The sequence below is a fragment of the Oncorhynchus tshawytscha genome, linkage group LG15, assembly GCF_018296145.1.
Source record: "Oncorhynchus tshawytscha isolate Ot180627B linkage group LG15, Otsh_v2.0, whole genome shotgun sequence".
In the NCBI taxonomy this organism is placed as follows: Eukaryota; Metazoa; Chordata; class Actinopteri; order Salmoniformes; family Salmonidae; genus Oncorhynchus; species Oncorhynchus tshawytscha.
In genome coordinates, this window is record NC_056443.1 from 9,135,024 (window position 1) to 9,258,785 (window position 123,762).

The 123,762-nt window shown below is 43.9% G+C and overlaps 4 protein-coding genes across 5 annotated transcripts in view; all 4 read right to left on the reverse strand.

The window, feature by feature from the left end:
* LOC112215038 (metabotropic glutamate receptor 8) overlaps positions 1-47,733 on the reverse strand; it is a 249,569-nt gene extending 201,836 nt beyond the window's left edge. Inside the window, exons 1-2 of one of the 2 annotated variants that reach the window (XM_042298071.1) lie at positions 47,534-47,733; positions 42,019-42,833 (exon numbers count right to left, since the gene is read on the reverse strand). In XM_042298071.1, the coding sequence (XP_042154005.1) occupies positions 42,019-42,573 (555 nt within the window). In that variant the 5' untranslated portion in view covers positions 42,574-42,833; positions 47,534-47,733. The remainder of the gene's footprint in view (positions 1-42,018; positions 42,834-47,533) is intronic. The other variant, XM_042298070.1, reaches the window with a different exon arrangement.
* A 7,496-nt stretch (positions 47,734-55,229) lies between these two features.
* On the reverse strand, positions 55,230-79,020 carry LOC112215039 (zinc finger protein 800). The gene is made up of 7 exons (XM_042298072.1): positions 78,700-79,020; positions 65,618-65,792; positions 61,937-62,032; positions 61,473-61,616; positions 60,275-60,624; positions 58,432-60,173; positions 55,230-56,326 (listed from the first exon to the last, which is right to left on the reverse strand). Coding segments are annotated over exons 2-7 (2,496 nt in total). The 5' UTR covers positions 65,781-65,792; positions 78,700-79,020; the 3' UTR covers positions 55,230-56,325.
* A 3,599-nt stretch (positions 79,021-82,619) lies between these two features.
* On the reverse strand, positions 82,620-107,699 carry LOC112215040 (ataxin-7-like protein 1). Its single transcript, XM_042298073.1, has 12 exons — positions 107,521-107,699; positions 107,011-107,079; positions 104,050-104,154; positions 101,406-101,514; positions 98,013-98,202; positions 97,449-97,806; positions 96,054-96,136; positions 95,580-95,848; positions 94,901-95,117; positions 87,165-87,286; positions 86,087-86,819; positions 82,620-85,853 (listed from the first exon to the last, which is right to left on the reverse strand). Exons 5-12 carry the CDS (start codon positions 98,013-98,015, stop codon positions 85,836-85,838), a joined length of 1,803 nt encoding a protein of 600 aa, XP_042154007.1. The 5' UTR covers positions 98,016-98,202; positions 101,406-101,514; positions 104,050-104,154; positions 107,011-107,079; positions 107,521-107,699; the 3' UTR covers positions 82,620-85,835.
* Positions 107,700-109,025: 1,326 nt separating this feature from the next.
* On the reverse strand, positions 109,026-121,605 carry LOC112214340 (synaptophysin-like protein 1). Its single transcript, XM_024372989.2, has 5 exons — positions 120,834-121,605; positions 118,922-119,040; positions 117,088-117,292; positions 110,744-110,935; positions 109,026-110,508 (listed from the first exon to the last, which is right to left on the reverse strand). Exons 1-5 carry the CDS (start codon positions 120,903-120,905, stop codon positions 110,368-110,370), a joined length of 729 nt encoding a protein of 242 aa, XP_024228757.1. The 5' UTR covers positions 120,906-121,605; the 3' UTR covers positions 109,026-110,367.
* Between the last annotated feature and the right edge of the window lie 2,157 nt (positions 121,606-123,762).

The following is a 123,762-nucleotide window of genomic DNA, read 5'->3' on the forward strand; positions in this document are numbered from 1 at the left end:
AGAGGAGAGAGAGAGAGCTCTCTGTGTGTGCCTGTAGTTGAACGGCAGGATGAGATATACTCCCACACACATCTGCATAGCACACATACACACCCCCCCACACACAAACATAAGCACACACACACACAAAACACTCACAAACACAACACACACAAAATCTGCATCGCAACAGAGCAGCAAAAATGGGAAAATAGCATTGCATCTCTTTTCGTCCCACCAGATATAGACCCTTATATCTGTGTGAGTGTCTCCAGACCCATAGTGTCGTGTCCCTGGACCGACAGAACCATAGCCCCATAATGCCCCCCTGATAATCTCACTGTAAGAGCCTCTCTCACAGCGACACTACAGCAGGCAGCAGATCTCCTCATAGACAGACTTTCACACCACGTTCGATGTGGTAGAATACACTACGCTCACTTCAAGGAAGCAGCAGGGAGCTGTTCTCTTGTCAGGATCCATTTGCCAGAAACTGTGTGGGGCAGAGAAAGGAGAGTGGTTACGAACAATATGGACCCTGTAGAGACGGGAGATGAGTAGTAGTTTACATGGTGGGAATAGAGGGGAGATAGAGGAAAGAAAGAGAAAGCTAGAAAGAGAAAAAGAGACGGAGACACACAGAGAGAGAGAGGGAGAGATAGAGAGAGAGAGAGACAGAGAGAGAGAGACAGAGAGAGAGATAGAGAGAGAGATAGAGAGAGAGAGAGAGAGAGAGAGAGAGAGAGAGAGAGAGAGAGACAGAGAGAGATATAGAGAGAGAGAGAGAGGGAGAGATAGAAAGAGAGAGACAGAGAGAGATGGGAAAGAGAAAGAGAGGTCGGGTTATAGTGGCGGGCTGCAGGCTGTAGACAGAGAGAGGGGGTGGGGTCGGTGTTACACCCTTCACCAAGTTGCCTCGGAGACCCTCAGTCCTGTCAGACCCCATTACTTCAGCGTGCGTGGAGTACACCGCAACACAACTATCACAGCACACAAGAGCACAACACTAAGAGATGAAATCCCTGAGAGGAAATGCACCAACACACAACTGCAACCCTACAGCACCCCTGGGAATGCACTAAAACACCTTTTAAAATACGTAACAACCACCTCACAGATACATAACAGAGACTTCTCTGTGGGCTTCAGTTCTGACCAGACACAGTCCTGAGTGAAAGAATGAGGGCCGGAGGGCGAGGGGGGATGAGAGAGGTTCTGTAACCCCTTCTGACCAGAACTCTTAGATCAACTACTTGCTGGAAGGGTTGTGTTGAACCACACTACAGTTTGAAGAAGACGGTTGCGGTCATTAATGTGCAATGAGAGGAGAGAGGAGATGGTTGACGGTCGAACATGCTCAGAACAGAAATATGAGAGGGAGGGAGGGAGGGAGGGAGGGAGGGAGGGAGGGAGGGAGGGAGGGGGAGGGAGGGAGGGAGGGAGGGAGGGAGGGAGGGAGGGAGGGAGGGAGGGAGGGAGGGGGAGGGAGGGAGGGAGGGGGAGAAAGAAGGTAAAGAAGGATAGGGAGAGTGAAACAGCTTTTTACAAAGAGTGAGATAAGTGGTAAAGAGGCTTTCATTGATATATTGTATAACACTCCTGGATCCCCACAGGGATGGAAACGTGTGGTATTTACTTCTTCGATTCTTGAATTGGAATCTCAATTTTCTCCCCGAATGGATTGAATGATTGAAATGGAATCGACCTCAACCCAACAAACTACAAAACACGGTCATTACCAGAACATAAGTTCCATTTGTAAAATAATGTTGCTGGTAACACCAGGGTCTGATATATGACCATATAAACACAACAACATCACAAAAAACATAACCACAACGTGACCACAACATAACTACAACGTCTCCATAGCATAGACCTAACCACAACGTTACCACAACAGCACTGTGAGAATCGCTAGAAGATTTTTGTTCAACCAGCCAACACGCAGCAATGGATCAATAATAGCTGATGCTGCTGTTAATCAGTTGATACTGCTGGTAATTGAAGCCATAATAGTCATGTCTCTGCTTTATTTTTACTATGTTCTACATGCTAGAAAATAACACACATGGGATCATGTAGTAACCAAAAAAGTGTTAAACAAATCAAAATATATTTGAGATTTGAGATTCTTCAAAGTAGCCACCCTTTGTCTTGATGACAGCTTTGCACACTCTTGGCATTCTCTCAACTAGCTTCATGAGATAGTCACCTGGAATACATTTAAATTAACAGGTGTGCCTTGTTAAAAGTTAATTATTGCAATTGGGCCAATCAGTTGTGTTGTGACATGGTAGGGGTGGTATACAGAAGATAGACCTATTTGGTAAAAAGACCAAGGTCATATTATGGCAAGAACAGCTCAAATAGGCAAAGAGAAATGAGAGTCCATCATTACTTTAAGACATGAAGGTCAGTCAATCTGGAAAATGTCAGGAACTTTGAACGTATGATGAAACTGGCTCTCATGAGGACCGCCACAGGAAAGGAAGACCCAGAGTTACATCTGCAGCAGAGGATAAGTTCATTAGAGTTAACTGCACCTCAGTTTGCAGCCCAAATAAATGCTTTACAGAGTTCAAGTAACAGTCAACATCAGCCGTTCAGAGGAGACTGCGTGAATCAGGCCTTCATGGTCGAAATTCTGCAAAGAAACGACTACAAAGGACACAAATAAGAAGAAGAGACTTGTATGGGCTGAGAAACACGAGCAATGGACATTAGACCGGTGGAAATCTGTCCTTTTGTCCAAATGAGTCCAAATGAGAGATTTTTCGTTCCAACCGCTGTGTCTTTGTGAGATGCAGAGTAGGTGAACGGATGATCTCCGCATGTGTAGTTCCCACTGTGTAGCAAGGAGGAGGAAGTGTGACAGAGTGGGGGTGCTTTGCTGGTGACACTGTCAGTGATTTATTTAGAATTCAAGGCACACTCAACCAGCATGGCTACCACAGCATTCTGCAGCGATATACCGTCCCATCTGGTTTGAGATTAGTGGGACCATCATTTGTTTTTCAACAGGACAATGACCCAACACACCTCCAGGCTATGAAATAGCTATTTGACCTAGAAGAAAGTTGGTGTACTGCAGCAGATGACCTGGCTTCCACAATCACCCGACCTCAACCTAATTGAGATGGTTTGTGATGAGTTGGACCGCAGAGTGAAGGAAAAGCAACCAACAAGTGCTCAGCATATGTGGGAACTCCTTCAAGACTGTTGGAAAAGCATTCCAGGTGAAACTGGTTTAGAGAATGCCAAGAGTGTGGAAAGCTGTCATCAAGGCAAAGCTGGCTACTTTGAAGAATCTAAAACCTAAAATATATTTTAAACCCTTTTTTGGTTACTACATGATTCCATATGTGTTATTTCATAATTTTGATCTATTCACTCTTATTCTACAATATAGAAAATAGTCAAAGAAATTAAAAACCCTGGAATGAGTACGTGAGTAGGTGTGTCCAAACTTTTGACCGGTACTGTAATTATGACGACATTTTGGTGAGCGTTCGTCAGGTTTTCTTCCGGCTATTCGAGCACACAAAGTCTACACCCCTTCTTAGGTGATTGGTCAACAGTAGGGATCCTTCAAGTGTTTGTTGTCATTCAATGACAGACAACTGGTTTTCATGAGGCAAATAAAAATCAAGAAATAATGCACCAAACATCCTAGTTAGATGTAATATTGCAAGACTAAGTAAGACCTCTGCAAAAACGTCAAAAAGGAATGACAGATTTCTTGAGTTACCTTCAATGAATTCTGACTATGTTGAGGAAGTGTACTGGCTACGGCGTCTGAAGAGGGACAAACAGCAATATTACCCCTTTTTTCTTGTTTTTCAAACTAAGGTATTGTAAGGGAATATGCGAGCACAGGCGTTCAGTTTGTCTAGCCGAGTTCTGCAAGGAGCAAACCAAACCTATCCATGTGGACGCCTTATCTCACTCATCCCCAGCTACGGCATGTGCTGATGCTGGCGGCGCGTACCAGAAAAACACATTCTCTATCTTACTGCTGCCGTGTCAGGGACATTAGGAGGCGCACCAGCCACTGTCTGCGCCAAGGGTACCTTCATCATCAGATTCCATTTCCTGTAGACAGACTGAGCGCTCAGGCAGACAAACACACAGAGTGATTTGTGTCCACGGTGGGCATTATGGCTCTCAGGCCTCGTTTCATTTCTTTGTTTTTCTCCACCACTCGAGCGATTCACTTTTTACACCAAAAGCACTTTGCATTTAAAACCCATAGGAGGGCTCTGTGTGTGTGTGTGTGTGTGTGTGTGTGTGTGTGTGTGTGTGTGTGTGTGTGTGTGTATTCAGGGGACATTATGCAGGCAGATGTGAGTGAATCGAAGCAGAAAACCTGGTTGTTCAGTCTGTCATCCCATCATATGCTGTCATTATGGAACAGGACTGACGAGCCAACCTACAAAGACACAGACACACAAACACACAATGCCAGATACCTGTGTCACGCAGTGTGGAGGCCTGCTGTTGTCTGCCTGTCAAGGTACAGTATATATATATATATATATATATATATATATATATATATATATATATATATATACGGCAGAGATAGAAAGGCAGCTGCTGGATGAGGATGGATGAGGCGGGCCTGTGTGAGTGTCGTACGGGGCCCTGGGCACGTTCATCACTTAGATCTGTGTTTGAACAGATTAAGGGGATAAAGGTACTGTAGTATCACACACACACACACACACACACACACACACACATACACACACACACACACACACACACACACACATACACACATACACACAGCCTTCTAACAGCAGGCCTGATAAAGGCATTAGTGCCTTGTAATGAACCAACCGAGGATGATTAATCCCTCTCTCTCCGCTCGGTCTCTCTCTCCCCCTCTTTCCTGTGATGGGATGAGAGCCTGGTGTTAACACTTAATCAAACTGGACAAAGGCTGCCATTACAGAGAGACAGGGAAAGCGGAGGTCAAACAATAGGGCTCTGTATCAAAGCTAAAAAAACAAGTCCCTCCCTGAGAGACATTCAACATGATTGTCTATCTGATCAGAGGCACACAGTAGCGAGGCTGTAATCAAACCACTCTGTAGTTCCTCTCTGAGGGCTAGGCCCTGCCTGAGAAAGATAGTAGCTGACAGTAGCAGACAGAAAGTCCTGTGGTGGGGAGGGTCTCTAGTCAATTTGCAGTAGTATGGATGTGAGCAGCTCTCAATCACAGAGAAAGTAGCCGTCTGTCTTGGGATGAGACAGTGATCTGGTCACTCTGCAGCAGTATGGATTTGATCTCTAGCTCCTGATGTGGAGGGTCTCTTTGCAGTAGTATGGATCTCTGTGTGTGTGTGTGTGTGTGTGTGTGTGTGTGTGTGTGTGTGTGTGTGTGTGTGTGCGTGTGAGCAGGCGTGCCTGCCTCCGCGTGTGTGTTTGTGCATTCCTTCCTGTGTGTGGCTGGAAAGAGAGCTCTCCTAACGGGTAACGGTATTAAAATGCCAATATTGGTTGGAGGACCTCCCTCTCTGGCCTATCAGGAGCTAATTGAAGTGAAGCCATTGATTGGCTGGTTATCTGAGATGGTTGAGGGGGGATCCATAGTGTGTGTCTGCAGAAATGGAGGCCAGGCTGATTGTGGAGTAGGCAGAGAGCAATTGACTGGACCACCAGCAACAGCATATAGATTAAAGCCTTGTATCGGTAATAACCACCTGGCTGCGATACGGACAGACAATCATTCCTGTTTAACGGTGCGGAACAATGCTCCTAACAAGGGCTTTTTTTTACTGTCCAGTTACATGGCCTTAAGATCCTATGTTCCCTGCTGCGCTCTCTACTTTTGTTAAATTGAATAGTGTGCGTGGTGTGTGTATAGAATAGCGAGCTCATCGGGGATCAACGCCTGTCTGTGGCCATACAGTTATCCATCAACGTATAAAGAGAGGGAAGGAATTCACAGCAACCAGATCAATGGTTGCTCCTCTTTCTTTCTGTCTGGTTCCTTTCTCCTTGTTGTCGCTCTGACGTCAAGCGAAGGACCCACCGAGGGGACCGCTTAGTGACTGCTATTAAAAATTCACAGCATGAGACACACACACTTCCTGCCCCGACAGAACACAGCCTTCACATACACACTTCACTTCCTGCCGAGACTAAACACAGCATCGCATCCCACCCAGAAGACGACTGGAGATAGACAGACAGAAAGAGAAAAGAGCATCTCTTTGGCCAACAGCGTTGACTGAGACGGACTGCTGCTGATGGGAACACTTGAGATCAGCTGATGGGAACGAAACTGCTGTATGAGAGGGCTCAATAGTGTTCTGTACTTGTTCCATTATGAAAGAGCATTCCCCTCTTTCAGACAGTCTCTCCCTGGGATACAGAATCAGTGTCTCTGTGAGTAATCAGATTACATAACTGAGTTTGGGTTCTCCAAAAGTAACTGATTACAATTTTGGACAGGTAACTAAGTTCTCCAAAAGTATTGGTGACCAATGACATGGAGAGGAGAGGAGTGTTGGTGCATGCGTCTGCAGTGGGACATGTGGCAGCGCGAAGCACCATGGGAACAGTGTGAGGCACGCTAAGTCATGTACACACACTCACAAACACACACTCTGCCCGAGGAAGCCCAGCATCAGACTTTTACTTCCTGTGTTAGTGAGTGATGCCAGGAGAGAGAGACACACACACACACACACACACACACACAGGGCCAGCCAGTGCATGGTGCCAGGGAAAGAGACCGTTTGTGACAGCTTCAGTGACCAATGCCCTCTACAGGACTGTTCTGATCAACCACAATAGAATACACACACACACACACACACACACACACTAAATATAGGAGTCGACAGGTGCACAACATACTAAACCACACACACAGTAGCACAGTATAACTCGACAGGGACAGAAAAAGAGGTGATATGTCAGAGTTAGCGACTTTACCACTGTATTACAGTATTTAGGTAAAGAGGATCCTCTCCATTAACACAGAGCTCGAAATGTGTGGCAACAGCCACCTCTAAATCTGTCATTTTTCACGTGCGTCCATCCATCCAAGCATCATCCATCGTCACATTGAGAATAACTTCTCCATCCACAAGCTGCTTCTCTCCCGACTGATGCGTCCAATTAGAGCCCTGGGAAACGTAAGGGGATTCAAAGCCAGCGTGTTATTTATAACTTCAATGCTACATTGCTGTTACTGAATGGCTGGATGGCTCTTTCTACTTTACCATTCCTATTTTGAGGATGGAGAAAGGGACTGGGCAAATTCACAGAGATATATACACTATAGATATTTATGTATTGTGTATATATAGTACCAGTCAAAAATTTGGACACACCGACTCAAAGGTTTTTCTAGATTTTTACTATTTCTACATTGTAACTAAAACTATGAAATAACACATATGGAATCATATACTGTAGTAACCAAAAAAGTGTTAAACTTGTCAAAATATATTTTAGATTTTAGACTTTGACTTGTTTAACACAGACCTCTATCCTATGCTAGCTTGCTACCGATGGCCCGGCTAGCTGTCTGAATCGCCGTGACCCCAACCAACCTCACTACTCACTGGACCCTTATGATCACTCGACAAAGAATGCCTCTCCTTAATGGAAATATGCCTTGTCCATTGCTGTTCTGGTTAGTGTTTATTGGCTTATTTCACTGTAGAGCCTCTAGCCCTGCTCACTATACCTTATCCAACCTTTCAGTTCCACCACCCACACATGCGATGACATCACCTGGTTTCAATGATGTTTCTAGAGACAATATCTCTCTCATCATCACTCAATACCTAGGTTTACCTCCACTGTATTCACATCCTACCATACCTTTGTCTGTACATTATACCTTGAAGCTATTTTATCGCCCCCAGAAACCTTCTTTTACTCTCTGTTCCGGACGTTCTATACGACCAATTCTCATAGCTTTTAGCCGTAACCTTATCCTATTCCTCCTCTGTTCCTCTGGTGATGTAGTGGTGAATCCAGGCCCTGCAGTGGCTAGCTCCACTCCTATTCCCCAGGCACTCTCTTTTGATGACTTCGGGAACCGTAATAGCCTTGGTTTCATGCATGTTAACATTAGAAGCCTCCTCAAATTTGTTTTATTCACTGCTATAGCACACTCTGCCAACCCGGATGTTCCAGCCATATCTGAATCCTGGCTTAGGAAGACCACCAAAAATTCTAAAATCTTCATCCCTAACTACAACATTTTCAGACAAGATAGAAAGGCCAAAGGGGGCGGTGTTGCAATCTACTGCAAAGATAGCCTGCAGAGTTCTGTCCTACTATCCAGGTCTGTACCCAAACAATTTGAACTTCTCCTTTTAAAAATCCACCTCTCTAAAAACAAGTCTCTCACCGTTGCCGTCTGCTATAGACCACCCTCTGCCCCAGCTGTGCTCTGGACACCATATGTGAACCCCCATCTATCTTCAGAGCTCGTGCTACTAGGTGACCTAAACTGGAACATGCTTAACACCCCAGCCATCCTACAATCTAAGCTTGATGCCCTCAATCTCAAACAAATGATCAATGAACCTACCAGGTACCACCCCAAAGCCGTAAACACGGGCACCCTCATAGATATCATCCTAACCAACTTGCCCTCGAAATACACCTCGGCTGTTTTCAACCAAGATCTCAGCAATCACTGCCTCATTGGCTGCATCCGTAATGGGTCAGCGGTTAAAAGACCTTCACTCATCACTGTCAAATAGTCCCTGAAACACTTCAGCGAGCAGGCCTTTCTAATCGACCTGGCCAGGGTATCATGGAAGGATATTGATCTCATCCCGTCAGTAGAGGATGCCTGGTTATTTTTTTTGAATGCCTTCCTCACCATCTTAAATAAGCATACCCCATTCAAGAAATTTAGAACCAGGAACCGATATAGCCCTTGGTTCTCTCCAGACCTGACTGCCCTTAACGAACACAAAAACATCCTATGGCGTTCTGCATTAGCATCGAACAGCCCCCGTGATATGCAACTTTTCAGGGAAGCTAGAAACCAATATACACAGGCAGTTAGAAAAGCAAAGGCTAGCTTTTTCAAGCAAAATTTGCTTCCTGCAACACAAATTCAAAAAAGTTCTGGGACACTGTAAAGTCCATGGAGAATAAGAACACCTACTCCCAGCTGCCCACTGCACTGAGGATAGAAAACACTGTCACCACCGATAAATCCACTATAATTGAGAATTTCAAAAAGCATTTTTCTCCGGCTGGCCGTGCTTTCCACCTGGCTACCCTTACCCCGGTCAACAGCACTGCACCCCCCACAGCAACTCGCCCAAGCCTTCCCCATTTCTCATTCTCCCAAATCCAGTCAGCCGATGTTCAGAAAGAGCTGCAAAATCTGGACCCCTACAAATCAGCCGGGCTAGACAATCTGGACCCTTTTTTTCTGAAATGATCTGCCGAAATTGTTGCAACCCCTATTACTAGCCTGTTCAACATCTCTTTCGTGTCGTCTGAGATTCCCAAAGATTGGAAAGCAGCTGCAGTCATCCCCCTCCTCAAAGGGGGGGGACACTCTTGACCCAAACTGCTACAAACCTATATCTATCCTACCCTACCTTTCTAAGGTCTTTGAAAGCCAAGTCAACAAACAGATTACCGACCATTTCGAATCCCACTATACCTTCTCCGCTATGCAATCTGGTTTTAGAGCTTGTCATGGGTGCACTTCAGCCACGCTCAAGGTCCTAAACAATATCTTAACCGCCATCGATAAGAAACAATACTGTGCAGCCGTATTCATTGACCTGGCCAAAGCTTTCGACTCTGTCAATCACCACATCCTCATCGGCAGACTCGATAGCCTTTGTTTCTCAAATGATTGCCTCGCCTGGTTAACCAACTACTTCTCTGATAGAGTTTGGTGTGTCAAATCGGAGGGCCTGTTGTCCGGGCCTCTGGCAGTCTCTATGGGGGTGCCACAGGTTTCAATTCTTGGACCAACTCTCTTCTCTGTATACATCAATGATGTCGCTCTTGCTGCTGGTGAGTCTGTATACTTCTGGCCCTTCTTTGTGTTAACAACCTTCCAGACGAGCTTGAATGCCATACAACTCTCCTTCCATGGCCTCCAATTGCTCTTAAATACAAGTAAAACTAAATGCATACTCTTCAACCGATCGCTGCCTGCACCTGCCTGCCCATCCAACATCACTACTCTGGACGGTTCGGACTTAGAATATGTGGACAACTACAAATACCTAGGTGTCTGGTTAGACTGTAAACTCTCCTTCCAGACTCCCATCAAACATCTACAATCCAAAGTTAAATCTACAGTGCCTTGCGAAAGTATTCGGCCCCCTTGAACTTTGCGACCTTTTGCCACATTTCAGGCTTCAAACATAAAGATATAAAACTGTATTTTTTTGTGAACAATCAACAACAAGTGGGACACAATCATGAAGTGGAATGACATTTATTGGATATTTCAAACTTTTTTAACAAATCAAAAACTGAAAAATTGGGCGTGCAAAATTATTCAGCCCCCTTAACTTAATACTTTGTAGCGCCACCTTTTGCTGCGATTACAGCTGTAAGTCGCTTGGGGTATGTCTCTATCAGTTTTGCACATCGAGAGACTGAATTTTTTTCCCATTCCTCCTTGCAAAACAGCTCGAGCTCAGTGAGGTTGGATGGAGAGCATTTGTGAACAGCAGTTTTCAGTTCTTTCCACAGATTCTCGATTGGATTCAGGTCTGGACTTTGACTTGGCCATTCTAACACCTGGATATGTTTATTTTTGAACCATTCCATTGTAGATTTTGCTTTATGTTTTGGATCATTGTCTTGTTGGAAGACAAATCTCCGTCCCAGTCTCAGGTCTTTTGCAGACTCCATCAGGTTTTCTTCCAGAATGGTCCTGTATTTGGCCCCATCCATCTTCCCATCAATTTTAACCATCTTCCCTGTCCCTGCTGAAGAAAAGCAGGCCCAAACCATGATGCTGCCACCACCATGTTTGACAGTGGGGATGGTGTGTTCAGGGTGATGAGCTGTGTTGCTTTTACGCCAAACATAACGTTTTGCATTGTTGCCAAAAAGTTCAATTTTGGTTTCATCTGACCAGAGCACCTTCTTCCACATGTTTGGTGTGTCTCCCAGGTGGCTTGTGGCAAACTTTAAACAACACTTTTTATGGATATCTTTAAGAAATGGCTTTCTTCTTGCCACTCTTCCATAAAGGCCAGATTTGTGCAATATACGACTGATTGTTATCCTATGGACAGAGTCTCCCACCTCAGCTGTAGATCTCTGCAAGTCATCCAGAGTGATCATGGGCCTCTTGGCTGCATCTCTGATCAGTCTTCTCCTTGTATGAGCTGAAAGTTTAGAGGGACGGCCAGGTCTTGGTAGATTTGCAGTGGTCTGATACTCCTTCCATTTCAATATTATCGCTTGCACAGTGCTCCTTGGGATGTTTAAAGCTTGGGAAATCTTTTTGTATCCAAATCCGGCTTTAAACTTCTTCACAGCAGTATCTCGGACCTGCCTGGTGTGTTCCTTGTTCTTCATGATGCTCTCTGCACTTTTACCGGACCTCTGAGACTATCACAGTGCAGGTGCATTTATACAGAGACTTGATTACACACAGGTGGATTGTATTTATCATCATTAGTCATTTAGGTCAACATTGGATCATTCAGAGATCCTCACTGAACTTCTGGAGAGAGTTTGCTGCACTGAAAGTAAAGGGGCTGAATAATTTTGCACGCCCAATTTTTCAGTTTTTGATTTGTTAAAAAAGTTTGAAATATCCAATAAATGTCGTTCCACTTCATGATTGTGTCCCACTTGTTGTTGATTCTTCACAAAAAAATACAGTTTTATATCTTTATGTTTGAAGCCTGAAATGTGGCAAAAGGTCGCAAAGTTCAAGGGGGCCGAATACTTTCGCAAGGCACTGTACATACTTATTTTTCTACTGAATTATTGACTGTATGTTTGTTTTCCTCCATGTGTAACTCTGTGTTGTTGTATGTGTTGAGCTGCTTTGCTTTATCTTGGCCAGGTTGCAATTGTAAATGAGAACTTGTTCTCAACTTGCCTACCTGGTTAAATAAAGGGGAAATAAATACATAAAAATGTCATAGTTGAGTAGCCAACCTTTGCCTTGATGACAGCTTAGCATACATTTGGTATTCTCTCAACCAGCTTCATGGGGAATGCTTTTCCAACAGTCTTGAAGGAGTCCCCACATATACTGAGCACTTGTTGGCTGCTTTTCCTTCACTCTGCGGTCCCTCACTCTGCGGTCCAACTCTACGCAAACAATCTCCAGTGGGGGGTGATTGGGAGTCCAGGTCACGTGATGCAGCACCATCATTCTCCTTTTTGGTCAAATAGCCTTTACACAGCCTGGATGCGTGTTGAGTCATTATCCTGTTGAAAAACAAATTATAGTCCCACTAAGCGCAAACCAGATGGGATGGCGTATCACTGCAGAATGCTGTTGTAGCCATGCTGGTTAAGTGTGCCTTGAGTTCTAAATAAATAAACTGACAGTGTCACCAGAAAAGCAACCCCACACCATTACCCCTCTTCCTCCATGCTTCAAGGTGGGAAGCACATATGTGGAGATCATCCATTCACCAAAAATCTCAAATTTGGACATCAGACAAAAGGACAGATTTCCACCAGTCTAATGTCCATTGCTCGTGTTTCTCGGCCCAAGCAAGTCTCTTCTTCTTATTGGTGTCCTTTGGTAGTGGTTTCTTTGCAGCAATTCGACCATGAAGGCCTGATTCACGCAGTCTCCTCTGAACAGCTGATGTTGAGATGTGTATGTTACTTGAACTCTCGTTTGCGCTGTTCTGTGAAGGGAGTAGTACACAGCGTTGTATGAGATCTTCAGTTTCTTAGCAATTTTTCGCATGGAATAGCCTCAATTTCTCAGAACAAGAATAGGCTGATGAGTTTCAGAAGAAGGTTCTTTGTTTCTGGACATTTTGAGCCTGTAATCGAACCCACAAATGTTGAAGCTCCAGGTACACAACTAGTCTAAAGAAGGCCAGTTTTATTGCTTCTTTAATCAGAACAGTTTTCAGCTGTGCTAACATGATTGCAAAAGGGTTTTCTAATGATCAATTATCCTTTTAAAATTATAAACTTGGATTAGCTAACACAATGTGCCATTGGAACACAGGGGTGATGGTTGCTGATAATGGGCCTCTGTACGCCTATGTAGATATTCCATTTTTAAAAATCAGCCGTTTCCAGCTACAATAGTCATTTACAACATTAACAATGTCTACACTGTATTTCTGATGAATTTGATGTTATTTTTTAATGGGAAAAAAATGGGCTTTTCTTTCAAAAAGAAGGATATTTCTAAGTGACCTCAAACTTTTGAACGGTAGTGTGTGTGTGTGTGCCCCATTAGTAGAGAGCAGTGGGAGTATGAGTGTGCTGTGCCCCCAGGCGGAAGGAGACAGTTCCTATGATGAGTCTGACAGTACTGCTCCATGCTGCTTAAATCCTCTCTTCTCCTTCTTCTCAATCCCTCTCTCTTTCTCCACCCTTATAAGGCCGGAGTGCTTTTTATAAGGCCGGAGTGCTTTTTTTTTTTTCAAACTCCTTCCCTCTCTCCATCTCTCTCTTTCACTCTCTTCATCCCTCTCTCTCTAACAGTCTCCTTCTCTGTCTCTCTCTCTGAGCTGGTGATTAGCACTGTAGAGGTCAGAGCGTGTGAACTCTGGGTGAAGGCTCTGAAATGGTGCTACTTTGGCTCTCTCCCAGCCTTCGTAGAACACACAAACACACGCACACACACACACTAATCTCTCCTAACACACACACACACACACACTTCCATCAGCCTGAAAGCACTGCAGCAACAGGATTTCTGACATGCTTCTTTCAAGAGGTTCAACATTTGTTCTCAAGCAAAATACTTCAGCCTAAACGAATGCTTCTCCGACAAAAATGTCTTGAAGGGTGTGTCTCCAATCTCCAATGCCACTGACCACACTCTCTCACACAGAGAGAGAGAGAGAGAGAGAGAGCAATGTCCTGATAGTTAGCCACCCACACAAACATATGTTTCATATTCTCACAGGAAACTAGTATTGCAGACACTCCCACGTGTACGCACACACGCACGCACACACAGCACTGACGATCTGTGAACAGCTGTCAGTCAGCAGTAGGTCCTTGCAGTGCAGATATGCTGTAGCTCCTCTCCTCCAACAATGGAACTAGAAGGACTAGGAACGTGCTGATTTGCACAGCTAACTCTCCAGTGTTAAATCAACACTGAGAGTGTTCATTTTAACAGTGGTTCAGTGTCTATACTGGTCCACACTTTTCAGTGTTAAATTAACACGCTACTTAGTGTCAAACCTTATTTGCATATTTCCCAGAATGCCTTGCCTTTCAATTGAATTGTAGAGTTACCACCCATGACTTTATTTGTTAGTGACATGGTTGTTGACATTCATCCATTTTTAGTTGTGGTTTTCTTCAAGTGTGACTCTAAGCAAATATGTTAATATTATTATTTAAAGGCACTGCAACACATATTACATAAGACCTTCTTTTGAGGGCCTAGAGTTTCCCTAACACAGTGGCCTGAAACTCTAGTTTTTACAATCAGGCCTGCAAGTCAAATTATGCTGGCTTGTAAAAGTGCCTTTTGAACCCAGCCAGAGCAGGTATTGCCAACATTTTGAGTTTGTCTTCACCCGCAACCTGCAATCAGTTTAGAAAAAAATGTATGTTATTTATATTTGAGTAGCATACGATTAATTCATGAATCAATCAATAGATATTGAAAGATACAATTCCAAAAACAATCCACCTGCAACAGAGCATGCAGGGAAATATGATAATGATGGGCGTGGTTTTGGTTTAACACTGGTTATTAACACCAACACTTGAGTTATTTTACTTACAGAGTTAATTGAACACCTGAATCAACACTAGAAATGTTATACTGCAAAATCCACACTAGGTAACACTGGCCAATTTGCTGTGTGGACTTCATCCCTTTTCACTCTCTTTCCTTCTCCCCCTCTCTTTACCTTCCCACTCTCTCTCCATGTGTCTCTCCATCCCCCTCTCCTTCCCTCTCTCCTCTCAGTTGCCATACGGTGCTGGCAGTGTTTTGTTCCTCTGACTAATTTTACAGACCTGCTTCTGTTTACTGCATGTTAAATATGTAACACTCCTCTACATCACAATGCAACACTTCTATAAAATACGCAACCTCACCCAGTCATATATCTCTCTCTCTCTCACACACACACACACATACACACACGCACTGATCCCCTTGTTAGTGTGTCTCAGAGGTAGAGAGTCAGTGAGGTGAGATGAGGTACAACTAATCAGCATCTCATTACAGAAGATTAGACGACAGAGACACAAAATCTCCCCTACAGGAATAGAACAGGTGTCATAAACACACCAAACACATCTGAGACACATACTCAGACCAAGAAAGATGCTAATGGCACAGACAGACTCACTCCTAATACTCAATGTGTCAACTATCACAGAGCTATGGTTCCAGTATCATTCTCTATCTCCCAGTCCCCCCCTTACCTCTCTCCCTCTCAGCAGGTTGGAGGATTACGTGGACCAGCATTCCTCTGTGTGACGGACCCATTTATCATGTGACCCACCTGCTGGCTGCACCTGTCTTGTTGCGGGCTGTGGTTGCAGTGCGGCGTGGGTAATCTTCCAGGGCCTGAGGGCGCACGTCAAACGCGCATCCGTTTCTCTTTCTCTCTCTTTCTCACTCCCACTTTCTTCCTCTCTATCTCTCCATCCATCCCTCCCTCCACCCTTTCTTCCTCTCTCCCTCCACCCTCTCTCTCCTTCCCTCTCTTCCTTCCTCCATTTATCTCTCTGTCTATCTGATTTATTAGCCGTAGAGCCTGGGGAGCAGGAGGTAGCTGTTTCTGTCAAAGGATTTCATGCTTGCATGAACACAAGTGTCATTTAACCAGGCAAGGGGGGGAAAAACTTTCCTTGTTGTTCAAAAATGAATTTCAAGCCTCATCTGCTCTTCCTGAATTCCCCCGTTCACGGGCTAACACCCCTGAGAAAACACATACACACTGAGTGTGGGGGGTAGACAGGGAGAGAAAGAGAGAAAGAGAGGGAGAGAAGGGAAGAGAGTGAGTGAGTGAGTGAGTGAGTGAGTGAGTGAGTGAGTGAGTGAGTGAGTGAGTGAGTGAGTGAGTGAGTGAGTGAGTGAGTGAGTGAGAGGAATTAGGGGGTTCCCCATCAGTGCACCCCAATGTCCTCCTCTCTCACCTCGTAAAGACAGACATTACCGTGCCAACGGCCCCAAACTGAGACACAACTTAAGCTTTATCACTCAATCTACTGACTCCCCTCAAGCTTAACTACTGTGGCTGGGACATCATAAAACACCATAGAGAATGAATGAACTTCAGCTACAACTTATCCATCTAGTCTGGTGAGACAGTGCCAGAGTACTGCAATCAGTGACAATCCAGCCAACTCCATACACAGGTGTGTGTGTGTGTTTGTGTGTGTGAGAGCGCGCGTGCGTGTGTGTGACCTGCGTGCTAGGTGATAAAGTGAGGTTCGGGGTGACCTAGAGCTGTTTAATAACATCATCAAACCACGACTCATCCCATGGTTTTTTCACAACCCCCCCCCCCGAGGGCTGCTCCACGCTCCATGACTTCACAATGGTCTCTATCATTGAATGGTCATAAATGGAGGGCAAAGAGTGAAGGCCAGATATGTGAATTAACACACAGGTATCAGACAAGAGGGAATAGAATAGAATTCCTTCTTGCGAAGGAAATGTGTCTTTTGCTCGGCTTCCAGAGTGCTTTTCAAGAGGCTCAAAGCACTTTGTAAAGGGGTAAACTCACCTATCCACCACCAATGAGTATCCCGAGTATAGCTCGCTGTGTCTGTCCATGGAGGATGGAGAGAGTTTTGTATGCACTCCCAGATATGGGTGTACAGATGTAGAGTAGAGCAGGCCAGGAAAGCTACAGTAGGATGAATATTTTAGTGGATAAAAGGCTAAAGGAGCATCGCTTCCATATCTTCCTCTTTCCCTCTCTTTCTCTCGCTACCTGATTAATATTACATGAGGAGCCTGGTGGCCTTTCTGAGTGGAGATGTGTTCAGTTTATTGTACACTAACACTCTCTGGTCCTCTGACACACACACACACAAATACACAAACACACCATTGAGTCAATTTGCGATTCGTAATTACTGGCACACAGGAAATGTTTGGGGGGAGGGGGTGGGGGGAGATTACGTGACTAATTCCCCAGGAGCCACTTTTAACCAGAAACCACGTCTTTCACAACACTGCTTGCCCTCCACAGGGAGGAGAGGTGCTGTGTGCCATTCTGACGGCTGGTAATGGTTGTGGCTCACGCTCTGAGGAACACCGCAGAAGGAAGGAGGGAGGGAAGAGAGGAGGGGGAGGAAGACGAGAGGAGAACCACACCGTACTACTCAAGGATGGAGTGAGAGGTTGCACTTTGGGATAGAATGATGGAGGGATAGAGTGAAGGAGAGAACCATGACGCATTTAGGGAGAGATGAAGGGAGGAAAGGAGGAGTGCAGACGACGGAGGAGAAGAGAGCCGTGGCGCGCAGTGGGATGGAGAGGAGGGAGGAAGGGAGGAAGGAGGGGTGCAGACGACGGAGGAGAAGAGAGCCGTGGCGCGCAGTGGGATGGAGAGGAGGAAGGAAGGAAAGAGGGGTGGATGGGTTTGTGGTGAGCAGCGGAGGATGTTAACTTCACGTTGACATCGCGAAGAGGCACTTCCTGTGAAGACAGAATGATGCACCCAAGAAGCTCGGTGTGTGTGTGTGTAGTTCTGGTTTGTGGTGAAAAGTACAGTACTATACTTAAACAATTCATCCACCCATCCTCTTAATGTGTACGGATAGCAATATAGGAATACTACATATCTCTGATAGTGACACAGATGATGGCTGACACATATTACCACAGCCCAAGACTAAAACACACCTACAGGCCATACCAGCTATGACACTGACACAGCAGTGATGAGATCAGAGCAGCACCATTCAATCCACTGTAGGCTACTGCTGAGTGATCTGATGGCTGCAGGCACCCTTCAAAAGGTTGGGGGCGCAATACCACTACCACCACTACTACCACTACTACCACCACCATTACTACTAGCACCACCACTACTACCACCATCACTACCACCACCACCACTACCACCACCACTACTACTTCCGCCACCACTACTACCACCACCACTACTACCACCACCACTACTACCACCACCACTAACACTACCTCGCGGAAAAACAGTTTACTGGCCCCACTCTTGACAGTAGAGAGAAAATGTTTAGTTTTAAAGTTACTTTCCTGCAATTCTAAATGTTGCCATGGGGTGTAGAGAAGATTTTGCAGTTTGAAGCAAGTTTTCTGCAATTCTACACATTTTGCCATGGGGCGGAGTAATCTTTGCTGTTTTAAATATGATTTTGTGCAATTCGACACATTTTGTCATGAATTCTTATGTCATGATATCTGAGTGAGAATTACTAACAAAATCAATGGGAGCCCCTTTGGAGGTCAGGGCCCCTGGGCATGTGCTCTGCGTGTCAGTCAGTATTCAGCCATGATTACTACAAATTTAGATAGCTGGCTAGACTTTTAGACTTACCAATCTAAAAATTGTTAGTGACTGTCAGTCACTGACATAATAAAGAGAAAAACGTCTGATTCACAAACAAATTTCTAAATTGCATCTTGTGTATTCCACTAGTCGTACTCTCCATAGTAATTTGAGACCCCGACTGAGTTCCTAAAAAAAAATGAAGGCCCCTAAACAGCCGCTTATGCCTGGAACCGGCCCTGCATCCACAGTCCATATAGTGCACTACTTTTGTCCAAACCCCAACCTATGTTGCAACCACCCTATTTGAAGAGTGAATATCCATCCCAATAACTCTCTGAGGGAACAGTCACCGATGAGTTGAAGTCTTTCCCTCCCTCAGACTGCAGTTAGAGTCTGCTCCTCTAGCTTGATATATACCAACAGGATGAAAGACTCTTTCTGTGGGTTTGGTTCTCTATATACCCTGCAGTGTCAACAGAGCAGAGCAGAGCAGAGACAGCAGGACAGGTTTTTGGATCAGCCATCCGTGTCTGCTCTGCTATAATTAGAGCTCTGACAGCAGTTGGTCACTGATCCAGAGACAGTTGTTAAACCCCTAAAGAGCTGAATCACATTAACAGTAGCTGTATGTAATAACTTTAATAATTTTGTAATTTAAAGAACTCAAACTTATGTAGGCAACAGTGACGCTACAAAAAATGTACATTTTCAATCTCAATATGTATTAACTATGCAACAGAACAGATGAACAGGAATGACATTTACTCTCATGGGTGGATAAAAATAAATATCTGAAATCCACGCCCCTACTAAACTACCCCTCCAGTCTTCTGATCTGACCCGCTGGGTCATATCTCAATAAACCAGCACCAATAACCCAGCACCCAGCATCAATAACCTAGTGTTTTTAAAGAAAAGAACCCAACAAAGTGACCAAACACCTGCAACCCAGCAGTTAGGTCAAATAAACAACCCAGCATTTTTTTAAGTGAGAGAAAGATAGAGAGAGTAACAGAAAAATATAATTTTTATATATATATATATTTTTTGACAACATTTATTAAGTCTGCATAGAAAATAGATGCGACAATTGCACGCAACACTCAAAAGAAATGCTGGGTTAAAAACAACCCAGATAGTTACCACTTTACAGTATTTTAACTAATAGTATTATTAATTGTATATTTAAATATGTGATGTGTCAAAGTATTGAAAGGAGATTTTCACTTTTAGTGTACAAACATAACATGATGAAGAGGAATTACTCTTATGGGCGGCCAAAAATACCTAACTGAAAGCCACGGCCCCAACAGGCCACGCCTCCTGAAAATAACCTATGGATTACATTACAAAAAGACCCATCTTCTGGGTCAACCCAGTACGAAAGTGAATAAAAACCCAACCGATGGTTCAATGAACCACTGTTTGGGTAATCAAAAGGCATGGCCTATTCGGGGGGCAATGAATAACATTGTTCTAAAGAAAATGATAAACGCTAACTAGCCCAACATTGGGATATGCATAAGCACTGAAGGAACTCGTGCACTACAAAAGTATCAGTGCTCAACCTTAACATGTGTTGACAATAACAATAGAAAAGATGAACTGGAGTGACATGTACTGGTGGCCAAAAAGAGTGTGTTTTCAGCCTTTAACACATTAATGACAGGAAGTGACACACGTCTTGAAATATTTATACAAATCCTGTTGTGTCAACACAGTGATTGTGTTAAAAGGAACACATATGTGTTGTCCCTAACTAGACACGCAGATGGGTTATAAAATAACACATTTTCTAAGAGTGTGCATGCCCTCCCAATGATCTGTTTCATGTCTCAGGTATCCCGCGAAAGCCAGTGTGGATAGAATGCAAAGAACGTACTAATATTTGTCATATTCGGGCAATTCTCATGTGCCAACATATCGCCATAGTCCATGTGCCAACATATCGCCATAGTCCATGTGCCAACATATCGTCATAGTCCATGTGCCAACATATCGCCAGTCCATGTGCCAACATATCGCCATAGTCCATGTGCCAACATATCGCCATAGTCCATGTGCCAACATATCGCCATAGTCCATGTGCCAACATATCGCCATAGTCCATGTGCCAACATATTGCCATAGTCCATGTGCCAACATATTGCCATAGTCCATGCCGTGGTGAAGCTTTCACTCTGATAGATCTGGGAAAATAAGAAGGAAACCCGCAAACTGCTGTTGATAGTATCACTGCTCTTTATTAGGCTTTTACGTATCAAGGCCTCCGTCAGAGTTTTTTTTTAAATCTGAAATAACAGGATGGTGAACCTTGCATCCGGCCAGACAGAAAAGCAAGGCAAAGGAATTCAAGCATTCTTGAAAGTCAGAGCAATTGATGTCCTGCAAAGAAACACTTTTTATAGTGGGGGAAAAAATAGACTACGAACTATTCGGCAGTGATCATTTATCCTAAGAAACGCCGTCTCCATCACCATTTGTTTGCAATAAAGAAAGTTATAGACAAAAGAAAAATCCATCCTGTCGAAGAGATAAAAATGTTGTCGATCTTTGGAACATTTCTCCTATTTCTGCCGTTTCCATAACACGTCGCCATGTCTCCTTTTCTTTTTTCTGCAAAATAGTTTTTGTGGAATAAACCTGGGTCAAGGGAAACCTGCCTATAGAGAGGTTGAGAGAGATGTTGTTTTTCTGCTGTGGCAGCATGATTTTTGCAGAGATATGTGTGAACAGTGTGAGAGAGCAGGAGAGGTGCGTAGGTAGATGGGTAGAAGACATGTACACATAAATTACATTTTGTTTTTCATTTCTCCACAAGCTGCCACCTCAGCTGAGACCACAGTCAGAGACATCAGCATATCTAACCTAGCAGCACGAGAACTTCCATATCCACAGAACCACACATCTCATTCTCTCTCTCTCTCTCCCTCCCTCTTTCTCCCTCCCTCCCTCCCACCTCTTTCTTTTTCTCTCTCTTTCTATCCTCCTCTAGTGGGGACTGCAAACACTCACAGTCAGGGACACTTGGGTTCTTGTTGACATATCTATGCCTTTGCTCAATCCCATCCAGGTGCCATGGAGCAGAGAGAAGTGATGTTGCATATGCGTGGCCTATTTGGAGGTCGACACGGTCATGTTCGGTGAAGCAGCACTCAGGAGACCGCCGAGGGGAGGAATGGAGTAGAAATCATGTGTTTGGTGTAATTGATACCATTCCACTAATGCCACTCAAATCCTTACCACAAGCCCATCCTCCCCAATTAAGGTGCCGCCAACCCCCTTTGGTGTAGCAATATGGAGTCAACCCTCCACTCGTGGAGTATGGTCGACAAAACATCACCCCATCAAGAAATACTGAAAGAGGGCGACAGGGATGAAGGTGTGTGTGTGTAATCATAACCCCAGAACAACAACACAGGGAGGTCGCACCACACGCCACTCACCCAGGGCTACAATCATCACACACCACTGACCTATGGTGTGTGTGCATGCGTGAGATAGGACAGTTTCTCAGCAGGGAGGTGCCAGTATGGAAATGGGAAGAGTTACACCGCTGCGGCATCTCGCCGTATCACCCGCACGACCAGACACACACAAAGACACACTGATCACACACACACATTGTTCGCTGGTGGTTGACATGAGTCACTGCAACGTCTCAATGTGCATAATTAGCATGTGCATCTATGTCCAACTATTCAAGTGAAGGCACTCAGAGTAATGTGTGTGTCCATTAGCACCAGGTGGTTGTACACAGCCTTGAGACTGGCATAGATTCTCTTTAACAGTTACAGCAGTTATGCAGTTCTACACATATTAGTTACACACACACACACACACACACACAAACACACAAACAGCAACATGCTGAAGCACAGCCTGATGTCAATGAGAGGGGGAGAGCACACAGTCCTTTAACAACAATAACATATTTACTGTGATGGTTTTTGACAGGTGTAGGCCTATAGAAGCCAACTCTTGCGTCATCTTCTCCTGTTGATTCCACCGATACCGGACTCCTCCGGGGAGATTGGTGACACCTTCGTTTGGCAGGACAGGCTCGTGGTGACGACTGGAACGGAATCATTGGAAGGGTATCAAATCCATCAAACACATACAGTGGGGCAAAAAAGTATTTAGTCAGCCACCAATTGTGCAAGTTCTCCCTCTTAAAAAGATGAGAGAGGCCTGTAATTTTCATCATAGGTACACTTCAACTATGATAGACAAAATGAGAAAAAAAATCCAGAAAATCACATTGTAGGATTTTTTATGAATTTATTTGCAAATTATGGTGGAAAATAAGTATTTGGTCAATAACAAAAGTTTATCTCAATACTTTGTTATATACCCTTTGTTGGCAAAGACAGAGGTCAAACGTTTTCTGTAAGTCTTCACAAGGTTTTCACACACTGTTGCTGGTATTTTGGCCCATTCCTCCATGCAGATCTCCTCTAGGGCAGTGATGTTTTGGGGCTGTTGCTGGGCAACACGGACTTTCAACTCCCTCCAAAGATTTTCTATGGGGTTGAGATCTGGAGACTGGCTAGGCCACTCCAGGACCTTGAAATGCTTCTTACGAAGCCACTCCTTCGTTGCCCGGGCGGTGTGTTTGGGATCATTGTCATGCTGAAAGACCCAGCCACGTTTCATCTTCAATTCCCTTGCTGATGGAAGGAGGTTTTCACTCAAAATCTCACGATACATGGCCCCATTCATTCTTTCCTTTACACGGATCAGTCGTCCTGGTCCCTTTGCAGAAAAACAGCCCCAAAGCATGATGTTTCCACCCCCATGCTTCACAGTAGGTATGGTGTTCTTTGTATGCAACTCAGCATTATTTGTCCTCCAAACACAACGAGTTGAGTTTTTACCAAAAAAGTTATATTTTGGTTTCATCTGACCATATGACATTCTCCCAATCTTCTTCTGGATCATCCAAATGCTGTCTAGCAAACTTCAGACGGGCCTGGACATGTACTGGCTTAAGCAAGTGGACACGTCTGGCACTGCAGGATTTGAGTCCCTGGCGGCGTAGTGTGTTACTGATGGTAGGCTTTGTTACTTTGGTTCCAGCTCTCTGCAGGTCATTCACTAGGTCCCCCCGTGTGGTTCTGGGATTTTTGCTCACCGTTCTTGTGATCATTTTGACCCCACGGGGTAAGATCTTGCGTGGAGCCCCAGATCGAGGGAGATTATCAGTGGTCTTGTACAGTATGTCTTCCATTTCCTAATAATTGCTCCCAAGGTTGATTTCTTCAAACCAAGCTGCTTACCTATTGCAGATTCAGTCTTCCCAGCCTGGTGCAGGTCTACAATTTTGTTTCTGGTGTCCTTTGACAGCTCTTTGGTCTTGGCCATAGTGAAGTTTGGAGTGTGACTGTTTGAGGTTGTGGACAGGTGTCTTTTATACTGCTAACAAGTTCAAACAGGTGCCATTAATACAGGTAACAAGTGGAGGACAGAGGAGCCTCTTAAAGAAGAAGTTACAGGTGAGAGTCAGAGAGAGTCAGAAATCTTGCTTGTTTGTAGGTGACCAAATACTTATTTTCCACCATAATTTGCAAATAAATTCATAAAAAATCCTACAATGTGATTTTCTGGATTTTTTTTCTCATTTTGTCTGTCATAGTTGAAGTGTACCTATGATGAAAATTACAGGCCTCTCATCTTTTTAAGTGGGAGAACTTGCACAATTGGTGGCTGACTAAATACTTTTTTGCCCCACTGTAGTTTCCAAATGTTTTATGCCATTCCATTGCCTCCATCCCGGCCATTATTATGAGCCGTTCTCCCTTCAGCGGCCTCCCCTGCCAGACTCCTTGTGTCCTACTATGAACTTCAGCAGCTAATCATCAGACCACAGTAACAAACAGAAAAACATTTTACACCTGCCAACAGAGCTGTAGAGTTTTTATATCTCATTAGGCCCAACTCTCTCATAATAACTATTTAACCACATCGTCAGAAGTTTGGATATATCGTTTTAATGGTGTTTATTTCATTCACAAGCTAGCTAGCACAAGAAATACAGCCAATCTGTTTGGAAATAAGGAAATGGTCTGTCCCTGGGAGCGTGACAGGGCGTTGTAGCATGACAAATAATACTCGTCGACTAAGGCATCTCGAGACCCTAAGATTCTGCTTCCTTGCAATAGCTTCACCTCCTAAAACACCATCACAACATTAAAAACACTAATCGTGTTTATCAAAGCCTTGCTTTTCTCAGAGGTCTCTCCGAGAGTAATTGGAGACGGTGCAGAATTTCAGCACAAAATATCTCAGTGCATTTTCTTTTATTATTGGGGTGAGAACACAAGTTGTAGATACAGCTGTGTTATACTATGAGTGCGGTTCCATGCCTCTCCAAAACCACATTCTCACAAGACCAATCCGGACTTAAACCTTCTCATTTACAATAGGGTCAGAAATGATTGACACCCTTGATAAAGATGAGCAATAATGACTCATTAGAATAAATATTTCAAATGTTGAGATATATTGTGAATAATGAGGAGTGAGAAAGTTACAAAGGGTCAAAGGTCATACCCCCAAGACATGCTAACCTTGGCATGTCTTGGAGGTATGACCTTTGGCCCCTCTGTACGTTTCTCACTCATCATTATTCTTCACAGTTCATTCAGAATGATCCGTAACCATGGTAACAGCCACATTAATGCAGAGATGTTTAGAAACATATTCTATTCTCATTTAAAAATAAAAGTGATTCCAAAATGACACGATACATTATTTACCATTCATTTCTATTGGGCACAAAATAATTTGAAACACGACCAAATGCATCCAGCCAGTTTGTCACAAACTTGATGTAGTCATTGTGTGCTAGGAATATGGGACCAAATACTAAACTTTTGACTACTACATTTAAAATCATATTTCGGGGTGTCAATGATTTATACCCCTACCTTTTTGAAAATAAATATAAGTATTACTTATTAAACTAAATCTCTTTCTCTGAGCAATATATCCAAGTTATTAAAAATAATACAGTGGATATATATATATTTTTTAAATTGCATACAATACATTTCATTATTTGAATTATGCATTTTATACAGTCATTATTGCTAATTTTTATCAAGGTTGTCAACCATTTCCAACCCCACTGTACATCTCAGCTGAGAAATCAAATGTGTTGTGAATCTGTATAGATCAAATGGGTTGCCAGAAATAAAGATGACAACTGAGATGATGACTTAGGGATATAGACAAGACCTGAAATAAGAAAAGGGATTAGAGTATGTTAAAAGATAATATTACATGGTAGCCTGAGTGCCGGTCTGCTTGTGATATCATGCCAACTCCTTGTCAATCATAGTCAGTGGGGAACCATGAGAGGCTTCTAGGCCTTCAGAGGCTAAATAAAATAATGTTGTTTTAACTCCTACTTCATCTTTTAAAGAATTGTAATGATCTTCTGATTTCCTCTCTTCAGTTGTGTTGGAAAGAGAAGAGTTAATACTGAAAATAAAAAGGCCAGCTATTAGCTAGGCCTTCAGAAGCTGTACAGAAGGCCTCTGCCGTTCAACTGTACTAGAGCAGAATTTTGGAGTGACAGTGGAATGAACCAATCACATTTAGAGTAGCAATGTGATGGGTAGGCCTTCCTTCTACCCCTACACGTCAATACTTAGAGCGCAAGAAAACATAATCAGTAGATTAATCAGTGGCGCAAGCAGTAATTTCCCCACGCTAATGCCTCGATCACGCGTACAGCTTCTTTGTGCAAAATGGTACGCAACATCATCTGAATATGTGTGCAACAAAAGTTCAACATTCACCTTCTGCTACCATTTGTGTCAAAGCCATCTACGTATACAATTTGATGTACACATTCGATGAATCCAACGCGTGCGCCACACAGAACGCACTGCAACTGCCTCTGCGACGCAATGCTGCAAGGCAAACGCAGCGTTCCATTGGAAATGAATGTACTTCTGGTGTACCAAAATGCAATGACGCTGTTGGGTGATCGAGGCGCTACGCTAGTAAAGTTAGCTAGAGTGACAATGTTAGCTAGTTTGTGTTGCGGTAGTGTGACAATGTTAGCCAGCTTGTGTTGTGGCAGTGTGACAATGTTAGCCAGCTTGTGTTGTGGCAGTGTGACAATGTTAGCCAGCTTGTGTTGTGGCAGTATGACAATGTTAGCCAGCTTATGTTGTGGCAGTGTGACAATGTTAGCCAGCTTGTGTTGTGGCAGTGTGACAATGTTAGCCAGCTTGTGTTGTGGCAGTATGACAATGTTAGCCAGCTTGTGTTGTGGCAGTATGACAATGTTAGCCAGCTTGTGTTGTGGCAGTGTGACAATGTTAGCCAGCTTGTGTTGTGGCAGTATGACAATGTTAGCCAGCTTGTGTTGTGTTGTGGCAGTATGACAATGTTAGCCAGCTTATGTTGTGCCAGCAGTGTGACAATGTTAGCCAGCTTGTGTTGTGGCAGTATGACAATGTTAGCCAGCTTATGTTGTGGCAGTGTGACAATGTTAGCCAGCTTGTGTTGTGGCAGTATGACAATGTTAGCCAGCTTATGTTGTGTTGTGGCAGTATGACAATGTTAGCCAGCTTATGTTGTGGCAGTGTGACAATGTTAGCCAGCTTGTGTTGTGGCAGCATGACAATGTTAGCCAGCTTGTGTTGTGGAGCAGCTTTTATCAACTTCAAGGTGGAAGTTGCTGCACATTTTTTAGCATCACTCTTTTCAAGATTTTCTTTCAAACTTTGTTCACAAATCATCATCATCTGCTGTGGCTTTGTCTGTTGTTGCAGCTCGCTTGCGTCTCTTTGAAAATAATAACAGTGAGACATTGCTGCATTTAAACTTTCGATCACGTGTTAGTGTGATGAACGTGATCAAATGTATTTGCAATGGGAAGTAATAGCTGGTTTGTTCATTTCGGAAATGGTTGTGCTTTTGCATGGTTCCTACTGAAGTGAATGGGCTGCTTATTCTTTAAGCATGATTTGATGCTGTGTGTGACTGCAGTCTTCTGTCTATCAGCCGTGTCTGTGTGTTTTGACCAACATTGGCTCTCCTTCAGCGCCATGATGGAGTGCACAGGTAATACGGTCGCTGTCCTTTCAGCACCACGAGCCTGTCCCCTTTGATGTGACACTGTTGTTGTCGCTATTGGTGATAGTGGTGTTAGGTTACCATAGGTTGTGTGAACAGTGTGCTTTTTGCTTTGCTGGTGGCATTAATTTTATGATGTGTGCCCATGCCGGTTCTGTGTGTGCTGCGGCCCAAAGCACAGCCAGGCTTGTTTGATCCATTCATAATGTCATCAAAAAGCATCGCTCCTCCTTCACAAGAACTAGAATGGTCCGACTACAGGAAAATATAATATCGGCCGCATTAAGTGATGCTATATGCGCTGTTATTTTCTGGATTTTTCTATGGTATGGTCCCTCTGAAGGCCTAGATCCGATAGTCAGGGTTCACCACCGATCAGTGTCATGTTTGGCTTAACAATGTGCAATAGAGTTGGTAAGAGCAGAAACAGATCTGGGACCAGGCTAACGGTATGTATCTAATGAGATGGCCATTTGGTGGTGGAATGTAGTTAATTACATGGGCGTGGTGTTGGTTGTACTAACGAGGTTTGTCTGCCTCGCCGCTCTGTATGTGTTTAATTGAGCGTGTTTAATATTGTTATGGATCTCAGTCGTTCCATTTACCCAGGATTAATAGCTCGATTCCCTCTCCACTCAGAGTGAAAGGCTTCATCCCAAATGGCACCCCATTCCCTATATAGTGGACTACTTTTGACCACGTCCCACAGGGCTCTGCGTAGGGGATAGGGTTCCATTTGGGACACAACCAAAATGAATAAGAGAGAAAAATAATTTACTGCCACAAGTGACAGGCACAAACAGAAAACTAAAAGTCTAGATTATTATATTTATATATTCACCCCCTGGCTTGAAAAGATGTAGATTTAGGGGCGGCTTGATTTATGAACAGTTGACTTTTTCAACTAAATAAATTGCTAATGCAGTGGCAGGTGCAGTAGAAATGGCCTGCAGGTAATTATATATGACACCTAAAGTAGCCTATTAAAAATAATTCCATCGTTGAAGTGGCACTTGGCAGGGGAGCTGTGAGAGGATACAGAAAGGGATGCTTTCTGCCCTCTGAGTGTGTGAGTTTGTGTGCAGATTCGGTTCAATTAAGGCCATACAGATAATAATGAATGCGTTTTAGCTCTCCTCTGTACATACTTGTGTGTGTGTGTAACTATTCTTGTGGGGACCAGCAGTCCCATAAGAATAGTAAACAAACAATATTTTGACCAACTGGGGACATTTTGTTACTCCCCACGAGGTCAAATACTATTTCTAGGGGGTTTAGGGTTAAGGTTAGAATTAGTGTTAGAATTACATTAAGTGTCAGGAGTTAGGGTTAGTTTTAGGGTTAGGAGCTAAGGTTAAGTTTAGGGTTAGGGTAAGAGTGTGGGTTACGGTTAGGTTTAGGGATCAGGGAAAATAGGAGTTTGAATAGGACTGAACTGTGTGTCCCCACAAGGTTAGCTGTACAAGACTGTGTGTGTGTGTGTGTGTGGCTAACAGCGTGAAACTGATAATTCATTAGATTAGTCCCTTATGGAAGGGCTAAGTGGTCTCTTGGTGGTTCATTTTTCAATCAAATTTGCAGCCGGTGCTGTTCTGAGACCAAGTGAGGATGTTTTACACACAGGAGAGGTGTCACAACAGGAACAGAAATATAACCATCTGGACTATTTGATTACGTGACATTGATATGGTACTGGTAGTCCCTGCATATAGCATCATTCTTGTGTATAATTAGGATTTTTTTTTTTACTCTGCATAATTGGGAAGGGCTCAGAAGCAAGCGTTTCCGAGTAATGTAGATACTCGTTGTTTTCGGGTGTATGTGACAAATGCAATTTGATTTGATTTGATTTGACACGATTCACACTTAATAACGTTCACAGAAACAGAAATAGTGCTGCTATACTGATAACCAAACTATCAGTATGCATTTCAACATCAAATCAACTTAAATCATTCACAACAGGAAGTCCAGGGTATGACCCAGATATTTAACTAGCTTCTGAAGGGAATAGCATTCCATTTCTGGCACAATGAATGAAATGATTGGAAACAGTTGGCTCCCATGTGTAGCCTAACTCCTGAGAGGTGCTGCTGAATTTAAGGGTTTGCACCTACAGCTCCTCTCCCCTTTCTCCTGCTCTCCCCTATGACATGAGAGAGATGAAGGGATGGAGATTAGAGAGTGAGGAGAGAGGAGAGATTTCGCCCCTCTGCTACCCATCAGGCCCTCTGCTGGAGAGATCAAAGGGCCATGATATCACACTTCTGGGCACCTGTTGGGGGGGGGGGGATTCAATTTGAGATGTGAATGTTATAGTACTGTTCGTGGCCAAAAACGCATGAAAATGGTCCCACATGCAGACCAAGTGTTCTGTATTTCATCAGTTAACAAGTTAAGATCTAGGCCTTGATGTGAGAGCAATTTCTACCTGGAGTCTTGTTAGTCGGTGAAAAAGTGGGAAACTTCAGAGGCTGGAGAGGCACAGCAGCAATTATTCAGGCAAATACACTCCTTCCCCATGGGGGAGAGGGGAGGGGAGGAGAGGAGAGAGAGGGAGGGCTGAGAGCAGCTATTTATTAGCACTGCAGTACCATACTCTTTCTTATACGCACATACACACACACACTCTCTCTCTCTGTCTCGCTCCTCTCTCACTTTATACTGAAAATCAGAGGGTGGCCGTAATGCTACAGGACAAATTATAGAGATTTGAGGCCAGTAAACTCCTTCCTTTTCTTTCCTCTCTCTTTACCTCTCTCTCTTGCTCCCCCCATCCCTATCTCTCCCTCCCTTCCTGAGGGTGCCCTGGTCTTTGGTGATGTCAGCCTTAGTCACACACAGGTCCGAAGGCCAAAGCAGTTTAAAGGCTTCCTTACCTTTTACTATTCTGCTCTCTGGGTCTCACCGGTCTCTCTCTATAGCTACGCACACGCGCAGCCCTGCCCTTAAAAGGTAGGATTCTTCATAACTATCAGGAAGGGAGGTCAGGTTTCTTGTAGTGGGTACACCCGTCTGTTACACACTCCCTCAGTCTCGACATGTAAAACAGTCAATCCATCCACTGACAAAAGGACGTGTGATAGAGCGATGATCGAGAGGAAGAAATAAAACACTACCTCCGTCTAAAACCATCTAAACCGGAACATCCATTTCCATTGAAAAATGTATATTATTGATATTTGAGTATAAGATTATTTAGTCAATCAATGTACATGCCACACAGAGATATTGAAACAAACAATTCTAAAAAAAATCAACCTGCAAAACAGTATGCTGGGAAAACGATAATGATGAGCGTGGTTTTGGGTTAACACTGGTTATTAACACCAACACCTGGATTCTTTTCCACCCAATGAGTGTTATTTTAATACTTACAGAGTTAATTTAACACCTGAATCAACACTAGAAATGTTACACTGAAAAATCAACACGAGGTAACACTGGCCAATTTGCTGTGGATGCACATACACAAACTCACTCTCACTCTCTCTCTCGCTCCCTCTCTCTGTCACTTCATAATGGCAATCAGAGGGTGGCTGTCACGCTACAAGACAAATTATAGAGATCTGAGACCAGTAACCTCCTTCCTTTCCTCTCGCTCTACCTCTCCCCCCTCTCTCCCTCCATCCCAGTCTCTCCTTCCCTGCCTGTGGGTACCCTGGTCTTTGGTGATGTCATCTTGAGGTGTCCACATGCTTCCCAACCGATACAGTTTCGAAGAGTGTGCCTATATTATGACAACATTTTGTGTTGTTTTTGTTCGTTTTGGACTTCTGTGAGTGATTTTTCAGCTGTTCAGGCTCACAAAAACAAAATTCCGGAGGCAAGCCGAAGTCTACACTAGGGCTGTGGCGGTCATGAAATTTGTGTCAGCCGGTTATTGTCAGGCTAAAGACTGCCGGTCTCACGGTAATTGACCGTTAATTAACATAAACACGTTTGGCATCTCCGGGCCTCCACGCATACAAGCTGCTGATGCACACATCTACATTTTAAAAAAAGCAAACCTATTTCAAATGATCCCTTTTACGCTCAACATAGCCACTTCCAATTCACACTCTGTTCCTTGCCTCAGGCTGCACACACTGTTCTCTCATCAAGTGACCATATTTTCACCCGTCAAACTATTCTCAATTCAATCTTGTCTTTACTAATATGTCAAATCAGTTTTGATTTAGAAATGGCCCATTAAGAAATGGGCAAGAACAGGGGCAGAGGAAAAAGACAGTTCATCCATATGCACTCGAATAGCGAATGGAGGCCACCTTCCTGCCGGTTGGTTTCACTCATGTCAGGTAGGCTACTCCGGTTATCTGGCTGTGCAACAGGTGGCATTCCGCCCAAACTATGCATGCCAAGGGGCTGTCCAACCCTGGTCCTGCAGCTACCCAGTGCTTCACTTGGGAAACCAAGTGAAATCTGTACGGGAACATCTATAGTATGGTTTTCACAACAAAATATATTTCATTCAACTGTTGACAGCCCCGATCTCTGCACAATGGAGAAAGGAATATTGTATAATGGCACAATCATTATTTGAATTCAGTTTTTTGGGGGGGGGGCTTGGGCTCATATATAGGCCTATGCATATGCATAAGCTCTAATATGCATATGGGGGTTTGAATTAATCATCACCTTAGAATGCACTTTCCATTTCGCTGTGCTAGGCTTTGAAACAACATCCACAATGACATCCACAATCGATCATCACAGTGAGGTGAGTTTTAAAAGCACATACTGTTTTGATGATAAGTGTTTGATGTCATTTAAAAAAAATTGAATTTGCATTGATGTCAGAGTGATTAGAGGGACAATAGAGTCCTGAGTACCAGGACATTCGGGACCTGATGATTAGTGAGTTGAGTGCTAACTAACACATGTCCAGAGTGCATAAGAGATTACATTCACATAGAATTTTACTGCGGTCATGACTTCATGACTGCTGGTGTGGTCGGTAATACGGTCCCGCAATAGCCCTAGTCTACGCCCCTTCCGTCAGTGATTGGTCAACGGTAGGGATTCTTCAATAGTCTTTGTTGTCATTCAACGAGAGACGACTTGTTGTCATGCACATTTCTTCATTGAAAAATACTGCACCAAAAACCTTTGGTATGTAAAATGCATCGTACAGGGATGATCTCTGTATTTTGAAAGTTCTATGTGTTGAACACATGATGGGCGACACGCAAAACATTTTGGGACTACGTCAACAATGGACTAATGAAACCAATTCCAAAAGATAGCAATCCTCGACTTCGGCGAGACGCCAGCCAACCTGAAGCTTACGGACGTCTTCGGTCACACACAGGTCACCAGGTAGCCTGTGAAGGAGGGAGGGATGGAGAGATCAGGAATGGAGAGAAGGATGGATGAAAGAGGGGTTGCAGTGGGGCCCTGCTCTGCCACAAAGGCTATTAGACTCAAACACTTATTGGCTATTCTTTCTCTCCCTCTATTCATTATTCACACAGATCCAAAAAGACAGAGACAGTTAAAAATACATGGACAAGGCCAACACAGTTTAGAGGCTTTCTTACCTTTTCCTATTCTGCTCTCTGGGTCTCGCCAGTCGCTTTCTATAGCTATGCACACACACACACACGCACACACACACACACACACACACACACACACACACACAGCTCTGCTCTTAAAGATAGTTATGAAGAACCCGCTCTTTTGTCTCAAAGTGGATTGGGTGAAAATGGCGGTCAGATTTCGTGTAGTAGATATACCTATCTGTTACATATTCCCGCAGTCTCTGTAAAAACAGTGCATTCGGAAAGCATTCAGGCCCCTTGACTTTTTCCACATTTTGTTAGGTTACAGCCTTATTCTACAATTTATTACATCGTTTTTTCCCCTCATCAATCTACACACAATACCCCATAATGACGAAGCAAAAACAGGTTCAGACATTTTTGCTAATTTATTAAAAATAAACAGCTGAAATATTACATTTCCATAAGTATTCAGATCCTTTACTCAGTACTTTGTTGAAGCACCTTTGGCAGCAATTACCGCCTCGAGTCTTCTTGGGTATGACTCTACAAGCTTGGCACACCTGTATTTGGGGAGTTTCTCCCATTCTTCTCTGCAGATCCTCTCAAGCTCTGTGAGGTTGGATGGGGAACGATGCGGCATAGCTATTTTCAGGTCTCTTCAGAGATGTTCGATCGGGTTCAAGTCCGGGCTCTGGCTGGGCCTCAAGGATATTAAGAGACTTGTCCCGAAGCCACTCCGTTGTCTTGCCTGTGTGCTTAGGGTCGTTGTCCTGTTGGAAGGTAACCTTCACCCCAGTCTGAGGTCCTGAGCGCTCTGGAGCAGGTTTTCATTAAGGATCTCTCTGTACTTTGCTCCGTTCATCTTTCCCTCGATGCTGACTAGTCTCCCAGTCCCTGCCACTGAATAACATCCCCTCAGCAATGATGCTGCCACCACCATGCTTCACCGTAGGGATGGTGCCAGGTTTCCTCCAGAAGTGACGCTTAGCATTGAGGCCAAAGAGTTCAATCTTGGTTTCATTAGACCAGAGAATCTTGTTTCTCATGGTCTGAGAGTCTTTAGGTGCCTTTTGGCAAACTCCAAGCTGGCTGTCATGTGCCTTTTACTGAGGAGTGGCTTCCGTCTGGCCATTCTACCATAAAGGCCTGATTGGTGGAGTGCTGCAGGGATGGTTGCCCTTCTGGAAGGTTCTCCCATCTCCACAGAGGTACTCTAGAGCTCTGTCAGAGTGACCATTGGGTTCTCTGTCACCTCCCTGACCAAGGCCCTTCTCCCTCGATTGCTCAGTTTGGCCTGGTGCCCAGCTCTAGGAAGAGTCTTGGTGGTTCTAAACTTCTTCCATTTAAGAATGATGGAGGCCACTGTGTTCTTGGGGACCATCAATGCTGCAGAAATGTTTTTGTACCCTTCCCCAGATCTGTGCCTCGACACAATCCTGTCTCTGAGCTCTACGGACAATTCCTTTGACCTCATGGCTTGGTTTTTGCTCTGACATGCACTGTCAACTGTGGGACCGTATATAGACAGGTGTGTACCTTTCCAAATCCTGTTCAATCAATTGAATTTAACACAGGTGGACTCCAATCAAGTTGTAGAAACAGCTCAAGGATGATCAATGGAAACAGGATGCACCTGAGCTCAATTGAGAGTCTCATAGCAAAGGGTCTGAATACTTATGTAAAGATATTTCTGTTAGTTTTTTTATACATTTTCAAAAAATAAAATAAAAAACTGTTTTCACTTTGTCATTATGGGGTATTGTGTATAGATTGCTGAGGACATTTATTTTTATTTAATACATTTTTGGGAAAGGTGGTAATGTAACTAAATGTGGAAAAAGTCAAGGGGTCTGAATTCTTTCCGAAGGCGCTGTACATCAGCAAATCCATCCACTGACAGAGGGATATGTGGTAGGGGGATAGTAGAGAGGAAGAATACACACAGACATAGACATCCTGATGACGAGTCCGGAAATGGGTTCTGAGGGAACAGGAGAGTGCATATATTATGACAACATTTTGTGACGTTTTAGTTCGTTTCGTACTCCGGTGTTATGTTCCTGGAGGCAAGCCAAAGTCTACACTAGGTCTGTGGTGGTCGTGAAATTTGTGTCAGCCGGTTATTGTCAGGGTAAAGACTGCCGGTCTCACGGTAATTGACCGTTAATTAACATAAACACGTTTAGCATCTCCAGGCCTCCACGCAAACAAGCTGCTGATGCGCACATTTGGAACATCGACATTTTTTAAAAGTCTAATAACTCAACTGATTAAACACCACCACAGTAAATCCATTATTTATTTGAGGCAGGTCGAGAGAACCATTATGATATGAAGAAAATGCATTTCAGAAGAACAGAATATGAGTTGGCCTACCGTATGTTATCTGGCTATGTGCCATGCTATGGGCTGTAGGCTTGTTCATTTAGCAGACAAGATATAAGTCCCCTGACATTATTTTATATGATATGATTTTATAGTAAAAGAACATAGTTGAACTTAGCTGAATACAGTAGAAAGGATATTTTTCCCATTCCAGAGCGAGTGTTTATATGAAGTAGCTATGTAAAGGGGATCATTTGAAACAGGTCCTATACACTAGATTTAGAGATATTTGGCAACTGTAGTTGTGAATGATGCAAACCATAGTGCCGAGCTGCCGACCACCATTTAACCTCTGTTTAAGTATTCACAGCCTATTTTCAGCTCTCTCTCCTCGTCCACTAATGTTGTTTCCATGTTTTCCCACAATCCTTTTAAAAATAATTCTGGGGGTGCTGATAAAACGTAGAAACAGCTCCCTCTGGACAGGAGGCTGGGAAAAGAGAGGCGAGTTCATCTTTCTTCCCTTATTTTCCCCTCATTCTCTTCCAACCCTCTCGTTCCCTGTATTCTAACAAAGCCCTAGGAGAAAGTAAGAGCCAGTGCACAAAACCTGGGTTAAGTCCAGAATTGGAATATTTTCAAATAACTTGGAAAGTACAGAGGTGAGGGTGATTTAGCTTGAGGTTTGCCCTTTGGGACTACGCCATCACTCATCACAACCAAGAGAACCAACCACTTGTTCCCGCCATGCAACCATCTTGCTTTGACTACCCGTATACCGTAGATAGACAGGATAACGTTAAGAAGACACAGTGCAGTCACTTGCCCTGACCATCCTTGCTTGGACTACCCATAGAGATATACTGCATAATAATAACCAGACAGTTTCTCTCTCAGGCAAAAGCTGTTTTGCAGTGTGTCACTCTGACAGGCGGTTTATAAGAGGCAGCCTACGGAGTCATTTTACACAACTCCTCCTCAACCCTGGGGGCCTCCTTAGAGGCAGGTGACAAGTCTCAGAGAACAGCCCAGACACACTTCTAACACACATAGACCAAGAACACTGCTAACACACACACACACACACACACACACACTTCTTACACACACAGACCAAGCACGATGCTAACACACACACACACTTCTTACACACGCAGCCCAAGAACCCTACTAACACACACTTCTTACACAAGCAGACCAAGAACCCTACTAACACACACTTCTTACACAAGCAGCCCAAGAACCCTACTAACACACACTTCTTACACAAGCAGCCCAAGAACCCTACTAACACACACTTCTTACACAAGCAGCCCAAGAACCCTACTAACACACACTTCTTACACAAGCAGACCAAGAACACTGCTAACACACACTTCTTACACAAGCAGCCCAAGAACCCTACTAACACACACTTCTTACACAAGCAGACCAAGAACCCTACTAACACACACTTCTTACACAAGCAGCCCAAGAACCCTACTAACACACACTTCTTACACAAGCAGCCCAAGAACCCTACTAACACACACTTCTTACACAAGCAGACCAAGAACACTGCTAACACACACTTCTTACACAAGCAGCCCAAGAACCCTACTAACACACACTTCTTACACAAGCAGACCAAGAACCCTACTAACACACACTTCTTACACACGCAGCCCAAGAACCCTACTAACACACACTTCTTACACAAGCAGCCCAAGAACCCTACTAACACACACTTCTTACACAAGCAGACCAAGAACACTGCTAACACACACTTCATGACTTGTGAAGTGACTTGTGGTCATGAGTGTGTTGCCAGCAGGGCTCGTTTGATGAATCATCAGTACGTCAACTTGGCTGAAAAGAAATAATTTCAGACGGACAATTAGAGCTCTCCTCATTAGTGAGGGCCTGGTCTTCGCTCTCTGTGGTGTGGCGGCCATCTTGTTTGAGACAGGCAGAGAGAGTCTACGTCTGTGTCCCCCTTATTCCCTATGTAGTGCACTACTTTTGACCAGGGCCCATAGGGCTCTGGTCAAAAGTAGTGGACGGCTTAGGGAATAGGGTGCCATTTGGGAAGCAGTCAGTTGCTCCTCTCTAATGAGATCTCCTGGTTGTTGTTGTTGTTGTGATGTGAAGAACCCCTGGCTTCATTATCAGCCACTTAATTCTCTCATCATTAAGGAGATCAACAGCACAATCATCAGAGTCCTGAGACTCCTGAGAGAGACACTCTCTCTATTTCTCTCTGTTGATCTCAATCTCTCTCTTCTCTCCCTCTCTTCTCTCCGTCTCTAAATCGCTCTCTCTTCCCTCTCTCTCTCCCTTCCTAACTCAGTTCACAGTAATACAGACACGTATTAGCCCACTTTCTGTCTGAACCTGTCCAATCACATCCTCAGAAGTCTTGCCTTCTGGTCGTCTGTAACTCTGTCTTTTAAACTCTTCAATGCAGAGGGCGAAATCATCACGATGACTTCTATGTGCCATGTATGACTCATGAGCATGTATTTGTTAATTCCATTCCAGTCTAATTGTTGTCTTTGGAGTGTTATGGAGCAACACAATTTTGTTCATAATCCACTGAGCTGTCTTTGAAATGATCCTCTTTTTATCAACGTGTTCTTAGTTCAACTACAGAGTGCATGATGTTCCGGGGGCCTGAAAATATTTGCTCTCGCCAATTTGATTCTCAGCAAGACTCTGAAATAATCATTCCCTTACACCCCCTCAATCCTCTTACCTCTTGGCCAGTTGGGAGCAGAGAGATTCATGGACAGACTAGGAAATCCAGCTCAGGCAACAGAGAAATGATCTTCTCCTCATCCTATCAGACGACAGTAACACAGTAATACAGAGACTCTGGGTAATATCATACATCGCAGCAGATAATACTGCTCCAGAGGCTGCATTGTTGGAGTGTCGCGTTATCTACTAAACCTTCACACACACACACACACACACACACACACATGCACTCGCGCACCAACGCCCGCCTGCACACACAGACAGCCCTTATTCCTCCCCAACACAAATGCATTTTGAATAGCACGGGAAATGATGGGCAAAAACATCACTAACTTTCTTTTTCTATCTGACATTTTCTTCAGTTTAAATGGTTGAAACAGAATGGATCCCGAGCCTGTCTACACAGTGATCCAGAGTCCCATAGATCTAATAATCAACAGTATAATCACTAACCTGGCCCCTCAGGAGCTTCTCAATCAATAGCCAACCAGGCAGGCAGGCATGACAGGTGTAGGCCTGGTTAACCTGCCTTACAGGGGTGCAACGGAGGGAGGAGATACCCACAGTCTGTGTCCACTACCAGCCCTGCTCTGTAGAGAGACGGGGGGTGAAACACGGAGCAGCAAGGAGGAAGGGTTACTGGAGGGAAACTGTTGTGTCTGGTTGGGGTATCCAGGGCTGGAACGTCCATACATCCATCCTCCATCTCATTTCTCCCCGTCTCCACCACCACCATTCTGGTAGTGTCTGCTAGGTGCATCTGGGTTCTCCTCTTATTTGAGACAGGCAGAGAGAGTCTATGTCTGTGTCCCACCTATTCCCTAAGCAGTCCACTACTTTTCACCAGAGCCCTATGGGCCTCGGTCAAAGGTAGTGCACTATATAGGGAATAGGGTGCCATTTGGGAAGCAGTCAGTCTCTCCTCTCTAATAAGATCTCCTGGTTGCTGTTAGGATGTGAAGAACGCTGGGCTGAGTAGGAGAGTATGTTGTGTTTGAAATATCCAGGGCAGGAACCTCCATCCATCCAACCTCCATCTTGGATCTAATTCCTCACAGTTTCCACCATCACTGGGCTTCCCCATTGGGGTTTACCATGCTGCTCAATGCATCTGGGTTCTCCTCTGTGCTGCTAAGGGAGTCTGAGGGAGCCAGTGGGGAGATTAGCTGGCCCATGCCACCCAGTATGACATCTTCTCCAACATGCTATTTCCAGACGGCAACACACACTGCATCATTCATGAGACATGAAGCAGCAGATAAAGCATCTACATAGTAATGTGATACGGAGCACAATCCATCCTTCCAGACACACACACACACACACAAAGATATGCTACAATGCACACACACACACTCACACAGAGGCACACATTATCATACACACATACATTAAGTGTAAAAAAATTAACAACATCTGCTCTTTCCACGACTCAGACTGACCAGGGGAATCCAGGTGAACGCTACGATCCCTTATTGATGTCACTTGTTAAATCCACTTCAACCAGAGTCGGTGGTGGATTGTGTATGTGTGCCATTCAGAGGGTGATCTAAGTGCCTTTGAACGGGGTATGGTAGTAGGTGCCAGGCGCACCAGTTTGATTCAAAAACTGCAATGCTGCTGGGTTTTTCATGCTCAACAGTTTCCCGTATGTATCAAGAATGGTCCACCACCCAAAGGACAGGGGGTCGAACCCAATATTATGTCTTAATGTTTTGTACACTGGGGCGGCAGGGTAGCCTAGTGGTTAGAGCGTTGGACTAGTAACCAAAAGGTTGCAAGTTCAAATCCCCGAGCTGACAAGGTACAAATCTGTCGTTCTGCCCCTGAACAGGCAGTTAACCCACTGTTCCTAGGCCGTCATTGAAAATAAGAATTTGTTCTTAACTGACTTGCCTAGTAAAATAAAGGTAAAATAAATAAATAAACACTCAGTGTATACATACACACACACACACACACAAATGCTACAATGCAAACAGACAGACAGACACACGCACAAGCCTACCAATCCCCTGCTCTAAATCCTATTAGAAAAATGAGAGCTCTGCGCAGCGACCCAAACTCAAGTCCCTGTGTGTGCCGTTTCCATGACAGACTCCTCCCTAAATCATGTTTAATATTATTATGCACAGAGTTAGAATACAGCACTGCCACTCACACAGAACCAGGGCAGTGATATGGTGAGAAAAATGATAAATATGAGAGAGAAAATGAAGAAGAGCGACAGAGAAGAAAGAGAAAATGAGAGAGAGAGAGAGGGAAAGAAGATAAAGGTGTACGGCTGAGAACGTCACATGGATCATTAGGAGGCACATATTTCCACATTGCGCTCGCATCGATCAACCTTGTTCGACTAATGATGGCGGCAACACAGACACTCTTGTGCTCGTATACACACACTCCTCTGTTCCAACCACTCTCCCATTAATTGGCTTTTGTACCCTAGACAGTAATTGATTTCATTGTTTCTCTGTGTTCTAGAAAGCCCAGTCTAGACCAGTCTAGCATAGATCAAACTCCCATGACCAAAACCTCATTCACACACACACACACACACACACACACACACACAGTCTCTTGGGCTGGGGGGGCAGAGTGAAGTGGAGTGTTCTTCAACAAGATTGATTGCATTTTAATTGGTTGTCACAATTGAACTTGATCTGCCTGCAGTAGTGAGAGAGCACGGCTGGCTGAAGTGGCGTCTCCGTGTGTAATACCAGAGAACCAATGTCAGAAGCCAGGCTGAGAACACAATAACGGCTCTGACTGACAGACAAACACACACACACAGGTCAGGGTAATATCCTGCTGGAACAATAAGCATCCATCTGAGGAGGAGAGGATAAGAGGAGGAGGAGGCGAGATAGACATGATGAAGTCCAGGCCCTGGCAGCCGGCAATATACTCCATTTACTGTAAAGAGAGCCCCTACATCCAACACACAGTGGCTGGTGTTCCGCACCTACACACACAGTGCAATAGTATCCGCACGAACACAACACAAATATCCACGGTATGGCTCCGACATCAATGTAAACACAAACCATGCCATCACCAACACTGAAACTAGCAGGGTTCTTAACCCAGACCCAGCCTGACTAGCCCAGCCAAACTCAAGTGAAACTAAACCAGACCCAGCCTGACTAGCCCAGCCAAACTCAAGTCAAACTAAACCAGACCCAGCCTGACTAGCCCAGCCAAACTCAAGTCAAACTAAACCAGACCCAGCCTGACTAGCCCAGCCAAACTCAAGTCAAACTAAACCAGACCCAGCCTGACTAGCCCAGCCAAACTCAAGTCAAACTAAACCAGACCCAGCCTGACTAACCCAGCCAAACTCAAGTCAAACTAAACCAGACCCAGCCTGACTAACCCAGCCAAACTCAAGTCAAACTAAACCAGACCCAGCCTGACTAGCCCAGCCAAACTCAAGTCAAACTAAACCAGACCCAGCCTGACTAGCCCAGCCAAACTAAACCAGACCCAGCCTGACTAGCCCAGCCAAACTCAAGTCAAACTAAACCAGACCCAGCCTGACTAGCCCAGCCAAACTAAACCAGACCCAGCCTGACTAACCCAGCCAAACTCAAGTCAAACTAAACCAGACCCAGCCTGACTAGCCCAGCCAAACTAAACCAGACCCAGCCTGACTAACCCAACCAAACTCAAGTCAAACTTAACCAGACCAACCAGAAACCAACCCAGACCCATTCCAGTGTCCTTACCTTGAACAGTCTCAGTATATTGGCAACCATGATGGACACGGAGCTGGCCGCCGCCCCGATCACCCCCACGATCTTATCAGGCTTGGCGAAGATGGGCAGGTCGCCGTTGGCACAGCGTACGTCCGAGCCGTCCTTCTCGATGAGGGCCTGGACAAAGGTCAGCGACTGCTCCAGGGCGTAGGTGTCTCTGGAGCAGGTGTCCAGGATCCGGGCCCCCAGGGTGATGTTGGGGAGCAGCTCCGTGTCCTTGTTGATCAGGTCGATGGCAAACATCATGGCCTCAAGACGGTGGATCCCTTTCTCCTTCTTCAGTTCCCCGCAGGGCATGCCACCGCCCCCCCGGGAGTGCACCGGGAACAGGCCACCCAGGATGATGTCGCCTTCCAATCGGATGGAGTGGGCGTACTCCTGATTGGGCGCAGTGCCGATGGCGGGGTCCGTGATTCGCTGAGGGAAGGCCAGAGGGAGGAGCCAGGAACATGAGGTAAGGAAGTGGAAAAGGAAGTGGCCTGCGGCGAGGAGTGAAGGAAGGCGTTGGGGTTCCGACAACGCCATGGTAACAGTTGGATGGCGGTTGTGGGAGGAGTTACTGAGAAGTTACTGTGGAGAGTATGGGCGGGATCATAGGTGAAAGGGCATCAGTCCCCCGGGGGAGGAGTTTGGGAAGGAGTTAGCAGGCCGCTCTAAGATGTCCCGGGCCCATGAGGCATGCATGTCCCAGTAGAGGAGAGAGAGAGAGAGAGAGAGAGACACTAGTAGAGGAGGTGAGTGCAGCTGCAGCGATGATAATCCTGAACTCACATCTTCAGCAGACCCTGCAAGATACACACAGAGAACACAAAGCAGTCAGTGCCTCAGTCAGCCATCTACTGGGTACCACACCACACAGTCTCCCTCCCTCCCTCCCTCCCTCGCTCACACACACACACACACACACACACACACACACACACACACACACACACACACACACACACACACACACACACACACACACACACACACACACACACACACTGGCATTCACAAATCACTGTTCATGCTGCAACACCTGTCTTCTAGATTCAAGAGCAAGAGAGATGAGCATTTGCCACACACACAGTACAGCCCCCTCTCCCCTCACACACACACACACACACACAACCGCCAATCCTATTCCACTGACAAGTCCATCCTATCCGCCAGTGCCAAGCATGTCAAACACAAAGTGCCAAGCCTGTCAAACACATCAACAAAGCTCCAGAATGCATTATTCACGTGGACAGAGTGAAGGTTACTCAGTGTGTAATCATTCAGTCATTCAGTGAACATCTACTGGTTCTCCACTTAGACTGACAGCTGCATTGGAATCAAAACCTGGAAGGTGTCACCTCAGCTACCTAATCATTGTCATCAGAAACAGTACAGTAATGATGTAGCAAGCCATCCTAGTATGTGAGTCAGTGAGAAGAGGCAAGGCTTTCGTGGAGCAGGTTTGGTTTAACTCTCTTTGTTTTCTCGCTGGTCTCATCCCGCTTTGAATGCCCTTCACGAATGGAAGTGATTGCTGGCCAATCAGATTAGGTTACTGGGTGCCCTCTTTACCTCAAAATATAATATCCACTGGCCGGCCTAGTTTATCTGTAGCCCACTAATTAACTTTTATCATTCATATCATGAAGGAAAAAGGAAACCGCACACTGCTCTTGATAGTATCAGTGATACTTAATAAGCTTACGTATCCGCCTCACCGCCTTCGTCAGAGCTCTTCCTAATAGTGTGTTTGATCGGTAATGGTTTGACCACACCCGCTTCCCCAAAATAGTAAAATGTGTGGATATTCTTCTGAGTTGGATAGAAGAGCATATTAATAACATCACAATGTGGAAATATCAATTAGTTTCACATTCGTAGCGATACTGTACATATGGCATTATTGGCTAAATAAGTCTAAACTTCCTCCTGCGTGACATGACCACTTTTGCGCGCGTCCGTGTGCGTTCCAAAAGGCACAGATGCTGCGCAGTATGCTTGTGTGGGCTGAACCGGCTGCGCGTTTCTAGGATGCTGAGATGCTAGGGAACTGCTGCATCATTGCATATAAATAGCCTAATGTATATTCGGGACATCGTGGCAATATTTCTCCCTACCTCCCCCTCCATGTACCCATATTTCCACACATATCAATATCACCTTTCCACACATCCAGCACTTTCACATACATTGAGTGTACAAAACATTAAGAACACATTCCTAATATTGAGTTGCCCTCAGAACAGCCTTGTTGCCTTCAGAACAGCCTCAATTCATCGGGTTGTGTCCTCTAAAAGATGTTGAAAGCTCCACAGTGATGCTGGCCCATGTTGACTCCAACACCTCCAACAGTTGTGTCAAGTTGGCTGGATGTCCTTTGAGTGGTGGACCATTCTTGAAACATACGCGAAACTGTTGAGCGTGAGAAACCCAGCAGCATTGCAGTTCTTAAACCCAAACCCGGTGCCCCTGGCACCTATTGCCATACCCCGTTCAAAGGTACTTAAATATATTGTCTTGTCCATTCACACTCTGAATGGCACCCACACACAATCCACGTCTCAAGTGTCTCAAGGCCTACAAATCCCTCTTTAACCCGTCTCCTCCCCTTCGTCTACACTGATTGAAGTGGATTTAACAAGGGACATCAACAAGGGATCCTAGCTTTCACCTGGATTCACTTGGTCAGTCTGTCATGGAAAGAGCAGGTGTTGATAATGTTTTATACACTCAGTGTATAGTCCCTATGGTTGCTAACTATACTCTAAGGAAATACATGAGTCATTTACCTTGAAAGGATAAGATTACTGTAGCACTTTACCAAGCACCTTAACAATAAAAAAAATATATCATGCACTTGAGTAAGGCACACGCATATTAATATAAAATAGTACACCTTTATGCTTAGGTTATATTCCTAATTGGCTATTCAGGCTGTATTCATGCGTACACTGTAAACCCCAATGTGCTGTCTTTACGCCAAACCTTTGAGGAAATCCATTTCACTTAATATATTTGAGTACAGTAATTGTGTAGTCTTTATTCAATACTATAGTCACTGTGAGCCTGTAGGGGTTCCAGATTTGAGTTGCATCAGCTTGAACATTTTGAGTAACGCCCCCACTAAGCCACGTATCCACTATAATTTCCCAGTGTGCCTTGCCTTTTCAAGTGAATTGTAGTTACCACCCATGACTGTATTGTCAGTGACAGAGACCTGGTTCTTGAATTCATTCAATTTCCTTCCTGTGGCCTTCACCAAGTGAGTTCCTCGGCAAATGTTATTGTAATTAAACCCTTTATGACAATACATAAGGCCTTGTTTAGAGGTTGAACAAAATGACAGTTACTTCCCCAGATTTTCAAAAACAAAATCCTGGTTGACAGATTTCCAGGAATCTTCCAACCACAATTTCTGACTCAAGTCACATTATGCTGGCTTGCAAAGTGATGCGTAATTCCTATTGGAAACCAGCCAGAGATAGGCTATTCAACAGTTGGAATTCTTATTCACCAACACTCTGCATTCACAATGACTGCAAGGATCAGGAAAATTATGAGACTATCTAAGCCAATTAAACTGGAATAACCATTTCAGTAAAGGGTGCACTTTTTTTTTTAGATTAGTTTAGAAAATAATACCTTATCTTTATTTAGCATAAGATGTATCTATCAATCCATCCCTCAACCTACATGCAAAAACACAGATATTAAAAACACATTTTAAAAATCGACCTGCAGTAGAGCATGCTGGGAAAAGGTTATTTTGTTGTTATTTATATATTTTTAAAAAATAGAGTTGATGTGATTTCTCATTTAGTTTTGAGTCAGTACCACATAAACATTTTAAGTAATAATGACTTTTCATTGACTTTGAGTTCAACTTACTAGAAGTATTTGAGTTAATAATGGCTTGGGGTTTACAGTGTAAGAATGGATCTTTCAATATATTGATTTCATTTACACTATTTTATTTCACTTCTGGAGTAAAACGTTATACCTTTCGATCCTGCTCGGGTTGGAACGTGTGACTCACTAATAAGAGAGAATAGACAGAACGGTAGAAATTCCAGCAGTGTGATCGTTATTGTTGGCAGTAAGATGAAGGGAGTATTACCCTGCGAGGCAGAGGCTGGCACATTTCACTTCTTAATTTACACCAATCACTAGGTGTCAGGCTGCACCATCCGCTCTACCGGTCATTATATTAGGTTTCCTCGTGTACAGATACGTTCTCTGGGAGGGAAGCACACTGCTCTTTCCACAAAGTGATGGCTCTTCTCTCTTTTTCGCCTCTCTTCTCTCTCTCTCTCTCTCTCTCTCTCTCTCTCTCTCCCCCCCTCTGCTATTTTCTCCTCCTCCCTCTGCTCGTTTCTCTCTTCCCTCTCCCCGCCCGTTCCTCTCCCTCCTTCTCCTCCCCATTCGTTTCCCACCTCTCACCGCACCCGTTGAATATGACATCTGTTTTTTTTTTTTTTGCATTCAGATCACAGGCAGGTAAAGACACCAACAAACGGGAACGAATCAAACACATCCCAAATCCCCAACCCCCCCTCAATTGACTTGTGATCCTACAATTCCCTTGACTCGTTCTTGCAGATGAGAGAAGCAACGGAACTCCTTACAGAAGACGTGGTGGAAGTGGTGTGTTAGTATGATTTGTTGCGGGGATAGATAGGGTTCAATGTGAGATATACACCACCACCCTCTGTTACATACGACTGATTAAAGCAGCGGCATGAAGCAGGCAGCTGTGGAATACAAATCTTGTTTGTGCTCCAAAGATAAATAACGACCTAATGATGTCCTCATGCTAGGCTACATATTATTTAATTATTATTTAATTAGATAAAAAAACATTATCAAGACATAATGTTTTTAATTCAAGTTCAATATAACATGTTGAGTCTTTCAATTGAGACGGAGTCGTTCATGTGTGTGAAATAGTGCCGTCCTTATTGAGTGAGCTCTGAAAATCACACCATTCATATCCCAATTATTTTCATCTAATTATCCCATATGAATTATAATGAATTCTATCACAAAATACGACGTTTGGGCTACGGATGAGATCAGATATATGGATCATTCCTAAATGCCATCAGAGGGAATGCTGTTTCTTGGCGCGCGGAACAGAGCAGAGAGCGCATTCCTTTGGGTCAATATTGGAACTTCATTGCGGAGCTCAGCAGTTTCCTTTCCCAACCCTGAACCCTCTCATTTAGCTACAGGTCACGACTGATTGACGATACAGTGGACTGTCAACATCAACTATGCATATCGATAATGAAAGGATAAATAGTTATTTAAGGGGCTAATTTGCAGAGCCATCGAGGGTAATTAATTTAACAATGAGGGAGAAAAAAAATGCAGATGGATGAGGAACGATGGTTCCTTCAGATAGAGAAAGATAGGGGAAATCTGGAAGAATGATGTTTGATGGGACCTTATCAGACATACGAAATCTATGAAACGAAATATGTAGTTTAAAAAAAATGCCTACCTGCTTTTCCGCGACTTGATTGAGGGTTCCTCGCGCCTTCGCAACCCACTCACAGATGCACGCGCCTCTGGTTTTCGGTGCTGAAAGGGACAGCGCATGCAGCCATCCAGCCAAGCAGCGAGCGCGCGTCTCCGCCAAATGAATCACAAAAAAACACCCACCGGCAGCGATTGGTCTCCCAACTCTCTCTCTCTCTCTCTCACCCTCTCTCCGCATACCCCCCTTCTCCCTTTATCAGCATCGACACCATTTATCTGTTGCATAAATTACACAGAAACTGTATGGAATGCAACATTTAAGCAGTCACATTCTGATGCATCTGCCCAGAAGAGTCCATTAAATGAATCAGTTATGATTGAAATCAACGTCTGTAAACAAGACATCTGAGACGACATCAATAAGCCTACATCTACTATCTGCATAATAGCCGACAAAAAACGCAGGCATTGATTCCTCTCGAACGCTCACACCAATGTGTATGTGTTGCTACATGCAAATAGGCGAATTCTAATCAATTGGCCTATTGGTTGCAATTATCAATTTATATTAAATTATATTTATATTAATGTATATTAACTTATGCTATATATTGGTAATTAACAACCAAAATTAATACGAACGGAGGTACGAGCAAATGTCAGGCAGCTGATTCATCAACAAAAAAAGTATTTTACGTTCAATGAGGCTAACGTGCGAGACGTGATAAAATTGTGTCATGACTTCAGGAGCGAGCGCCTCACTAGATAGAGCACTATCGCCATCTAGCGTTACGTAGCCCACAGTAGGTCTAGAAACGAAACTTTGGTCATGTCAATTCATGGCAAACTATTGATTTTAGCTCTTCTGTTAAAAAAAAATCCCATCGGTTGAATCAACCTAAGGATACTTTTTTTACAGGGATAGACTATATCAATACGCAAAAACACTTAAAATCCACCAATAATATACCTACTTAAATCCGAGCCTCAATATCCAAAGTAGGCTAGCCCAAAGACGCCTGGAGGTCAGCGGAGGTACTACAAGGGGTCCGCTGCCTGATCACACAATACTGTATCATTTACAGTTCACACCACCTGTCGGGCTGCTTTGTATATAGCAAGCCAAGGCCAAGTGACTCACTGTCTGTACGAGCGAACCATTTTCGTGAACGGTACCTAATAAACTAAACGGATGAAGAAAATACTTAAAAATCCTTCAAATCTACTTCAATCGCTGTGGATGATTGGGGGAGGAGACAGGTTAAAAAGTGACATCAATAAGGGATCAAGGCTTTCACCTGGATTCACCTGGTCAGTCTATGTTATGGAAAGAGCAGGTATTCCTAATGTTTTGTACACTCAGTGTGTGTAAAACGTTACTATTTCAATTTTTTTATGGCTTTAAACAACAGATAACGAATTTTGGGCAAGGGATCATTGGAAAAAGTTGAGGGTACAACACAGAGTAATATTATTCATTCAAATTCAATCTTTACCCTTAGATGCACAGCATGGGCCTAGTTTACACAGATATTGGCAGTCACATTTAGCAGAGGCTGCTGGGGGGAGGAGCTATAGGAGGATGGGCTCACTGTAATGGCTGGAATGGAAATCACATGTTTGACTCCGTTCCATTAATTCCATTCCAGCCATTACAATGAGCCCATCCTCCTATAGCTCCTCCCACCAGCCGTCTCTGACACAAATAATCAACTCAATTCTTGTATTTACCTAAGAATGTTGTTTTGAACATAAATTCACTGTACTTTTTGCTTTACACTGCAGCATTCTCTCTGCCCCCCACAGACAAATGTGTAGAATAGCATGGAATTAGCTCTCTGATGACAAGTGGGGAGGCCTTTAAAATGTTTTTTCCCCCCAGGGCTCTAGACTTTTTTTTTTAAATCTTTTTTTTTTAGGGGGTGGATCAGCTTTAATATTGCGGATAGATTGTTGCTTCCGTCAATGTCTGCATAATTTCCAAACCCCCATATATTTTTCCATTTTGGATTTAAATATAACTTTTATATGACTGATGCCTTTAGTGAGTGGTCTAATGCCTTAATATTTAATCATTTTTGCCCTCCAAATTCATATTTGGATTAATCTGGCCATGCACTGCAGAAGTCATAGTAAAACTGCTCGTACGCTATTTTTATTGCACTCTAAAAAGCAGGGGTTGGAACCAAAATGATTTTCCAATCGTTCCTTTCTTAGCCGCAGAAACTGCGTGATGCCATCGCGTCAGCATGGACCAACATCCCCGTGGAACATGTCCCGACTTGTAGAATCCATGTCCCGGAGAATTCCGGCTGTTCTGGAGGCAAAGGGGGATCCGACCCGGTACTAAATGGGTGTACCTAATTAACTGAGTATATACTGATGAGAGGTCAAAGGAGCATGGCAAGAATCGTGCAAGCTAACAGGCGAGCTACAAACAGATGAATAACAACGCAGTACAGCAGTGGTGTGCAGAACACTATCTCATCGATCCTTGTCACAGATGGGCAGACAAACACATTGGGTTCCACTCCTCATCGCCTGGTTCAACAAATCCCGGTTCCTGTTGCGTCATGCTGATGGCAGAGTTAGGATTAGGCGTATAGCAGCGTGAGTCCATAGACCCATCCTGCCTGGTACGGTACAGGCTGGTGGCGGTGATGTACCGGCTTCCATTCTGCAGAAACCGTTGATGCCATCGCGTTAGCATGGGCCAACATCTCTGTGGAACATTTCCAACTTGTAGAATCCACAGATGAACTCTGGAGCTCTGTCAGAGTGACTATGGGGTTCTTGGTCACCTTCCTGACCAAGGTCCTTCTCCTCCGATTGCTCAGTTTGGCCGGGCTGCCAGTTCTAGGAAGAGTCTTGGTGGTTCCAAACATCTTCCATTTAAGAATGATGGAGGACACTGTGTTCTTGGGGCCTTTCAATGTTGCAGACATTTTTTGTTACCCTTCCCCAGATCTGTGCCTTGACACAATCCTGTCTCGGAGCTCTACGGACAATTCCTTTGACCTCATGGCTTGGTTTTTGCTCTGACATGCACTGTCAACTGTGGGTTAGGGTTATATAGACAGGTGTGTGCCTTTCAAAATCATGTTCAATCAATTGAATTTACCACAGTTGGACTTCAATAAAGTTGTAGAAATATCTCCAGGATGATCAATGGAAACAGGATGCACCTGAGCTCAATTTCGAGTCTCATACCAAAGGGTCTGAATACTTATAAAAAAAACAATACCTAATTTAATATCTAATACATTTGCAAACATTTCTAAAACCTGTTTTCGCTTTGTCATTATGGGGTATTGTGTAGATTGATGAGGAAAACATATATATTTAATGAAGTTTAGAGTGAAGGGTCTGAAAACTTCCCGAATGCACTGTATTAACTCTTTAAAATGTCAACTTCAATTGGTAAGAACATCCTAAGGACCCCAGATAGCAAGGACCCAGAAACCATGCTACTGCTAAAAACGTCTAAAATGGTGCAGTTCAACACAAGAATGCTCTATGGTCGTCCTCTTTTAAGAGTGGCCATCAAAACTGCTTTCAAAGGTGTTTTCCCACGACTGCATTGAGAATGTTGAAGGCTACAATGACTGGGAAAGCATGTTTCTCTCCCTGTGTTCCACTTCGCAATATGAAAGCACCTCAAGAGGAATATTGTTTTTTCACACACGGGGTTGTATGATTTAGCTTTTGCTTACTCGTGTTGTTAGCTGAGGAAAATTGTTTTCCACATAAAAATTTTCATTAAATAATTTTTAAAAATCCCATAACCAAAGGTACCGCGTCTCAGCTCCGCCTGGCTCTCATATGGATCATAGGTCTTGATGGAACCCGGACCAATTTAACCCCTGGTGGGTGATAGCCTACTGATGGTTTCTCTGGGACTGGTGGCTTCTATGATTGTGGCTAGATGGAGTTCAGCTATGGACTTAACGTCGGTTAGGAGAACGAACGCAGCAGGATAGGAGAACTAATGCAGCAGGTTATGAGAATTAGGTTAAGGTTAGGAAAAGGGTTAGGCTTAGCCAAAAATTCTACAGTTGTCCCTGACACGACAGCTAGACTGAGCTGTACAAGCCACAACCGTAGAAGCCATCAGTACCATGACACCAGCATAATTAATTAATAAGGTGTGTGTCTGTGTGTAAGCCACAATGCTGCATAATATGGCCTGGGTTTGAGACAAGGGGGGCCATAATAAGTTCAGACGGAATAACCATAAACTGAATATTTCATTCACAGCTCTCCAAACAAATGTTGAAGGTTTGATTATCTCAATTGATTCTAGCTGAAATAGTGGGGGAAATATACATTTCCCCCACTATTTCATATATACATACTATAAAATAAAAACACAAGAACACATTTTCCTTTTGGGTTGTTTATTATTGGGGTAACAGTTGATTTCTTCAGGATGGGTTTATGGGTTATATTATTTTCAACAGGAAGCCTAACTGATCTACTCTTCTCCTTATCCTATGGAGGCGTTCAGGTTAGTTAGTACACAGTCCTGGGAAATGGCTACACTCGTTTATATCCGAATGTAGAGGACAAATAAGGAAAGTCAGTCTTGAAAAGTCAAATCACTTCATTTCCCTTCTGCTCTGTCACAGATGTGCTGCCAAAACACACATCCTCTCTTTTAAAGAAAGAAAGGAAACGCTCAACGTCATTTCACCATCTGGTTTTGACACAAGTCATATGAGCGAGAGTCTGAAAATAACAGATTCTTCAGTGCTTTGAACACAGAGAAAAACAAAAATATCTCACGATTCAGAGATATTGGAGCATACAGTGGGGCAAAAAAGTATTTAGTCAGCCACCAATTGTGCAAGTTCTCCCACTTAAAAATATGAGAGAGGCCTGTAATTTTCATCATAGGTACACTTCAACTATGACAGACAAAATTAGGAAAATAAATCCAGAAAATCACATTGTAGGATTTTTAATGAATTTATTTGCAAATTATGGTGGAAAATAAGTATTTTGTCAATAACAAAAGTTTATCTCAATACTTTGTTATATACCCTTTGTTGGCAATGACAGAGGTCAAACGTTTTCTTTAAGTCTTCACAAGGTTTTCACACACTGTTGCTGGTATTTTGGCCCATTCCTCCATGCAGATCTCCTCTAGAGCAGTGATGTTTTGGGGCTGTTGCTGGGCAACACGGACTTTCAACTCCCTCCAAAGATTTTCTATGGGGTTGAGATCTGGAGACTGGCTAGGCCACTCCAGGACCTTGAAATGCTTCTTGCGAAGCCACTCCGTTGCCCGGGCGGTGTGTTTGGGATCATTGTCATGCTGAAAGACCCAGCCACGTTTCATCTTCAATGCCCTTGCTGATGGAAGGAGGTTTTCACTCAAAATCTCACGATACAGGGTCCCATTCATTCTTTCCTTTACACGGATCAGTCGTCCTGGTCCCTTTGCGGAAAAACAGCCCCAAAGCATGATGTTTCCACCCCCATGCTTCACAGTAGGTATGGTGTTCTTTGGATGCAACTCAGCATTCTTTGTCCTCCAAACACGACGAGTTGAGTTTTTACCAAAAAGTTATATTTTGGTTTCATCTGACCATATGACATTCTCCCAATCTTCTTCTGGATCATCCAAATGCTCTCTAGCAAACTTCAGACGGGCCTGGACATGTACTGGCTTAAGCAGGGGGACACGTCTGGCACTGCAGGATTTGAGTCCCTGGAGGCATAGTGTGTTACTGATGGTAGGCTTTGTTACTTTGGTCCCAGCTCTCTGCAGGTCATTCACTAGGTCCCCCCGTGTGGTTCTGGGATTTTTGCTCACCATTCTTGTGATAATTTTGACCCCACGGGGTGAGATCTTGCGTGGAGCCCCCAGATCGAGGGAGATTATCAGTGGTCTTGTATGTCTTCCATTTCCTAATAATTGCTCCCACAGTTGATTTCTTCAAACCAAGCTGCTTACCTATTGCAGATTAAGTCTTCCCAGCCTGGTGCAGGTCTACAATTTTGTTTCTAGTGTCCTTTGACAGCTCTTTGGTCTTGGCCTTAGTGAAGTTTGGAGTGTGACTGTTTGAGGTTGTGGACAGGTGTCTTTTATACTGATAACAAGTTCAAACAGGTGCCATTAATACAGGTAACGAGTGGAGGACAGAGGAGCCTCTTAAAGAAGAAATTACAGGTCTGTTAGAGCCAGAAATCTTGCTTTTTTTGTAGGTGACCAAATACTTATTTTCCACCATAATTTGCAAATAAATTCATTAAAAATCCTACAATGTGATTTTCTGGATTTTTTTCCCCCTCATTTTGTCTGTCATAGTTGAAGTGTACCTATGATGAAAATTACAGGCCTCTCATCTTTTTAAGTGGGAGAACTTGCACAATTGGTGGCTGACTAAATACTTTTTTGCCCCACTGTATGTAACCAACATACAATATCTCTACTTTTCAGGGAGATACAAAAACTATACATCACCTATACATCTGCCAATATATCTATCGTTTATACCATCCATATGATAGTTAATATGTACATCAGTCCGAGACCTGGTTTAACAAGCTTTTCCGTTAGAAAAATACAATTTGGTCTGTTTCTATTGTGCCATTGCTTTCTGACTGAACAAGACATGGTACATTTGGTCTGTCGCCATGGCTACGCTTATACAGGCAGCCAATTTCAGATTTGTGTCTCCCCTCACTAATTGGTCTTTTGACCAAACTTATCTTTAAAAAAAAAAAAAAGTCTGTAGCAAATTGACTTACAAAACCATGATGCATCTGCAAAAGGACTAAGTGTCCTATTTTAAATAAATGTAACATTTTCGCCAGAATTTTGTACATTTTCACCCCAAATTCTCATTAGCGAAATGCGTCCGGATTAAATTCTCAGGTCATTACGAAACGTTTCTTCAGAAAACCTAACAAAATATGTTGCTGTACATAAATCATACATGTGTCCATAAATCAGAAAAATGGTATACTAGTTGAAGTTTACATTACACTATAATATCCATTACATACAAATACAGTGTCTGAGGACTTGTCTTATTACCGAATCAGCTAAAGAGCTCAAATTGGGAAGTCGGATTTAATTTTATAATAACTGCATAAAAAATGTCACTGTTATGTTTAACTCAGGCCTTGTCATTAGAGGAGGAATATTAACAAATATTAGAAATATAGATTTGTTTCTAACTTTTTTGGACTTTTTGTGAAAAGGTTGGTCAAATGTATAATATCTGATCAAAAAAAGTAGAATAATTATGAAATAGATAAGTACAGATCCTAATCTCAGTGATTCAAGAGGAAATTTTGGGGAAAATGTATTATAATTATTTTTTTTACAGTTTCATGAGAATTACCTATCAAAGCTTTTTCAGAGCTGATCTGATTGGTCAAAAGTCCAATTACTGGAGAAAAAAATATCAGAATTGGGTTGCCTGTTTAAAACACAGCTATAGTTACTCATCAACCAACCAATTGTCACGTTTTGACCTTTATTTCCTTTGTTTTGTCATTATTTAGTATGGTCAGGGCGTGAGTTGGGGTGGGCAGTCTGTTTGTTTTTCTATGATTTGGGTATTTCTATGTTTCGGCCTAGTATGGTTCTCAATCAGAGGCAGGTGTCATTAGTTGTCTGATTGAGAATCATACTTAGGTAGCCTGGGTTTCACTGTGTGTTTGTGGGTGATTGTTCCTGTCTCTGTGTTAGTTTGCACCAGTATAGGCTGTTTAGGTTTTCTCGTTATGTTTATTGTTTTTGTACTGTTCGTGTTCTTATTCATTAAACATGAATCTAAATAGCCACGCTGCATTTTGGTCCTCCTCTCCTTCAACACAAGAAAACCGTTTCACCAATCAATGGGTCACCATCTATTCAATGTGCCAGGGTATCGCTGGTCAGCTACCTACATGTCTTTCTCTGTCAGTTAATCACACAAACCATATCTCTTGCAATGCCAGAAAAACTCAAGCCTATCTGGATAAACTGAGTTAATATGGAGTCCTTCCCAGTGGATGGATGGCTTACTATGAGCCTACTATGATCTGAGGAAATAAACCACTAACCGCTGGCTCTGTCTGGGTCAACTTCACAACCTACACAGGGGAGGTCTCTCCAACCCTGTTCCTGGAGAGCTACCGTCCTGTAGGTTCCCTCCAACCCTAATCTAGCACACCTGATTCTAATAATTACCTAGTTGATAAGATGAATCAGGTAAGAGACCACTGGGGTTGGAGTGAAAACCGACAGGAGGGTAGCTCTCCAGGAACAGGGTTGGAGAGCCCTACCTTAAAGTCTGATCCTATAAAGCAGAACTGGAGCACCCTCTACCGGTCAGATATGGGATATCTATGGTGTGCTAAGAGCGCTCCCAACCCTGCCCTCTTCTCTCCCGACCCCTAAGGTTTATACAGGCTCAGGTCAAGACCAGGTCCAGGTGTGTGTCTGTGTGTGTGTGTGTGTATGTATATATATATATATATGTATATATATATACACACACATGTACATACAGTGATTGTAACCTACACACAGCAGTGTGATAGCATCAGTGCCTCCAAAGATTTAGTGACCACTGGCTCCACACCTCTGGCATCACGTTGGCTCCCATCCCTCCTTCTAGTGTCGAATTCCAACAATACTTTTGGTCCCGTAGATGTGAAGTCTCCCCTTCTTTCACCCCTTCCTCTCTCTCTCTCTTTTTCAGTTTTCCAGTCCAGTTCCTTTCTTCATCATCGTTAGCGGCGCTCCTTCATCCGTTAAGTCTCTCCTCTCGGGATGGAGGCTCCCAAGAACCGGGAGTGGGACGAGACTGGGGATCTGAGAGAGAGAGAGAGACAACAGCAGCTGTTAGAAGGCGCCCGGCAGTCAATTAGAGGCAGTTTAAACACCGTTCCTGTTCTCTCTCCTCTGCTCTGCTGGAACATCACTACCCCAAGGACCAGCCTCCTCCCAGACATAAACACCCTAACACTTTAATCAGGTGTCTGTCTGGACCTGGATGACAAAACACACACACACACACTAATCAACTGTCTGTCTGGACACTCTCACACACACAGACACTTTAATCAGTTGTCTGCACTCGCTCCCTTTCATTGAAACCTACAGTCGTCCAGGGGAGAAAACAAGTTAGACTCTCTGGAGAAGCGACACCTGAATCAGCCTGTGTGTGTGTGTGTGTGTGTGTGTGTGTCGTAGCAGACTGAGACCAAAGGGTTTCAATGATGTGTGTGTGTGTTAAAAGAGAATGCTCTTCCCCTCTCTGTGGTCTCTTGACACCCCACAGTGACGAACACTGCATAGAGCTACACACACACACAGACAACACAGTGGTGGGGTTAGTTTAATCACAGCTAAAGAGGTTAGTCCTGAGCGGAGACAGACAGACCACACAGAGCCCAGGGAGAGGAGTAAACCTGGAGGAGGAGGGGATTCAGCCTTATTTCCGGGCCTGGCTACAGGATCCATATTTTATTAGCCAGAGTGAGCGGACAGAGAATGAAGTTTGAGGACATCTAATCTGATATAACATTGTGATATACGATGGTATCGTCTTTCGCTTTAATTGCCACGTCCTCCTCGCTTAATATTGTTGGTTCAATCGCTCATAATACTGTGATTGAGAATAGCCTTTGCCTATAGACTCCCACTTTCATTCTTGTTCTTTTTGAAAGCGGCAACTTTAATTAACCTTTAGCTAACCTTCTTAGGCTATTAGAATATTGGCTACGGTTCATGACTTTAACTAGTAGGAGAATTGGCCACTTGGTTTTCGCGTCGAGGGATTTCTCTGCATCACACGGGATAATGTCTTTATTAATAAGCTTAAACTTGTCTCAACTTGTCATTCAATTTTTCCATCGGCTATTGATATATGTTCTCCCTGATTATTACCCCGGCTACGTACATTTGTAGGCTATTCAAACAACTTTAGGAGATGAAAGCGTAGCCAAGCTAAAAGTAATATTCGTAGCCTATGGAAATGGAGAGAGAAGGGAAAACAGCCCCCAGAAATAGAAAAGAGAGACCGATAAGGATTAGCCGTTATATAATGTGTACAGCACGTTAAGAACACCAGCTCTTTCCATGACAGACTGGCCAGGCGACTTCAATCAGTGTAGATGTTTAAGCCTCGAGACATGGATTGTGTACGTGTGCCATTCAGAGGGTGAATGGGCAAGACTAAATATTTAAGTGCCTTTGAACAGGATATGGTAGTATGTGCCAGGCACCTCGGTTTGTGTCAAGAACTGCAACCGTGCTGGGTTTTTCACACTCAGCAGTTTCCCGTGTGTATCAAGAATGGTCCACCACCCAAAGGACAACCAGCCAACTTGACACAACTGTGGGAAGCATTGGAGTCGACATGGGCCAGCATCCCTGTGGATCGCACTCGACACGTTGTGGAGTCCATGCCCTGACGAATTGAGTCTGTTCTGAGGTAAAAATGAGGAACTCAATATTAAGAAGGTGTTCTATATGTTTTGTACAATCAGTGTATGTATAAAATGAATAGGTTTAGGTCATAAGGTCCATACATCTGACAGAGGCAGAGAGAAATAAACACCATTTTCTGACTGGACATTTTGCGCTGCTTTGGTAGAATTCTCCACTCTAGAACATATTGAACTAGGCTATAGCAGGAATAGGATATTACCCGCAATGTCACTCGTGTGCCGCCCTGCTGTGTGCTGCCCAGTCAAGTTCAAATAGGCTAAACCAAGGTCAAATAGGCTGTCAATCATCGCCAATAGACGATACTATCGTGATATCACCCAACCCTACTCTCCTGGCTCAATCTCTCAGTCACCCCCCTCCCTCTCCCTCTCATAACACCCCATTTCACGTGTCACTTCCTCTCTCTCTCCCTTTCTTACTACAATATATCAACCAAAGACAACCATATGTGTAGTGAGGCTCACCAGAGCATTGCCTTGGACCGAGTGCTGACCCCCTTAGCCCTGGCGCCGCTGGGCGGCGTGCTGACCGGTGGCGTGGCGTTCCGGTGGCTCCTCTTATGGGACTCCAGGTAGAGTTTCTTGGCAAAGGCCCGGCCGCACACGTCACACGAGTGGAGCGAGAAGTTCTTGGTGACACGCACCTCTGTGCTACTGCTGCTGCTCTCCTGGTGGGCGTCATGGCGACGTGTGTGGGGCGGCGTCGGGGCAGAGGTGTCAGGGTGTTGTTTGTCATTCTTACGGGAGACAGGTGACCCGGTTTGGGCCTCCTGCTGCCTCTCCTGTCTCTCCTGGTTGCGAGTGACCGGAGTGGAGGAGGAGAGGAGGTCCTGTTTGCGTGTGACTGGGTAGGAGGAGGAGTTGAGGAGCTCCTGTTTGCGTGTGACTGGGGGCGTAGGGGGAGAGGGGGCCGAGTGGCACCCGTTCACCTCCTCCTTGACTGTTGGTCCTCCTCTCTTGTTGTTGTTGGCATTGGGGGCAGAGTTGAGGACCACCTCAGCCGGCCGCTTGACCGCACGCGACTCCAGCTTGGGCACGATCTTGGCCAGGTAGCCCGTCGACTTCTTGTGCACCACCGTCACGTGGCGCAGGACGTCGCGCTTGCGGCGGGACTCGTAGCGGCAGAGCGGGCAGCGGTAGAACTTGATGAAGATGTCCGTGCCGTCCGTGTGCAGCTCGATGTGCTTGGTGAGGTTCTGGCGCGAGCTGAACTGACGTTTGCACAGCTTGCAGAACAGCTGCTTGAAGTCGAACCCCACCGAGAGCTTCTGAGGGGGTCTCCCAAGAGTCCCACTGCCACTACTAGTACCACCGGTGCTGTTGATGGAAGTAGAACGAGTTGATGTCTTGGGGCTGCTCTCACCCTCTTCCTCTTTGATCTTTTGACCTGACTTGGTTGCCACGGTGACGCCCTTCCTGTCCGTGTCCTTCCGGTCCGTGTCGCCAGGCGACGAGGCGGGGCTGGAGTCAGGGTCGTCCCAGGATTCAACCGCCTCCTCCTTCATGCTCAAGCTGTTGCTAGGGGTGCTGTTGCTAGGGGTGCTGTCAGTGTTGGTGACTGTTTTGCTGTTGTTGGTCACCGTGGATGTGGTTGCGGTCGTGGAGACGGAGCTAACGTTCTTGAGATTGTAGATCTTGTGGACAATGCGCATGTGTCTCTTTAACATGACCTGGGAGCTGTACTTCCTCTTGCAGAGCAGACAGCGGCAGGAGGCCAGGTTGTACAGGGCCGATGCCAGGAGAGAAGGGGCAGGGGGCACCGCGGTGGAGGCTTTGGGAAGCTGAGGGGTGGTAGCCCCCGAGGCTCCTCCGCTCTTCGGGGTGTGACCTCTCGCGGGGGAGGAGCTGGCGCTCTTGCGGGGCGGCGTGGCCTCCAGAGACAGCGGCTGGCCGGGGCGCGTGGCTATGTCCGGCGTGATGGTGTCCCGACGCAGGCCGCGGTGCACCTCGTCAAAATGGCGCCGCACGTTAGCCTTGGTGGCGAAGGACTTGAAGCAGACGGGGCAGGACTTGCCGCTGGGCGTGTGCAAGGGGCGAGACCGACCTTTGACCATGGAGAGGAGGCTGATGGGAACGGTGCGCGTCTCGGTGAACTTCCGGAGCTCCTCCAGCTTGGTCTGGTGCATCTTGCGACAGTGGCGGCGGATGCTGCGGCGAGAGTTGAAGTCCTTACCACACAGGCAGCACGAGATGGTAACGTCCTCCACCTAAGGAGAGAGAGAGGCAGAGTGAGAGAGTATTATAGCGAGCGTTAGTGGGTGTGTGCCAGCGTGTGTCTGCTTGCGCGCTTTCTCCTGTATGTACCCACCCCGCTCGTAGACCCCTCCTCCTCGGGCTGCGCCACCTCCTCTCCTCCCTCCTCCTCCTCCTGGTCACTCCTCCTCCTCTCCTCCCCCTCTCCTGTCTGTCCATTCTCCGGCGTCCCTCCCTGCTCCCCCCAGGGCTCAGGGCTGTGTGTGTGGGTCCCTCCAGGGGTGTGTGGAGCCCGGGGGAAGTGGGCCAGCTCCTCCTCTGAGGACAGGAACTGGAACACAGCGTTATTGGAGGTCTGGATTGGCTCCAGGCGCATCACGTAGTCCGGCCGGTCCTTCCTGGGGTAGATGGCCTCCAGGAGGTCCTTCATGGCCCCGCTCTGCTTGTCACCATCGCCCGCTGGATCTAAGGGGTCAGGGACGAGGAAGAGAGAGGCGTTAGAAAAGGACCGCCTTTCAAATCAGACACCAACATCCTGCTCCCAAATGTGACGCGTATTGAGCCTAGAGACGTAAACAACACTAAGAAGGAACATTCCCGGGAGAAGGAACGTTTTCAAAATTGCCAAAGGGAGAAACAAAAACACTATTTTGTTTCGGTTTCCAAATAAGACATGTAATGAGCACAGTGTGGCAACATCATATCATATCATATCACAGTGTTTCAACCATATCATTAAATAGCAATTGAACGTATCTTTGTGGTTTCACAGACATGGTCTTATGATCCCTAGTTCAATACACAGATGAGAGAACAGAGGATTTCCTAGATGACTTGCCTTTCTAGATATTGACAGATATAGACAGAAGTCATAGAGAACGGAAGAGTAGTGGCTAATTAGGCTGGATCAAAGACAGAGGCTGGAGCATGAAAGAGAATTCAGTTAGAGTAGAGAGAGAGAGAGCGAGAGGGGAGAGAGAGCAGAGACATGGAGAGACAGAGACGTGGTGAGACAGAGACATGGAAGGACAGAGAGAGACAGAGACATGGAGAGACAGAGAGACAGAGACATGGAGAGACAGAGAGACAGAGACATGGAGAGACAGAGACATGGAGAGACAGAGACATGGAGAGTGAGTGTAGACCAACGAAGACCGTGAGTGAGTGAGTGAGTGAGTGAGTGAGTGAGTGAAGTGGGGGACAGAAAAAAAGAGACAAGGATAGGCATTAAGTGGGCAGAGAGAGAGACAAACATCGACAAAGAGGGAGAGCGACAGACAGAGAGAACAAGCGAGCCTGAGAGAGCCACGCACCGTCGGGCTTGGGCAGTCTGATGAGGCAGTAGTACTCTTTGTGGGTGATGAGGTTGGGCAGGCCCCGGAACAAGCTGCGACATGTCTTACACTCAAAGATGGTGTCCACCTCATTCAGCAGCATGTGCTTCAGCTGGGCAGTACCTACACATAGACAACACCAGGGGGCAGTGTTAGTGATCACTGGCTGATACAGACAGGACAAATAGGACTGATCGATTATCAACTCCTAGAGCCTATAACCCTTTGTTGTTTGCAGATCGGAAGGAATATGATAGGTGTAATTAAATAGATTTGGTTTGGTGGAGGAGCGATCGTCACTTCTATTCAGACCGGCAAACATTGAAACAGTCGAAGCTAAGTGTTGCACTTGAAATCGTGTTTCACAACAAAATGTATGACTACGTCGTGATTCCTAATTAAAAAGACCTCCGTGCTGTTTGAGTAGCAAGACTAGATGTTACCTGAACGGAAGACCTCTATGATCTGCTGGATGCCAGACTTGGAGGTCTGGAGCTGCAGCTGCAACAGAGGAGGGTCACCTGGCTCCACGCAGTACCCTGCAGAGGTCACACACTTCAATACAACACTTCAACTCTGCCCTCAGCCATGGAGTGTGTGTGTGTGTGTGTGTGGAGAGAGTGGCTATTTCCTATAGGAAGTGACTGGAATGGGTTTGCTGCCAGAGCCTGGGCATATAGGAATAGAAGTGGTGGCAGCCCCTATACAATGACTGTGGTGTGAGCAACGTGTGAGTCAATAAGAGTCACAGTGTGTGTGCGTGTAGGCCCCTCCCCCGCCCCTCAGGGTGTGCTGGTTTAATCCGACCCCCCCTACAGCCTGTGGTCAGATGGTGACCAATCAAGCGCGCCGACACAGCCAGCACCAAACACAGGAGAGTAATCATTAGGCCCTTTCTGTTGCAAAATGTTTCGCAACAGAAACCGTTTGCTCCAAACGAGAGTTTCTATTGAAATAATTCAGGCAGGTCCCTCCTCGTTTCGTTCCGTTTGCTCTGTATGCATCCGTTTGGTTCTTTACGGTTTCCGTAATGAATACACCCCAGTTCACCCCTTCCACCCTGCTAGAGCCGGACAAACAGGAAATGTGTGTGGGACAGTTTTATGCAATAGACAAAGCTGATTAAACAGATATTTCACATCTTCCCTCCAGTTATTGGGGCCTATATTTAGAGAGTATGGTCAAATCCAAAACGGACCCCTAAGCAAAATGGTAAAATGTCCAACTAGCCTATCAGTGGGCAAGGTGGGAGATATTACCATATTGCTTACACCTGTCAAATCCTCTCAGATCTCCACAGGGGGCCATTTGGGATTGGGCCCCTTGACTGAGGTTTCCCTCTGTCTCCGGCTGCATTTCACTACTCCAGCATGTCTTCTTTTCCTCTTCCTCTGCACTGGCGTGAAAGATCTGGACAGGCGTCAGCCATATTGCTTCAGGGCATTTCCACGTAAAAGGAGCCATGAGCAACAACATGTGAAGTCCATAGGAGCATGTCAAATTGGGTGTCAAATAAAAGCTTGAGAGAATCTTTTTGAGATATCAAGGCCTACGTCATCCCCCCCCCCAACCATTTTCTCTCCTAAACATTATGAATAAGAAAGGCTTTGATTTATGATCAAACAGATGGAAAAGGGGGGAGTCCAAGAAAACATCCACCAGAAAAAGTCTGGTAGAGTCCAAGTCTATTAGAAATACATCAAAACGCAACAACGTCGAAGTCCAACACTTATATTTAGTTTTGCCTTGTGTGTTTAAGAAACATTGCCTTGTACCTTGACATTCTGTTACCAAAACGCCACATATCTTTTAAGATATTTTCACATTTCTCTCCCTCATGAGGGAGGATGATGAAAGCTCACGGAAGTAACAAGTAAAGGTAGACCTATCAATTAGTTCTAGTGTTTTTACTGTTATCTATTTTGATTCTGAATTATTAAGTGATTAAAACTGTTTACATAATTTATGAAAAATCTGGTACGGAATTACTGCAATTTAATTGGCTACAATGGGAAATCATCGAAGTCGCAAACTACAGTTGGGTCACCTGCTACGGTCCTCCCTTCCACTGGCATACTGGTTTTCTTTCTCTTTCTGTCGTCTGGTGGTCAAGCAAGTGTGAAAACATTCTGGTCTCTCTCTCATTAATGTAATCTCTCCGAGACACCTACCCACGAGCCCCTTTCTGTCCATTTACTGTAATCTCTGAGACACCTACCCACGAGCCCCTTTCTGTCCATTTACTGTAATCTCTCCGAGACACCTACCCACGAGCCCCTTTCTGTCCATTTACTGTAATCTCCGAGACCCCTACCCCGAGCCCCTTTCTGTCCATTTACACCTCCGAGACCCACGAGCCCCTTTCTGTCCATTTACTGTAATCTCTCCGAGACACCTACCCACGAGCCCCTTTCTGTCCATTTACTGTAATCTCTCCGAGACACCTACCCACGAGCCCCTTTCTGTCCATTTACTGTAATCTCTCCGAGACCCCACCCACGAGCCCCTTTCTGTCCATTTACTGTAATCTCTCCGAGACCCCTACCCACGAGCCCCTTTCTGTCCATTTACTGTAATCTCTCCGAGACCCTACCCATGAGCCCCTTTCTGTCCATTTACTGTAATCTCTCCGAGACCCTACCCACGAGCCCCTTTCTGTCCATTTACTGTAATCTCTCCGAGACCCCTACCCACGAGCCCCTTTCTGTCCATTTACTGTAATCTCTCCGAGACACCTACCCACGAGCCCCTTTCTGTCCATTTACTGTAATCTCTCCGAGACACCTACCCACGAGCCCCTTTCTGTCCATTTACTGTAATCTCTCCGAGACACCTACCCACGAGCCCCTTTCTGTCCATTTACTGTAATCTCTCCGAGACACCTACCCACGAGCCCCTTTCTGTCCATTTACTGTAATCTCTCCGAGACACCTACCCACGAGCCCCTTTCTGTCCATTTACTGTAATCTCTCCGAGACACCTACCCACGAGCCCCTTTCTGTCCATTTACTGTAATCTCCGAGACACCTACCCACGAGCCCCTTTCTGTCCATTTACGAGACACCTACCCACGAGCCCCTTTCTGTCCATTTACTGTAATCTCTCCGAGACACCTACCCACGAGCCCCTTTCTGTCCGTTTACTGTAACCAGCATCCGGATGTCCAAAGACATTGAAAAGTAGTTGACATTTGGTCAGTTCGCCCTGGGCTTGATTTCAGTGTGCACAGACGTCGTTGTTTGATACGTTCCGGACTGGCTTTAATTTCAACGTCCATTGATTTTTGGTCCGGTCCCGACCGGCCTTGATTCGGCCCAATTCGGCCCATGTTTCACAAGTTAGGAGAGCACAGTCCTGTACAGTAGATTAGAATTCAGTACAGTACACAGTAGACCACACTAGAGTTGAGCACAATAATACTGTACTGAACTCTATTGTACTGTACTATACTCTACTGTACTGAAGTTTACTGTACTCTACTGTGTTGTACTTTGATGTCCAAACTTGTGAAAGATAGATGTCTATTGTTTCATATTTGGTCCGGTCCAACCTAATTTGATCTTGTTTGGGGCGGAGCTCATTAAAATAATTTGTTATTTGTTATTTTATTAGGATCCTCATTAGCTGTTGCAAAAGCAGCAGCTACTCTTCCTGGAGTCCAACACAAAACATGAAACATAATACAGAATGACATAATACAGAACATCATTAGACAAGAACAGAACTGCATACATTTAATAATATCCAGTGTGCCCAACTATGAAAAGTTTATACCTTTGTGTAACTAGGATACATCACCATGAAGAGAACAAAATTGTTATGCATAATTATGTGTAGTACAAATCCACTTCATTTACTGTAGTTCACTAACCAAAAGAGATTTCTTCAAAGTCACGGTGTCATGTCATAGCTGACACCTCATTCTTTCTGCAGATACCTCTCCTCAGCCACTCTCCTCTCCTCTGTCATGCCACTCTCCTCTCCTCAGGCAGGACAGACTGACCAACAAGGAATGAATATATTTTTTTTTTCTATATAGCGCCTTTCACTAGTGATCCGCAGTATGTTTTAAGGACTTCAATCAAACTAAGGATGGGTTGGTGTAGACAAGCGGGCAGTCTTACCTGGTGTCCTGGGGGCTGCGTCGGGGCCAGGGTTAAGGTCAGTCATTGGGTTAGGGCTGCTGGGCTGTGGCTCGTCTGTCTGGCAGCACTGGTCTCTGGTAACATGGCTCTCAGGCTCAGGTTGGGGCTCGTCCTGGGGGATCTCCTCCATCTCAACCTCCATCCTGCTGGAACTCTGACAGACAGACAGACAGACAGACAGACAGACAGACAGACAGACAGACAGACAGACAGACAGACAGACAGACAGAGAATGGTGAGGTTTACCTTTTAAACCCCACAGACACCCCTGGGCTATACGATGGTCAGGGAAACACTGAGACTGAGAGGGTATGGGGTGCGGAGTTGGGAAAAGAGGCACACGTAACTGCCAAAATAAAGGAAACACTTAAGTAAATGAGGGATACAAAGTATATGTGTAACACCGGCATCGCATCCCTGCAATAAAGATCCAGACATTTATAGAATCTATGCCAATGCGTATTAAAGCTGTTCTGGCGGCCCAACGCCCTAATAAGACACTTTATGTTGGTGTTTCCTTTATTTTGGCGGTTACCTGTACATCTACAGACACTCTATGACTAGCCTATGTAACACCAGCAAGTGTTATTGGAGAACCATACTTATATAGGAGAGCCACAGAAATACTGTATATGGCACTACGGAACTGCTTCTATAGCTGCATAATTGGTCTGAGTAAAAGATATCTAATGACTCATTATGCCAAGCACTATTTGATCAGCGGTGCTGTTGCTGATCTAGACACCTGCTGTGTCGTGTGGCATTGTTTGGCTGGGTCTGATAAGGGTGGGTGGTGTGGCATTGTTTGGCTGGGTCTGATAAGGGTGGGTGGTGGTTACACTACTGGCGGGGTAAGACTCTCGCCTGTCTGTCTCTCGGTTTCTCTCTCCAGGGTGATGGAGATGCTTCCCAGCACACCCAGCTAAGACACTTTCTCTCTCGCTCTCACACTAGGCTGTCGGAGATAAGGGACTCTTCTCTCTCTCTCCCTCCCTCCCTCCCTCGGAGAGGGGGGGGGGGGAAATGCCTGAGCCATGGCTCCTCCTACCCTAACCACAGACATACACCTGACCAAACTAATGAGGATGGTCTCTGACGACCTCAGAGGAAATAAGAAGTGGGGTTTTACTGTACCAATCAGTCTCTTGATGGTCCAGTGAGAGATTGGCTTTCTGTATGTACAGTGCCTTCAGAAAGTATTGGCTCCCCTTTTGTTGTGTTACAGCCTGAATTTTGAATTGAGACAATTGAAATTGTGTCACTGATACACACACACACACACACACACACACACACAATACCCCATAATGTCAAAGTGGAATTTTGTTTTTAGAAATGTTTACAAATTCATTAAAAATTGAAAAGCTGAAATGTCTTGAGTCAATAAGTATTCAACCCCTTTGTCATGGCAAGTCTAAATATGTTCAGAAGTCAAAATGTGCTCAACAAGTCACATAATAAGTTGCATGGACTCATTCTGTGTTCAATAATAGTGGTTAACATGATTTTTAAATGACTAACTCATCCTTTACAGATAATTGTACGGTCCCTCGATGGAGCATTGAATTTCAAGCACAGATTTAACCACAAAGACCACGGAGGTTTTCCAATGCCTCGCAAAGAAGGGCACCGATTGCTAGATGTGTCAAAATAAACAGATGCTGAATATAGTGAAATTATTCAATTAGGCTTTGAATGGTATACAGTGGCTTGCGAAAGTATTCACCCCCCCTTGGCATTTTTCCTATTTTGTTGCCTTACAACCTGGAATTAAAATAGATTTGGGGGGTTGTATCATTTGATTTAAACAACATGCCTACCACTTTGAAGATGCAAAATATTTTTTCTTGTGAAACAGACAAGAAATAAGACAAAAAAACTCTAAACTTGAGCGTGCATAACTATTCATCCCCCAAAGTCAATACTTTGTAGAGTCACATTTGCAGCAATAACAGCTGCAAGTCTCTTGGGATATGTCTCTATACGCTTGGCACATCTAGCCACTGGGATTTTTGCCCATTCTTCAAGGCAAACCTGCTCCAGCTCCTTCAAGTTGGATGGGTTCCGCTGGTGTACAGCAATCTTTAAGCCATACCACAGATTCTCAATTGGATTGAGGTCTGGGCTTTGACTAGGCCAATCCAATACATTTCAATGTTTCTCCTTAAACCACTCAAGTGTTGCTTTAGCAGTATGCTTAGGGTCATTGTCCTGCTGGAAGGTGAACCTTCGTCCCAGTCTCAAATCTCTGGAAGACTGAAATAGGTTTCCCCTCAAGAATTTCCCTGTGTTTAGCACCATCCATCATTCCTTCAATTCTGACCAGTTTCCCAGTCCCTGCCGATGAAATACATCCCAAAGCATGATGCTGCCATCACCATGTTTCACTGTGGGGATGGTTTTCTCAGGATGATGCGAGGTGTTGGGTTTGCGCCAGACATAGCGTTTTCCTAGATGGCCAAAAAGCTCAATCTGACCAGAGTACGTTCTTCCATATGTTTGGGGAGTCTCCCACATGCCTTTTAGCAAACACCAAACGTGGCTTTTTTTCTGGCTGCTCTTCTGTAAAGCCCAGCTCTGTGGAGTGTACGGCTAAAAGTGGTCCTATGGACAGATACTTCAATCTCCGCTGTGGAGCTTTGCAGCTCCCCTTCAGGGTTATCTTTGGTCTCTTTGTTACCTCTCTGATTAATGCCCTCTTTGCCTGGTCTGTGAGTTTTTGTGGGCGGCCCTCTCTTGGCAGGTTTGTTCTGGTGCCATAATCTTTCCATCTTTTATAAGGATTTAATGGTGCTCTGTGGGATGTTCAAAGTTTGTGATATTTTTTTATAACTCAACCCTGATCTGTACTTCTCCACAACTTTGTTCCTGGCCTGTTTGAAGAGCTCCTTGGTCTTCATGGTGCCGCTTGCTTGGTGGTGCCGCTTGCTTGGTGGTGCCCCTTGCTTCGTGGTGTTGCAGACTCTGGGGCCTTTCAGAACAGGTGTATATATACTGAGATCATGTGACACTTAAAAAAGTCCACCTGTGTGAAATCAAACTAATTATGTGACTTCTGGAGGTAATTGGGTGCACCAGATCTTATTTAGGGGCTTCATAGCAAAGGGGGCAAATACATATGCACACACCATTTTTCAGTTTTGAATGTTTTAAAACAAGTTTTTTTTTTTCACTTCACCAATTTTGAATATTTTGTGTATGTCCATTACATGAAATCTAAATAAAAATATATTTAAATTACAGGTTGTAATGCAACAAAATAGCAAAAATACCAAGGGGGGGTGAATACTTTTGCAAGGCACTGTATAAATACACCCAGTCACTACAAAGATAAAGGCATCCTTCCTAACTCAGTTGCCTGAGAGGATTTCACCATGAGGCTGATGGTGATTTTAAAACAGTTTAATGGTTGTGATTTGAGAGAACTGAGGATGGATGAACAACATTGTAGTTACTCCACAATACCAACCTAAATGACAGAGTGAAAACAAGGAAGCCTGTACAGAATACAAATATTCCAAAACCTGTATCATATTTGCATCAAGGCACTAAAGTAATACTGCAAAAAATGTGGCAATGAAATTAACTTATTGTTAAGCGTTATGTTTGGGGGAAATCCAACACACCACATCACTGAGTACCACTCTTCATATTTTCAAGCATGGTGGTGGCTGCATCATGTTATGGTATGCTTGTCATTGGCAAAGACTAGGTTAAAAAGAAACGGAATACAGCTAGGCACGGGAAAAATCCTAGAGGAAAATCTGCTTCGGTCTGCTTTCCACCAGACACAGGGAGACGAATGAACCTTTCAGAAGGGCAATCATCTAAAACAGGCCAAATCTACACCAGAGTTGCTTACCAAGATGCTCACGAGTGGCTTAGTTACAGTTTTCAATTCAAATCAACTGTCACGTCCTGACCTTAGTTCCTTTTTTTATGTCTCTATTTTAGGTTGGTCAGGGCGTGAGTTGGGGTGGGCATTCTATGTTTGTATTTCTATGTGTTTGGCCTGGTATGGTCTCCAATCAGAGGCAGCTGTCAATCGTTGTCTCTGATTGAGAACCATACTTAGGCAGCCTGGTTTCACCCTTGAGTTGTGGGTAGTTGTTTTCTGTCTTTGTGTGTCTGCACCAGGCAGAACTGTTTTGTTTGTTCCGCTTTGTTGTTTTAGTGTTCAGTTTCTTTATTCAATTTACCATGAACACGTACCACGCTGCACCTTGGTCCTCTTCACCTTCTTCCACCTACGAATATCGTTACATCAACTTGAAAATCTATGGCAAGACTTGACAATGGGGGTCTAGCAATGATCAACAACTAACTTGATAGAGCTTGAATAATTTTAAAAAGTAGTCAAATGGGAAAATACTATACAATTCAGCTGTGCAAAGCTCTTAGAGACCCCAAAAGACTGTTTATAACATATATTGACTCGGGGTTGAATACTTATCTATTAATGTTATATTAGTGTTTCATTTTTGTATTCATTTTTAATAAATGTTTGAATTTTTCGACCACTTTGACATGAGTATTTTGTGTAGACCGTTGACCAAAACAAATGACAATTAAATCCATGTTAATCCCACTTCGTAACAACAAAGTGAAGGAAAAAGTAAAGGGGGGTGTGGAATACTTCCTGAAGACACTGTCTGAGGAGAGACATGCCTGAAGAGACACCTGCCTGACTGTCAGCACACTTCCAAGTCTTCATGTAAACTCAGCAAAAAAAGAAACGTCCCCTATTCAGGACCCTGTCTTTCAAGGATAAATCATAAAAATCTTAATTGTAAAGGGTTTAAACACTGTTTCCCATACTTGTTCAATGAACCATAAACAATTAATGAACATGCACCTTTGGAACTGTCGTTAAGACACTAACAGGTTACAGACGGTAGGCAATTAAGGTCACAGTTATGGAAACCTAGGACACTAAAGAGGCCTTTCTACGGACTCTGAAAAACACCAAAAGAAAAGATGCCCAGGGTCCCTGCTCATGTGCCTGAACGTGCCTTTGGCATGACGACTGCAGATGTGACCAGGGCAATAAATTGCAATGTCCGTACTGTGAGACGTCTAAGACAGCGCTACGGGGAGACAGGGTGGACAGCTGATCGTCCTTGCAGTGGCAGACCACGTGTAACAACACCTGCACAGGATCGGTACATCCGAACATCACACCTGCGGGACAGGGACAGGATGGCAACAACAACTGCCAGAGTTACACCAGGAACGCACAATCCCTCCATCAGTGCTCATACTGTCTATAATAGGCTGAGAGAGGCTGGACTGAGGGCTTGTAGGCCTGTTGTAAGGCAGGTCTCTCACCAGACAAACCCACCGTCACTGGACAAAACAAGACTGGCAAAAAGTGCTCTTCACTGACGAGTCGCGGTTTTGTCTGACCAAGGGTGATGGTCGGATTCACGTTTATCGTCAAAGAAGTGAGCGTTACACAGAGGCCTGTACTCTGGAGCAGGATCGATTTGGGGGTGGAGGGGCCGTCATGGTCTGGGGCGGTGTCACAGCATCATCGAACTGAGCTTGTTGTCATTGCAGGCAATCTCAACACTGTGCGTTACAGGGAAGACATCCTCCACCCTCATGTGGGCCATTCCCCTCAGAAATGACAGGAACTTGCAGGTTCCTTGGTGGAAGAGTGGGGTAACATCTCACAGCAAGAACTGGTAAATCTGGTGCAGTCCATTAGCAGATACTGACTGTTACTTTTGATTTTGACCCCCCCCCCCCTTTGTTCAGGGACACATTTTCCATTTCTGTTACATGCCTGTGGAACTTGTTCAGTTTATGTCTCAGATGTTGTATCTTGTTATGTTCATACAAATATTTACACACGTTAAGTTTGCTGAAAATAAACGCAGTCGACAGTGAGAGGACGTTTCTTTTTTTTTCTGAGTTCATTATTCAAAGAAAAGAGTATGTGTGTGCCTCTATCAGAGACTGCCCAACCCATATACCCACCCACACATTATACTGTAAGTTCAATGCACTGTGAAGTTGATTTACGGTACCGTCTCTGACTGTACCACGTATTGGTCACCAGATGGTGACAAAGTCCATGCTTTGGAAGTCATCAAAGAAGATGCCACAGTAACTATTTTATTCTAGCACTACAGCCTGAAGAGTCAAACCCCCCTGTCGTGAGTCTGGTTCCTCTCAAAGTTTCTTCCTTCCAGGTAGTTTTCCCTGGTCACTGTGCTAGTGCTTTGCTGACTCACTTTAGGTTACTGTAAGGCATTTTGCAGATGTTTTGGTGAAGTCGCTGTACCTGTCCTCAATTTGCACAGACAAGATCAAAACTCGTTTTCAGATTTCTATTCTTCCAAACCTAGCCTAGTTCAATAGGGAGGAAGGTGGTCATCGCCGTTTCAGAGTGGGGAGAAATAAAAGAGCACGTCCAATGAAGAGTTCAGTGGTAATGCTCTCTGAGTGCATGTTGTGAGGCTCAATCAGAAAACGTGCAACTATCATCAGAGAGGGGACCTGATGATGAAGACTTGGTAACACAGTTCAAGTGTTTCCATGGAGACAGAGACAGAAGTAGTTGTTCCCACTCAGGTAATATGAGTATTTATCAGTGGGCCTGTGGAGACATACACTGCTACCGGAACAAACTCACAAGAGAGTCATTTAAAGGGTAAATCTGTGATTGCTACGTCAATTTTTATTTGTTTTTTAAACTTTTAAATTCATGACATACAACCGTCCCATTGATTCTTGAAGAATAGAACTCATAAATGCCGCATAAGTTAGCCAAATTGTCTTACCCCATCAGAACCCAAAATATAAGCTTGTTTTACTCCTTTGCTAGTAAACAATGATTTGTAGACAAACACTGTATTGCCTCAAAACATGTTTAAAACTTTTTAAAATGATGTCCTCGTGGATGGTCAATCCTTGCACCCATAGCTCTGTTTGTGATTTTAAGAGTGGTTACATTTCTCCACCCCCATCCCTAAGCTATTTACCAAATCAGTGGCGGGGGTCATTGATTTGTCATTATTTGAACTGCAGATTGCCCCTTTAACGTTGCTTACTAAAAATGTACACTGCTGTCAAAGTACTGAACCCACACCTGCACAAGACTCCTGCTAGGCAGTAGGAAGTGAACATAATTGAATGAAGAAATGACGGAAAAGTTCACAGCAATTATTTCTGTGTGTAAAGGGATGAGTTTATAAGTGCTGGAATAAAGACGGGATGCTTCTGTTCACGTTGTAACCCGTGTGAGACACCATAACCTCACATGGAGACTGGCTGCTGCCCCCATAAACACACCCACTAGACTAGACAGACCACCAGAACACCATAACCTCACATGGAGACTGGCTGCTGCCCCCATAAACACACCCACTAGACTAGACAGACCACCAGCACACCATAACCTCACATGGAGACTGGCTGCTGCCCCCATAAACACACCCTCTAGACTAGACAGACCACCAGCACACCATAACCTCACATGGAGACTGGCTGCTGCCCCCATAAACACACCCTCTAGACTAGACAGACCACCAGCACACCATAACCTCACATGGAGACTGGCTGCTGCCCCCATAAACACACCCTCTAGACTAGACAGACCACCAGCACACCATAACCTCACATGGAGACTGGCTGCTGCCCCCATAAACACACCCTCTAGACTAGACAGACCACCAGCACACCATAACCTCAAATGGAGACGGGCTGCTGCCCCCATAAACACACCCACTAGACTAGACAGACCACCAGCTCACCATAATGCAAGTCTGCCCTTATAGTGAGGGATTGTCAACTTTATCAATCTAAATCCTGTCTAACAATAACAATAGGCTGGGCTTGTATGTTTTACATTCAGTTATGCAACCCTCTCCTGGTCATTTTAATTCATCTGAAGAAGAATTAGACCAAAAATATACATAACAATAGCATTATATAGGCATGCTTTCTTTTGCCATAGGCTAGTCTTCTTAAAATGGGCTAGAAATCAGTTTCTAAAGTGGGCACTGTTTAGGCCTATACTTTCCAATCATAACCCAACATAACCAAAATATATCCCTCATCTCCACAAGCTAAACACTGTCAAATTAAAATGCATTCAGATGATTTTCATTTGTCAATGAGAAAAAAAAAATGAAATACTACTTCTTGTTTGAAAGCAGAAAATGACCCTAGACAAGTGTAACTAACATGCGCAGTGCCCAACGGGGCGCAATAACAAAACCAAACGTTCAGTTGGGTAATACACCCCACTCGGGATGAAACCAGAAATGGTTCAGCGTTTCCCCCGCTTTAATCTGAAAGGATGCTTTATTTTTATGATTCATTATCGAGTATTTATTGTGTGCGCTATTCGTAAGAGCTTTACGGTCGAACAAAATGTACGTTTACCATACAGTGGAAAAAATATATCCATATTTTGAGAAGTCGCGAGATATCGACACCAGAGACTCCACAATGGCCACAATGTGTCTTGTCAAACATGAAGGACGAAGTGAACTGCTCTCACTGATTAGCAAAAGTCCATGTGAGCCCGCCAGCCACCATCCCCTTACGCATTCCACGCAATGAGGAAGAGATGTTGCGAATCCGTGAAAGAAAATACCATAATACGATGCCTACACTGTTCCATAACATCTCCAACTCGTCTCCACTAGCGAGTGCGCATTGATTGTTAGCGTTTGGGTGTACAGTTATATTTCAACGGGTAGCAGTCTCCATTAGCAACTCCATATCCCATGGGCGTGCGAGGGCCGCGGGCTGTGACGCAAATGCCACTGGTGATTTGCAAATTTGACAGATCTAATTCAATGTGGCTGGATGACTATTCACCCCGCATTTAAAACTATAACATTCCCCTCCGTGCAGGGAGATGTGGCGATGCCAGTAGCCACTAGCCAGCATATTATGTTAGGATTCGTTGCATAACTCGCCAGCCCAACTTAATAAATTGTGCAACGAGAGAGAACGGGTGCAGTAGCCAGTGTGGAAATGGTTACGTTTTGAATGTGATGGCCCAATCAACACAATACGCGAAATGACACAGCTACTTATAGTGACTTCGCTAAACATGGATCAATGGTAGCCAGCACTTGGCTACGTTCTGCTAGGACGCATGCAGCTGACGATAGAGGAGGGCAGGGCAGCCAGCGAGTGGAACTTGGGACTGCATTCATACATAGACCATACGGGCGCCCGGATAAAGGGCTGCATGAATACTGTATTGTGTGCTCTTTTCTCCAAGTCCCCAAGTATTTACAAAAGGTTCGCCCAAAAATATTGTGGCGAAACACAGGTGGTTTCAGCAGCTGTCGATACATATGGAAAACTATTCAAGCCAACATTTTTTTTAAACGTCTACTACCTAAACATGTAAAGATAGACCTACCTACATCAACATGTTGATATAGTAGATCATAAAGAAACGTCCTCTCACTGTCAACTGCGTTTATTTCCAGCAAAGTTAACATGTGTAAATATTTGTATGAACATAACAAGATTCAACAACTGAGACATAAACTGAACAAGTTCCACAGACATGTGACTAACTGAAATTGAATAATGTGTCCCTGAACAAAGGGGGGGAGGGCCAAATCAAAAGTAACAGTCATTATCTGGTGTGGCCACCAGCTGCATTAAGAACTGCAGTGCATCTCCTCATGGACTGCACCAGATTTGCCAGTTCTTGTTGTGAGATGATACCCCACTCTTCCACCAAGGCACCTGCAAGTTCCCGGGCATTTCTGAGGGGAATGGCCCTAGCCCTCCCCCTCTGATCCAACAGGTCCCAGACGTGCTCAATGGGATTGAGATCCGGGCTCTTCGTTGGCCATGGAAGAACACTGACATTCCTGTCTTGCAGGAAATCATGCACAGAACGAGCAGTATGGCTGGTAGCATTGTCATGCTGGAGGGTCATGTCAGGATGAGCCTCCAGGAAGGGTACCACATGAGGGAGGAGGATGTCTTCCCTGTAACGCCAGCGTTGAGATTGCCTGCAATGACAACAAGCTCAGTCCGATGATGCTGTGACACACTGCCCCAGACCATGACGGACCCTCCACCTCCAAATCGATCCCGCTCCAGAGTACAGGCCTCGGTGTAATGCTCATTCCTTCCGACGATAAACGCAAATCTGACCATCACCCCTGGTGAGACAAAACCACAACTCGTCAGCGAAGAGCACTTTTTGCTAGTCCTGTTTGGTCCAGCGACGGTGGGTTTGTGCCCATAGGCGACATTGTTGCCGGTGATGTCTGGTGAGGACCTGCAGGCCCTCAGTCCAGCCTCTCTCAGCCTATTGCGGACAGTCTGAGCACTGATGGAGGGATTGTTCGTTCCTGGTGTAACTCGGCAGTTGTTGTTGCCATCCTGTACCTGTCCTGCAGGTGTGATGTTCGGATGTACCGATCCTGTGCAGGTGTTGTTACACATGGTCTGCCACTGCGAGGACAATCAGCTGTCCATCCTGTCTCCCTGTAGCGCTGTCTTAGGCTTCTCACAGTACGGACATTACAATTTATTGCCCTGGCCACATCTGCAGCCCTCATGCCTCAGGCACGTTCACGCAGATGATTAGCGACCCTGGGCATCTTTCTTTTGGTGTTTTTCAGGGTCAGTAGAAAGGCCTCTTTAGTGTCCTAAGTTTTCATAACTGTGACTTTAATTGCCTACCGTCTGTAAGTTGTTAGTGTCTTAACGACAGTTCCACAGGTGCATGTTCATTAATTGTTTATGGTTCATTGAACAAGCATGGGAAACAGTGTTAAAACCCTTTACAATGAAGATCTGTGAAGTTATTTGGATTTTTACAAATTAGCTTTGAAAGACAGGGTCCTGAAAAGGGGACGTTTCTTTTTTTGCTGAGTTTATATGGGACTGTTTCTTCATTTGTAGCATTGTGTGGCGATTTTCATCTATCCACTTTGCAGAGATCAGCACAGAAGGGCCACCAGCAAAGGAATGGTCAGCTGGTATTTGCCTCACCACTTTTGATTTGGTTTAATACAAAATATTGAACCAAAAACATTCAAAACATGGGACAAAGTAGCCTACTGTTGTTTAGACTGATTTGCCTCATGATTTGTTAATTCGTGCACAATTCATTGGTGCTTCAGTCTGATCAACGGTAGCCTACCCACTGGGCACACAATGGTTGAATAAACGTTGTTTCCATGTAATTCGAGTGAAATTACATGGAATCAACATGGAATAGACGTTGAAATGACGTCTGTGCCCAGTGGGTACAGCTAACAACCACCACTACAGCACAAATGTGGTTTATATTCAAACTTTGGCTGGTTAGGCTACCTAGACATTTTTAATTCAAAATGATTGATTGGAATGAATCAATCAACACAATAGTGATGACATACTGTTTGATTAACTCTTCAATTACAAATGCAAAGGCCTTACATGATGCAACCCTGAATAAAGCAAGCTCAGCCCTGTTAGTTTTATTGTCCAATTGCAATTGTTGTCTCTTTGCCTGTGTAAAGGACTTCCCATTAGTTTATTTAAAAATATATAATGAATATGAACAAGTACAAGGTTGCTGCACTTTGACAGGGTTTCAATGGTTTCGTCCTCCCTAGGGCCCTGAGTAAAAAACAAATACAACATATGACCAGATTAGAAACAAATCTGGTCCCATCATAGCCCATATAAAACTGTTTTATATTTGATTTATTACTATGTCCTACCCTACAACTTGGACTGGAGTTTTACCTAGTTAGGTTTGCCTACCAGATCAGGAGAAACTCTGTGCTCCTCACTCTGGGGCAGCACATTGCCTAGTGGTTAGAGCATTGTACCAGTAACTGAAAGGTTGCTGGTTTGAATACCCAAGCCGACAAGGTGAAAAATCGATGTGCCCTTGAGCTCCAGGGGTGCTGTACTACTATGGCTGACCCTGTAAAACAACACATTTCACTGCACCTATCCAGTGTATGTGACAATACAACTTTTTTTTTGGGGGGGGGGGGACATATCCTATAAGGCCTAGAGATCTATCTAAAAAATGTCAACTTAGTATCTCAAAATGTTGATTTATGTAGGCCCATCTCAAAATTGCGACTTAGTATCTGAACATTTTGAGATAGTATCAACATTTTTTTTGACTTAGCTGAATTTTGAGATAGTAGGCCTGTTGACATTGTGTCAATGGGCTTCCATAGATATGAGCAAAGCAGCACATCGTTGCGTAGCACTGGACTTCCCCAGTTTTGTGCTAACTACGTGATTGTCCAAAAGACCATTTGATTCAGTCTGTCCTCATTGGCAATCTGGGAGCCAGGGCGCAGGGCAGTTTGCCGTTCTCATGGCACGATTTGCATTGCCCCATTATCCCCGAAAATCTCCTTTACACGGTTATATTGTCAGCCTCAAAACGCCAGTATTTTGAGCAACAAAAGACCAGCTTAACTTGATCAAAGCAGAAGCCAAGTACAAAATGCACCTTTCAAGCCGTAAAAGAGAGGCCCCTTCTACATATTGCAGCATGGCAGGGGAGTGCAGCGTAAAAACGGGCTAACCCAGACAAAATAAATACAACGAGAACGTACAACACTCACATAAACACATCCATCACCATCTGAGGGAAATCCCTAAACCACTCTCAGATATTTGGCTTTGTAAAGACTCTCCCGAGGGGACGATATTACGAATGTAAAACCCTGCGCTTTGCGGCTCTGTGCCACCTTTTCCAAGAAGCAGCTTGGCGCACAGACCGGTGACCCTTCCGGCTTTGCGCGTCTTTATAACGACTAGATTTTACCAACAAATCTAATTTTAACAATGAAATATGAATAAATACATCTAGTTGTAACTATCATCGTATTTGAGTTCCTGGAAATATTATTTAAGGGCGAGTTTGAGTCGCCGAAACCAATTCCTCTCCCCTCCATGGACAGGCAGAACAAGAGAAGGATGACGCCATTTTCTGCAAAAACAACCACGTTCGGGGAGCCAAGGCGAGGGCTTTTACGCTTCCATAACGCGTTCCAGGTCTTCGATCAGACATTTAGGGCGAATATAAATGTGTTAAGAATAGTTCTTACCTGTATAAGTCTTAACCTGACGATGGAATCCGGTTTCGCGGAGTAAAACTACGGGCTTGGGCCGGGGAGCTACTTCGAGTCCGCGTCCCTGTCTGTAGCTAGCCGGAGATTGTTTATTACGCCTCTCAGCGCTCGTCTCTCGCACTGAACTGTTCCTACAGCAGCTGCCTTTGTGCACTCAGAGGGGACCTTTCAGCTAAAGGCGGCCGCTGCGCAAAGGTGCAGCACTTCTACTTTTCTTTATAAATGCCAGTGTCGTTGGCACTTTGGGGGGTAGGAGAGGAATAGTTGACCCCCCGTGATCGAGGAACACTGTTGCCAAATTCAGGCCGTTTAGTGCTCCATTTACTAAGCGCGCGCACAGGCTTTCCAGAATCCAGGACACACAAATTAAACCGAAACGTTAGCTCGTTTTGTTCTCTTCTGCGGATACTTATCGTGTATAAAAGTGCATTATTCCTTGGGAGAAGTCGTAAAACGCTAAAGCAGAATGTAAAGAATAATCTGGCGATTTGGAACTGTTGGAAATGTTGCACAATGGCCATGTATAATTTCTGCATTGGAGTTGATTCAATAATAGGCCAAACACAACAATGCCAACATTTTGGGAAAAAATACATTTCAATAAATCTAAATTATTTATCTTGCCACAAAATCGCAACCTGCAATTGTTCACCTGCGGGTTGAAGTGGACGAGTAGCCTATCCAATGATGCACTTGTTAATTTAAGGATCAAATAATTTATTCAACCTAGTTTTACTTTTATATGTGATAAGATAGGCATATATTATAATAATGACACCTTTCTATATTTCAACATTTCCCTTGTGATACACAGGAAGACCGCAATCAAATTTCCCTTAAGAACACATCATTTGATAATCTAATCTTATTTGTTTAAAGTTTAGTCTAGAACATTCGAGTAGCCTATTAGATAAGCCTATATTTTCATATTGCATAAGTAGTCCTATAGCATAGCTACAATTAGTCAATGCAGATTATGAATTGTAATGATATGTTAATATTGGTTACAACAACGCATGTCGAGCATCGGCACCAGCCTGGTCTCATAGACTAGACATAATATAGTTAGTCTATATCCGGGACACTCAAATTAGTATGATCTGTTTTGTCTGATATGGTGACATAAGACAGAAGATTACACAATAGGGTGGTTGGTCGAGGGGATGGTGGGTGTATAACTGGACAATCTGGCAACCCAAAGGTTGTGTGTTTGAATCTCATCAAGGACAACTTTAGCATTTTAGCTAATTAGCAACTTTGCAACTACTTACTACTTCTACTACTTAGCATGATAGCTAACCCTTCCCCTAACCTTAACCCTTTAACCTAACTCCTAACCTTAACCCCTAGCCTAGCTAACATTAGTCCCCTACCTAACGTTAGCAATAACCCCCTAGCTAACGTTAGCTAAAAACAAATAGAAATTCTTAACATATCATACGTTTTGGAAATTCGTAACACATTGTATGAATTGCAATTCGTAACATGTTGTACAAAATTGCAATTCGTAACATATATGAATTGAAATTCATAACATATTATACGAAAGGGATGATGGACATCCACAAATTAGTACATGCCATATGAAATGCAGTGGAGGCTGGTGGGAGGAGCTATAGGAGGACAGGCTCATTATAATGGCTGGAATGGATAAATGGAATAGTACCACATATTTGACTCCATTCCAATATTCCATTCCAGCCATTACAATGAGCCTATCCTCCTATAGCTCCTCCCACCAACCGCCATTGATGAAAAGTAACATACCATACTAATTGGAGTGTTTCGGTTTACTTTTACTAAGTTATGTCTACCTCTGTGTCCAGGTTGGTGGCACCCAGTCTGTGAATTTTTGTTTTTTTGGATAGCCAAATTCAATTTTGGCATAAAAGCAACCTTGCCAAATATCTTACCATATGGATTAATAAAATGTTGCTCAAATGTAATAACGTTTCTACAACAGTTGTGAATTCCTTTAGGAAAATGTGATTTTCAGCATTAAATGTTCTAGTGTGCTTAATAGTGAAGAGCTAGGCTAGATGGAGAGATGGGGCTACCCACAGGTTCCATGGAATGCCATGATGATGGTGCCTTCCAATAACCTTATGGTCCTGGCTAGCAGGGTGTTGCAGCATTTTGTTGCTATGCTACCGCAAACTGTCGCGTGAGCACCGAAAGTGTCGCTTAGCTAATCACGTGCTGAATAAAAATGGCAAACAGTGCACTCTAGGGCTAATGGTACGAAGATTGGCGCAAAGATGGTATATTATTCATTATAAACTGGGTGGTTCGAGCCCTGAATGCGGATTGGCTGACAAAACATTTATTTTTACTGCTCTAATTGCGTTGGTAACCAGTTTATAATAGCAATAAGGAACCTTGAGGTCTTGTGGTAGATGGCCAACATACCACGGCTAAGGGCTGTGTCCAGGGTCTCTGCCATGTGTCGTGCATAAGAACAGCCCTTAGCTATGGTATATTGGCCATATAGCACCCCCCCCACATGCCTTATTGTTTAAATAACTCAAATATCAATAATATTAGGCTAATCATTCAAACATAGGCCTAAACGTCATGGCTGTAGGCCAGCAATATCTCACCATGCGATGTGTGTTTTAGACATTATTTAACAGGTATTATTGGCCTAAATATTGTTTAGCCAATGTCCACGTAATATAGTATTAATAACTAGTCGAAAAGTAGTTGGAACCAACTTCTTGCATAGCCTACAAATTAGGTCTTCTGAAAAATATGGTTGTTGTGGTATTTGAGTAGACCTCTTGAGTTATAATCCCCCAAAACCAGACCCTGTCCTTTAGGCCCAGTGAGAAATACAACAAAAGGTGGCCACCGCTATCGGCCAGACAATTAACCAAAGGACCAGCATTAAACTATTATCATAAGAATGCTGTTTGCAATGGGGGGGAAAAGCCCTCGGAATTCATTGACATGCTGCATAGTGTTGGAAACCTTTTATGTCATCAATTACATGCAAGCTGCCTTTGCCATTTAACCTACTGACAGCTTCTTGACATTTTGTAGCGCTAGTTGTCTATTTGATATAATAACCACTTTACAACACACAAATATATTATTTTAAAAGTGAATAGAAAAGGCTCCAGCAAGCCTACCAATTCTGGCGATGAGGCGGCACCTGTTGCTGCACAGGCATAGTCAATAACGCAGAACTTTTCACAGGTAAATGGATAGGCTACTGTGAAGAATAGGATGAACACAGCTCTGTATTCGCTATCCCCACACACCAGGACTTCTTGTTCACTTCATTATGAGGGGAAGGATGCACCATGCCTAATATGGCTCAGATGACAGTTTGTTCACCAACGCAATTATCAGGTCTGGTTCCAAAATGGATTCTTGCTCACCTACTAGACTGTATACCAAGTGATCGTTTGTGGTCACGTGTACAAGGGAACACAAAGATATCCTAAACATCAATACTACGCCCACCTCAGCCTTTACTCACTGCTCCAGTCCATATGGCACAATCCATACATTTTATATTAGGTGGGCCTTTAAAGTGCCACCCCTGCAGGAACGAGGGGAATTGACTTTGCAAGTGTACAGGGGACTAATTCAAGTAAAGGGAAATGTATGCGTGTCTGTCCTTCTTTCAGGCATAATTCATTGTGTACATCTTCACCCCAGGGGAAACAAAGAAATCTCAATTGCATACTCCTCGTGTCCTCTCGTTTCCGCCTTCTAAAAACCCATTGGAGGAGAAGGTCAGAGGGGTGGGACCTCTGACTTCTCATCCAATGGGTATTGAGTACGCTTTTGAGTATGAAATTGAGATTCTCCCACGGAATTACTATCCTGCTATGCTGAATCATGCACCTGGGTGGAGTGATTCCATCAAGAAGGGACAGGACAAAACAGCAGGTAGAAAAAATATTTTATATATATATATATTTTTTTTTAATCCAAAACATTGTCAAACCTGAAAATACACATCTAAATGTGTTGATAACACCATGGGGACAACAGGATAAAAGAGTCACCCAGGAGTAGAATGCACATGATGGACGCCACCACAGACTGATAAGGTGAACCAGTGACTATTTCATAGTAAGAGCTCAACAAGAACCTGTTTCTGCTTTATTTACAGTGAATACAAAAATAAGGCCTTACTTACAGAGAGACATCCATGTCCTGGGTTAGTGAGGAGACTGCACTGAACCACTAGTCTACTCAAGTCTACGTCATTCTCTATAGTGCACTACTTAGGCTCTGTATTTCCCCGATACAGTGCCTTTGGTTTGATCAGGGCACACATATTAGGGCATTGGTCAAAAGTAGTGCACTACAGGGAACAGCGTGCCATTTCAGACCAACACGTAGGGAAGACCTCAATTGCATACTCCTCATGTCCTCTCTCTTGCCGTCATTATCGAAACCCATTGGAGGAGAAGGTCAGAATGGGCGGGACCTCTGGCTTTCTCATCCAACAGGTTTTGAGAAGACAAGGAGCGAGGACACGAGTTCAATTAGACTGCTTATCTGCTGTTCCACACTCAGTAAAAAATAGCGAGGAGAGGAGAAGCAAAGTTAACATTCAGGAATAATACCTAGTCAGTCACGTGCCGTTTGCTTACCTAAATGACTGGAGAGGGGCATTGGTGGCTCCAGACCTGACCAATCAGTAGTGCACACATTTTCAGTGATCGAACAGTAACTTGTAATTGATGAGTTATAAACTGATATGTATTCTGTAGGTCTATTACTATTTTGGGACAAGTTACATGCCATCGACATTGACCACTAGCAGAAAGCGAGCATGAGTCATTTGAGTGTGTCGGAGGTCATCCGAGATGGTGAAAAGAGCCAATACTTTCACCTATGAGAACTTCTAGAAATATAGAGTGCTGCAGGCGAGGGCCTAAGGACTTGGAAGAGAGTGCACTGCTGCAGAGGCAGGGTCTGAAGACAAAACGGCAGGCATAGAAACATTCCCCCACTGTACCTACTTTTCCCAGCCCCTCCCCCTGGACCATGCAGACCTACAGTGTTTGTGATTTCCCTTAGCCATGGAGACACATTCAGTAAAATTGTTTAAAAAAAAATAATAATAACCTTGTCTGAGATTCAGATAGCCTATAAATTTCAAACTCTGGACCTCAAAGTCAGTTCCAATGCATTTTTTCATTGTTCCCATCTAAATTGGGGACTGATTTAGACCTGGGACACCAGGTGTGTGCAATTAATGATCAGGTAGAACAGAAAACCAGCAGGCTCCAGACCTCATGGGGTAAGAGTTGAGTACCCCTGCCCTACACTGTAGCCTAAAGTACACTGGTTTATAAAGGGGATTGAAGTCACAAGGAATACAGGCCTAGTCTTCAAATTTACTGTTGTTGACAAAACACCTTTACAAATATATACAGTGCCTAGTGAAAGTCGACACGCCCCTTGCACAGTCGTCGCATTTTGCAGCCTTACAATTCCATCTAAAAAGGGAATACATTAGATGTGTTTATCCTTCCGATCTACAAAACCGTCAACATTTTCAAAGCGAAAGAAAATGAAAGAACATTTTCCAAATTCATTACAAATCAAATCAAATAAAAAGTTGTTTTTATTGTGCGTTTCTTCCCACCCCAGAGTTCATACTTGGTGGGCAGCAAATATCTATAGAAATAGAAGTAGATTAACGATCTGGGCATATGAGGAAAAAGTGCAAAAGAGAGTATCTGAGAAAGCCTTGTTCTTCCTTCAGGCAACCACTGAACATCCCCATGTATGGAACCAGTAGGGGCGCTACCGCTGTTCTGAAAAACGCATCTAAATAACCTAAAGTAACTTCCTGTCACAAGAACTCTCGAGACGGAAGTCAAATTCCTGTCTGGCAACCACCACATTGCTCTAAAACGCCACCTTCGTTTTCAGATCCGGAAAGACAAAGGAGGAGAGGAGGAGAAGATTAGACTATTGAGATGCAGCCCATGTCACTGCAGTGGAACCAGAGGTATTAAAAGGAGTTGGCTAGTGCCATATGTACATTTCTGTAATGTACATTTCAAATCAAGCACGTCTGTCAGAGACCAGTGGAAGAGAAGCCATGTTGAAAGGTAGAAACATTGGAAGAAGTGTGAAAAGGGAGAACCGCCTGCAAAAAGGACCCTTAAAAATACAAGTCACCAAGCGGTTAAAACACTTTAGCTAGAGTTCTTTTAGTAATAGGAGGCTTATAATAAATATAAAAAATAATAAAATATACGTACGTACACATTTCAACAATAACTATGATAATAATAATACTGTTTAAAAATTGACATACAAATATAATTTTGCTCAATGTCTGTAGCTCTACTCTGGTCAGTAAGAAAATTAAGAAATTATAAATTATTATACATTTAAAAAAATCCAACACCATCATTTTTCCATTTAGGGTGTAGGTCCTCTCTGTGTTGCAACATTTGAGACGAAGAATAAAAACAATCCTCGATAACCTGAATTCTTCCTTTTTTGAAAGACATTTCATGAAAAAGTGTCGGTATTAAGTCTTCCCTTGTGTGACAGACAGGTTGTTGTGTAGCCTCTGGAGTCCAGGAGGAGGAGAGTAAGTGCACTTTGAACTCTGGCATGCTGGAGAGAAGGGTGTGTGTGGTGAGGAGTGGAGGTCTGGCTGAGGAAGTTTTTGGACATGGGAATTCCTTCCTGGTCACCTGACCACACAGGAACGGGAAGCTACAACAACAAAATGTCTAAATGCATGTAGAGCTGTGATAAAGATGCCAACCTAAAGCAGGTTCCCTTTTCAGAGGGCAGTTTGTGATGATGAGTGTCTTGATTTGAGTGCTTCACCCTGGAACCATGGAGACTACCTCTGCAGAACCGCCCATTGGATGATCAATGAGTGGGCGGGATTGTGGGGAGGGACCGCACATCCTAATATGGGATGGGCAGTGTGAGAGGAGGAGCCAAATCATTCTGACACACCAATGACTCCAAGTCCCAGAATCCCTCATGGGTACAGGTGCAGAGCTGAGTGACACCACTGTTAACAGGGCAGGGCCCTGTGGTACTGACATTCGGTCAAAGGTCACAGATACTAGTCCAGCTGCCCAACATTCTGTACATGTCTCCTGTTATTGTCAATGATGCAACTTGGACTGCAAGGGGAAAGAGAGAAACAGGGGGAGAGGAAGAGCAGGGGGAGGGCAAGAAAGGGAGATTCAAGTTGACAGTCAAGCTCAACCCATATCCAAAGACGACATCAATCTGTATAATCCATGACAGTAAAAACAAATATGAGGCAGGCTATTTTTATTTGAGCCAAGGTAACTTCAGTTGTCAAGTGAGGTGAATTACCATGTGAGTAACCAGGTGAGTTAGGTGTGTTTACCTGTCGAGGTGACTCGGGGCCTGAGGCCAGAAGTCCAGTGCTGTTCCTCCTGAAGATGCCATCCAGCCCTGCTGCTGCTTTGGTCACCTTACTGGGCTTTCCTCCTCCTCCATATGCACTGGGGCTCCTCCTCTTTCTCCCCTCCACCCCTCCTCCGTAGGCCAGGGGGCTGGGAGGAGGAAGGGAGCTGGGAGTAAGGGGTGAAGGGCTGGGGTGGTCCTTAGTGAGGGGGTAGGGTGTGGTGGTGGTTTGGTCAGGGTTGGAGTACCAGTCCTCAGCCCTGACCCCAACCTCCCTGGCACTGTGTCCTAAGGTCTTTCTCCTACCACTAATGGGGGGCACGCCAGAGCTGAGCATGGGGGTGGGAGTCAGAGTGTGGTAGCTGCTGTTGTTCCCCCTGAGAGTGTCAGAACTAGGTGGACGGGTGGTCCTCCTCTTCTTGGCCGCGCCACCATTGGCCCCTGGGGGCCTGATGGGTTTGGTGGTAGTGCCATTACGGGGTTTCCCTAGGGCGGAGACAGGGGCCACGGGCTGGGAGGGGTCCCTGATGCCAAACAACCCTGCTGCTGATGCATCCTGGGGAAAGGCTGTGGTGTAGGGCCCAAGGGAGAAGGCTCCGTTGGTGGAGGGAGGGAAGGAGAGGGGGGGAGGAGGGCTGAGAGGGCTGGGGGAGGGAGTGATGATAGAAGGGCTCCCGAGGGAGAGAGGGCTCTCAGCAGCAAGGGGCACCTTTCTGTAACACAGCAGAGGACAGGGACGTTAGAAAAACCAGAGCAATAATGAAATATATATGGATTTACAGGGGTTCAGAGACATTTCTGTCTAGAATATGAGCTGGCTGCTGATGTCCTATGCCAGAGCCCCAGCAGAACCAGGTCATACTAACATCCGCCATTCCACACCTATTAATAGTGTCTATGAGTATCTGTGTGTCTTCCCCAGACAGCTGAACTCACTTTCTCCATAGAACATCTCAGAAGTCTAAAGCTGGATGTATACACATTGGAGTTTGTCCCAGAGCCGGGCCGACAAAATCATTTATGCTGGTACAATTAATACACGCACACACTTTCCTCACCTCCACATCTGAGCGTTGACATGTTTCTCCACCATGCAGTGTAACGCCAGCCTCATCCTGTCCCACCGCCGATCAAACACATAGTGACCACGCCCCATCAGCCTGCTGCTGAACGCACAGCACTGAGACACGGAGGGAGGGGTTAACACAATCAGAAACAAAATATATAGATCAAATCAGCCTGTATGGATGGCTTCAAGCTAGGAGTGTAACAGTTCACCAAACCCATGGTTCGGTACGTTTTGGGGTCATGGTTCGGTTTCGGGACAGCGGGAAGACTGAAATGCCATTCACAATGTTCAGCATTCACAATGTTCCTGGCATTGTCTGTTGTGACAGGATTGTTATGTTGGTTTCCACTCTGACGTGGCGTTTGTAACCATGTGGGAGGTGGGAATTTACCAGTTGTGAAGTCGTAAATACCAGTGAACTGCATTCATGTGATTTGAACTCATTGAAAAACGCAGATTGGCTAAAAGTACAGCTATTATACAGCTATATAGTTCAAATCCACATCCACATTTTCTAAATAATGTTTTGTTGTTGCATTTAACTTCTAAAAACGCTGTTATAGTCGGCGCCCAGTACTTCCGGCGCCGACAGAGATGGCCGCCTCGCTTCGCGTTCCTAGGAAACTATGCAGTTTTTTGTTTTTTTACGTGTTATTTCTTACACTAGTACCCCAGGTCATCTTAGGTTTCTTTACATACAGCCGAGAAGAACTACTGAATATAAGATCAGCGTCAACTCACCATCAGTACGACCAAGAATATGTTTTTCGCGATGCGGATCCTGTGTTCTGCCTTACAACCAGTGTAACCGAGTGGATCACATGCAGCGACCAAAAAAAAAACGACTCAGAAAAAGAGGGAAACGAAGCGGTCTTCTGGTCAGACTCCGGAGACGGGCACATCGTGCACCACTCCCTAGCATTCTTCTTGCCAATGTCCAGTCTCTTGACAACAAGGTTGATGAAATCCGAGCAAGGGTAGCATTCCAGAGGGACATCAGAGACTAACGTTCTTTGCTTCACGGAAACATGGCTAACTGGAGAGACGCAATCCGAAGCGGTGCAGCCAACGGGTTTCTCCACGCATCGCGCCGACAGAAACAAACATCTTTCTGGTAAGAAGAGGGGCGGGGGCGTATGCCTTATGACTAACGTGACATGGTGTGATGAAAGAAACATACAGGAACTCAAATCCTTCTGTTCACCTGATTTAGAATTCCTCACAATCAAATGTAGACCGCATTATCTACCATTATCTACCAAGAGAATTCTCTTCGATTATAATCACAGCCGTATATATCCCCCCCCAAGCAGACACATCGATGGCTCTGAACGAACTTTATTTAACTCTCTGCAAACTGGAAACGATTTATCCGGAGGCTGCATTCATTGTAGCTGGGGATTTTAACAAGGCTAATCTGAAAACAAGACTCCCTAAATTTTATCAGCATATCGATTGCGCAACCAGGGGTGGAAAGACCCTGGATCATTGTTACTCTAACTTCCGCGACGCATATAAGGCCCTGCCCCGCCCCCTTTCGGAAAAGCTGACCACGACTCCATTTTGTTGATCCCTGCCTACAGACAGAAACTAAAACAAGAAGCTCCCACGCTGAGGTCTGTCCAACGCTGGTCCGACCAAGCTGACTCCACACTCCAAGACTGCTTCCATCACGTGGACTGGGAGATGTTTCGTATTGCGTCAGACAACAACATTGACGAATATGCTGATACGGTGTGCGAGTTCATTAGAACGTGCGTTGAAGATGTCGTTCCCATAGCAACGATTAAAACATTCCCTAACCAGAAACCGTGGATTGATGGCAGCATTCGTGTGAAACTGAAGGCACAAACCACTGCTTTTAATCAGGGCAAGGTGTCTGGTAACATGACTGAATACAAACAGTGCAGCTATTCCCTCCGCAAGGCTATCAAACAAGGTAAGCGCCAGTACAGAGACAAAGTAGAATCTCAATTCAACGGCTCAGACACAAGAGGTATGTGGCAGGGTCTACAGTCAATCACGGACTACAGGAAGAAACCCAGCCCAGTCACGGACCGGGATGTCTTGCTCCCAGGCAGACTAAATAACTTTTTGCCCGCTTTGAGGACAATACAGTGCCACTGACACGGCCTGCAACGGAAACATGCGGTCTCTCCTTCACTGCAGCCGAAGTGAGTAAGACATTTAAACGTGTTAACCCTCGCAAGGCTGCAGGCCCAGACGGCATCCCCAGCCGCGCCCTCAGAGCATGCGCAGACCAGCTGGCCGGTGTGTTTACGGACATATTCAATCAATCCCTATACCAGTCTGCTGTTCCCACATGCTTCAAGAGGGCCACCATTGTTCCTGTTCCCAAGAAAGCTAAGGTAACTGAGCTAAACGACTACCGCCCGTAGCACTCACATCCGTCATCATGAAGTGCTTTGAGAGACTAGTCAAGGACCATATCACCTCCACCCTACCTGACACCCTTGACCCACTCCAATTTGCTTACCGCCCAAATAGGTCCACAGACGATGCAATCTCAACCACACTGCACACTGCCCTAACCCATCTGGACAAGAGGAATACCTATGTGAGAATGCTGTTCATCGACTACAGCTCGGCATTCAACACCATAGTACCCTCCAAGCTCGTCATCAAGCTCGAGACCCTGGGTCTCGACCCCGCCCTGTGCAACTGGGTACTGGACTTCCTGACGGGCCGCCCCCAGGTGGTGAGGGTAGGCAACAACATCTCCTCCCCGCTGATCCTCAACACTGGGGCCCCACAAGGGTGCGTTCTGAGCCCTCTCCTGTACTCCCTGTTCACCCACGACTGCGTTGCCATGCACGCCTCCAACTCAATCATCAAGTTTGCGGACGACACAACAGTGGTAGGCTTGATTACCAACAACGACGAGACGGCCTACAGGGAGGAGGTGAGGGCCCTCGGAGTGTGGTGTCAGGAAAATAACCTCACACTCAACGTCAACAAAACTAAGGAGATGATTGTGGACTTCAGGAAACAGCAGAGGGAACACCCCCCCATCCACATCGATGGAACAGTAGTGGAGAGGGTAGCAAGTTTTAAGTTCCTCGGCATACACATCACAGACAAACTGAATTGGTCCACTCACACAGACAGCATCGTGAGGAAGGCGCAGCAGCGCCTCTTCAACCTCAGGAGGCTGAAGAAATTCGGCTTGTCACCAAAAGCACTCACAAACTTCTACAGATGCACAATCGAGAGCATCCTGGCGGGCTGTATCACCGCCTGGTATGGCAACTGCACCGCCCTCAACCGTAAGGCTCTCCAGAGGGTAGTGAGGTCTGCACAACGCATCACCGGGGGCAAACTACCTGCCCTCCAGGACACCTACACCACCCGATGCTACAGGAAGGCCATAAAGATCATCAAGGACATCAACCACCCGAGCCACTGCCTGTTCACCCCGCTGCCATCCAGAAGGCGAGGTCAGTACAGGTGCATCAAAGCTGGGACCGAGAGACTGAAAAACAGCTTCTATCTCAAGGCCATCAGACTGTTAAACAGCCACCACTAACATTGAGTGGCTACTGCCAACACACTGTCAATGACACTGACTCTACTCCAGCCACTTTAATCATGGGAATTGATGGGAAATGATGTAAATATATCACTAGCCACTTTAAACAATGCTACCTTATATAATGTTACTTACCCTACATTGTTCATCTCATATGCATACGTTGATACTGTACTCTACATCATCGACTGCATCCTTATGTAATACATGTATCACTAGCCACTTTAACTATGCCACTTGGTTTACATACTTATCTCATATGTATATACTGTACTCGATATCATCTACTGTATCTTGCCTATGCTGCTCTGTACCATCACTCATTCATATATCCTTATGTACATATTCTTTATCCCCTTACACTGTGTATGACAGTAGTTTTTTTTGGAATTGTTAGTTAGATTACTTGCTCGTTATTACTGCATTGTCGGAACTAGAAGCACAAGCATTTCGCTACACTCGCATTAACATCTGCTAACCATGTGTATGTGACAAATAAAATTTGATTCAATTTGATTTGATTTGATTTGATTATAGAGGCCATTTCCTTAGTAGGTGACGTCAAAGGTCAGTATGTGGGAGAAGGGGAGAGCTCAGGTTGATAGACGAGTTTCCTACGAGTAATAACGAGTTGGAGGGCTGTTTGACTCAGGCACTTTCACAAGGTGCTCCCGGAAACGCCCTATTTTCAACCCCCGAAAACAGGCGCATATCCGCGGCCTACCTATCGCTCTTGTAATTTCTTCGGCCCGGTCAGAATCAGCTGCCAAGGGCTGCTTACATGCGGTATACTGAGGTGATATCAACGTATTTGTCAACATTTGAGGTGTTGGCAGCTGCATAGGCTATTCTCGCTGAGCAGTGGCGACATACTGTTAACGTTTTACCCACAACTCTATGTCCACCGCTAATGTAATCTACTAGGAATGCAAAATGTTCCCAAACGGGAGATGTAAAACGATGGAGGATCCTCCAATTCTGGTTTATCGACCCCACTATAGAACTAGTTCCTGGCTGCGCCTCACAAAAAGGCACAATGAAATGCGCACATTAATCCAAATTAAAATCTTAATTGGCGCATAGCTTGTTTTTATGGAATAGCCTGAAATGGGGGGGAGAATAGCCTATAGGTCTAGTGCTTCTTATCTTGTAATATTTGTATGTATTCATTTGTGTTTACAGTGCGGAACAAACTGAGGTCTTCGTACCGAATGGTTCAGTACGAATACGTGCATCGTTACAGCCCTACTTCAAGCAGTACGGTGACATGGCAATAGCTCCGCAGCCATTACTAAGGCATTGCTCTGAAGCATTACCATCAGGCAGGCAGGCTGAGGTTTCCACCATATCGATTACACAATCAAATCTCTACAAATAGTGCGGGGGGGGTAATTTAACGATACATTTGGTTCGATAACAATAAATACACTCTTTTTTATTATTTAAAAAAACTAACTTTCCATTAGGGGCAGGGATCTAGTTTTACAGTGCCAAGTTAGACATGAAAGAAGTCAGCTATTTCATCTAACATGTTCAGGGAATGGATGGATACTTTGAAATAGGATCCAGAATGATCAGATTTATTTTTGGCTGTGAGAGATTAATTTGCCTGCATCCTTTTTTTGTTTGTACATACATCATTTACCACCTGAGGAAGTGGGAACTCAAAACACATGATCTATATTGCTAACCCTAAATATATGATACTGATGCTAGACAGCCATGTAAAGGATCTAACAGTAAATGTAATGTCCAACAAAAACTTCCCATTGGTAGGCATCAATAGACGACTTGATGTATTGACTGCAAATGGCACATTCCGGCAGCTCATCATCTTAAGTACATACCCTGTTCGGAAAGTGGTGTACGTTCCTCAATATTGAGAGTTGAGAAAAAGAGAATTTTTTAACAACAGTAAAATACTATTTTCAAAAGTTGTTTTCCCGCAATTCCATTTTGAAACGTTGCTTTCCCGCAATTCCATTTTGAAACGTTGCTCAATGGTCGTATGCTTGTGCTTATCAGAATGCATCTGTCCCTTCACATGGTGCGCAAAAGTGGGGGGAGAGAGAGTGAGACCGGGCAGCAAAACAGGGACAGGGAAGATACTGTACTTTCAACACAGAAAGCAGGTTAATGCACATTACAGTTAACAGAATAACGCTTTAGAACAAAAACAATGTGTAGCATATTCATCGAAAATTACAGACGTAAGCAAAATGCTTCGGTAAGAGGGCTATGTCCGTGTCGGTAGTTTTCGGGCTGATTTCAGTCTGGGTGTTAGACTGAGATAAGGGAACACTTCATAAAGGATTTACAAGTAGTTTATCAACCATTTATTTGTTTACAGATATTTTAGAAGCAGCTGAATTTTTGTGATTACTTACAAACCCTTCGTACAAATTATACAGTTGAATTCGGAAGATTACATACACCTTAGCCAAATACATTTAAACTCAGTTTTTCACAATTCATGAACATTTAACCCTAGTAAAAATTCCCTGTCTTAGGTCAGGTAGGATCACCACTTTATTTTAAGAATGTGAAATGTCAGAAGAATAGTAAGAGAGAATTATTTATTTCAGCTTTTATTTCTTTCATCACATTCCAAGTGGGTCAGAAGTTTACATACACTCAATTACTATTTGGTAGCATTGCCTTGAAATTGTTTAACCTGGGTCAAATGTTTCGGGTTGCCTTCCACAAGCTTCCCACAATAAGTTGGGTAAATTTTGGCCTATTTCTCCTGACAGAGCTGGTGTAATGGAGTCAGGTTTGTAGGCCTCTTTGCTCACACACGCTTATTCAGTTCTGCCCACAAATTTTCAATAGGTTTGAGGTCAGGACTTTGTGATGGCCACTCCAATACCTTGACTTTGTTATCCTTAAGCCATTTTGCCACAACTTTGGAAGTATGCTTGGGGTCATTGTCCATTTGGAAGACCCATTTGCGAACAAGCTTTAACTTCCTGACTGACGTCTTGAGCTGTTGCTTCAATATATCCACATAATTTTCCTGCCTCCTGATGTCATCTATTTTGTGAAGTGCACCAGTCCCTCCTACAGCAAAGCACCCCCACAACATGATGCTGCCACCCCCATGCTTCACATTTGGGATGGTGTTCTTCGGCTTGCAAGCATCCCCCCTTTTCCTCCTAAAATAAGGCATCAATAGACAAATAACGATGGTCATTATAGCCAAACAGTTATATTTTTCTAAAAAAGTTCTCCAAAAAGTACAATCTTTGTCCCCATGTGCAGTTGCAAACCGTAGTCTGGCTTTTTTTTATGGCGGTTTTGGAGCAGTGGCTTCTTCCTTGCTGAGCAGCCTTTCAGGTTATGTCGATATAGTACTCATTTTACTGTGGATATAGATACGTTCATACCTCTTCACAAGGTCCTTGGCTGTTGTTCTGGGATTGATCAGCACTTTTCGCACCAAAGTACGTTCATCTCTAGGAGACAGAACGCATCTCCTTTCTGAGCGGTATGACGGCTGAGTGGTTCCATGGTGTTTATACTTGCGTACTATTGTTTGTACAGATGAACGTGGCACCTTCAGGCGTTTGGAAATTGTTCCCAAGGATGAACCAGACTTGTGGAGGTCGACAGTTTTATTCCTGAGGTCTTGGCTGATATCTTTTGATTTTCCCATGATGTCAAGCAAAGAGGCACTGAGTTTGAAGGTAGGCCTTGAAATACATCCACAGGTACACCTCCAATTGACTCAAATGATGTCAATTAGCCTATACGAAGCTTATAAAGCCATGACATCATTTTCTGGAATTTTCCAAGCTGTTTAAAAGGCACACTCAACTTAGTGTATGTAAACTTCTGACCCACTGGAATTGTGATACAGTGAATTATAAGTGAAATAATCTGTCTGTAAACAATTGTTGGAAAAATTACTTGTGTCATGCACAAAGTAGATGTCCTAACCTACTTGCCAAAAGTATAGTTTGTTAACAAGACATTTGTAGAGTGGTTGAAAAACGAGTTTTAATGACTCCAACCTAAGTGTTTGTAAACTTCCGACTTCAACTGTACATATTTTTTGCACATAGCTACCTTAATGTTAAATGTTTGGTAGACAGGTACAAGACACTTCCAAATTGCTCCTGTAAGTCATCCTGAATAAGAGCGTCTGCTAAATGACTAAGGGTACAGGTACATACCCCCAGTGGTCGAGGGTGGTGAGGGGAGTAGTGGCAGGATGGTCGGTCATCGTCTCTGTCAGGGCCATCTGGTGTTCCTGGGTCGCCCTCATCACTGGACAGACGACCGTCCCTGTCCCCTCCTGCCCTCTGCCAGACGGGGACTGGGGGGTCCTGTGTTGAGCCTGGGGGAACGGGGGTGGAGGATAGGACAGCAGCACCCCCACTACCGGGTACCCTGCACACAGAGAGGGAGAGAGAGAACGAAAAAGAGAGACAGGCAGAAAGAAAGTAGAGAAAGTGAAAGGAAGAACATGTTTAGAACTAGACACTAACATGACTTACAAATACTAACAAGTGTCAAAATCTGTTTGTTTCACTTTGATTCTGATTCTCCTATCAACAGTAGGTTACACCCCCTAGTGGTGTGAGTTTGAACTGACAGTGATTTTCACAATCAAATAAGTTAATTGGTTGCGTACACAGATTTGCAGGTGTTGCAGAAGGTGCAAGAAAATGCTTATGTTACGAGCTCCAACAGCGCAGTAGAATGTCTTACAAATATGCAACTTTGGTCTAACTTTGGTCTAATATTACTGAGCAGCAAACACAGAATCGTCATTGAAAAAATGTAACAAGCATGATTCCATTGAATGAATAGAAGCCATACATTGACTTTGGCCTCAGTGCTGCCCCCTACCTGGGTCTGTGTGCATTAGCCAGCCGCAGTTTGAGAGTGGAGACAGTTCTGCCATTGTGGCAGTGGGGGGGCAGGGTGGAGGGGGTAGTATCATTGGCACGGGTGCTCTGACTGCCTCCCTGTGACTCCCTCCTCTGCCCTCCCGCCTTATCTTTCTCCTTCGCCCCCTCCTTATCTTTCTCCTTCGCTCTGCCCTTGTGTTCCGCCAGGAGGATATCAAACTCTTTCTGCCTGCCTGGGACGGCCCGTCGGTGGATCAGGGAGTGAGTCTGGAACACAAACACACACAATATAATAACAAAGACAAGTGGACACAAAAGGGCAATAAGAACACATTTAAATGAGACTTAAATTAGTTTTACCCTGGTATCAAGGAAAATAAAGCACACAAAGCAAAATGAAGTAGTGCGCACGTATGGTCAGGATAAGCTGTGTAGCCAATCAAATGTGAGGTCAGAGGTCAGTGTGTCTCACCTTGCAGGTGAGTGATCGCGTGCAGGACCGTTTGCTCTCTGGGTCTTGGACTCCACAGTGCTTGTTCGGGTCAAACACCCTCCCTGTAAACACCAGACAGTCATCAAAAACCAAACCAGGCCATCAAGGCTGATTTCAGAATTTTGTCTTCCAGAGTACCATGAAGTCATCTTTTGCCAAGAAATCTTGAATGACGGGAGAAAAGTGTCTTACAAAGTTGTCTTATAGGACCTACAGTAGACTGTTCTTTGACTGAAACTTCCCAAATTCCACTGAGAAGTTTCCCCTACGTTACACAGTTCAATTGTCCCTGTAATCTCTACATGTCATCTCTACATGTCATCTCTATAATCTAGGTAGTTATGGGAGTGTGCGTGTGTTTGGGAGATGAGGCGTGTGTGTGTGCATGCGGGAGATGAAAAGTGTGTGTGTGTCGAGATGAAAAGTGTGTGTGTGTCTCTCATGTGTTTAGGAGATGAGAGTAGAAGAGGCCAGTTGGGAGTCCCAAGCGGTAGGAAGGTTTTTAAGGAGCAGAAGCCTTGGCAGCAGTAGCTCATGAATTACACTTGTAAATCAAAGAGTTGGAGTGACGCACAGCACAGAGACAACAACATATGGGGGGAGACTGGGAAAAGAGACAGGCAAGAGGAGTAAAGGAAGAGAGGAGAAAGGCAAGAGAGAGAGGGGGAAAAGACAGAGCGGCAGAAGAACAAAGAGATAGGAAAGTTGGAAAGAGATGTACGAGGGAAGTCTCCTCATCCACAGCAGAATTAGCAAGGCCCCAGTGCATAGGATTAGTGTTGAGCAACAGCCTCCACTCTCTCGTCTTTCAAAACAGCCCCCACCAAGTTCCTAACCCATCAGATGAATCTGTTCATGCCCCATCACTCTCATGACTGGGCAGCTTTCAAAGGTTAGGGGAGATAAGGAATAAGAGGGGTTTTACACTTATAAACATAGGCTATATATTTATACCATGACCTTTATAGTGCTGAGCAAGACATGCACATTCCTGGTGGTAGAATTTAAGTTGCTACACCTTAAATTCTTCCCTACCAGATAAAAGGTACATTAATACATCGTATGTTCTCTCCATCCATCTTTGTGTCTGTTCACCTAGAAGGAGGATGATGTTGGCTGATCTCTGGTCAGTTTTGATCCCTGATTATAATCATTTAGATATAATATATGCTATTTAGCAGACGCTTTTATCCAAAAAGCAACTAACATCAAGCATTAATACATTTTCCGTGTGGGTGGACACAGCGGGAAATCGAACCCATGATCATTGGTGTTGTAAGCACCATCCCACCAACTGAGCCACACATGGTAATGAAGGTAGGATTGGGGTTAGGGTACACTGATCCTAGATCTGTGGTTAGACTGTGTTCTCACCTGACAGTCTCCTATGAGGCCTGGGGGTCTTGGTTCCATTCTGCTGTTTCCTGTCCAGGGGGGAGGGAGAGGGTCTGCGGTGATTCAGGGGGAGGGTGAGGGGGTAGAGGAGGGTCGTTTGTCCAGGGGAGAGCGAGCCGGGCTGGGGGGTGTTGTGGTGGAGCAAGGGGTGGTTGGCCCGCGGCCGTTCACCAGCTTTTCCCGAGACCCCCTGAGGGGAGCTGGGGGGATCAGGGAGGGTTTGAGGGAGGAGGGAGAGGAGCAGGAGGAAGAAAAGCAGTTGACTCTGACGTGTGTTCCCCTCTCTGCCCGGCCCAGACATGGCATCTTCTCCAGACTCACTACTGGCAACGACACACTGGGGGGAGAGAGAGAGAGAGGGATGGCACGACAGATAAAGCAAGAGAGTGAGAGGAACGATATAGAGAGAGGAGGGGGGGGTGCTAATTGAGTGAGTAGAAAGTTGTGGGATTGTTTTTATTCAAAAAAATAACCATGACAGGGATTCGATGCAGGAAGTGTCTGTCTGCATGTTCACAAGATTTGGCCTGTTTGTGCACCCACCATGTCTTGCTGCGGACACCCTTGGGAGGGTAGACAGCGAGCGGGGCCTTGTTGAAGCGGGAGTGGGGGTAGTCTCTGGGGACCCTGAAGGGCAGAGGGGGAGTAGGACCCGGGGTGGGGGACACTGCCACATTGGGCTTCAGAGAGACCACTGGACCCCTGGAGGGACACGGGGAGCCGTGCCGACGCTCTGAAACACACACATACACACACACAGTGTCAGGAGATATACAGACTGAATACAGACTGAGCGTGAACCCACCTGGTAAACACCCAGCATCATGAAAATGTCTTAACACTGTAGATCACTGACTGGTCAGTTATTCACACAATGAATCTGTGATGTTTGTAAGTGATCCATGGCTCCAGACTGCGACCATGTGACTTGAATGTTATTAGTGGTCGCATCGGTGCAAGCTGCACATTTTGCATCGTCACTCACTCAAACCTTCCCCTTTTTTGGGCAGCTAAAAGCACGATTTGGTCAAACAGTGAAGTACATTATACTCATGATTCCTATAAAGGAAGTGTCTGATTGTATAATATCTCAAAATCCAATTGCAGGAAAAACACAGCTTTGGAAGCAACTACTATTGTCCCTGCCGAAGAGAGGAGGGTCTCAGCTTTTTATATGTGTAATTTTGTTGTGTTACAGCCTGAATTTAGCACAGATTAATTTGAGATTTGTTTGTCACTGACCTACACACAATATCCCATAATATCAAAGTGGAATGTTTTTCAAAATGTTTACAAATTAATAAGAAATGAAAAGCAGAAATGTCTTGAGTCAATAAGTATTTAACCCCTTTGTTATGGCAAGCCTAAATAAGTTCACGAGTAGAAAATAAGAAGTTGCATAGACTCACTCTGTGTGCAATAATAGTGTTTAACATGATTTTTGAATGACTACCTCATCTCTGTACCCCGAACATACAATTATCTGCAAGGTCCCTCAGTCGAGCAGTGAATTTCAAACACAGATTCAACCACAAACCAGAGGGATTTTCCAATGCTTCGCAAAAAAAGGCACCCATTGGTAGATGGGTAAACATTTTAAAAACAGACATTAAATATCCCTTTGAGCATGGTGAAGTTATTAATTACACTTTGGATGGTGTATCAATACACCCAGTCACTACAAAGATACAGGTGTCTTTCCTAACTCAGTTGCCGGTGAGGAAGGAAACCACTCAGGGATTTCACCATGAAGCCAATGGCGACTTTAAAACAGTTACAGAGTTGAATGGCTGTGATGGGAGAAAACTGAGGATGGATCAATAACATTGTAGTTACTCCACAATACTAACCTAATTGACAGAGTGAAAATAAGGAAACCTGTACAGAATACAATTATTCCAAAACCTGTATCCTGTTTGCGACAAGGCACTAAAGTAATACTGCAAAAAATATGGCAAAGCAATTGACTTTTTGTCCTGAATACTAAGTTATGTTCAGGGCAAATCCAATATAACATATTACTCAAAAAAAATTTAAAGCATAGTGGTGGCTGCATAATGTTATGGTTATGTTTGTAATCGTTAAGGACTGGGGAGTTTTTCAGGATGGATAAAAACAGAAACGGAACGGAGCTCAGCACAGGCAAAATCCTAGAGGAAAACCTGATTCAGTCTGCTTTCCACCAGACACTGGAAGATAAATTCACCATTCAGCAGGACAATAACCTAAAACATGAAGCCAAATCTACACTGGAGTTGCTTACCAAGAAGACAGTGAATGTTCCTGAGTGGCCGAGTTAGTTTTTAATTAAATATGCTTGAAGACCTGAAAATGGTTATCTAGAAATAATCAACAATTTGACAGCGCTTGAAGAAGTTTTTAAAGACAAATTGGCAAATATTGCGCAATCCACATATGGAACGCTCTTATACTTATCCAGAAAGACTCACATCTGTAATAGCTGCCAAAGGTGATTATAACATGTATTGACTCAGGGGGTTGAATACTTATCGAATTGAGATATGTATATATATTTTTTAAATAAAACGCTATATATATATATATATATATAGAATGTTTATTCCACTTTGACAGGGTATTCTTTTGTAAATCGTTGACAAAAATGAAAGACAATTCATTTTAAATCCACACAACAAAACGTGGAAAAAGTCAAGGGGTGTGAATACTTTCTTTCCCACCTGTGGAGGTCAGGCCCTTATACCACCCTCATGGAGTCTATTTCTGACCGTTTGAGCAGACACATGCACATTTGTGGCCTGCTGGAGGTCATTTTGCAGGGCTCTGGCAGTGCTCCTCCTGCTCCTCCTTGCACAAAGGCGGAGGTAGCGGTCCTGCTGCTGGGTTGTTGCCCTCCTACGGCCTCCTCCACGTCTCCTGATGTACTGGCCTGTCTCCTGGTAGCGCCTCCATGCTCTGGACACTACGCTGACAGACACAGCAAACCTTCTTGCCACAGCTCACATTGATGTGCCATCCTGGATGAGCTGCAGTACCTGAGCCACTTGTGTGGGTTGTAGACTCCGTCTCATGCTACCACTAGAATGAAAGCACCGCCAGCATTCAAAAAGTGACCAAAACATCAGCCAGGAAGCATAGGAGCTGAGAAGTGGTCTGTGGTCACCACCTGCAGAATCACTCCTTTATTGGGGGTGTCTTGCTAATTGCCTATAATTTCCACCTGTTGTCTATTCCATTTGCACAACAGCATGTGAAATTTATTGTCAATCAGTGTTGCTTCCTAAGTGGACAGTTTGATTTCACAGAAGTGTGATTGACTTGGAGTTACATTTCCCTTAATTTTTTTGAGCAGTGTATGTATATGTATATGTATATGTATATATATATATATGAGAGAGAGAGAATGTTTATTCCACTTTGACAGGGTATTCTTTTGTAAATCGTTGACAAAAATGAAAGACAATTTATTTTAAATCCACACAACAAAACGTGGAAAAAGTCAAGGGGTGTGAATACTTTCTGAAGGCACGGTAATCCCTCTCATCCTTACCTTAGGTCTACCATATTTGCAGGTTATTCAGAAACAACTTTAAAAAACTTTGAGATTATCTAACGGAGTTCTAGGCTAATTGTTTGAACATGCGCGGTGATATATAAATATATTTTGATTTGTTTAACACTTTTTTGGTTACTACATGATTCCATATGTGTTATTTCATAGTTGTGATTTCTTCACTATTATTCTACAATGTAGAAAATAGTAAAAACAAAGAAAAACCCTGGAATGAGTAGGTGTGTCCAAACTTTTGATTGGTCCTGTATATTGCGTGACAACGTTGTTTTATGGGTGCGACCAAATCATGAACTGGTGATCCATATTGCAGTAGAGGGCATTGGAGAGAGACAGAGAGAGGAGAGGATAGAGAAGGAAGGAGGACTAAAGGAGAGGAAACTTACGGTTCTGGCTATGCATGTCTTTGAGGGAGGTGGGGGGCTGGGGGGGAGTGAGGAAGGTGGGGAGGTCCTTTACTCTCTCTGCCTCACTGGGACTCTACTCCCCAGACACCTAGTCGGGACAGAGGGACATGTCAAAAACACACACAGCCACTCCTCCCCCCCTCACACACACACACCACACACACACACACACACACACACACACACACACACACACACACACACACACACACACGCTCTCGCACACACCCACACGCGCTCTCCCACACGCTCTCGCACACCCACGCCACACACGAGCTCTCCCACACACCTACACGCGCTCTCGTACGCACACACCTCATTAAATGCTTATTGTAGACCTACTACGCATGCAGACTTTGCACTAAAATTAGTGAGGAAAGCTTGTGAACTGTGCAGCGGGGATAAAAATAATGCATTATATCACTGTCAGCAAATAAAACTATTCATGATTATTAATTTTGTTCTGCCCTGGCAATTTCCTAAATAGACTTGGCCCTGGCACCACAGCCATCCTGCCAACTGTCCTCAGCCAACTACTGTCTGACAGGCTGTATCGCCCACTCCACAGAATCTGTCTCGTTGGTCACAGTTTAGTGACTGAAAGTGTGAGGAGCCAATACGATGACAGTGTGTGGGAATGACAGGGAGATTGCCTTACCTTGCCAATGAGTGCTGAAATACCAACAGCTCGTTAGAACAACAGGGATGAATGAGCACACAGATTAAGCAGGTGTCAGGGCGTGTGTGTGTATGCCAGGCGGCAGTCGTGCGTGTGTTCCAGGTTTGTGTGAGTGTGTAACTGCGTCCGTCAGGCAGGTGTATGTGCAGGTGAGTAAATAGGCAAAGGTAAAGCAGAGGGGGCAGCTGTATTGGGAGCTAGGACCAAAGTCCACCTCATTCAGGTATGCAGCAGTAGTTACACAGCAGCCAATTCAGATTCACACACAGATTGGTTACTGACAACTGTAGTTTAGAGTACATTGAACAATGCACGCAAGTCTAAATCTTGTGCATCTGCCCTTCCAAGGTTCAAGCGATCCCCTAACACAGATCTAGTATCAAAATACCCCTATCCTAACCTTAAACATTATTCAGGGGGTTTAAAACTATCTGAACCTCTATCGGGTGGTTAGAGGCAACGTCTACAGAGTCCCTCAAGCCCGTTGCCATGGCACTGTCGAGCGAGTGAAGCGGTGGCTAGCGTGAGAGCCCTGTGAGCCTAGCAGCCACAGGAAGTAGGAAGCTGAGAGTCAGCATCGAACTGAGAGCTCAGCTGGGTTTGTTTACATCCTCACTGCCACCGCTAGAGGAAGACACCCACCACAGAGAGAGAAAGAGAGAGAGAGGAGAGAAGCGCCAAACCCTTCTGCAACAGCCAATACATTTCATAACATGACACACACAACGCAGCACATCACTAAACTGCTCTATACAAATCAACACTACACCTCACACACACACACTATCACTGCAGCTGCTTCACCACAACAACTGCCCGCACTGGCACCAAAGCAAGCACACAAACAACTAACTGCCTCGCCAACACACTACACTGCAGGGAGTTCTAGCCCACACATCAAAGTCAGGAAACGAAACTAAGCTGAGAGGAGAGAGCCTGCAAGGAGTTCAATTAATCCAGGACCATAAGGGCAGTCACCAGACAACACACACACACCCTATGAATAACAGTCTAGCACATACACACATTCTCTGAATGACACACACCCAACCTCTGAATAACATACAAAAGCTTTTCCGTTAAACTGCTTCGTCAGCCTCCGCCGCCAGCTACAGATGGGCAGAGAGAGAAACAGAGCCGGGTATCAACTGTCTGACTCCTGCAGACTGGCTGGCTGTCAGAAAGAGTATTTACACACACACACACACACACACACACACACACACGAGCTGGCGGAGCATAGCTGAAAGGCATTGACCCCTGAGCAGAGCTGACCTCAGAGCCTGTCAGTGAACAGCTGTTGTGAGAGGAAGATTTCCTGTTTCCCTTAACCACAGATCTAAGGTCAGATTTACATGCGTTATAACCAGATTGTCATGTCTGAGAGGACTGCAGCTGGAGGCAGCAACCTGCAGGGGGCAGGAGAGAGCACTCAAGGGGGGCGTGTGTGTGTGCATATGCATGTGTGTTTTGCCTGTCTCTTGGCACAGACAGACTCCTCGCTCTAGGACATGTGCAGCCAGCCAGCAGCAGATGTAAGCGCGCTACGTTCACTGGGGATCAACGAGAGCGTAAGCAGACGGACAGACAAGAGCTGGTTTTCAATTATTATTATTTTATCTTTAACTCTGTGTTGTTGGAAGAGGACCTGTAAGTAGGCATTTCACTGTTAGTCTACACCTGTTGTCTACAAAGCATGTGACATATAAAATGTGATTCTGATTTGGTCCAGCACTGACCAATGTTGGGGGGCTCTTACTGTAATGGGTTAGAGTTAGGAGTCTTACCATAGTGGGTCTGGGTAATGTGTCAAGGTCAGGGTGGTTTGTACTGTAAGGGTAGTGTCAGAGTTAGGGTGGTACGTAAAGCTAGTGTGTTAGGGTTCTTACTGTAGTGTGTTTGGGTAGTGGGTAGTGGGTAGTGTGTAGGGGTTAGGGTTCTTACCGTAGTGGGTGAGGATGCCCTGGGGTTTGACCACTTGGTTGCAAACATGGCAGACGACGAGACAGAAATCCTCCTGGTTGGGAAACTGGCCAAACACGTGCATCTCTACAGAAGACAGAGACAAGAACAGAGGTGAGTAAAGGGACAGGGGCTGAACTGGGAGTAGAATCAGAAAGCTGCCTAGACATTTTTTTATTTAACTAGGCAAGTAATTTAAGAACAAATTATTATTTACAATGTGGGCAGAATTGAAAAATTGTGTGCGAGCAAGAAGGCCTACAAACCTGACTCCATTACACCAGCTCTGTCAGGAGGAATGGGCCAAATCTCACCCAACGTATTGTGGGAAGCTTGTGGAAGGCTACCCAAAACATTTGACCCAAGTTAAACAATTTAAAGGCAATGCTACCAAATACTAATTGAGTGTATATGAACTTCTGACCCACTGGGAATGTGATGAAATAAATAAAAGCTGAAATAAATCATTTTACTTTACTATTATTCTGACATTTCACATTCTTAAAATAAAGTGGTGATCCTAACTGAACTAAGACAGGGAATTTTTAAAAGGATTAAATGTCAGCAATTGTGAAAAACTGAGTTTAAACATATTTGGCTAAGGTGTATGTAAACTTCCGACTTCAACTGTATGTATGTATGTATGTATGTATGTATGTATGTATGTATGTATGTATGTATGTATATTAGAGGTCGACCTATTATGATTTTTCAACACCGGTACCGATTATTGGAGGACCAAAAAAAGCAGATACTGATTAATCTGCCGATTTGTGTGTATATATATATATATATATATATATATATATTAAACTGCTCTATATATATATATATATTTGTAATAATGACAATTATTTCTCTCATTGTAAATTCTGGTCCAACGCTTTTAACTGCTAGGCTACCTGCCGCCCTATTTATTAACAATGAAAATGCTTTGTATGAAGTACATTTAATTACCCATGTGACATTATTAAATACAAGTATGACATTTGAAATTGTTAATTGAATAAAAACAAACAACTTTTAAATGTAGTGTTTATGACGTTCACTCCATTAAAAAAAAAGACATATCTGTAGCCATCGATGATGGTAGCCTACACACGTTTCACGCTTGTTGATTTTGTCGGCCAATCAAAGCTGCTCCACAGTCAGAGGTTCCATGTGTGGCAAGTGAAGTGAGAGGTCTCTAATCAATGCAAAATGGAATTAAAAGTTAGCTAAATAAGAAGGAGTGGGCTTCAACAAACAACCAAGAGGTGGGCTGTTGTTTAATCTGAATCATGGTGTTGCCATTTGTTTACAAGGATGGGGAGTGCAGTAATTGTAGCCTCAATGAGCTAGTTATCTAGCTGGCTAACTTGCTATCTTAGCTATCTTATGTATATCGATTGGATGCAGTAAAAACAGGCACTGTCATTGGATGATAAATAAGCAGCAGCTAATGTTACAAGTTTGCCTAACTAGCGCGGGCCAGCGTGGCTACTTTCTGGTCTCTCAGTCTCATAAATACACACCGGCCCTTCCTCCGAGCAGAACCATCTGCGTCTCTCCCTCACGCAAGGGCTCAGATTAAAAAGATACATAAAAAATTTGAAAAAACATGTATTTCGACTATCCGGATATGCGAGAAAAAAAATCCTGATATTCTAATAATGAAATTATTTCAAATGCTCATCCCTAAACAACGAGTATAGTACTTGTAAAAGCACAACTATTTTTTTTTTCATCTGTCTCTGCCAAGACAAATGAGAACGGTGTGTAGCTTACTGCCTCGCTCGCCTGCCAGAACAACAGAAACTGCCAAAACAGTGCTGCTGAAACAATCTGTCTTTCGTGAATGAGCGCTACCCAGGCAGAGAGAAACATACCGTCTGTCAGACACCCGCTGAGAAATGTTGTAAAGCGGGGATAACATTTTTCTATATTTGTGCATTGTCAAGTCTCACTTATCCTCGTAAACAACATTGTAAGATAATGAATTGAATTATAGACTACATCAGCTGTTGACCTATGTAGCGGAGAGAAGGCATAATGCTGAGTTTACCATATAACTATGGCGATAATCACTGTCTGGCACTAATCTCAGAGATGATTAGGCTATAGGTCTGTAATGACTTCACTCAGTCATCTTCAGCGCCAGTTAGCTATTACTGTCTGCTTGACACATGGTATGACCTCATCAGCTGATGGTGTGTGTGTGTGTCTCACAACCTGCCCGACTCTTGGCCGGGGATCAACAACACTGGGAGACTCCATTCTGGCTGAGTGAGAGAATCTCCTTACCTTAACCATTAGGGGGTCCAGGGGAAACACAACTGGCCTTAGATCAGTATCTAAAGGGCAAGTCAATCTTACTTGTGTGTTAGCCTGGGATCAGCAGTCAGAACATATTGGTGATTCCAGTCTAGCTGGGACTGAGAGAGGCTGCTTTTGCACTCACAGTCTGGCTGAACTGAAGACTGGGGAGTTAGTACTGAAGTTGTACTACACTTGAATGTCTGTCTGTCACTCTGGGTGGCCCTCCAACCTATAGTCATCAAATCCCCTCATTTTTACAGTGTAGGTAGAGCCCAGAGCCTCTAGGGTACAAACTCTAGGTAAGCAGGAAGGGAACATACTCATACACGCGTGACATTTCTTGCTTGACCAATATCATGGCACTGAATATCAATCCATTTGTAATTAACAAATGCGGAAATTCATTATCATGCATAAAACACATTTTTATCTTCATAATAAACAGTGTTAGGAAAAAATGTATGCTGTGGTCATCCCTTAGCTTTGAATTTGACAGGATGTGCTGTGTTGTGTGGCTGTAGTGTTAAAATATGCAAGAACGTTGGCAAGAATGCTGGAGTGACAACTGGAGCGTCTTCAGTCCACAAGAACAACAAAAACAAGGCTCAGGTGACAGTCACTACAGCACGTTTTGATCAACCTTACCTTCTTTGCTGAATTTAGTTCCTTCCCAGTTGTGGTACAGCTCTTTCAAGCGGTTTTCGACGAGTGAGTCTGTATTAAAATAATATAAGAAAATAGAGTTCATATTAGAGTTCATATGCGATCGGTTAGTTGGTGGTTGGGGGAAAAAAACACAAATCTCACGCACGCCACGCTGAAACGTGTCTTTACGTCTAGCTAGATAGCTAGCTCGCAGCTGTAACGTTATCTAACGAGCTGCCTTGATAAATCAAGGAAACTGTCACCAACAAGCAACGAAAGTTATCGTAGCCAGGACAGACATCAGTAAACTAACCCATGCGCATTACGAACATATTGAGAATGCATCAATTGAATACCGAGCATTTGTAAACATGAGTTTTATAGATTTGTTATGAATTTGGTAACTAGCTATATATGTTTCAGTTTTGACAGATGCATGGAGGACAACTCAACACTGTTCGCACGTGCCATTTTTATAGAAATGAATGACAACATTGGACTTGCACTTACTGTCAGAATAGTGTAATTTTGCTGCGCTGATAAAAGTTGACCAAGGTTTACACAGGAACGTATCCGGATTTGGTAGTTGGCGAATCAATGTCGCCATTGCACTTCCTTCTTGTTGCTTGATTTTTTTTCCATCTACTTCGCAGTAAACTAAACGAGACTAGCGAGGCACCTGACGTCACCTTCGTCATGTTCCGTCTTCGTTCGGCTTCTGACGGCAAGGAGTTGAAAGGTTGCAAAGGGGTGTGTGCGCCTCTGAAGTTCATAAGTTCAAACGTTTGTTTTTCTGATACATAAATGACACGTGTGTTGTTTTTTCTCAAATTGCATTTCACCCATTGTTTATTTGCTGAAATATATTCCAATGTCTTACATATCAAATATGTTTTAGTTCATGTATCAGTAACAGTATAATATTTTAGGCTGGCAATAGCAAATGTAATGTACAGCACACTTGACCAATATATGAGTAAAATTACAGTATAATACAGTACAACAACGTGCAGTCGTTATGAAGCAGCAATATCCTATTCGGTCAATAATAATTGTACTACAGACAAAAATGTTGGACACTTTTGCACTACACAAACAAAAAACCATTTGCTGCCCACACACGTTATAATATAAAATGTCACTTTTGCTGATCACAAATTTGGCATAGGAATTATATAAATTGTTGCAAGTGCTCTTCAGCTCCATGGCACAACAACAAAAAATGACCCAGCATTGACCTCTTGTGGTTGGAATTGGAAATAGCGTCTCCACTCAATGATGGACAGACAGTAGCCTACGACATTGGCTCATTGGTATGGTGATGTTTGTGAAAATATCCATAGTCAGTACCCATCCAACATTCAGCAAGTGATTGTTGGAGAAATGTGTGGCTGAGTGGTCAAACCTGTGTTATATTTACAGACTGTGTAATAACAGTAGTAATCAATCAGTGATAGTCGGCTAGTGTGGAACAGGAACCAAAGCCAATAGGGCTCCATGCCTTCTGCACGTGTCAGTTTGGCATACCACAGACCACATGACTGAGCATGTAACAGTGGTTCTCTAGCTGCAGGACATCACTGGGTGGAAAACTTGAGCCATGTTCCAATAGGCTACTATAATATTGCATAATTTCATCCTCCCCTTACAGGAAGTAATTGTAACTCTCAAAGACAGTCTGGTAGGTTTAAACAATGATCACACAGATTCAAATTATCCAGTCATGTCAGATGAGTACTTTAAGGAAGGGAGGAATGATGCATTAAGGATGTCAGTGATCAGGTCAGACACACTGGAGCAGCTTTACCAGATAGTGTCCTGTTTGTTCTCCAGACAAACAGTAAACAGTGAGGTCACAGGACAAATCATGAAACAAAAGCTGCATTATGTCTTCAGGAGTCTTTGAGTCAGAAATCTCCCGCAACCTCCCCAGTATGGCTTGTCAATTAAGTCAATATTACCAGAGAGAGAAAGGGACAAATCCACTTTTATATGATAAAAGGAAACAGACTGTAGGAAATTAATTGTTTTTTATTCAAAAAGAAAGAAGACATTATTTGCATATTGTGGAAAGGACAGCTCTGTCTCTCTCCACAACAGGGCAGATACATAGTCCTCCATAAAGCTAAAGTTGGTCTAATGATTGCAAGAGGAAGACAGTGGCATAACCAGTATACCAGACATTACAAACACACATACACTCAACATTGGCCTTCCATACACAAGCACTTCAAGTTACACTTTTATTATATCAAAGGTAATAACAGAAAATAGATCAGAAATGCAAAGGTAATGACAAGAAATAATAATTGAAAACATTGTTTAAGCAATCATCAAAAAAACAGGAGATTTCAAAACATAAAGCCAGCACATGCACAGACAGTGCACGATTTCTTAGTGGCTCAACAAATAGCATAATACAAAGTAGAAAAAACATGGAGGACTAAAGAACATATTTAAACATCGGTCTTCTCAACAGAAGATGACATTGAAAGATACAAGATCAAGATTGGAAAGTTCTACTTAAGTTTCAAATGAAACAAACGTAAAAATGGTTTAAATAATGATACATTTAAGAAAGCACAAGGCCAGCGGTACATTCAGGGACACATGCATCCTTGTGTAAACGGTGTAAAATGGCTAGCTAGTTAGCGGTGCGCGCTAGTAGCGTTTCAATTGTTGACGTCATTCGCTCTGCGACATTGGAGTAGTTGTTTCCCTTGCTCTGCAAGGGCCTCAGCTTTTGTGGAGCAATAGGTAATGATGCTTCGTGGGAGGCAGTTGTGGATGTGTTCAGAGGGTCCCTGGTTCGAGCCCAGGTTGGGACAAGGAGAGGGACGGAAGCAAGACTGCTACACTTGGCAAAAAGAGGCAAGTTCTAGGCCGTGAGGTGAAAGGACGCATTGTTTAAGAATCTGAACTATCCCAGATTAGGGTTTGGCAGAAATGCCCAGCACAAAGATAGTTGCAGGTCAAAGTACACAAATGCTGTCAATGAGTCGGTACCACAGCTTAGGAGAACGTACCAGGGCTTCGTGGGGTTTACTGGTAAGAGAAGGCACCGGTTTAGAGGTTAGAGAAGGCACGAGGAGAGAAAGCATTGGCATGCTAAGGCACATAAAGGCATGGGCCAATACTGGGATAGGTATTGAAGGCACAGATATATTCGACAAAGCATAGATATTGATAATTAAGGCACAGTATAGATATGGCCCATTTCCACCCAGACAATCAGCAGGCAAGATGAAGCTGCCTATTACCATAAAGCTTATAGTGTATCTATCCAATCCTCTCCGATCTACAGGAGTACTTAGGGTGTGTCAGGGTTATTTTGTGCATTGGAAGTGCAGTAGAGTATTAGATAGCAGCAGGGACTTGTTGACCACGCCCGGCCCCAGCCCCCTGCTGGGCAGTGTACTTCTGAGAATGCCAGCGGGTCTCCTTGTACACAAACCAGGCATTGCCCGCCCACACGATCATATTCAGGTACCCAAACACCTAGAGAAGAGAGGCAGAGATCACTTTAGTCAGAGTGAGACCATATGGTCAAACATAAGTGAGCATGGCAAACACAGTATTTCTGTTGGATGTGTAGAAAAACTAAAGGAAAACGTTACATTTGATCTCTTTTTATCTATGTAATTATCATGGAATTCAAGTGAATGTGAACTTGATACATTCTCATTAACAAGCATCATCTATAAGAAGATAAAAGAACGGTTGAGTTACTCACCACAGAGACATTGAGGGTGCGCATGTTGGCAAAGTCAGTGACCTCGCAGGCCACATCGCTCTCCTTGCAGAGTGCCAGTGTGGAGGTGATGCCCGCTGTCCCGGTGGCATCCTTCACGTTCTGCAGCCCCTTGGCCCATGCTGAGGAACACACTAGCCACAGGAAGGCAATCGCTGCCGTCAGACCAAAATCCTGGGGGAAGAGAGGGAAGAGGGAACCGAAGTCATTATCACTTACTTTGACCTCGTTGGAACCACTTTGTTTAAGCAAGGTTTAAAATGGATAAGGAAGTGCATACAATTGTAGCCTGGTCTATGTGTGATGTCTTGGTTGGTGTGACAATGACCAGAGGAGTAATCAAAAGACAGAAAAAAAACAGTTGTAGGACCATACCAAATCAATTGTTCACATCCTACTGGAAGATATGCATGAATAACTCAAGACATTGGCTTAAAACACGTAGGCCTATTTATTTATTGCGTTTTTTTGGACAGAGACGATGTACAACAAAAACATAAATCTCAGAAATGATGTGTTGCACAAGATGTATGATGTGAACTACTCCCTTCACAGAGCAGCTCAAACTATCTCGAGACAGAATAGAAAGAGGAGTGGGAGGCCCCGGTGCAAAACTGAGAAACAGGACAAGTACATTAGAGTGTCTAGTTTGAGAAACAGACACCTCACAAGTCCTCAACTGGCAGCTTCATTAAATAGTACCTGCAAAACACCAGTCTCAGATTGGCCAATAAAAATAAAAGATTAAGATGGGCAAAAGAACACAGACACTAAGGATAGAGGAACTCTGTCTAGAAGGCCAGCATCCAGGGTTCGCCTCTTCACTGTTGACATTGAGACTGGTGTTTCAGTCACATCTCGCACCCTACAATACACTTGTCTGTTCAATGCATGTACATACTGTAGCTTGCCCACTCCATAGCAAGCTGTTCTATCCGTTGGTGAATTAATTTAATGTCGAGCTAAATATATACAGTGGGGCAAAAAAGTATTTAGTCAACCACCAATTGTGCAAGTTCTCCCACTTAAAAAGATGAGAGAGGCCTGTAATTTTCATCATAGATACACTTCAACGATGACATACAAAATGAGGGGAAAAAATCCAGAAAATCACATTGTAGGATTTTTAATGAATTTATTTGCAAATTATGGTGTATATAGCATTCTGTTGGTGGCAAGAATTTTATATAATAATTTAAATTGAAAAACTCTAAGTGTTGAATCAAGTGTAGTTTTTTGTACCAGTTCATTAACGATGTGCCATGGAATTGGTACATCGATAATTTCTTCCCATTTATTTTCCAACCTGAATGGTGCAGCTGTCAACATTTTTGTCCTCAAATTAAACTGGAATATTTTCTATTTATGCCAGTTCCTTTCAGCCAATTTGTATCTTTAATATATGGCAGGCAAACAAGTTCCCCACCTTCTCCCTTTTCCACTTGTCTCCTCCATTTTTAAGGTAATGCTGCAATTGTAACGTCTCTCGTCAGAATGAGGATTGGACCAAAACGCAGCGTGGGAAGTGTTCATGATTTTTATTGATCAAAAAACACTCGAACAAACTAACAAAGTGAAAAAAACGAACAGTTCTGTAAGGCAAATAAACTATACAGCAATCAACTACCCACAAAACACAGGTTGGAAAAAAGCTGCCTAAGTATGATTCCCAATCAGAGACAACGATAGACAGCTGCCTCTGATTGAGAACCACACTCGGCCAAACACAAAGAAATAGAAAACATAGAAATAAAGAAACTAGAATGCCCACCCTAGTCACACCCTAGCCTAGCCAAAATAGAGAATAAAAGCCTCTCTATGGCCAGGGCGTGACAGTACCCCCCCAAAGGTGTGGACTCCGGACGCAAAACCTGACTCTAAAGAGGATGGTCCGGGTGGGCATCTCTTCACGGCGGCGGCTCCGGTGCGGACGTAGACCCCCCTCCACCCGCAGATCCATTCGCTTTCGTGGTGGCCCTGGTGCAAGGGCCTTCACTGGAGGAACCGGCCGCAGATCATCGCCGACGGAACCAGACCACCGATCATCGCCGGAGGCTCCGGACCGGGGACCATCGCTGCAGGCTCCGGACCGGGGACCGTCGCTGGAGGCTCCGAACCGTGGATCAATGCTGGAGGGTCCGTGCCATGGATCCTCACTGCAGGCTCCGGGCCATGGGTCATCCCTGGAGGCTCCGTGCCATGGATCATCACTGGAGGCTTCGGGCCATAGATCATCACAGGAGGCTTCGTGCCATGGATCATCACTGGAGGCTTCGAACATGGAGCTGGAACAGGTCTCACCAGACTGAGGAGACGTACTGGCAGCCTAGTGAGTGGAGCTGCCACAACACGTCCTGGCTGGATACCCACTCCAGCTCGGTGAGTGTGGACTGGGCTTTGCTGGTGAACCGTGTGTAGAGCTGGTGCAGGATAACCTGGGCTGAAGAGATGCACCGGAGGCCAGGAACGCTGAGCCGGCACAATCCATCCTGGCTGAATGCCCACTCTAGCACGACCACTGCGGGGAACTTGCATAGAGCGCACCTGGCTGTGGATGCGCACTGAAGGCATGGTGCGCAGAACCGGATAGCATGGTGCTTGACCGGTCACTCGCTCCCCACAGTAAGCACGAGGAGTTGGCTCAGGTCTGAACCCTGTCTCTGCCACTCTCCCCGTGTGCCGCCCCCCAAAAAACATTTTTGGGGCTGCCTCTTGTGCTTGCCTCATTGCCGTGACTCCTGGTATCGCCACCATTCCTCCCTTGCTGTTTCCTCCTGTTTCCATGGCAGGGTCTTGTCCCCTGCCATAACCTCCTCCCATGTCCATGAGGTCCTCCACTCACTCTTCTCCCGGGCCAATGATCCCTGCTCCTCCTGGCCAAGCTGCTTGGTGGTCCTTTGGTGGTGGGTAGTTCTGTTACGTCTCTCGTCAGAATGAGGATCGGACCAAAGCGCAGCGTGGGAAGTGTTCATGATTTTTATTGATCAAAAAACACTCGAACAAAATAACAAAGTTAAAAAACGAACAGCTCTGTAAGGCTAATAAACTATACAGAAAATAACTACCCGCAAAACACAGGTGGAAAAAAGGCTGCCTAAGTATGATTCCCAATCAGAGACAACGATAGATGGCTGCCTCTGATTGAGAACCACACTCGGCCAAAAACAAAGAAATAGAAAACATAGAAATAAAGAAACTAGAATACCCACAGTCACTCCCAGTCACTCTATGGCCAGGTCGTGACAGCAATCAGTTGGTTGTACATTTTGATTGAACAGATATTCCCATATATCAGTAACTGCATATACCGCCTCCGTTTCTATTCATAATATCACTAACAAATATAATAAAAAATATTTTTTTTAATCCATAAAGAATGTTTTTTTATTAATCAGTATATTTGAGTTGAACCAAACATTTGTTGTAATATTTTTTCTATCTTTTCTGGAGGATAAAACTGAAATTGTAACCAGCTTGTGTTTAAGAAAGGGCGATACTTTAAACAAAATTAGTCGGAAATGAGAAGTTGTAATCTGTATGAAGGCAAAAAGGCCATTTTTGAACAAAGGATGAGCCTTTCATTAATAATCTACTGGAGAACCATTTTGGGATTAAGTATAATTTATGTATGAGGTAAGCTTTTAGTGAGAGGTTTAAAGCTTTAATATTTAATCATTTTAGCCCCTCAAACTCATATTCATTGTATAAATATGCACGTTTAATTTTCTCTGGCTTAGCATTCCAAATAAAATGAAATATTTTTTGCTAATACGATTTAATAAATGGAGTCATCTGGAGTAGGCAATGCCATTAGTAAGTAAGTCAACTTTGATAGGACCAAAGAGTTAATCAATGTGATTTTTCCATAAATAGACAACTATTTACCTCTCCACAGTTGCAGAATCTTATCTATTTTTGCTAACTTTCTATTGAAATTATTTGTGGTAAATTAATTTATATTTTTTGAGATCTGAATACCAACCATGTCTACTTCACCATCCACCCATTTTATTGGTAAACTACAAGGTAGTGTAAACACTGTATTTTTTAACGATCCAATACATACATATGGTACACTTGTCATAATTAGGTTTTAATCCAGAGAGGCTAGAAAAGTGATGAAGATCTTCAATGAGACTGTGCAGGGATCCAGATTGCGGACTTAAGAAAAAAACTAGAGTCATCGGCATACATTGACACTTTTGTTTTTATCCCCAGGATTTCTACCCACTTAATGTTCTTGTTGGATATAATTTTAATAGCTAGCATTTCAATGGCCATAATAAATAGATATGGAGACAATGGACAGCCTTGTTTACCTCCTCTTAAAAGCACAATACTTTCTGAGAAGTAACCATTATTTACTATTTTACATCTGGGGTTGCTGTACATAACTTTAACCAATTGTATAAGAGATTCGTCAAAATTAAAGTAATGAAGGCATTTATATAGAAATTCTAGTCTTACTTTATCAAACGCCTTTTCAAAATCTGCTATGAAGACCAGGCCTGGTATCTTTGATGTTTCATAATGTTCAATTGTTTCAAGTAATTGTCGTATATTATCTCCAATATATCGTCAATGTAAAAAACCTGTCTGATCAGGATGAACAATATCTGGTAAAACCTTTTTTATTCTATGTGATACGCATTTCACCAGGATTTTCACATCACAACATTGAAGTGTTAGAGGCCTCCAGTTTAAATGGACTGGATCTTTATACTTACCATGTGGGTCCTGTTTTAGAAGTTATGAAATCAGACCTTCCTGTTGAATACCTGAAAGTCTACCATTTGTATTAGAGTAATTAAACCATGCTAATAATGGATATTTGAGTACATCAAAAAAGGTATGATATACTTCTCCTGGTATACTGTCAAGCCCTGGTGTTTTTCCAAACTGAAAATATTTTATTTCCTCAAAATGTCCTCTTCTGTAAGTTCGCCTTCACACAGGTCTTTCTGTAAATGTGTTAATTTGACATTATTAGTATTATTAGTATTATTAGGAAAGAAATCCTTACAGTTAACATCATTCAGTGGAAATGGAGGATACAAAAGAAAACATATGCATAAAATATTTAGCTTCTTCTTTCAAAATATAATTTGGTGAATCATGGATAACTCCATCATTTGTAACGAGTTTCTGTAAATTATTTTTGGTCGAATTTCTATGTTGAAGAGTCAAGAAAAATGTTGTGCATTTCCCACCATTTCCCAACCAATTCGATTTATTTTTGTAATATATTACACTTAATCGTTCTTGAATAAGTACCTCCATTTCTTTTTGTTTTTCCTCTAACCTATTTTGTGCCTCTATAGTAGTGTCGCATACAATAAGGGGATCTGCTGTACCTATGTTGTGCAAAAAAAAGTAAATTATTAATTATTTTGTTTTAGTTAAGAACAAATTGTCTTTCAATAGGTTTTGATTAAATTTCCAAAATCCCCGTCTACGTGGAATTCTGTAAGAGTTAAATGAAGGCCAATTAGACGGTGTTCCGATCGCATTCGGTCTCCTATTAATATTGTTTTAAACTTTTGATGTCAGCAAGAATGAGACTAGGAAGAAATCAATAATGTATTTTGCTGGTCGGAACAGTGGAACTGAACAAAAAACAATAACGGTTCTGTTCATTTTGATTCCAACCCCTGCTTAGAACGTAAACTCTCATCAAAGAGAACTACACCCCTGAACCATATGTCCACCTGAACCTAGCAAGAAGCCAAAGGTCAGTTTGTGCACAAGTCAGATCCCGCACCCTCCCTCTGGCTATAGAGACAGGCAGACTTAACAGATTGCCTGAAGAAAAGAGAATTTTCCTAATGTGTGATCTTGGGAAAATCGAAAACAAAATCCATTTTGTGTTCTATTGCCCTCTGTATAATTATCTCAGATGTTCTTTGATGATCTGAGATGTTATTTTTTGTAAACATTTTGATGATTACCCTGAAGTATTCTGGTTACGGGACAAGCAGAGGCTTGAATTTTGTTTCAGACAGGGTGTGTTTGAGATTGCTCAGTTTGTTCACAATGTCTACAGGAAAAGGAGAAATGTACTGTTTGTGTAGTGTGGCTAGATGGTAGCTGTACTTATTATTGTATGTGTATAATTTGTCAAATGTTATTTTGTTTTGAGTACAAGTAAAATGGTACTATGTTTAGTAGTGTCTTGTAAGCCCATGTGGGCTGGGCACCAATAGGTGTATTACACTTAAATAAATAATTTAATCAAAATCAAATCACATCACATCGATCATATTAATGTCAAGTCACATATGGGGATTTCAATCTAGGTTTTGTCCTTTTACTTTCCCAGTACTCACAAACATAGGGCCGAAGTCAGAGTCGATGTACATGTGCATGTAGCCCAGGTAGACGAGCAACGCCACTATAGAGTACAGGAAGCAGATGATGGCCACGCCCACAAAGAACTGGGCCGAGGAGGCGGAGTCTCCCACCAGGTGGGTGACGGGCACGGAGTGGTTACACAGAGTGGTGTTGGCCTCCAGTAGAGCAACCAGGTTTAACCTGGGGACACAACACAGCTTTATACTTCAGTGTACATCTATACGTGATATAACAAGAGTTATCCAGGGTATTTCAGTAAGAGATCAGTGTCACACTGAATATAGACTGAACAAAAATATAAACGCAACATGCAAAAATGTCAAAGATTTGACTGAGTTACAGTTCATAAGGAAATCAGTCAATTGATATAAATTAATTAGGCCCTAATCTATGGATTTCACATGACTGAGAATGCAGATATGCATCTGTGGGTCACAGATACCTTTAAAAAAAGGTATGGGCATGGATCAGAAAACCAGTCAGTATCTGGTGTGACCACCATTTGCCTCATGCAGCGCGACACATCTCTTTCACAGGCTGTTGATTGTTGTCCCACTCCTCTTCAATGGCAGTGGGAAGTTGCTGGATATGGCGGAAACTGGAACACGCTGTCGTACACGTCAATCCAGAGCATCCCAAACATGCTCAATGGGTGACATGTCTGGTGAGTATGCAGGCCATGGAAGAACTGGGACATTTTCAACTTCTGTACAGATGCTTGTGACATGGGGCTGTGCATTATACTGCTGAAATATGAGGTGCACGACAATGGGCCTCAGGATCTTGTCACGGATCTCTGTGCATTCAAAATGCCATCGATAAATGCAATTGTGTTCGTTGTCCGTAGCTTATGCCTGACCATACAATAACTCCACCGCCACCATGGGGCACCCTGTTCACAATGTTGACATCAGCAAACCGCTCGCCCATACAATGCCATACATGTGGTCTGCAGTTGTGAGGCTGGTTGGACGTACTGTCAAATTCTATAACTTGACGTTGGAGGCGGCTTATGATAGAGAAATTAACATTAAATTATCTGGCAATAGCACTGGTGGACAGTCTGCAGTCAGTATGCCAATTGCACGCTCCCTCAAAACATGAGACAGCTGTGGCATTGTGTTGTGTGACAAAACTGCACATTTTAGAGTGGCCTTTTATTGTCCCCAGCACAAGGTGCACCTGTGTAATTACCATGCTGTTTAATCCGCTTCGTGATATGCAACACCTGTCAGGTGTGGATTATCTTGGAAAAGGAGAAATGTTCACTAACAGGGATGCAAACAAATTTGTGCACAAACTTTGAGAGAAATAAGCTTTTTGTGTGTATAGAACATTTCTGGGATCTTTTATTTCAGCTCATGAAACATGGGACCAACACTTGACGTGTTGCATTTATATTTTTGTTCAGTGTACTTATTCCCAGGGGATATATAATGACAATAACATGAGGATAGAATGGAGACTTTATATTGTCAAAATTTCAGCTGCAAATCTTTCTGATTGACAATTAAAAAGTATCCTTTGTGTCATCTAGTTTAACCTGATACATCTTCACTGTACAGGTCACTTCCTGTTTGTGTCATAATACACCTGGAATAAATCCCAGTCCTTACACTGCACAAGAAAACACTCATTCAGTTTAATGGAGGAAATAATCAGTTGAGGTCATGGGGTCAAGTTGTTTCCTCCACCGTGAACATCCTCCGACAGATGAAATTTTTGTTCTGTTTTTTGCAGGGTCTAATAGTTGTATGGGGTATCAACCACAGTAACACACAGAGAGAGAGAGGACTGACTGACACCCACCTGAAGGGATAGCTAAAAGTAACATTCAGCGTCTCGTTCCTTCCTTCACCGCAGAAGAGGGACACGATATTCATGCCAGAATACCCCCCACAGCTCCCAAACGCAAAGATGGCTGTCAGCTGTTTAAAACAGAGAAAGAAAGAGTGATTGAGAGAAAGAAAGAAAGATATCAGGTCAACTGTTTTAGCTGAGCAGGGAGAATGGAGAAACATTGCTTACACTGGGGACATACTGTAAGATACTGTAGTAGACCAGCTCAGGGGGGGGGTGTTTTGATAAACGTAATGAAAGAATTGAATAGCACGTGTGCAGCATCACACCCGACAAACAGTAAGCTTGCCAAGAACAAGAAGGATCTAACGGTCTATATAAAGATCTGTTTTGATCCTCTTTTCGTTCTCTCTGCTGCAAGCTATGTTGTTCTCTGTTGATACTCTCTCTCTCTCTCTCTCTCTCTCTAGATGTAGGCTAGAGGGAGTTAGAGTGTAATAATACACTGCACCTTCAGAATGAATCAGTTTCGGGTACAAGTTGCCCCTAAGCCCAGAGCTAGGATCAGCTTTACCCTTTCTAATAGGAACTAATAGGACAAAGAAACACACAACTGACCTGAGATCAGTGTCTAGGGTGAACTTAATCTTACTTTGTGACTGTGCCTCCATTTTGATTCCGGAGAGGCCCTTCTTTCTCGCCCTTCTGCAGATGTTTTCATTAAACAGTGTGACTTCCTGTTGACTGACTACCTCATTGTAGCAATTTGTGCCATCTCACAGCAATTAATATCTAGTGAGCACTGCAAATGCACAGACAGAGACAATAGCCTGTTGTGTAGAAGTCTATGGTCAGATGACTGGGGTGTTGCTGCCTGTCTGGCCTGCAGACTGTATCTTGAAGGATTTGCACAGTGAGAGAGAGAGAGAGAGAGAGAAGAGCTAAATGTTTAACCTAATTTCCTCCTGTATAGCTACACAGGATTCATTTGACTGAGTTATGCAGACAAGTCGGTTAAACTTGATAAATGCATTTTCTCCAAAAGCATGGATTCTGAGGACAACATGGTTTCGAAAGTGGAAGGAATGAAACCCTGGCCTGAAAACTGGATCACATCTCTTCAGTTCTGATTAACTCTCTAAGCCTAGGGGAGAGGTTTACTAAGCTAACATATGGAATTGTTTTAAGATGGTCATACCATGGATAATTTAGCTATTTGATTTAGAATTTTAGGACCCCTGTAGGTATAAAATAAATATTTAAAAAATGATTTGATAAAATATTCAATTTGACCATTACGACTATAGCCCATAGAAACGCATTGAATAACACATTCCAGGCAAAAACACAGTAAAGAAATCTTAAGGAATAAGGTTTTGAAGTATCTGTCTATCTAGGAGATACAGCCTAAGAAAGCTTATGAAATATGAGGTTTTTGGACACATATTTAACCCCAAAACGACCTCCAAACTTCCATTCATTTTTAAACTGGTACGGGGTTTGTAGGTTCAGACACTCACTACATGTGAGAAGACCGGTTTTTGGGTTGTCTAATGTTAATGGTCTTATAAACACAGATGTAGCTCGGCCACCTCCCACCGCAGACTTTGCTAAAAATGGAGAGTTGAATGAATGTCATACTGTAGGCTATCATTATTTTGTCATTGCAGAATCAGGAGAAAAGAGACTGACAAGATAAAACAAAACTGTGACACATTAGTTAATAAATAACTGATGAAAGCTTGTGTGGTTTGCTCCAACATGCAATATGATTGAACTGCAAAAAAGCGTGATATACAGTATTTTCTATTTTATTTTCTCAGGCCACAGCCCCGAACTAGAGTGAAAACTCCCTCCGCTATTAGAACTGTTGAGCTGCAGATTTTCTCCAGTAGGATTCTGGACAGTGTCGCCTACTTACCCATTCTACAAATTTGATGAATCCCAGCGGTTCCTTGAGAGGCGCCAGGTTCAGTCGAAATCCTGTCATCATCTCCCCCGACTCCCCACTTGTCTAAATATTATCTGAATGAAAATGAAGTATATGTTGCCAGAAAGTAGCAAAACACGCTTCAATAAGTTTGACAGAATGACGTGGTACTGCGCGCAATGGCTTTGTGCGCTCCGTTTTGGTGATGCCTCTCCCTTCTACGCAAATACCGAAGGCTACAGTAGAAAAAAAATATGAAAAACGGTCAAAGTTTGCCTTTACAGAGTAATTTTTACTCTCTCGGTAGATAGTTGCAATTTTAATAAATTAGGATTAGGTCTACTTAACAAATCCTAAAATGATTAAACAACCTTATAGACTAACGATGGAAAGTAACGGTTCTCTCAACTGCGCGTCTCGAATTTCTTATCCCAAAGGACACTGTGTAAGCCTGCAGATGACTGTAAAAATGATGTCTGTCTTTCCCACTAAGCTGCTGAACCTTCGGTCTCTGTTTGGAAAAATCTTTCGGTCTCTTGTTGCAAGTTTCTGCTCCTTTTGGAAAGGGAAGGGGGATACCTAGTCAGTTGTACAACTGAATGCATTCAACTGAAAAGAAAATCACCAAACTGATCATTCTTTAAATTCCTTCACATAATATGGGGTATCGGGCAGTTCAAAAGAAGCAGGTAAAGTCATCTATATGTCCATAGCGGTGAATTCTGACCTCAATTGTACCAGTAACGGTCAGTACTGTTCAATATCAGGGAGGAAGTTTTTTCCGTGAGTATAGCCTTAGCCCCATAGGGTGGCGCACAATTTTCCCAGTGTCGTCCGGGTTAGGGGAGGGTTTTGCCAGTCGGGGTAGGCCATCATTGTAAATAAGAATTTGTTCTTAACTGACTTGTCTAGTTAAATAAAAACATTTTTTAAAATTATAATACAGCATATTGGATGACTCATTCATATTCCATTCACCCAGTTCAATGTAACAGCGATAGGTTTAGGCTACTACATGATACTCACATTTTCCCTATACCCATCATGAGGTTGCTACAACCTAGCCTATGAATGAAAGTTTACAACTGTAGGTGCACATAGGTCAAGAGACACATTTGAGGTGACAGACAAGTGACACATGGACAGACAGTGACATTCAATACTGCATCAAGCTGATATAGGGTGTTATCATTAGTCCAACAGTTGCAGAGGAGAGTTTTTATTGGACAAATTCAGGTATGTGTAGCCCCATTTGTTCTGTTAAATGAACTTTTTCAACAGAATCGGCGGAATGAATACACCCGACCACACATAAACACAGTTCACTTTCATAGCAGTCATGTTGTATTCCTTCTCACGTCTAAGTGCTCTCCTCCTCTCACCTCTTCCCTTGCGAACTTCAATGCACAACACATCAGCTGTATGTGACCAGGCGAAAAAACCTTTCCAAACCGCTACACACAGCCTACATCATTGTCATCATATTAGCTAAAGTAATGTCATAGTCAGCATAGCTAATAGAACTAATGCGTTAGTAAACATGCTACAATCATTTTTTTTTCTGGACACAGTTCCACGTAATGGAAACAGATTATTGTTTTGGATGACATTACCTTCTTACTTAAATCACTGAGTCTACCCAAACTATAGCATTGAGTAATAATAATTGGAACTTCTCAAAAACTTGTAGACTGACATAGGTAGACTGACTTAGGCTAATGCTTTTGCTGTTCGTTAGGCCTACTCATCTTGTTGGCTGACGAAAAGTAAATGTGGACACTTCTTCCAATATGCACCTCGGAATTGGATAAGGACCGCACAGTTGCTTCTCCGTTGTGTCTGTCTTCATGTGTAGTAGCCTGTGAGAAAGACCCTATCATGTGACAGAGAGCCATGTGAGTGAGAAGGGAGAAGGGCACAACGCAGCACTCCGGGCCGCAAAAGGCCTGGATTTTTTTAGGGTGCATTACAGCCACAAAGAGGATGCAGTCGTGAAATTCGAGGCATTATCAAGTGCTTGTCAAATTCTGAATGAGAGACTATTGGAGTGTGTACACTCTAAAAAAATAGGGGTTCAACAAGGGTTCTTCTAAGATCCTCAAAGTTCTTTGAAGAACCTTAGGGTTCTTGGCACTGAAAATTGCCCCCAAAAGGTTCTTCCAAGAACCCCATAATAGGTGGGATTGATTGATGAACCTCCTTAGTTGGTGGGGGTTCTTGTCGGAACCTAACTGCCCAACTGAAATGTTTGGATTTGAAAGGATAGCAGGTGCAGGTACTTAACTGAGGATTTCCTCAGTTTAAGGTAAGGTTTATCCCTTGATTGATCTAAATTGATATTGTTTTATGAAACAGAAAACGGACACAATTCGATGGATATCAATCAACAAAAAGGTAAGAACATGTACTGTATGCTATGAGAATATGTTGAAGGCCAGCTGTATTGGGTGCAGATGACTGAACTGCTCACTTCTGTGTCTGCAGGTATCTGAACAAAATCCAAGGTATGAATACTGTCATGTGCATGTTTTGTTAATCATCTGTATAATTACTATTTTTTTGAATTAAGACTTCACCCCCGTACACCTCTGATGAATATAACAGGAAACCTGTTTGATCACCATGCACTGGAAAATCATTCTGGCTATGGATACGGAGAACATCAACATCACCACACCAGAGGACATACACACTGGACTTGGGGCTCTGCTAGGAGTTTACCTCATATTTACTTTTTTTATTTTTTATTCTGCTTTGCCAGTTAAATCTTAATAAACACTGAAAACTAAAATAGTGTTATTGTTGGGGTTCCCTGACAGTTTCAATTTGAAGAACCCCTAAAGGATACTCCAGGAACCTTTTCTTTTTAGAGTGTACAGCCTACGCAAAAAACAACGCAGACCTCAGGCCTTTCAAGCGA

Excerpts from the sequence above, each read along its gene's own strand:
- LOC112215039 (XM_042298072.1), bottom strand. The coding sequence starts at position 65,780 with ATGGAGGTTGAGATGGAGGAGATCCCCCAGGACGAGCCCCAACCTGAG. Across the intron at positions 61,617-61,936 it reads CATAGAGGTCTTCCGTTCAG|GTACTGCCCAGCTGAAGCAC; the intron begins GTAACATCTAGT and ends GTCTATGTGTAG. Across the intron at positions 60,174-60,274 it reads AGGAGGGGTCTACGAGCGGG|GTGGAGGACGTTACCATCTC; the intron begins GTGGGTACATAC and ends CTCTCTCCTTAG.
- LOC112215040 (XM_042298073.1), bottom strand. Across the intron at positions 96,137-97,448 it reads GCCTCATAGGAGACTGTCAG|GGAGGGTGTTTGACCCGAAC; the intron begins GTGAGAACACAG and ends TGGTGTTTACAG. Across the intron at positions 87,287-94,900 it reads ACCACCCTCGACCACTGGGG|TGCTGTGCGTTCAGCAGCAG; the intron begins GTATGTACCTGT and ends TCCGTGTCTCAG.
- LOC112214340 (XM_024372989.2), bottom strand. The coding sequence starts at position 120,905 with ATGATGACAGGATTTCGACTGAACCTGGCGCCTCTCAAGGAACCGCTG. Across the intron at positions 119,041-120,833 it reads TCATCAAATTTGTAGAATGG|CTGACAGCCATCTTTGCGTT; the intron begins GTAAGTAGGCGA and ends TGTTTTAAACAG. Across the intron at positions 110,509-110,743 it reads GCACCCTCAATGTCTCTGTG|GTGTTTGGGTACCTGAATAT; the intron begins GTGAGTAACTCA and ends TCTCTTCTCTAG.